Below are 113195 nucleotides of genomic sequence, written 5' to 3' on the forward strand. Positions count from 1 at the left end.
CCCTCTCCTAAGCTGAGAGTTTTTTTTTTTTATTTTCATAAGCCCCAGATGCACCAGATGGGAGGCAGTAGACATGTGAGAGAAGCTGAGAGACACTGGAGAATGTGAAATCTAGGGCTGGCCCTGCATCCAGACGGCTCAAAGGAGAGTTTGGGAGACACAAGAGAAGACTCGATCCCACCTGGTCTTGGACTCAAACCCAAGTGCACATGAGACCAGACTTCCCCGAGGGCTCTGCTGAGCACAGAGCGAAGCCTCGCCCTCGGAGCTTCTGACTTAGGGGTCTCTGGTGGGAATCAGAGACCCTCTTTTCTGCAAGCACCAGTTGATATCTTTGACACAGGCGAGACCCACTGGCCGGTCGCTTCCCTCTGTAGCCTGAGTGTCCTTGGCTCTTGGCTCTCAAAGGAAGAAGCTCACAGGCTCTGCCCCCTCCCCCCAGAGATGCTTCAAGGCTCAGGTAAAAAAAAAAAGCCAGGATGTCGTGCGTGAACATGGAGGGATGCCTTGCTCAGCCTTGATGCAGCAGAGAGGGGCTTGGTCCTGCCTCACCTTGATATGGCAGACTTCCTTGACTCCCCGTGGGAGGCCTTACCCTCTCTGAGGACTGGATAGGAGGCTGGGTGGAGGAAAGATGGAGGGTGGGTGGGAGCAGCGGGGGAGAAGGAACTGTGGTTGGTATCTAATGTGAAAAAAAAAACTTTTAAATAAAAAAAAATAGAAATAAAAGTATTGAAAAAAAAAAAGCCAGGATGTAAGAAACTTCCGATAGCCAGCTGGACTCCCTGCTCGCCAGGAGAGGAAAGCCACCAGAACGGCACGGACCAAGGTCACATGGTCAACGTGAAGGTAACAGTTTGGGCAGATCCCGAGCCATCTCTGAGCTGCTCTCTGGCCCTCACCCACAGAGATACTTCCAGGAGCTCCTGACACTGTTTGGTATTTGGGCCACAGAGCCTGGGGGTCCCTGCTGGAACCCTCTGGGTGTGCCATTTCTCAGAACAGTTATCTGTTAGCCGCCAAGTGCCACTTTCCCTGAAGACTTTCTATGGCTCTCAGAACCCTGTGCACATAGGAAAGAGCCTAGGGAGCTAACATCCATCCTCCTGCAGTAGACCCTAGGCAATGACTGGTGGGTGCATGGCCCAGCTTCTTCACCCCTTGATAGGGACAGCTTTGAGGCATGTCCTGTGCTATGACCCAGGATTCCTCTATGAGGCTGAGCCCAACTGGTGACAGCAGAAGCTTCCTGGAGGGCAGCCCAAAGCTTTGCTGGCTTCTCACCTTCCATGAAGACTCTGCGAGTCACCTCTTACACAGGCCCCTCTTTCAAAGCCTCACACCTCATTGTGTTCATTGCTGACAAACGGTAGCTGTGTTCACCGAGCACCTACTATCTGCCAGGCATTGTGTTAGGATGACCTTGTTTGATCCCCCTCCCGGTGGGCATCATCACCTCAGAATCACTGTCACTTAGGACGCCCCGATTCAGGAAAGGTGGCCTGACAGAGCACTCACTGACAAGCGTTTGGTCCACAGCAGGCAGACTCCATTCTGTGCCTCCGTAGGACTTAAGAGTCAAGGAACCCAGCCCAGCTCCCTGTGGCTTCTGGATAGTCCAGCCTGGGGAAGAGGTGCTTTGAGATCCCAGGACATGTCCAGGGGTTTCCGATGACTAGTTGATGGAGGCAGCAACATGGCGCCGCCTACCAGCCCCGTTGACTGAGGAGCTGGTGAGGAGGACTTGAGATGTCTGAAACTGCAGGGCTGTTAAGAGGCTCCCCTGGAGACTCTTGGGAGACCTCTGAGGAGAAAAAGTTCTACTTGGGGCAACAGCAGGATTCCATTTTGTAACTGCAGACAGCAGTGACTCCATGTGACTCCACGTTCAGGCCGTGCCAAAACATCGCTAATGTGTTTGCGGGACGGAACGTGGTCTTTATCAGCGGAAGTGCAAGACTTCACTTCCAACTTCAGTCTCAAAGCATGGTCCGAAGCAGACATCCTCACCACATAAAGAAGTGTATGGTGGTACTCATGAAGTCATAGCTCATGGACAGTGCAGCAAATGCCTTCGATGGCATGAAGGCCCCCACATTAGACAGCTGGCTGGGCTGGCTTTCCAGGCCGTTTGCCCTCAGCTTCCTCATGACAAGGAAGGCAGCCTGACCACGGAGTCACAGCCTGGTGGCCCTGTGCTCTCCGGGGGTCCCAGGTTTGACAGGACCTGTGCTCTCCCTTGGGCCCACTTGGCAAATCCTGGCAGGCTCCTGTCCCAGATTACAGATCTATAATTGAGCCTTCAGGGCCCTGGTGACAGGCTCGGCTGTAAATCCCAGTTGAGACAGATTATTCTGCAGCAGGCTCTTCCTGAGACTGGGGACAGCCGGTCTAGGGGGCTCGTGTGGACAGCCAGGGGAGCTGACAAAGGCATTCCCTGGGGTTGAGACACTCAGCGGAGGGCACAAGGGACAATGCTTGTCAAGACAGAGACGGCCTCAGACCCGCTTGCTGGACCCAGTGCAGGTGCTGGCACTGGACCACTGAGTACAAGTTGTGCCTGTTGCATTCCAGGCTCTGGCTTAGTGTTCTCCATGTCATGTCCTTGATAACTTCTAGAAAGTGCTCTCAGGAAAAGGCTGAGAAAGTATCTCTGCAGACATTTAAGAAAGAAGATGGCAGAGCTGGGCATGGTGGCATGCCTGTAATCCCAGCTCTCGGGAGGCTTAGGCAGAAGGATGGCAAGTTTGAGCTTGGTCTGGGCTACTGCATAAAGGATTTCGGGTTAGCCTGCGCTTTTTTTTGTTTTTTGTTTTTTTTTTGACTGGTGTGTGGGAGGGACAGAAGTGACAGATGGGAGGTAAGAATGAGGCCAGCTGCTTTACTAAGGGCTGTGTGATTTACTCTGGGCATTAAAAATAATGTGACACAGGCAGGCTTTGCTACTAATCATGGGACTTGCTCACCTCACTCAATGGTCCCGGAACCTGTTGAGTTAGGTGGAATGGTTTCCCTCCACACTCATAGACACCATGACCCAGAGAGGGGTGGGGGAGGGGTAGAGCCACAGAGCTACTGTCCTTTGTTTGTTTTGTTTTTCGAGACAGGGTTTCTCTGTGTAGTTTTGGAGCCTGTCCTGGATCTCAATCTGTAGACCAGGCTGGCCTCGAACTTACAGAGATCTGCCTGGCTCTGCCTCCCGAGGCTGGGATTGAAGGCGTGCACCACCACCACCACCACCACCGGCTTCAGAGCTACTGTTTTCTCCCTGGGCTGCATCACTTTGTCCACCCCAGCCTTCTGTGGCCAGCCATGGAAATAAAGGAGCCAGAAGACACGCGGGCTTTACATGGGGCAGGGGCCACATCTCAGCACTGTGGGGCCTCAGATAAACAACTTCCTGCCTACTTTCTGGACTTGTAATACAGCCTACCTCAAAGGACTTTGAAAGGATTAAATGAGATACTGTAACTCCAATTCTACAGGATATACGGAAAAAGTCATTACTGGTGTCTAGGGAAGAGATACGAGAGTGCAAAGGAGGGGAGGAAGGAGGGAGGGAGGGAAAGAGAGGGAGGGAGGGAAGGACTTTTTGTAGTCTTTAAGAATTAGTTTGTAGGGAGTTCTTTAATTTGATAAATTAATGAAATGCCAGAAACCAAGATACTGTGTAACGAGTGCTTAGCACAACTAACCAGGACACAAGTTTAGCCTTTTTACTATACATTGTTGCAAATAGATTCTTCGGACATGTTTCTTTGCCGGAACCAACTCTTCAAAAAAGCTTCCTGCCCCTCCGGGGAGCTGGAGAGAGGGCAGAGGATCAGGGCCAGGCCCACTTGGTTCCTGCTGACTCAGTTGAGAAGCTGGCACCTAGCGGGCTTTGTGGGAGATGGAAGCTGACCCCTCAACGAAGGGCCCTACAGTCAGTCCCATAGCCAGCTTTGAACCCTTGTCTGCAGCCTCCTACTGTGTCTGTCACCTCGGTCAAGCCACTCTGTGCTGAGCCATTGTCTTTCTTTCTCAGCTGAGAATAATGCCGCTTAACTGCTGGGCTTTGGCCTGGTGTGGGACAGCTGGAGAGAGGGTTTGCAGCTACTCCAGAGGTCAAGGTGGAGAAGAACCTTCCCACCCTGCCCTGCGCTGTTTCTGCAGCGGCACCTAAGCCGAGAGAGAGCTGGACTAACCACCCACTGGAGGGCTGCAGATTGCGGCCGAGAACAAAATCTGAGTGTAACTAAGGGAGCTTTGCCTTATCCACTTGCCCCAGGGTGCTTATGCTAATCCCATTCCCACCAAAGCCACTCAGACTAATGAAGCTTCTTCCACTCGGGCTCCACACCATCTGTCAACAGACCCGCTGGGTCCTCCAGGACAGGCTGTGTCTGTGACGGAAAAACCTCGTGAGCCACCTGGAGGCAGGCTGAGCCACTAATGTTACATCCGAACTTCATTCGGTGAGGTGGGGCTTGCGCAGCTACATTGGGGCTATCATTGGTGATCTGGGAAAGAGAGAGGCTCACGGTCTCTTGTCCTACACACACACACACACACACACACACACACACACACACACACACATACACACACACATATACACATATATACACACACATACATACACATATACACACAAACATACACACACATACACACACATACACACACACCACACACACACACACACACACACACACACACCATGTATGTGTCAGGTGTCTGCAGAGGTCAGAAGAGAGCATCCGATCCCTTGGAACTGAAGTTACAGATGTTTATGAGGTACCAATGGGTGCTAGAAACTGACAGCTCAGCAGTTAAGGCCTTTGCTGGTCCAGGCAGACCAGGCCCTCCACAGACTTAGGGAAGCCACTCCTCCACCCAGCACCCAACCCTCTTGTCATCACTAGTTACCTCAGATTGCTGTGGTGCAATGACTTGGTCTCTGTCTGATTCATCTCTGAGGGCTGGGACTGTCACATGGATTGAAGTAGAGGAAGGAGGCATCCTATAAGCACTGTCACTTGTGAGAGGGTACATTGATCTCTAGCAGGGTTGCCATAGCACACTGATGGCTGATTTTTTTCTATTTTAATTTCTTTTGTTTTCGTGTGTGGTGTGTACATACATATGCATTCATGTATGAGTGTGGGGGGTGGGGTGAGCATGCGTGTGAGCTTGGGTGGCCAGAGGCCATTGAGTGTCTTCCTCTATAACTTTCTATTTTTGAGACAGAGTTTCTCTGTGTAACAGCCCTGGCTGTCCTGGAAGTTGCTCTGTAGACCAGACTGGTCTAGAACTCACAGAGATCCTCCTGCCTCTGCCTCTCAAGTGCTGGGATTAAAGGCATGTGTCATCGCTGCCGCCACCCAGCTAATACTCTTAGTTTTGGGAACAAGACTCTCACTGAACCCTGAGCGCGTTGACACAGCTATACTGGCTGGCTAGTGAGTCCCTGGGGTCTCCCTGTCTCTGCTTCCCCATTGCTGAGATTAGAATGACAGGACCTATTTATTTATTTATTTATTTATCTATTTATTTATTTAATATGGGTGCTAGGAACTAATGTCCTCATGCTTGTGTGGCCAACACTTGACTAGTGACTGAACCATCTCTCCAGCCCCCACACTCTTGACTTAAATGACACAGGTGGCACACACCTTTAATCCCAGCACTTGGAAGGCAGAGGCAGGAGGATCTCTGAGTTCAAGGCCAGCCTGGTCTACAGAGCAAGTTCCAGGACAGCCAGGGCTACACAGAGAAACCCTGACTTGAAAACCAAAACAACCCCCCCCCCAAAAAAAAAAAAAACCATAGCCATTCCTTGCTGTTTCCACAGGGTCTCTGTAGTCCTCACGGCCCTTCCTCTACGAGCATCATACTGGAGTAGAGCATTTGCAGAAGACCTCAGTCAGCCTTAGCTATTCCTGCCCAGGGCTTCCTCAAATGCAGTCGATTCGGAAGCACAGAAGGGCAGGACAGAAGGGTAGAGGAGGACACTATGGTTTATAGAGGTGTGGAAAGACAGCCAGGAGACAGTGAAACACCCAAGGAGGACACTGAGTAGGGCAGCAGGCACTTGGTCAAGAAGGGTCTTGATTTCTGGGCCTGAGGCTAGATTCGAGCCACTGGAGGAAAGGTGATGAAGACGGAGGGCTAAATCCTACTCAGAGAGGGTGGAAGGACAAGGGAGGCAGACTAGCTGGGGCTGTAAGACGGGAAATAAATGTAGATTATGTTCCTGGGATATTCTCCGGGACTAGTAGCTCTGAGGTAATTTTTCCAGCATAAATAAGGAAGATAGCCATTAAAGACGTAAGGCCTCTCACAGACAATGAAAATGCCCAGACATTTAGAAACACACAAATGCCAGCCCCTTCTTTACCTCTAGAACATTTCATGAAATTACCTCTTCAGTGGGGGAATGGAGGCCTGAGAGTTGAAATGGCTTGTGTGAGGTTGCTGTGAGCCTGTGAGCGGTCTTCTCAAAGGGCGTCACAGGAGCTGGGGAGAGGCCTGCACAGAACTCGGCCTACATGGTCACTGAAGAACACATGCTACATGAGCTAGCGAGCTTAACCTCACTGTGAAGAACAAGTAGACTGGATTACATCCAGTGTGCAAAATAAATAACTATGAGTCCATGCTGATGTAAATAGATAAACGGGGGAAAGGAACAGGTCTTCCTCAAAGGAGACTCAGACGTAACAAGCAAATGCTGAGCGCGCCAGGAGGTGGGGCTGCACTGGCCTCCATCCTGCAGCTCAGGATGGCGGCATGGCTTAATGACTTGCCTCTAAGTCAGAGAGGAAAACAGTCACCCAGGGGGAACTCTCTTCAGTTCCCACCACGAGGGATGTTGCATGCTACTGTGTGCCCCTGACGGGCTGTGACAAAAGGGGACTTCATCGTGGTGGCATTCTTGCCCCAAACAATTCCAACCCAAAGAGGAGCAAATCCTCATACAAATCCGAACTGAGGAGCAGTCTGCAAAGTGCCCAGCTGGTGCTGCTCAAGCCTGTGAGGGCTGTGGGAACAAGAAAAAAATGGAAACCGCCCCAGAGCAAAGGAGGCTGCAGAGACATGAAGACTGAGCGCAGGGGACCCTGGTCCCAATCCTGGGTTAGAGAAGAAATATTAGCAGCAAAGTGATGGCTTCCGTTAACTGTAATGTACCAAGAGCGGGCTTTTCATCTTGACAAATGCTCACATGTAGATGCTGACCCGGAGATGCTCTGTGGGTGAAGGTGCTTGCCACCCAGCCCAGGGACCTGAGCTGATCCCTAGGTTCCACGTGGTGGAAGGAGAGGACTGAGTACTGAAAGTTGCACTCTGATCTAAACCCATACACACTGTAATTTCATTCATTCATTCATTCATTCATTCATTTATTGTGTGTATTGCTGTTTCGCTTGCATGTATATCTTTGTGAGGGTGTTGGATCCCCCATGACTGGAGTTACAGACAGTTGTGAGCTGCCATGTGGGTTCGGGAATTGAACCCAGGTCCCCTGGAAGAGCAGCTAGTTCTCTTAATCACTGAGCCATCTCTCCAGCTTATATGGCCCACTCTGCATGGCTGCTTGCAGGATAGTCTGCACCTGCTTCTACGCCCTTTTCTGTTCTGGACCCCATAGCAGCTGGTAGCTTTGTGTCAGCCAAGCCTAGACAGGCCTCTTGGCCTGGCGTTGCTTTCGTGACAGTAGAGTGACTGGTGGCTGAGTCGGGCTGCTGAACCATCACAGAGTTCCCTGTTCTCTGCAGCGCATGCTCTGATGTGTTTGTGTTTCCCTCATCTGGCCCAATTTGCTGACATCTTCCATCCACTAGGTCAGCATGTTGTCTGGGTGGGACAGGTTGTGAGAGGGCTGGGACTGGCACCCCGGCGCAAGTCGGTAAATGTATCCTCTTAACTGCTGAAAGCAAATGTGGACCATTGCGGATCTTCCTTTCCAACAGAGAAAAAAGTGCAAACAGCTCCATGGCTGCATACCCAGTACCTGAGAACACGGTGATGTGCACAGCTGGCCCAGATGCAGTCAGACAGAACCCCTTCTCAGTGGGTTTGCCTGTTGCCATCTGGTTTGGGCAGGGGCTAGAGCTGTGGATTAAATAGTGGTGTGGCGACCGCCAGCCCTTAGGCCTCTAAGGATGGCACCCATCACTGCCGTCCTGATCAATGGCAAGGCTGAGCATCTTCTAAAACTTTTGTTGGCTGGGTCATGTGAAATGGTTCAACAGGTAAAGGTGCTTGCTGCCAAGCTTGATGACCCAAGAGTTCAATCCCCAGAGTGGGTAGAAGGAGAGAACCAATTCCCCTAGGTTGTTCCCTGATTTCCACATAAGTGTCATGGCATGCACCCTCCCACCTGATAAATAAATATAAAAAATACTGCAGGATGGTGGTGGCACACGCCTTTAATCTCAGCACTTGGGAGGCAGAGGCAGGTGGATCTCTGTGAGTTTGAGGCCAGCCTGATCTACAAAGCAAGTTCCAGGACAGGCGCAAAGCTACACAGAGAAACCCTGTCTTGAAAAACCAAAAAAAAAAAAAAAAAAAAAAAAAAAAATTGTTGTTGTTGTTGTTGTTGGCTATTTTAATGCTTTTCTTTGAATTTCCACACACCACAGTCATTTGCCCTTGAGAGAAGTGGTCTGTTCGGGGCCACGGAGATGGCTCCGAGTACGGAAGGACACTTGTCTCCAGGCCTGATGACCTGTTTCATCACTGCTACTTACACAGCGGGAGAGAACTGACTCTTGTAAGTTGTCCTCTGGTCTCCACACACAAGCCACAGCATGTACCACTTACACCCACCTACACCCACCTACACCCCACCTACACCTCACCTACACCCACCCACCTACACCTCACCTACACCCACCCACCTACACCCCACCTACACCTCACCTACACCCATCCCACCTACACCCACCTACACCCACCTATACTCACCCCACCTACACCCACCTATACCTCACCTACACCCCACCTCACCTACACCCACCTACACCCCACCTCACCTACACCCACCTACACCCCACCTACATCCACCTACACCCACCTACACCTCACCTACACCCACCTACACCTCACCTACACCCACCCCACCTACACCCACCTACACCTCACCTACACCCCACCTACACCCACCTACACCCACCTACACCTCACCTACACCCACCTACACCTCACCTACACCTCACCTACACCCACCTACACCCCACCTACACCTCACCTACACCCACCTACACCTCACCTACACCCCACCTACACCCCACCTATACCCACCTCCACCCACCCTACCTACACCCACCTATACCCACCCCACCTACACCTCACCTACACCCACCTATACTTCACCTACACCCACTTACACCCCACCTTCATCCACCTCCACTCACCTACACCTCACCTACACCCACCTACACTTACCTCCACCCACCCCACCTATACCTCACCTCCACCCACCTACACCTCCACCCACCCCACCTCCACCCACCTCCACCGTACACCCCACCTACACCTCACCTCATCTACACTCACCTATACCCCACCTACACCCACCTACACCTCACCTACACCCACCCCACCTACACCCACCTACACCTCACCTATACCCACCTACACCCCACCTACACCCACCTACACCTCACCTACACCCACCTACACCCCACCTACACCCACCTACACCCTACACCCTACACCCCACCTACACCCTACACCCCACCTACACCCTACACCCACCTACACCCACCCCACCTCACCTACACCCACCTACACCCACCCCACCTACACCTACCTACACCTCATCTACACCCACCTACACCTCATCTACACCCACCTACACCCCACCTATCCCCATCTACAACCCAAAGCAGTGCGACTTAAACAACTTTTAAAAGGTCTGTATATCATCTGTCTTCTCCATCAGACCCTGAGCTTGAGGCTAGAGACTGTTGTGTTTATCCCGTGACCTCTGCACCTGGCTCGGAAGAACTCAGCAGCTATGCACCAAATGAGTGACTTTGGACAGGATGGGAAAACAGCACCGCTTGGACATCATGGTCCTCTTGGATCTGAAGATCAACCTACCAACCCAGACAGCAACTACATGGTTTGGGGGAAGTTAAAAGGAAACACCATGTCATCCAATCAAACTAGCTCTCCTCTGAAACCAAGGCTGCGTCCCCCGCCCCAGTGGAAGCTCCCCAGCCTCGTTCTCCTGGACGGACTGATGCTTGCTGATGGCCATAATGAGCAGTAACAGACTGAGCCCTCGTCCCACGTGGCTGCAATAAACGCATCGGAAACACATTGCCCATCTCAGAGTGAAGCTTGGAGGCCCGAGGCGCCGCAGAAGAAAACCAAGGCTGACAGCTCCCCGTTTAAGAACCTGATCGTCTATAAATGGAAAAAGGCCAGCCGCCTATCCCATCACCACTGAACTCGGTAAGTGAGTTATCCCGGCCTTCTGTTATTTTTCAAACCGGGAACTCCTAATGATATCCGTTTGGGCAACTCTAAACTTCATTTGTCAAAAAAAAAAAAAAAAGATCTCCAATTTGCTGAATCTGAAGTTGTTGGTTTTTATTTCCTCTCTAGGCCTTAAATTGTTGAGCGTTTTTCAAAGTTTCTTTCTCTTTATCTATTTCCATCAGGGCTGTTTTATCTTGACTAACTCCTTAAAACCTTCTCAGGTCGCAGGGCGGTGGTGGCGCACGCCTTTAATCCCAGCACTGGGGAGGCAGAGCCAGGTGAATCTCTGTGAGTTCGAGGCCAGCCTGGGCTACAGAGGGAGCTCCAGGACAGGAACCCAAACTAAAAACTACACTGAGAAACCCTGTCTTGAAAATCTAAAACAAATGAGAAACCCTGTCTCGAAAATCTAAAACAAAACAAAACAAAAACAAAACCCTTCTCAGGTCACCCACACCTGAGGACCAATCGGTTAAGGCCTTCGGGACCCCAAGAGCGTGTTTGTATAGTTTTCTGTGAACCCGATGAACCGATGCTGCACGTGCCCTCGTCTCTGCCTGCACCGAAACCAGCCCTACACTTCACGCCGCTCATGGGCTTTCACACTCTGCCAAGACTCCTCCTTGTGCTTCCAGCCTTTCGGAGATGAACTCTCCCGGGACCCTTTCCTCCTCTGAGTAGCTAATCCCTCCTTTCCCACCTCCTCAGTATTTCAAACAAATGTCTACAGTAAACACCCGATATGCCACATTGTAACTATTTACTTATGTGTCCTCAGGGGACTAAGGACCCCTCAAGTGGAAATCACATTTCGTTCATAGCTGTGCCACTCTAGTCCTTGGCATACAGAAGACACACATTTGTTTGTTGACTGAATGAATGAAAATAAGGAGACTTGGTCCCTCCTAAAAGGACCAGGACTTAAAACTTTGATTTAACCACTGGAAAAGGATCAATACACCTCTGGAGTGGATTCTAACGGTATGGTTCCTCTAGCAACTGAAGCCATGTATTAGACAGAGAACACCAGACTTACAGGTAGGTAACTCAGAGGGCCAGGAACTCCCCCCGTCCATTCCCGGAGCAACCTTTTCATTTGGTGCTTCTCAGCAGGCGGGGAAGCACCAGGCCAGAGCTGGCTGCAGCTTCCTCCCCTTCCACACACCCACAGCAGCAGCTCCATTAGTGTCCACGGACATTCTGCTCATGCCTCAAGGAGAAAACAGCCACCAATAACACAGCTGCTTCCCCAATCTCTGAGGCACATCTCCGGAATCATTTTACTCTCTCCAGCCATCACCGCTGAAGCCTTTCAGGCAGAAAGCAATTTGTTCTCAACTTACTCTGGGCTCCGAAGTTAGCAGAACTCTTGGGTTGTTTAGAAATGAGGCCTCCCGCCTTCATTCTCTCCTTACCCACTTCTCCACCGAGCCAGTTACCACCAACCTGACCAATCCAAATGCTCTAGCCCGGCCCTTGCCTCCTTCTCCCTAGCATGGCGTCTCCAGGTCAGCTAGATACCTGCCACTTGCCTGTCGCTTCTACTTCTGGGGCTTTCCATACTCTGCTCTCTCTGCAGGGTATGCACCTCAACCACCTAGTTAATGACTCTGTCCTTTAGAGGCCTGTGCAGGTATCTCTTCCTCCAGGAAGTATTCCCTGATTTGAGTATAGACGCTGCTCCTGCATGCCCACAATTAGTCATTCAGCTATACAACCAGCAGCACGGACTCCTAGCTTGCATCAGCCTCTGTTCCTGGTGCTGGAGACTCAGCAGGGAGGAAAAGAGAAACACTACTTCCAGGAACCAGAAGTGCTCTAAGTGGGGAGAAAAACAAACAAACAAATCAGCAGATAAGATTCAATTAAAGAGCCTCCCAGCATTTAGGGGGCTGAGGCAGGAGGAGCTCAAGCTTGCTGCGTGTGAGGCTGCGTGGCAAGACCGTCTCACAACAAACACACGAAATAACTGCCAAGTGAGCACGCAGGAAAGGAAACACGGCAGAGACGCTCTGTTTGCGGCACTCGGGATCAAACAAACTCAGAGCCTTGTCCAAGCTAGGCAAGCACTCTATCCCGAGCTACGTCCTCGGACCTAGGCCAGGTTAAAGTATTACAAAGTATTTGAAAGAAAGAGTCATTGTACTTATGGGCATCAGTGAAGGCATTTTTAAAGAGAAATGGAGACTTGAGTCCACTGAGGGTAGGAACACTGAGGGTCAGAACCGCAAGTGCAAAGGCCCTGAGGCAGAGGCGTACTTGGTATGTGTGTAGACACAGTGGGACTGAGCGAGTGGGACTGGGTATGTGGTAAGTGCTTGTTTGTTAGTCTAGCTGGTGAAGCCTGAGAAAAGGGAATGTGGGAGCAGAGGCCAAAGAGTCATCCAGGAGCATGGCCCTGTAACCCATGGAAGGGGGTTTGGATTTTACACTAAAAATGGAAGCCACTGGGTTTTGAGCACAGAAGGGAAATGATTTGCTTTACATCTTTAAAGGCCTATTCCAGCTACTGGGGGATACCAGACTATAAGGGGACCGTGAAGGACAGACATCCGAACATACATCTATTCCACAAATACTGACTGGCCAGACTGTGGACAAGTCTTATTCTAGGCACTGAAGACACCCAGTAAAACAGGATCTCTAGCAGCAAGGAAGACTCAGGGTAGTGGGAGACAGAAGTCTAAGCTGAACCACAGAACACATACCCAGTCTAGAACAGAGCACAGAACAGGGGCCAGGAAAGGAGCCAGGCAGAGTAGCATTCCAGAATGGCAAAGGGCCTGTGAGGACCTCAGTTGCTTCAAGAAACCTGGCAGGATGAAGACTAGCAGCCTCCAGCCTGACCAGAGCCAGCCCTAGCAACAGCACTCAGATGCTTGGGGCTTATCCTGCAGGTGACAGCGATCCTGACGGGCTTCACTGGGGGACGGATGCTGGGATTCCCAGCTTTGATATATCCGTTTGTTTATAACAGAGGCAGATTTGGAGAAGGTGGGACAGGAGGCTATATAGTCATCTGGGCAAAAAGAGGACAAGTCCTGAAGAGCTAGCCAAGGAGACAGAGGAGTCTAAATATATTCGGGAGGAAGTAAAACCGTCAGGACTGCAGGAAGGAGCCGTGGGGCCAGGCTGGTCCTCAGCTTTGTAGCGGAGATGGGTGGCTTGCCACAGTGCCAACTGAGAGGAGGCATGTTGTATCATAGATGTCCGTGGGGCGTTGGGGAGGTATCTGAAACTTGGGGAACAGTTCAAGGCCAGCCTGGTCTACATAGCAAGTGGCTGAAGATCTGATCTAGAAATGGCACCAGCAGCTAGGTGATGGTGGAAATGACTGGATGTAATCAAGACACGTGCCGGCCGGCAGGTGTAGGTTCTGACTGAGACCAGTCATTCATTTCCTGTGATCCTGAGTAAGCTGGTGCACTTCTCTGGGTCTTGTTTTCTCGCCTTGAGATGGCTGTTTTCTTTTTGTAAAATGTTGCCAGAGCTCTGGTGAGCACATGGTATGTGCTCGGCTATTAACTAGCATGTGGGGAAGCTGAACAAGGCACCTCCACTGTGCGAGCCCAGGTCTCACCTGTAGCCAGTGCTGGGTATCTACTGGACCCATGGCTTAGTGCTTAGTAAATGGGTATCACTGTGACTAAATCTGGACCACCGAGAAAACAACCCTTAAGAGAACGGGCAAGAGAAGTAACAGGATTGGCAGACTAAGGCCCTGTCAATCATCTCAGACTGAGTAACAGCGCAAAGCGGACGCCATCAGCCCTTGCCTTCCCCCCCTTCCCCTTCCCTCGGAACATTCCCTCTCCTTCCTCTGGTCCTCCCCTTTGTTTCCAGCTCCCCTTGGGTCTGGCTACCTCCCTCAGATTCTGCATGTATGTGTGTATATGTGTATTTTGAGACAGGATCTCACTATGCAGCCCTGGCTGAACTCACTGTCTAGACCAGGATGGCCTGAATTCACAGAGATCCACCTGCCTCTGCTTCCAGAGTGCTGGGATAAAAGGTGGTCGCCACCACGCCCAGCCTGTCCCCCCATTAACTACCCTTTTCAACCCAGACGTTTCCTTTGCCTACCCTCTCTCCTTTTTTCGCTCCAAGCTCCTCTTTTCTCCTCTTCTGGCTTTTTTTTGAGACAGTCTTGCTATGTAGGTCTGGCTGGCTTGGTACTCACTACATAGCCCAAACGGGCCTCAAACTCTGGCAGTCCCTCTGCCTCAGACTCCCGAGTACTGGGATTACAGGCACCAGCCACCACACTCAGCTCTCTAGAGCTCTTCCATGAGGAAACTATACTTGTTTTAGTACGTCTGTTTATTATCACTTTTTAAAGAGCAAGTACAATTTACATAATCACCCAAGCAGGCTCTTGTAGACATATTTCATTGAAAATCTTCACGCATGCATCTTTTCCTACTGCAGTAAGTCACTGCAAGAGAAATTTCATTATGCATCTTCAACAGAGCCTGTATTCAAATAAACCCCGAGGTGCATGAAGCTTCAGGCCAGCTCCTCATTAGAAGCCTCAGCATGGGGGCTCAGGAGCCCATCCCCTGAGGTCTTCCAGAGAGAGCTGAAAGGCTCAGATAAGTGAGTGCTGGCAAAGCAGGGCTGGTCTCAGGCTCCGGTGGGCTCACCCCTGGGGTTGAGCAAAGAGAACAGGCAGGGGAGTTCTGAGAGGCATCGGAGCTGTCTAAACTCAGGGGGACGGAACCGAGGGAGCAGCAGCGGTAATTGAGTTTCAGTTACCTGCAGGGTGGCGAAATAAAGTGGTAACTTCGTCTGCCTGACATGGGGAGTTTAGAGGTGTCCCTGGCAAGCTCACAGTGAAACCTGTCACCCTTCCATTGTGTTGGGTGACGGCAGCTGGATGGCGCTTCCCAGTGACAGCCCTGTGCATCCGTCAGGCAGCGCCAGCGCAAGGCAGCTAATGAAGCCGCTCCCACCGGCCCATCTCCCAGGGCTCCCCACATTCTGTCTGAAGGAATGGCACCATGGGAATATCCAGCTCAGCTGACACCCGCATCACCCAAACTCAAAAGAGTCTTTGAGTGGCGAAGCGCGGCCCGGCGCTGGGCCCGCCCTCGGGTCACTTTTTGTGGGTCTGTACAAACGTGCCGACGGGCAGCGCCCCGCTCTTCACCTGCTCCCGGATCTCAGCTCGGTGCTTTAATGTGAAGACCAGAGCTCGCACCGTCCTCCGGTACGGCCCGTTAATGAGCCGGGAGCAGAGATGAAACGTTTCCCGCTCAATATTTTCAACCAGTAGGTGATCCATCTGAAAAACAGCAAAATTATCAAATTAGGGCCTTGCGATGCATAAGGATTAAAAGCAAGAGAGGCTGGCGCACTCTGCTCTGGGGCCTCCATTAATCAACTGAAATTCAAGGACATCTACTTCCTGTCACAAGAGAAACAGGAAGAGCAAATTAATTCCACCCTGGCAATTAAGGAACAAGGCCATGTGCTTTGTGACAGGGACCTCATTCACAACCCCTGCCGGGTGGTAATATTTGCCATTATAACAGGAAACCGGCCTGAACTAAGCAACCGGCACCAGACCGTGTGCTTTACCGACCAGGAAGCCGGGTCCAAGGACAATAAATCAGAGCAACGGCGCATACTTCTTTGTTTTAAAAGTGCCTTTTAACTTTGTGTAACATTTTAGAAATGCTGGTCTGGACCCTGAGATGCATCCAGCGCAGTTTATAAGTCACATTCACATTTAATATTCATAACTGACTAGCACGTTTTACATCTGAGGAGGAGGTTCCGAGGTAAAGGGGGGGGGGGTCAAGGTCTCACAACTGAAGAGGCAGGGCTGGAACCAGACCCGATTCCAGAGTTCATGTGCCTTCCCTTCCGGTCAGAGACACTTCTAGGTGGCTGAGTCTGGAAGCTGGACAGAGTCTGTAGCAGTGCTGGGGCGACCTGCCTCAGGTCTAAAAGCCAGCCTGAGGTCCCAGACCTAATCAAAGCAAGACAGGACCTGTGTCCACATGTGGATCCAGGACAGGCTGGGTGGCTGGTCAGGAACTTCCAGGCATACCCACTTTTTCAGGCCCACCTCCTAGTAGCAAGAACTGCTTTTCCCTAGGAATCACATTGCGGGCCCGTTTATGTGAACTTGACACAAGCTAGTCACCTGAGAAGAGGGAACTTCTACTGAGAAAAACGCCTCCAGAAGATCAGGCTGCAGGCAGACCTGTAGAGCGTTTTCTTTTTTTTTTTTTAGTTTTCCAAAACAGGGTTTCTCTGTGTAGTCCTGGCTGGCCTCAAACTCAGAAATCCACCCGCTTCTGCCTCCTGAGTGCTGGGATTAAGGGCATGTGCCACCACACCTGGCTGTAGGGCATTTTTTTTGATTTCGTGATTAATGTGGGAGGGCTCAGTCCACTGTGGGTGGTGCCATCCCTGAGCTGGTGGTCCTGGGTTCTATAAGAAGGCAGGCTGAGCAAGCCAGTAAGCAGCTCTCCTCCATGGCCTCTGCATCAGCTCCTGCCTCCAGGTTCCTGCCCTGTTTGAGTTCCTGCCTTGACTTCCCTCAATGGACTGTGGTTCAGGATACATAAGCCAAATAAACCCTTTCCTCCCCAAGTTGCTTTTGGTCACAGTGTTTCATCACAGCAACAGTACCCTAACTAAGACACACTGCTATGCTGGTATGTCAAGCTTAAGCACTCCCCACCCTCACCACCTTAATGTAAAGGCCTGAGAGTTCTTCAGGCTGCAACAATGTCCTCAGTGTCCCTTGGTCACTGTCATAATATATTATAGGTCCCTTGGTAATAAGTTCTTTAAAATAGGAATACTTTTTATTTAATCTATCTATCTATCTATCTATCTATCTATCTATTTTTGGTGCTGGACATTGAACTTGGGATCTTACACATTATCTATCTATCTGTCTGTCTGTCTGTCTGTCTATCTATTTTTTGGGGGGTGCTGGACATTGAACTTGGGACCTCACACATAAGCTCTAGCACCGAGCTGTGTTCACAGCTCACATTTCTTTTTTTTTTTTTTGGTTTGTTTGTTTTTTGAGACAGGGTTTCTCTGTGTAGCTTTGCGCCTTTCCTGGAACTCACTCTGTAGACCAGGCTGGCCTTGAATTCACAGAGATTCGCCTGCCTCTGCCTCCCGAGTGCTGGGATTAAAGGCGTGCGCCACCACCGCCCGGCTATAGCCCACATTTTTATTTCTCATTCCTCTTCAGTCCCTCCCAAGCACTGAGTGTGGCCACTGTGTCTAGATTGGTTAGGGCTTCTACTGCTGTGATAAACACCACGACCAAAGCAACCGGAGGGGACGAGAGGATTTATTTGGCTTACACTTCCATAACACTGTTCATCATAGAAGGAATCAGGAACCTGGAGGCAGAAGCTGATGCAGAGACCATGGAGGAGTGCTGTTTACTGGGTGCTCAACCAACTTTCTTATGTCACCCAGGACCACAAGCCCAGGGCTGGCACCACCTTAGTGGACCAGACTCTCCCACATCAATTACTAATTAAGAAAATGGCCTACAGGCTTGTCCACAGGTCAGTCTGATGGGGCACTTTAGCCAGCACAGGCATGTTCCGTACTATGCAACACAAAGGGCAAGCAGGGAATGGAGGTTCACATCCTGAATCTTGGCACGTTGGAGGCTGAGGCAGAAGGACTGTAAGTTACGGAGGCTGTGTTGGGAAAATTGCGAACTTAAAGTCAGCTCGGGTAGCATAGAACCTACCTGTCTAAAAACAAAATCAACCAGCCAACCAACCAGCCAACCAACCAACCAACCAACCAAACAAACAAACAAACAAAACTCAATAAAAACATAAATACATAAGGTCAGGCCCATATGGTGGTGCACATCTTTGATTCCAGCACTTAGGAGGCAGAGGCAGGCAGATCTCTGTGAGTTTGAGGCTAGCTAGCCTGGTCTATATAACAAATTCTAAGCTAGCCAGGGTTACATAGTGGCATCCTGTTTCAAAAATAAAATAAAAATAAATAAATAAGAGAAAGGACACTATGGGGCTGGAAAGGTGGCTCAACAGTTAAGAACACTTGCTGCCCTTGGAGAGTACCTGGGTTTGGTTCCCAGCACCCACATGGCACCTGTAACCTTGGTTCCAGGGAATCCGATGTCCTCTTCCAGCCTCAGTAGGCACCCGAACTTACACGGCACATGTGCATGTACTCAGGCACTCACATATACAGATAAACAAACAAATCTTTAAAAAAGGAAAGAAAAAGTATACCAAAAATGTAGAAAGGGTCATCTGACGTTTGACAGAACAGCCTAACATGGGAAAGACAGGCAGGCCCAAACCAAAGAAAACGGAAACAGAAACTTCCTTAAGGATGCTGAGAAGGAGCAGAATACAGAGAGAGGAGGAGGAGGAATGAGGGCGGCCGCCTGTGCAGCCCACCTACAGATGCTCAGGGAACTACGTCCCTGTGCAGCCCACCTACGGATACTCAGGGAACTACTTCCCTGGCTTCGAGCCTCCTGGGCCAGGGCTGGGGTGTGTGCACTGTGTGCCACAGTTCTTTGGAACCCAACTCCCTCAGGCTCTTCAGGGCTTCCTGGGCAGGCACTAAACTTGTTCTGAGGAAGCCCTGGGTCCACACTGCTTAGCTAGGCTGTAATGGCAGCCACTTCCTGGCTCAGGGCCCAGAGTATTTGCCAGAGAGGTTCTTACCTGAGATGAGGTGGGTTACTCACCAAATTTACTTAGCCTAATGTGCAAGGAGCCTTTTTTTTTTTTCCCCCTTAAAGAGGATAGTTATCAAAGGAAGAGGGTATCTTTGTGTTCACAAAACAAGTCACAGCCATTCCATGGGAATAAAGTTAGAGACACTAGAAAAAACCCTCCAGGAACCTTGACGGTCACACAGACTCATTCATACACACCATTCAGCAGTCACTGATCAGGCCTGATCTGGGGGCACAGCACATAAGACCTGACTCTTCCTCTCTGGAAACTCACAGCCTAGAAAGAGATGCCAGGCTGGCACATACCTTTAATCTCAGCACTTGGGAGGCAGAGGCAGGAGGATCCTTGAGTTTGAGGCCAGCCTGGTCTACAGAGTTCCAGGACAGCCAGGGCTACACAGAGAAACCCTGTCTCAAAAAAACAGAGAGAGAGAGAGAGAGAGAGAGAGAGAGAGAGAGAGAGAGAGAGAGAGAGAGAGAGAGAGAGAGAGAATGTAACACATGGGGCAACAAGAGCCAGGTTATCGTGGTACATATCCTAACACTTAGGAGGCTGAGGCAGGAGGCGCTCATGCTCAATTGTAGCCTGAGCTTCACAGAAAGATCATGTCAAAATATAAGCACAGAACAAAACAAACCCCAGACCTGGGGCAGTATGATGAGTGCTATGCCAGGGCTGTGATAGAAAGCAGGGAGCATCTAGTCATTCTCATGCCTCTTGCTAAACTCAGGCTAATCAGAGAAAAGGAATCAAGAAAAATACTCATGCCATTTACAAAGTACGTTGTGCACTTCTCTGTACAGGTTTCCTGCACGAAACAAAGGATACTCCTGACTGACTCAGACCCCCTCGATGTTGACCCTATTCCAGTGGGTCCTAACTAGTGCTTTAGGTGAACGATTCCGAATCTCTCTGGGACTTGATCTTGCTGTGAGGTGTATCTGCTGAATGGAACAGGAACAAGAGCCCCAAACACAAAGAGGCAGTGACTGCGTGTGGTCATCAGATCTTGTCTCTGTATCGTTCACGGTCTTTGTGCTAGCTGGGTTTCCGTCAACTTGGCACAAGCTAGAGTCCAGGAAGAGTAACCTCAGTTGAGGGAACACCTTCATCAAATTGGCCTATAGGCAAGTCTGGGGGCATTTCTTGATTTTTTTTTTTGTTTGTTTGTTTTTGTTTTTTTCGAGACAGGGTTTCTCTGTGTAGCTTTGGTGCCTGTCCTGGATCTTGCTCTATAGACCAGGCTGGCCTCGAACTCACAGAGATCTGCCTGGCTCTGCCTTCCGAGTGCGTAATCCCGGCACATTTTCTTGATTAATGACTGATGTGGGCGGGGCCACTCCTGGGCAGGTGGTCCTGGGTTGTATAAGAAAGCAGGTAGAGCAAGCCAATATGCAAGGTTCCTCCAAGGTCTCTGCTTCAGTTCCTGTCTTCGGGTTCCTGTCCTGCTTCCCTTGGTACTGTGCCTGGGACATGTAAGCCAAATAAACCCTTGGCAAGTTGCTTTCCATCATGGTGTTTATCACAGCAACAGAAGGCAAACTAAGACAGTCTCTTTCCCAGTGACTCTGTTCTCCCTGCACCATGCCCACTACCAACGCCTACTGCCCGATTCTCTTCAGTTCCACACATCTCTCTACCCACAACTTGTGCTTATCTCTAACACTCCAACAACCTAATCACAGTCTGGGAAGCGGATGGCGCTTAGCACAGGGAGCCAAGGGGCAATACGGCCCGGTGTGGTGGTCACCAGCTAACCACCCCTCCTGTTTAACACTGGTACTGTCTTCTTGGTGTTCCTGAGTTCCTATTTCTCAGGGATAGAGAATCTGATTCTCTGCCCTTATCTATTTGTGCCCACGGGTGGAGTGTGTATTATTCAATTATTCAACATCCAGAGTGGTTCAATTCTGGATGAACTGGCTGTAGCTGGGGGAGATGTAAAACAGCCAAGCAATGCTCTCAGAGGAATGGGCTTGGCAAGAAATGGCACCATAATCAAGCGCCATGTCTGTAAACTCTTTAATTCAAGGTCCTGTTCCTGAGTTTACCCTCAGTACAAAACCCCCACATGCTACTGTAACTGTGTGTGTGCGCACCTCTGGGGCTGACCCCTACACAGGGTTCACTTCCTAATTTTCTGTGCCCAGCTCAGGCGCAGGCATGTAGGAAGTGCTCAACAAATACCTGTGGAGTGACTCTCAGTTCTCCCCACACATGCCTCCCCCTTCTCCTGCTCTTTTAATAGCATCATTACCACGACAGATAAAATATCAGAGTTCCATTTTGTGTTTTCTAGTTCATAAAATCCAACCTCTCTTACAGCAGCGAGCTCACCTGCCATTTCTTCCATGAAACCTTCTCGAATTCCCAGTTGTGTGTGTATCCATCTGCTCCCAAGGATCACTATCTCTGTCTGTCTTAGTTCTGTTAGTGACTCACATGCACTAAGCTAGGGGGAGTGAGCTTTCTAGGTGAGGAGGCAACTGTTTAGCTTGTGTTCTCCCTGGACCTAGCAGATCCCATAATGAACTGAATATTCATGGAGAAAAACCACGCGAGGCTTTTCCTTAGCACAACTAGATTTGTACACAGTTCACACACTTCTTTTTTGACCACTGGACACATTTATGAGAGAGCTGGTCAAAGCCAGGGGTACAGTCTGAATCCATGAATCCATTAAACAAAGAAGAAAAAACCCCACCAACACCCTAACGGTCTGGTGTGAGAACATACCCCTGAGCTGGACCTCATTAGCAACATCTGACGACCAACTGGGCCACCAGCCAGTGTCCCAACTCTTAATGATACGGGCTCACTTTAGAATCAGGTTCATTTTTAATGATAATAGGGAAATGATCACAGGCCGTGAGGTAGGAAGGAGAGTGGATAATGAGGAGGGGAAGGGAGAGAGAGACTCGATGGGGGACACTCGTGAGGAAAGATCTAAGGGACAGAAGAAGAAAGACCTGGAAGGGAGGAAGGAAGGGAATGGGGCCTGGGCTTCAACAACAGCCGTTTGATTCATCTGGTCCATTATTCCAGGGACAAGGAAGCAATCCACGGACATGGAAAGCAGATTCTGCAGCGTGATAAAGAGAGAACCTTTAGTGGTGCGCATCTGTCACACGTGACTCTCACTGTTAAAGCATGAACTGAAACAGAAACCCGGGAGAGTCGGGATTTGCAAAAACACACGCTAGGATACATGAAAAAGTTTCAGTCGCCGGGCCGGGAACTTAGGTTGACCACAGCGTGATAAAGCACACTTGTGGAGTCCTGATGTCTGATGCGGATGCAACAACACTGGTGACTTTCACAGATCAGGATTAGGTGGCCACGGATTTACCTCAATAAAGAAATGACAGATGCAAGGATTAACCTATGTAATGTGTAAAAGGATCTGTGTTAATTTACAAGAATACCATCCGAGGCTGTTCACGCAAGGCAGACAGGGTGTTTGTTTTTCTTTTTTGGGGCAAGGAAGACAGTAGGATACATACTTTACATTTTTAAAATGTACTCTTTGGGAACAAAACCATTTAGCTATACGGAATCTGATATTTTTCCCAATTACACTGGAAAGCACTAACGAATGTATCACTTTTTCAACTTCGTTTTGTAACACTTGAGTGCTTACCACTTGATGTGCCATTTAAAGGATAATTAATGGATAAACTAAAAGGATAATTATTATGGAGTTTAATATAGCAGGCAAACTGCTCATTAATCCTTACAAGCATGGCTTCGTTATTATCATTTACTTAAAAAGATACCACAGGGAACTGGTATTTACCACCACATTAACTGCGTATTATAGACCACACTGTATGTTTCGGCAGTAATCCTGGTTTATTTCAAAAATAAGCTTTATTTAAAATAGCGAATCTGCTGGCTAATCGATACTCTGGAAAATTAGTTACAACTTCCACACTTGCTCTCATCATTATTCATACGGAGGCTGCCTTTAGGAAAAGCTGAGCTATCTTACAGCGCAGCGAGCCTCTGTGCTATCAGAGTACAGAGTACAGACAGTAAAAGTCAGACGTGAAGAATGAAGATGCACAGGATGGGAGATACAAGATGACACTAATTGAGATTGAGCAAGGTTCAAGAGACAACACAAATGTAAATAATTATGTCAATTTTCTGGAGTGTTATTTAAATAATCAATAAAAATATCTTATGGGACATTTGGCAAATAATTTGCTCTAAATAAATCTTGGATAACCATAGCTTGTCTGAAATTTCTTTCAAAAACTGTAATAATTCACCATAAAAGGAAATGCACCAAAATGTTAACAACATTACATCTAGGAGGCAGGTTCAACGGTGACTTTTTTTCTATATCCTTCTATCTATCTATCTATCTATCTATCTATCTATCTATCTATCTATCTATATCTATTTACTTATAGCTATATATAAAATACATATTTTTATATAAATAAAACATATTTTTCTATATCTATAGATATTTTTCCTGAATATATGTTCTGTATCTTTTTCATTTGATATTTTAAGTTTGCATTTTAAAAACCCAAGTCTTTCTTTTAAAAGTGTAAATAACACAGCGGAAGTCCATTTGCTTTCTGGGTAAATAACTGAGACAGAAAGGAAACTGAGGATAGGCCTAGCACTTAAGTCTCGCTCCTCAGTCTTCCTTTAAAGGTCTCTTGCTGCCATTTGCCTGCAGGAGGGGTGTTTGTGATGTGTGGAAACACACAGCAAGGCGCACACACGCAAGGTCAGGAACAACTTCATGGAGTCAGTTCTCTCCTTCCCCTTTAAATACATGTCAGGGATCCAATTCAAGGTGCCAGGCCTGTGCCGCCTTCACTCAGGGAACCATCTTGCCAGCCCTAAACTTCTGTGTCTGTCAATTTAATCTTGAAGGATATTTCAGTAAGGAGAAATTATAGTAGGAAAATATGGATGCTGTATATCTGTTTTCTCATAACATTAAGTTCTTTTCTATACTTTCAAGACAGAGTCTCACTCTGTAGCCCAGGCTGGCCTTGAGCCTACAGATCTGCCTGCCTTTACCTCCCCAGTGCTGAGATTATAGGCGTGCTGGCTTTAACCATGCCTGGCTCATGATTAATATTATTATTAATGATCAAAGTTTTTTCCAGCATGGATACCTCAAACCACTACTATCAGCCGGGCCTCTGGCTGTGATGGAATATGCCCACTGAGCTGATTTTATGCCACAGATCTGCAAGTACAGGTCTTGGCAACAAGGAGGGAAGAGAGTCTTCCCTCTTTATTGCCACTGATAATTTACAACGTTTCGAATTTTTTATTTCAGTGGAAGAGAAAGAATTGAAATCTGAAGAAACCAACATTTATTACATGACTTCTAACCAGCAGGCACCACAGACTACTCCTTCATATCAACGGTTCATTTAGCTTTCCCAAGAACGCAGGTGGTGGGATTCAGTTCTCCTTTCACAGGTGAGAACAAGCCTCAGCAACGTTGAGAAATGTGCCTCAGGTACACCATGAGGACCTGAACTGGGGCCAGGTCTCGGCAGTTCCAAAGCCAATATACAACACTCTTCCCAAATGCTCACAGATCCAGAATCCTTGAAGGATAACCTATCAGTTTAACTTAATTTATTTAATATCTAAAAAATTTTTATGTGTGTATGCACGTGTGTGCATGTGTGTGCCTGCACACTGTGGGTACCTAAAAGGCCAGAAGAGGGAGTCAGATTTCCTGGAGCAGGTTATGCCGGCGGTTGTGAGCCACCCAGTGGGATGCTGGGAACCAAACCTGAGTCCTGTGCAAGGGCATGAAGGGGTGCTCCTAACTGCTGACTGTCTCCATCCCCAAGAATAACTTTGCAGAACAGGCCTGCACAGAGATGGGGAGAGCTCATTGTGGGAACACAGGCTCATTTAACTAGGAACCCCCACAATCACACTTAAAACCTTACCTCTAATTCCAAGGCTTCTGAGAGTAATTTCTGGGCATTTTTTCGAAATGACTCAGTTTTTGGATCACTTCGGACTTCAATAGAAGGTCTATCCAAATGTTTTTCAAAGAAAGTTTTCCACTCGGTGCGAACTTCTTTGGCGAGGCAAGCCACCTCTGGGTCTGAGTGCCTGCGCATCTTGTTCACAGTGTGACCTAGAACAGAGCGAATCAGAAGGAAATGCATTTTGTCTTCTGGAAAGCACTGAGGGGCACTCACATACTGGAGGATGCAGACTTCTGTGCAAGCATCCGTCCGTCCGCATGAATGCGGGTAAAATGAGACCCTCTCTGGGGAGAACTGAACTGGCCAACGTGGCGAGTCATCAAGAAGATTCAGAAAGAACAAAGGAGGCCAAGTGCAGTAGAACACACTGTTAATCCCAGCACTCAGGAGGCAGAGACAGAGGCAGCAGAGCTTGATGAGTTCAAGGCCAGCATGGTCTATAGAGTGAGTTTCAGGCCAGCCAAGGCTACTTAGTGAGACCCTGTCTCAAACAATAACAACAAAAGGAGAAGTTTCCAAAGTTGCAATGAAAGAGACTAAATTAAGATTTATCTTTTTTGGAATCTTACTATATTTTAAGTTAAAAAATTAACTGTACTTATTGAAAGAATATTCTTGAGTGGGTGTGGGTGTTGTGCGCACATGTGTATATTTGTATAGGTGCTCAATTGCATGGAGGCTAGAGGTTGACATCAGGATGTCTTTCTCAATTGCTGGTCATCGTATTAATTTATTTATATTATGTGTATGAATGTTTTACCTGCATATGTGTATATGTGTACCATGTGTGCATCTGGTGCCTGTGAAGGTCAGGAGAAGGAGTCAGAACCTTTGGAACTGGAGTTACAGATGGCTGTGAGCAGCCATGTGGGTGCTGGGAACCAAACCGGGTTCCCTGCAAGAGCAAGTGCTCTTAGCCACTGAACCATCTCTCCAGCCCTCTCCACCTTCTGTTTTGGGTCTGTTACTGAACCTGAGGCTGACCGCTTCCACTAGACTGACTGCCCAGTAAGCCCTGGGATCCTCCTGTCTGTATCCTCCAGCGGCCATGTCTGGCTTTGTAGGATCTAGGGGTTCAAGCATAGGTCTTCATGCTTGCATAGCAAACACTTTACCCACAGAGCCATCTCCCCAGACCCTAATAGAACACTTTTTTTTTTTTTCGAGACAGGGTTTCTCTGTATAGCTTTGTGCCTGTCCTGGAACTCGCTTTGTAGACCAGGCTGGCCTCGAACTCACAGAGATCCGCCTGGCTCTGCCTCCCGAGTGCTGGGATTAAAGGTGTCCGCCACCGCCGCCGCAGCCACTGCCCGGCTTTTTATTTAACTAATATGAAAAGATTGACAGGAAACATTTTGTGGGCCCTGATAAGCGACGCAGCCAGAAGACAATACCAGTGCATGAGCTATGCAGGGAAAAGCTAATGGGGACTTCATGAGGGTGGGGGATGAACTGCCATCGTCTGTATCCTGACCCTATGAGAGACAACAGGCAGGCAGGGTTTCTTCAAGCCAATGGCACTGTTCACAAAGGTTGGCTTCAGATTCTGAGTCCTGATTATCAACTGGATGTGTGATCTAAATCCTGGCCAGAAACACATGAAGGGTATTTTGAAATAAACAAGAAATGTAGATATGCACTAAATATGAAATTATACTGGGGAGTTGTTGTTAATTTGGTTAAGCATGAAAACTACATCTGGATTAAGTAGAAAATTATCTAGATGTTGTGGAGATAGATGCTTACTGAAGTTTGGAGCCATGGTGTCTGCTGAATTCAGGAACCCTTAGTGTCATCTACCACAGTAACTAGAGAGGCTCTGTCTCACCTTTGTATGTCTTTTGTGAGACCAACACACTACCCACAGTGCCAAGTCTCCTTCTTCTCTTGTATTTTTAATGTTTTGGCATTTATTTATTGATTGTGTTGTGTTTAGTGTATCTATTCAGTGTATCTATTCAGTGTCTTAGGTCTGTGTGGGGGTCTTGCATTTGTGCACCATGCTGCACACATGTGGAGGTCAGAGGACAACCTATGGGAGTTGGTCCTCTCCCTCCACCACCTGGGTCCCTGAGACCAAACTCAGATGGTCAGGCTTGCTGACAAGTACCTTTAATTGCTGAGCCATCGCTCTACCCTGTATTTTCCCTTTTAAATAATTTATTCTCCTACAACAGAAATTTGATTATTTCACTCTGCTATTTAAACCCTTAAATCCTCCAGCCAAACTCTTCCATGGGTCCCTTCACAACCTGCCACCTTGCCCTGCTTCCTAGCTTCGTTTCCAGCTACCCCCTTCCTGTCACCCCACACCAGCTGCCTGTAGCTCCTAAAATGCTTGAATATTTTTTCTTGTCTCTTTACTTCTACATCCTTATAAGCATTCTGCCCACCTGAAATACTCTACTCCCTCTTCAGCTGGCTTAGCTTTCAGCTTTGAAGACTCATTCAGTCCCACCTCCTCCAGGAAGTCTTCCTTAGCTTTGCTGGTACCCTGCCCTGCACCTTGTGCTTACCACCAGGATCACTAGTGTACACTGTACCTATCTGGCAGTCACCTCTTGCTCGCCAAGTGAGTTTCTTGAGGAGTACATTCTTCTGTGGGTCTCGATCAGCGAGCACAGGCTGGCAGAGACCCACAGGATCAGCCGCACATAGTTGACTAAATTACTTAACAGAACACCTGAATAAAGGGGACTATATCACAGGACACGATGGAGACACCATCAGGCACACACAAAAACACCACTAAAGAAACTGACTTGTAAACTGAGGTGGCAACACAAGCTTGTGATATTAACACTCAGGATTGGTGGCAGGACACTGGATGTTCAAGGCATCCTTGGTTACATCTCAAGTTTGAGATCAGCCTGTGCTACAGGAGCCCTTATCTAAAACAACAATAAACAAATAAACATTAAAAAAAAAACCCAAAACCAAAAAGAAGAGCCTATAGATTTAACAGGATCTCAATTAAAAAAAAAAAATCTCAGTAGATAATTCTTATTATAAGACAACCAAATATTTCTAGACTTCACTTTGGAACTACGCTGCATAAGAATATAAAATACCATTTTGAAACAGAGGGGTTAACCTGCTACAAATAGCCTTCTAAGGTATCAGAACACATTATAAAGCAACATTACTTAAAATTACACAGATCAACACTAAAATGAAGACGAATTTATGAAATAAAAAAGGCCCAGAAACATATATTTAAGAATCTAATATAAAGTTGGGTGCAGTGGCACATGCCTGTAGTACTAGCTACTCAGGAAGCTGAGGCAGGAGGATGATCACTTAAGCCTGATCACTGAGTTTGAAGTCAGCTTAGGTAACACAGTCAGATTCCATCTGAAAGAGAGAGAGGGAAGGATGGACTTAATATGTAATAAAAGAGTTATCACTGAACAATGGGAAACAGAGATTTGAGTTAGGTAAACAGTCAAACCATTTCCCCAATAATGCCAAATGCACAGCTCAACACAGCTGGAGTCACTGTTCTCCACACATTTGCCAAAGGTCACGTGTACAAGGTTCTGCGCCAGGCACTAGTCATTCAGGGCTCAAAAGACACTACCCTCACTTTTAAAAGGTTCTGTGAGCAGAATTGTAGAGATGAAAATAAAGTAATGCTAAGAGACGATAACAGCAACGTAAAAGTAAGTGTAACTTCCCACTCCAACCAGTTAGTTATAAAGAGTTCTTATCTGTCTTCCTGCTGACCAGGGACAAGAGAACAGACTCCTCACCCACACAGGAGAAGAACACAGCATTCATCAGCCATGTCTGAAGGTGTTTTCAGCTAACGAATGCTCAGGAAAGTGCTTTTGAAACACATCACTTAAAAGCGGAGCTCACTCCTGGACACTCTCCTTTCTAAAGGCAGAATCTCCGTGTCCTTGAGATTATTCACTCAGCAGACAGTTCTTTATGCTGCTGGTCAGTGTTGTGAATGCTGCAGACACAAAGGTGTGGCTAAGGGTGTGACTACGTGGGAGTGCATGTGTTTAGAAGATTCGAGGCCAGAGCTGTAATTCCTAGCACCAAAATGGGAAATATATAAAAACACAAAGAGAAAGAAGACATTGCAGGACCCAGGCATCTCCACTGAAGACACTGACAGAGCATCACTTTATGCCAGCCCTGAGACAGCTGAACAGGTGACACTCCTCAGAGGTTGGCCTACACTCGCCCTGTCAAAGCGAACAGAAACATTCACCTTAGTGCTGTTTGAAGTCGGGAAAAGCCAGGAACGGCCTATGAGCTCATCATCACGGGCCCAACTTATTAAAAATTACAGTACATTCCAGCAGTAACTAGAGTAAGTAAGCTGCGCATGCCCGTACACACATGCATCCCAGCACTCAGGAGGCAGAGGCAGGCCTGGGCTACACAGTAAGACCCTGTCTCAAAAGACCCCACACTGCAAAAGCCCTAGACACACACCCACAAAAATAAACAGGCAGATAGCTCTACATGTAGGGCCATGAACGATGATCAAGTCTCAGTCATGTGGAAACAGCAGAAGAGTACGTTCAGTGTGAGCCAATATTTACTTTAAAAATTACATATGTAGATCCATATAAACACCATATTTGTTTATACGCAGAGAAAAAGTCTTAAAAATTTATAAAAAAATTATTAACAGAGGTTTCTTCTGAGTGGCAGGCCTCTGTCTGTGCACTTTGACTCACACACCACGAGGCTGCTGCACGTAATGCCCCTGACAGCAGCAGTGTGTGGGGACGGGTCCTTCCCACCACCTGATCCTCACCATATCCTCTGCTCTCCTAGAAAAGGTGTCCTCTCCAGCTATGAGAGAGAAGATGCAGTCCTGTGCCAAATCCAGGGGCCATCTCTGTCCCGGCCCTGCATAGCCTCTCTTGGCACCTGAGACTGAGGCCTTCCTCCTTCTGAACTATCTTCTCCAATCCTTCTTGGACACTCCTGTCCTGTATGGGGAACGTGCTCACTGCGGACTAACCTGTACTTACTTGAGGACCCCAGTCTGGGCACTGTCCCTGGCTTCTTTCTCTACCTGACTGTCCCAGGTAATCTCACCTGCTCCTGCGTTCCAACCTCCACCTGAAGCAGACGCCTCCCAAGTGTGTGTCTCTAGCCAAAGGCCCCTGGGCGTGGGACCACATCTTCAGGATCTTACTGGACACCTCATTCTAAAGTACCCCAGACTCAACATTTCTGCTCACACAATAGCAACACATGCTCCCCTGTCCTCTCACTCCAAGACACAGGTCCACTGCTTTTTTAAAAAATTTATTTATTTTTGTTAATTTATTTATTTTTGTCTTATGTGCATTAGTGTTTTGCTGTGGGTGTTGGGTCTCCTGAAACTGGAGTCACGGGCAGCTGTGAGCTGCCATGTGGGTGCTGGGAATTGAACCCAGACATTCTGGAAGAGCAGCCAGTGCTCTTAGCCTCTGAACCATCTCTCTAGTCCGCACAGGTCCACTGCTCTAACACTTCCCCCTCCTCCGTCCCCCTCTTCACTCCTGCGGTCTGGACTCACACTCTCCTCACCTCTCCTGGGTCTATGAGACAGTTCAAATTAACATGGTTACAATTTAGAGGAGAAAGTAGGTATTTAAGTATTCTAGGCAGGGCTGGCGATGTAGCTCAGTGGTAGAGCATTTGCTCAGCATATGTAAGAACTAGGCAACTTCTGTCTCAAATCTGATCCTTTCCAATTCATCTTCTACCCTGAAGCCGTAATACTGTTTTACGGTAACTTGATGGGGATAGGGCAGAGCTCAGTGGTAAAACACTTGCCTAGTAAGAAGGAGAGAAAGACACAGAGAAAAAGGAGGAGAGGGAGGGAAAAAGTGAGGGAGAATATGAATCACAAAATGCGCTCAAGTGAGCTTCTAAACACAGCATTAAAGCTCTGGCTAGCCGGGGACCACTCTGGCTGTACTTCTCTGTATCACCTCCATCCCCAGCTCTTCCACAGAAATTAAAATCGCATGTCTGCTTTGGGGTCACACTGTCTGGCCTTGTCACATTTCTGAGTCTTAGCTCACATGGTTCCTTCTGCTTGAAATATTTATTCTTTTTATTTATTATTATTGTGACTTCTATTATTATTTGGTAGTGCTAGATATCAAACTCGGGTCCTTACACTTGCTGGACAAACGTTCTACCACAGACCTACACCCTCAGCTCTGCCTAGAATAATTAAAGACCTACTTTCTCCTCTAAATTGTAAACATCTTAAGGGCAGAACCTATACCTTGCTCTACTAATATTCCAAGTCCTCAGCACAGGGCTATCACAAAAGACAAAAGAGTCAGCAAGTGTTTGCTGAACTGAATCAAACCATAACCACTTCTGTTTGTTATGTGTTTGTTGTTGTTTGAGACAAGGTCTCTCTCTCTCTCTCTCTCTCTCTCTCTCTCTCTCTCTCTCTCTCTCCCCCCCCCCCATCTCTCCCTCCTCCCTCTCTTCCTCTCTGTAGCTCTGGCTATCTTGGAACTCACTATGTAGACTAGGCTGGTCTCGAACTCACACTCCACCTGCCCCCACCTCCTGAGCACTAGGATTAACCGTGTGCACCACCATGCCTGGCTCAAACAATTGTTTGGCTTCCTAATTAGTTTTGCACTACCACTTACACACGGATGCAGTTGATTGAGACAAGCACACAACTGTAAATAAAAGCTCTGCTGTAACAAAGTGAATGAGAAGATGAAGTTTTTGATTCTGTTCTTGCCCCTGCTCAGAATTTCTGCTGCCCATCATCCCAGGCTTAGTGTGGATTAGTCCACTTACTTAACAATCAAACCTCTCTACTGTATCCTTTTATAAATGGTAAACTGAAGCTCAGTAGAATAATTTGTCAAGGTCTCCCAGCTAGGAAATCCTGAGGCCAGGATTTGAACTGTGTGACTCTGGGACCACTCACTGAACTTCTAACATCCTGGACTACTCCATCATTAGGGCCTGACACAGTGTTCATCAAGGCTGTACTGAGATACTGCAAGGCACCTTCTTCGTATTCTCCAACAAGAAGAGGACAGACCCTGAGAAATAACTAGAGGGCAGAAGGCTTGGGAATCGTGCCAGGGCAATGACAGAGTCACTGCCTTTAGTCTTCAGGGGTCAGTATATCCCTGAGTTCCCACAAAGGCCACGCTCAGAGTGGCAGGGAGGAGCTGTGGGTATCACGGAAAACAACCGAGGAAGTGCAGGGCTAAAGGGAGCTGGAGGGACGGCACAACACTGCTGTGGGATGTCCTGTATGCTGTGAATATATGCTGCTATGATTGATTGATAAATAAAACGCTGATTGGCCAGTAGCCAGGCAGGAAGGATAATGTAGGCGGGACAGGGAGAGAGGAGAATTCTGGGTGGAAGAAAGACGCTGTGAGCTACCACGAGGAGAAGCATGATATAAGATACAGGTAAGCCACGAGCCATGTGGCAACTTATAGATTAATAAAAATAGGTTAATTTAAGATATAAGAACAGAGAGCAAGAAGCCTGCCACGGCCATACAGTTTATAAGTAATATAAGTCTCTGTGTGTTTACTTGGGAGACGCGAGTGGGAGAGATTTGTCGTGACTGCCAGCAGGCCGGGACACAGGAAAACTTCAGCTACACAACACTGTCCACAAGAGGCAAGAATTTCATCTCAAGAGCGAGGTGGAGAAGGGAAGGAAGAGTGAGCCGGAGTGACTCCTTCCTAGAAAAACAGAGGCAGAACCATACATCTTAAAACACAACGGGCGTTTTAGGGTTACATTTCTGAGCTAGTTTCTTAGCACTGTACAAGTCTGTTGTGGGGAAGCCAAATGTTTCCCATGGTTCACACACTGGAGGCCAGGTCTCCAGCTGCTGGCGCTTCTGGGAGATGGTGGAAACTTTGGGCGGTGGGGCTAATTGGAAGCTCACTGGTGACGCAACTCTGAAGGAGATGTGTTCCTCCTTGTCTGCTTTCCCACATGAGGTGAGCAGCTTTGTTTCACCTCAAGGCTCCACCATGATGCCCTGCTGCACCATGGCTTAGGAACAATGGGGCCAAGGGGACATGGCTGAAACTGACATGGTCAGCATCGGTCTTTCCTCCTTTGAACTGATGTGCTTGGGTATTGTCATGGCAGTGGAGTATCTAACAGTATCTAACTTAACTCCTGCAAGCCCCAGAACAACCTAGTAGATGCTGTGACAGTTCCCTATCTTACAGGTAAAGAGCCCGAGGTACTGAGGGCTAAGTACCTTAGGAAGCAAGGTGAAAATCCAGGCTGGTTGTCAAGATCATACATAAGCAGCCCAGCTTTTGCCCTAGTCTATCACCTCTGGCGATCAAACAGTCCTACTTTCTCTGATTTCAATGGAAACAAAAAAAGAGAGAGAGAGGTTCCATGACCTTTCTCCAAGGTTACAAGTTGGTCAGTAGCTACATCAAGGAAGTTAATGATCTGCAGAAAGTCATTATTTGCTCCATGAAGTTTGTGTTTTAAAGTAAGCAATGTCACTGCTGGTCTTATGACCTAGGTCAGGTCCCCTGGGTTTAAGGTTAAGGGTTTCTGCATCCTAACGCATTGTTAAAACCAATTCCCCACAGGAAGCAGCTGTTGGGTCATTCAGCAAACATTACCAAATACTAGGTATATCCCAGGCCCAGGCTGGACACTGGCCAGAATGCTGGGCAAGACACAGCTCTGCACTAAGAATCTCCAGGCAGGACTAACACGCCAAACACACTGATGTGTGATGCTATTACAGGACATCACTGAAGCAGGTCCCCAAGGGTCCTAAAGAACGACTGAGTCAATTCAACTAACCAGGGAAAACCAAAACAGGCAGTGCTCCCCCAGTCTCTATAATTCCTTAAGGAACGTAAGAAGAGAGCGAGAACATGGAGGCCTGAAACAGTCTGCGTAAGTAAGGATGCTGGTAACACATGATGTCCCAAGAGATACCCGCATCACCTCTGTGACTACATTACCTTAACATGGCAAATGGGTCTTCACAGGTGTGACTAAGGTTAAGGACCCTGAGATGACATTAGTCTTGATTTTCCAAAGTGGGTCCCTTGAACTGGGACAAGGTGGGGGTATGTGGAAGAGGCAGAAGGGTGGGTCAGAGAGATGGGCTGTGAGGAGAGCTCTACTTCACATGGCCAGTTCTGAAGATGGAGAAAAGCAGGTAGCTTTTAAAAAGGGATTGAACTGTCCCCTCCAGCCTTCAGAAGGAACGTGACCCTGCGAGCCTGCCAATATCTTCGCTTTAGCTTTCAAGAGGTCAGGAGTCGGGAAGTGGCCGGACACGTCGGTGTAAGAACCTCTTAGAACGGTTGCTCATCACTTGGCTGTCTGACTTGGAGCAAGTTACTTTAAATTCACCCATTTTCAAAATGTGGAAAATAATTATAATGATTGTATAGGACTGTTACCTGGGTCAAATGGGTCATGGATGTGGCAGCACTTTATAAATGTGAGTAGCTATGTACTGTAGCTGACCAACCATGAGTTACGGCAGTGAGCCACCTCTGAGATCAGGTCAACATAACTGACGGAAACCTCGTCCTGGACTCCCGTGTGTAGAACTACAGTGGGGCATGCCTGCTGGCCAGCCCTCGCCATTGCCTGTCTTCTGTTTGCTCGATGCCCCGTGCCCACTGCTCTGTAATAAAGGAATCCACTCACAGAGGCCCACTAACTGCAAGGTTCCTTTCCATCTGTGGCCCTCAGCTTCCCTGAGCACTCGAGAGTCTTGGGACCACTCATTTCCAGTGTCTCTGGAGACACTTGTCCCTGGCCCACGTGCACTTACTGCATGGCCTTTCTCCTGCCCTCTACATCCCCTTAGCCGCTCCACAGCTGCTGTGCTCCCTCTCTCCACAGCCGCTGTGCTCCCTCTCTCCACAGCCGCTGTGCTCCCTCTCTCCACAGCCGCTGTGCTCCCTCTCTTCCCATTTCTTACCATGAATTTCCTTCCAGGTTCAATCCTTGGACTTTTAGGTATTCCTTTAACTCAGAGAATCATTCACTTTTGTGATTCTAAACAGACATTTCCTAAAAAAATTACTTCCAAATATGTATTTCTAGTCTAACAGTGTCACTTGAGCTGGACATTTCCATTAAAAAGAGTTTATGTAAGAATTCAAAATGCAACTGGGTATGGTGGCGCACGCCTTTAATCCCAGCACTCAGGAGGCAGAGGCAGGTGGAGCACTGTGAGCTTGAGGCCAGCCTGGGCTACAGAGCAAGTTCCAGGACAGGCAGGGCTGTTACACAGAGAAATCCTGTCTTGAAAAACCAAACCAACCAAACAAACAAAAAATTCAAAATGCTAGGGAAACTGACTAAATAGAAATACCAGCAGGAAACTCGCACATGAGGCACAAAAGAAAACTCTATATTCTTATTTACAAGACATAAAGTTTCAGAAGCTGGCAGACCCCACAGAGAAAGGCCATGTGGCTAGTGACCAGGGCACAGTGCAGTGAGCTAACCAGGAAGAATGCTGGCTTCTCTGGTACCTTTCTGAGCTTAACTCGCTCTGTGACCTTGGATAAGTCATGTTAGCTCTGTAGGTTTTCTTGTTTATAAACTGAAGCAGCTAAATGGATTTCATGGAAATCAGGAAAAAAAATATGGGCTGGCAAGATAGCTTAGTGGATAAAATGGGCACTTGCCACCAAGGCTGCCAAACTGAATTTGCTCCCCAGGACCCCTATAGTAGAAATAGAACAGACTTCCAAAAGCTGTCCTCTGCTCTACACACACACACACACACACACACACACACACACACACACACACACATATACACACACACACTTTGGAATATGTGTACCCTCACAGATAAACACACACATAACTAATAAAGAAATACATATTTTAAAAGGAAAATGATACTCTTACCAGTAAATGAACACAAGGCAGTCTAGATGAAGTATCAAGACAGGAGGTACACAGGGCAGTCTAGATGAAGGATCAAGACAGGAGGTACACAGGGCAGTCTAGATGAAGGCCTTGGGTAAGCTGGAGCCATGAGCACTGGCTAAGTGTGCTGGAACGGGCTTGAGCTGCCCTTCCTAAAGAAGCATCCTTGCTTGTTGGGGAAAGACAGACTGAATCAAGAAACAGAGACGGAAGAAGAGCAGGGTCATGGAGAACCCCTGCCCGATCCTGTCCTTTCCCACTCATGAACAAGAATATTCTGCACTCCTGTTCTGTAGAGCAAGGCTTGAGACACACTGTACACACTACAGCATGAGTCTGCTGGCATGGAGTTACTGCCTAGCAAACAGAAAATAAAGAAGTAAATAATTAAATAAGTAAATTACAAACTGAGATAAGAGCCTGCAGGGAAACCGTTGAAAAATACAGAAGTAGCAGCCAGTTGGGTGTCACTCATGCCAAGAGAAAGGAAAATAATCAATGGTTTCAAATCACAGGTCTGGGAAGATGAGAACTGAGACAAGAGCACTGGATCTGAGCAGAACAAAAATCACTGTGTCCTGAGAGAGAAGTGTGACTGTGAGAGGAGCCCGCTGGGAGAGCGAGAAGGCCAGAGAAGGGCACTGTGAGTAGGGATCACTTTGAAAGAAATTCGGGTATAAAGGGAAGAGAGAAACAACGTGTCTGGGAAAGACGCAAAGACAGCTAACGGGGAAGACTGGTGCCCGTGGGCAGGCCGCAGGCCAGCAAGGAGGTAGCTCTGGCGACAGGGGAGGCGATGGGCTATCACACTGCCCCGCTAACAGTTGGTCCGTGTGAAGTCCAGCTAAGGGCTCTCCGCTCCATTCTTTCAGTCCTTCATGCTTTCATCATGTCTCACCCTAGTGACCAGAGCCACACTCTGTTCCCATGGCTCACTCCCGCACACCTTTTATGTGTTTGCTCAGATGGCATTCTCAATGACACTCCTGTCTGCATCAACACATTCATTGTTGGGGGCTTTGTACCTGCCCTACTTTTCCATGACCTGTCATCATCTACCACCGCACAAATGATTTGTTTCTTCTCTGGGCTTTGCTTCCTTTTGCTATTAATTGTTATTTTGAGACAAGGTCTCTGTAGCCAGGAACTCACTATACATAGTGAGGATACATAGTCCAGTGACTATACATAGTCCAGGATAGCCTCACACCCATGGCAATCCTCCTGCCTTAGTCTCCTGAGCACTAGGATTATAGGTCTGATCCACCATGCCCTGCTAGGGTAGAGCTCTTCGTCGGTGTCGATCACAGGCATCCATTACAGTGCCTGGCACATGGCAGGTGTTCTCGGTTCATTTCTTGATGTAATAAAACACTGTGGCCAAAGGGAACTTAGGGAAGAAGGTTTGACGTGGCTGACAGTCCCAGGTTAGCTCATTACTGCCAAGAGATCAAGGAAGGAACTCAAAGCCTCACAGCCACAGTCACGAGCAGAGAGCAGGAATGCCAGAATCCTTCCGTGTGCTCAGCTAGCGTTCTCCACTATATCCAGGGCCGCAAACCAGGGAGTAGTGCCTCCCACAGGAGGCTGGGTCTTCCTCTGCCAGTTATCAGTTAAGATAATCTCCCAAAGAATTGCCCGCAAGACAACCGGATCTAGATAACTGGATCCTCCTCAAGGCTCTCTTTCTGTGATTCTAGGCTGGGTTGACAGATTAAAAGTAGCCAGCACAGCAGGCCTTGTATGACTATTAGCTGAACAAATGCCTCCTGGCCACCTCTGTGGTCTCCTTTCCCCCAGTATCCCTCCTCACCTTTACCTTTTCCCTGTCTATCGGAAGCTCCAGTCATACGTCCCATAGCTTAAAAGCATCAAAAGCATCAAAGGGTTACAACAGTGTATTTTTTTAACCTAGGAGGTTTCTAATAAGATATTCTACTAAACACTTTCATTAGTAACCCTGAGTTAAAAACAAAACCAACAGGCTTGATTGTTTGTCTATCATATGGTGGTGGTGGGAACTGAACCTAGGGCCTTGTAAAACTAGACGGGTGCTCTACCACCAAACTACATTTCCAGCCCAGTTTTCTTTCCTATGGGATTTTTCTTAGCCTATTACATGAGAAATTATGCTGAAAATCTCCAAAAGAGGAGACAGTAAGGCAGCATTTTCTAAGCTTACCTGAACCCAGCACACTTTCTTCAAGAGATACATTACTGGACCAGAGATCTGGGAAACACACACTAGAAAACACGGCACTGGGGAGAAGTCCAGACCCAGCAGGCTGCCTGGTGTCCAGCTTCTTCCCAGGCAGGCCCATCTGCGCTTGCTACACTCACCGTGGATCCATACCTAATGCGCCTTTTCAGAACTTCAGCCTTTCCTTCTTCATGCCTCTGCCTGCAACAAACAGGAGCTCATTCTGACCAACAGAGCCACATTTCTATGAAACCCTTCCCAGTTCACTGAGGGGAGAGAGCCACTGCACCTCACAGACCCTGATAGATGCACTGACTCTTGTATTTCAAAAGTCAACCTCAACTGTACACTTATATGCTTCTTTTCTAAGCAAGAACCATGAGGATCATACAAACACAGACCAGGCATCATTCTCGGGCACTTAACATAAGGCGCGGTACATCAAGGTCCTTGATATGTGTCAAGTGAATGAATTGTTTCAGATTGAAAATGAAACGCAGGTCCAATGACGCAAGGCTCTTGCTGATCTTCACACTGCTCATTAGTTTGAACACGGAGACCTCGCCCTGTAAGCTTCTGCAGTGCTAACTCCTATCACTCTACTGAATCCTTCTCATTAGCGTTCAACGTTCTGATTCTCTCCTGCCTTGAAACCCTGTCACCTCTCTCTTTAACACCAACTTCTCATGAGCGGGTTCTTTTCAGTGTCATTTCCGCACCCCCTCTTCGCTCCTCTAGCTCCTGCCCCCAACTTTGCCTCTGAGCCTGTCCTAAAGCTACTAATGACTTTATTTTATAAACCAGTGCCATTTTTAGACTAAGCTTATTTGGTCCAGTGATAACCATGGAAACAGCTGACCATGCCTCCTTCTGAACCTTGACTCTTCCATTTAAATGACAACATTCTCTTCTGTCCCTCTGGCCAACTTTCTCAGTATGGTCCTAAACATCCCTTAAATATTCCTGTGCTTCAGGATTTTAGATGCGGCTCTTTGCTTTCCTTACTGTCTCCCTGCAAAGGCTTGTCTGTTTTTGTCTCCTCAGTTCCTCACTATATGCTGATGATAAATTATTCCCACTGAAATAGTTACAATCTTTCTTTAGTTTCAGCTTTATGCATCCAACATCTTGTTTTTTTGTTTCGATTTGTTCTTTTGTTATTCAAGCCTGGGTTTCTCTGTGTAGCCCTGGCTGTCCTGGAACTCATGCTGTAGACCAGGCTGGCCTCACACTCAGAGATCCACCTGCCTCTGCCTCCTGACTGCTGGAATTAAAGGCTGCATCCAATATCTTTTTAGACATTTCCTCTGAGATGTTCTATGATTCTAGAGAAAATAGGAAACATGAAAAAATGAAAACAGTTTTGAAATGAAGAACTCAGGAATGAGTCAAGAGTCAGCAGAAGAGAGAATCAGTAGTTTGGAAGACATATATCTGAAGAAATTATCTGGACTGCTGAAAGGGATAAGGGGACAAAGGATACGACAGATAAAAATATGAAGAACAGGCTTAACATAGTTTTACCTGTAACATCTCAGGAAGGAACAGAGAAAGTAAAAGCACATTTGAAAAGAGAATGGTTGTAAATGCTCAACAAATAAGCATGAACTTTTGGTCTGGGAAATATATGTGGGATAAATAAAAAGGAACACATGCTGTGGTAGCCAGCACACATGACAGCCCTCACTAGTCTCATCTGGGAACCACACTTTGTGTATTCAAAACATACCAAGGTTGGTCAAATGCAGCCACTGGCAGAAGACAATGAAAATGATAGTGTGTTACTTCTGAGATCAAGCTATAAAAGAAACTATGGAAACCAGGCATGATAGCTTATGCCTGTAATCCCATCACTTGAGAGCCTGAGGCAAGATAATCACAAATTTGAGGCTAGTTTGGGTACACAACGAGTTTCAGGCCAACCTGGTCTATATAGTGAAACTCTGTTTCAAAAAACCAACCAAAGAAACAAACAGCAAATTGTGGCTTCTGAATTGATGTTGTTTCAATTCCTGTTCTTTCTGGGATCATTGGCTCTGGGGAAGCCAGCAGCTGTGAGGAGCAGCCGTGAGGATAGGTCTATGTGATGAGGAACTAAGGGCCTTCTAGAGCAGTCCTCTAACATGTGCTAACTTGGAAGCCCATCCCATCAGAAGACTACAGCTCTAACCAACAGCCCAATGACAAGCTTCTAAAAGACAGGGAACAACCAGGAGGAGTGGTGTACACCTCCAATCACAGTATTTAGGTGATGGAGATAAGAGAATCAGCCAGCCTGGTTGTAAGAACCCCTATCAAACCAAACCAAAATAAACCAAAATAAACACACTGTGAGCCAGAACTATTCAGATAAACTGGATCCTGGTTTGCTGACCCTCAGAGAAACTATGTGAAATAATATTTTCTTAAGCAGCTAAATTTTAAGACAATTTTATACAGTAATAGATAACTAATATATTGCCAAAAAAAAAAAAAAAACAACCCAGTTCTGAATTACTTACAAAAAGCCTTCTCCATCTGGTCCAGACTGTCTCTCAGCCTCATTTCTTGCCATACTCTCTCTGCCATATTACATTTTAAATACACCTAACAACTCGGAGCTTTTGGAATACGACCATGTTCTCTCTCCCACCTCCACCCTCTATGCAGCTTCCATGATGCATCCTCTGCTTGACACAGTCTTCAACACCTTCTCTCCTACTTCCATACACTTGGCTAACTTCTCCCCACCGTCAGAGCACTGTACTACACCGTAGACAAAATTCTTACTAAACTGCCCATCTTTCCATCAGATTTAAAGCTCCAACGAGGGGCACAATTCCCGTCTCCTTTACACCCCACAGTTCCAAGCACACAGGAGATAGTCTGTAGATATTTGTTGCTTACACCCTACAAGGTAGAGCCTGGCAGGAAGGCTAAAAGTTGAAGCATAAACATTCTCAGGAAATGATCCAAGTAAGAATTTCACCTGATAGAACTGTAAAGGAACCAAGAACTCCTGCATTCCATTGCAATTTCAAGTTTAAGGAAGGCTTGAGTAAGGTCAGGAATCAAAAGTTGGATGGATTCCAGTTCCTGGCAAGTCAAACCTCATGGCAGTTCTATTATGGCCCTTGAGCTGTCGTCTCTGAACATCCGACACACCCATTCTGGAAAGCACTCACAATTGTACTCAAAGGTCAAACAGAAATGGTTTTTAAAATGATCACCTGTCCTGCCTTTTAGGACATTCTGAGCTTATTATGTTGAGATTTAAGATCTGATCATGAATGGTATCTGTGGCGTTTGTCTAAACAGGATCATATACATACATATGTGCATAAATAAACAGGTCATAAAATATTAAACACTAGTACCCTCTACTGGTGGAAAGGCCTCACAGGCTCATGTGAATGGTCTTACTGCCCTCTAGTGACCACAACCTATAAAGACAGCCAATCCTGCCGCAGATGGGAGACTCTCCTTGGCTATAATGATAGGGTTTTATGTTCTTTAAGCATCTAATTTCCTCAGATGCTGGTTTATATTACAGGGGTGCAACTCTAAGACTCTTGGGGGCTCCCTGGGGACTCTGCACAGCTCTTCCCAGCTGTTAGTGACAGTGTGACGCTGCTCTCTCCCGGTTCTCAGGAACAAGAGGTCAAGGGGAGGCAGAGAAGGCAATGGCTGCACCAGTGAGGGCGGCAGCAGCAGCAGCAGCAGCAGCTGTGAAAGACTCCCCTGGACTCTCCGGGGAACAGAGAGCAGCTTGAGGAACACATGTTGTTCCTCCCTGCACATTACCCAGTTGTGTGCTGTCTAAAACGGCAATTCCACGTGGTCGGCACTTACCTTTGAAATATCTCCAAAGCTATAATAAACGACACAGCGGCAAACGTTGCTATCATTGTGGTTTATAAACCAGGCTTCGCCAGTTACTGCCACTGATGACAGATGACGCTGAGTTTCCCTCAAGGTGGAACTGAGATGCCACCCACCTCCCGTATGAAGTCTTTCTGAGTCCCCGACTGGAGCAGCTGCTCTATCTCTGGCCGGACAGACTCTCCAGATCAGAGAGTGGACAGTGTCCTGTCGCACGTGCTTATTCACAGCCACAGCGGGCGCTGCTCATCACTGCCCATCATCTGCCCATCACTGCTCCACCAAACCCTCAGCTCCTCGAGGGCACAAGCAAGTCTCAATCATTTCTGTACAGTCCCAGCGTCGGGCACACTCAGAATGTTTCCTATATGTCACTGTCACTTACCGGTCTATATGGTAAGTACAGAAATTGAACCCAGGCTTTAAAAACCTTATATAATAACCGAACAGAGTAACTTGGTTCATTCTGATCCAAAGGTGGGGGGAGGGGTGGCAAGATGGCTCAGTGGGTAAAAGTGCTTGCCCCCAAACCTTGCCACATGTTGGAGGGAGCGAACCAATGTCCGCTAAGTTGTCCCCTGACCTCCATATGTGCACTGTGGCAAAGAGACACCAAACCCCCTCCCAACACACAATAAAATGAAAACAAAAAATTGAAAAGATTGAGGACTGTGTTCTGTCTATTTTCACTTCACTTTTTTCTTGAATTTTTACTATATTATAAATGTATTAGTCTGAGGCTAGTAAGATGTTCTAAACCATGGTCCCCTCCAGTGACAGTGTGGAGGACTCAGACGGGCCCGACAACTCACGATGTACAGGAGGAAGGGGGGACACACTCGAAGCACTCTTCCCAGGGCTCAGGAGCATACCTATCCTCGTCGACATCAACACCTCCCTGGAGGGTATCTTCTTCTTTAATTCTTGTAAGGCTAAAACTAGGTTTTCTTTGGTTTGATCAGGAAGCTCCAACATAGTTTTCCATCTTTTTATGTCTTCTACAACCACAACTCTCTGTGAAAAAGAAAAGTCATTTGGAAAATGGAACATTTTCATTACAAAGACATCTGCCTTCACCTGAGCTAATGGCTCTCCTATTGACATATGAATTATTGATTATGACCTGAACCAAAGCACAGTGTGTCTGATGGCCCCAAATGATGGGTAATTGCTTAAAAGCAGCTCCTGCTTACTGCAGATCAGGAGGAGAGTTGCCTCTATTAGGAAAAGTGCAACTTTTAATCTCACCAAGCCAGACACCACTGGGCACTTAGCAGTGAGAGGCAGGTACTAAGGAAGGGGGGAGGAAAATGATGCTAAGGTGAATCAACCTCATAGCTCGCTTAAGTGTCTTAATTTGTATGCACGGAACGGAGAAGCCATAAAACTGTGTTTACTTCAACGATAAAAATCACACTCTCCACTTCCCAGAGGAGAAAACTCAAATTTTCTTTCTGAAAATTTTTTTTTTAAACTTCAAACACACAGAAAGGAAGAGGGAGCAACTCACTACTTTAAAAGGTTGTTATTTTGCCATTCCCCATAAAATCAAGCATTATAAAATGTAAGTCCTTTTACGCCCTTCACCAAATTCATTCCCGTCTTCCTTTCCAGAAGCAGCTAACACCTTACGGCTCATCCTCAGGCTTCTATTAGTACTAGAAATTAGGAATACGGGGGAAGGGGACGGGAAAGCTTTTGTACTGTCATGTGATTTTTCTGTAGTTTTGAAATCATTTAAATTAAGAACTTTTAGTTTTTAGTAAACAAAAGTGGCAGAAAAAAAGTAGCTTTTATAACTGAAAATTAAATATCTTATCTTGGATCACTATTACCATGAGCAAGTAGGCAGTTAGGGGTCAAGAAGGGCCTTAGGAGGCTTCAGAGTTCTGGTAATGTTTATCTTGATGTGTTCACATCATGGAAGTTCCTCATGATACTTAGCATGTGCGTACTTTTCTACCTGAAATTCCAATAGAACCATGACATACGTGTGTGTGTGTGTGTGTGTGTGTGTGTGTGTGTGTGTGTGTGTGTGTCTTGCGTCCTTCCCTTGGAGGGAGAACATGGGGTCTGCTTCCAGCCTAGAAGCCAAGGGTGAAAGGAAGGTACACCCGTCTCCCTATTTCCCAGCTCCCAGCCTACTGGCTTTGGTTTTGCCTTTTAGGTTCACAGCTAGGAGGAGGGCAAGAAGAGATGCGGCACTGATCAGGTTTTGGTACTCTCTGCACTGGCAGGCATTTAAAGATGACTCTTCCCGACAGGATGACTTCTGCAGTTCCTTGGAGAGCTCCCTACTGAGAAGCCACCTGAAGCACCTACTGTACTGGTACTGATTCTCACGGCTGTCACACACAGAGGGCTGAAGGAGGAGCTCTGAAGGGAGGGGACGCGAGAGAGTGACGGAACGTGTGACATGAAGGAGAGGAGACTGTTTGGGGAGGCAGGGGACCAGTCGGGGGAGAAAGGCAGTGGGAAGTAAGAACACAGAATGGAAGATGTATGAAAATGTCATAATAAGAGCTGCTAAGATGGCTCAGAGGACACAGGCACTGTCACACTGAAGACCTGAGTTCAGTCCCCAGAACCCTCAGGGTTGTCCTCTGACCACCACACACCCACAATAAATAAATGTAAGAAGAAAAAAAGTCATAATGAAACCCACTAGTTTGTACACTTTCTAAATACAGACCTTCTCTGTAGGTGCCCCAGAGTCCTGAGGAGCCTGAGAACCCGGGCCATCCAGCACTCTCTATGATCGCCCACATCTCTGCCCTAAAGAACTGCCAAAGGTAACAGCCTGGCAAGGTATCCACCTCTCCGTGTGGCATCAGCCAGCAACTGTCTTTGGACCTTCCCAAGCACAGGTCGAGTTCTCCAAAGAAAACTGCCACAAAGCAGCTCTCACTTTGCACAGACGGACACACACTCCTCTCTTCCTCCAACTTGGACCTGCTTTATGGCCTACGGGAGACGGTGGGTTCAGGATTCTGAAACTGGTCTTCATGTATTGCCTGCTAAGCTCCAGAGAGATGCACTAGATTCTCACTTGGGAATATCATTTTATATCTACTCCTTGTTCTCAGTCCCCAGGAGACTCAATCAAAACCGAGAGAAAAAGCTTTTTCTACGTGCTGTTGCAGTATGAACTAGTATTAAGTGTTAAATGGTTCAAAAAACAAAACAACAGAGCCTAAGCCACACAGGAGCTTTTTCCTATTGAAAGGTATAAATATCAAGCTTTTCTTATCCAGTGTATTTTCTTGAGGTATTTACATTAATACATATAGTTACAGCTGACCCACGCTAGTGGTATTGAATAGTAATCCTATTATTGTAAACACACATCTGAGAGGGGGTTTCTTTCTGTATATTTTCACTGTTACAAACACTGCTTCAATGAACTCCTGATTTTTTGTATACTATCTCCCACCAGTTCACTCCCCACTGCTCTTTATCTTCATACTCTAAGTAGTAGGTGATGCTGTTTCGCTCTCCTGTCCCTCTGTCCAGTGTAATGTAAGGATCTACTTTTCCAATACCCTATTAGTCCATCTGTATTTGTTACTCACTGGAAATATTTTTTCTTTTTGTCTCCTTTCTTTTCTTTTTAAAAAATATTTATTTATTTATTTATTTATTTATTTATTTATTTATTTATTATGTATACAGTTGTGGTGATATTTTGTTTGTGCTCTGACAAATAAAGCTTGCCTGGAGATCAGAGTGTGGAGCTAGCCACTAGTTAACCATACAGGCCAGGCAGTGGTGGCACATACCTTTAATCCCAGCACTTGGGATCTCATGCCTTTGATCCCAGTACTTGGGAGGCACAGGCCATTAATCCCAGCACTAGGGAGGAGGAAATAGGAAGTGATATGGCTGGGCAGAGAGAGGAATATAAGGCAGGTGGAGACATGAGCTAGGCCCCTTTTTGGTCTGAGGATTCAGTTAGAGGTAAGAAGTCTCTCTAGTGGCTGGTTCCTTTACTTCTCTGATCTTTCAGCATTTGCCCCATATCTGGCTCCGGGTTTTTATTATTAAGACCAATTAGGATTTGTGCTACATACAGTGTTTTGTCTGCATGTATGCCTGCAGGCCAGAAGAGGGCACCAGATCTCATTACAGACAGTTGTGAGCCACCATGTGATTGTTGGGAATTGAACTCAGGACCTCTGGAAGAGTAACCAGTGCGCTCAGCCTCTGAGCCATCTCTCCAGCCCTTGTCTCCTTTCTTATCTTCTGTTAAACAGACTAAATTGGTTTTGTTTTGTTTTGAGACAGGTTCTGCATACCCTAGTCTGGCCTCAAGTTCTCCATTGTCTTGTTTTAACTTGGAATGCTAGGACTACTGGGATGCACCACCACTGAGTTTCCTTTCATCTTGTTTTTCTTCATAGTTTAAGAGTAACTGTATTACTTTCATTTAAATGCTGCTATTTTTAGGACACACATTCAAAGAAATATTTGTACCAATCTTCTTACAAGTCTCTTTCAAAAACTCCTATTTTTTTTCATTTTCTTTTATTTCTGTGTGATGTATTCTAAATGATTTCCTCATTATCAAGCTTCTAGTTCACCACTTTTCTCTTTAGCTACATCTTGTCTACTTTTAACATGTTCAATGTTTTTGCTCAACAAACATGTATTTTTCATTGGTCAAGTCATTTCTTTTCTCATTCTTATTTTTATTCCTTTCATTTTTAAAATCTTTGTGAACATTCAAAACATGTTTAAGATTTCAGATTGTTCTCCTATTCTCATTTCTTGGGATAGAGAATTTATTATATCTACCTGTTCAGTCACTCTCCTTGCAGCTTATTTTCTCATGGGGTTTTGTTGTTGCTTGTTTTTTACTCTTTTTTGGGGACCCGCCCCCCTGCTACCAAATAAATCACACATGGAGGCTTATTATTATTTATGAATGCCCGGACTTAGCTTGGCTTAGTTTCTAGCCAGCTTTCCTTATCTTAAATTACCCCATCCACCTTTTGCCTCTGGGCTTTTCCCATTCTCTGACTTCTGTAAATCTTACTCTTACTCCATGGCTTGCTGTGTAGCTGGGTGATTGGCCCTTGGAGTCCTCCTTCTTCTCTGACTCCTAGATCTTAGTTCTCTCCTCCCAGTGTTCTCCTTCTATATATCCTCTCTGCCTGCCAGCCCCACCTATCCTTTTTTTCCTGCCTTGCTATTGGCCAGTTCTTTATTAAACCATCAGGTGTTTTACATAGGTACAGTAACACAGCTTCACAGAGTTAAACAAATTCAATATAAACAAAAGTAACACACCTTAAAATATTCTATTACAGGGTTTGTTTGAACTATGAATTCTTCTTTAAAGAGGACTGCTTTCCTTGGGAGTCTTGTGTATTCTAGGATGTGAAGGGTTTTATTAGGAAACCCACATTTGCCTCTGCAAATTTCTGGAGTTTCCTGGTTTTACACTAGACTTCATGCTAACTTTCTAGTTTGTATGCATAGTAACAGGCATGTGGTTCTAATGTACTACAGTCAACTCTTCTTTTCATCTAGGACCCCAGAAGATGGCAATCTTCACACTGTTTTCTTCAACTGGTAAGCAGAATTGTTCTAGCTTACTCTTCATAAACATGGTAGACCTATTTTAGTACCAAATTCCACTGGGGGCATGGGTGCCAGCGCCAGCTCCCAAAAGATGAGGCTCTGAGGCCTGTCCCATACTGCCCTTAAGGTCTAGCCTCTAAGCAGTCCAGCTGCTTTCAATACCCCCAAACAATTCAGCTTCATCTTCTACTTATACTCCAGGTTTCCATTCCCTGTCTCTTCCTGGTATCTTAGGATTTCCCTCCTTGTAGTCCTGGCTGGCCTGGAACCCACTCTGGAGACTAGGCTAGCCTTGAACTCACAGAGATCTGCCTACCTCTGACTTCCCAATGCTGGGACTAAAGGTGTGTGCCAACACTGCCTGGCTTAAGTCCAAATTCTTAAGCTTGATATGAAAGGTCTCCCAGGACTTAAGATCTTTTCAGTGTCATTATATGCTCTAGATACTATCAGCAGCCTGCCAAAACAGTATTTCACACCCACTTCCAGGGATGGTCTTCCTTTGCCTGATAACCATTTCTCTTTAAAGACTCTCTTGAGTGTCAACTCTTCTACGAAACCTCCCTTCTACATGCACTCGTTAACAAGACTCTTTCCCACCAGACTACAACTTGAGGGTCAAAACAATTTGTTCTTAATTTATCTTCCTATCCTCAACGTACAGGAGGTGAAATGAAACAAAGCTATATACAATAGTTTCAGACCGAAGAGTAAGAGCAGAAACTAGAGAGAGGAAAAAAGAATTCCACAGATATCAGAAATATTTTCTTATTAACTATCTTCACTTTTTTGGAGGGGAAAGTATGGTGGCATGCAGTCCAGGCTCCTAGCCTTGAACTCGCTAGGTAGCTGAGGATGACCCTCAACTTCCACCTTCTGAGTGCTGGAGTTATAGAACTGTAAGCATACACCACCAGCTCTTACCAGCCTTCCTCAGGACACAGACAGACACGAGAGAAGCAGCTGCAGACTACAACTGGAAGACTAATCTGCATACTGTACGGTTATCACTGGGAAGATGTGCCTTCCGTCCATCCGGTCTTACAGCCGGGGATGGCTGCAACGCTGCAGGTTGACAAAAGTGACCACAGAAGACGTCACTCATAAACAGTAATGTGTGCGCCATTCCACTGGCTGGGGCAAGAGACGATACACTGGCTGGTTAATCCTACAAGGGAAAGGTTCATAAAGCATTCCGAAGTGCTAAACCTCGCATATTCTGTATATTTTAATAATAGCTAAAAAAAAAAAAAAGTGTTCTTGGAACTAATCACTTCCTAAAGGAGTAAGATGAGATTAACCAAATTAACCTTTACCATTTAAATGTGAACTACATGAGTTCTACCGAGTATCCCTTTTATTGAATGAGATAAGACTATGGCAAAATTACTTGTAATATGCTGATAACAGAAGTAAAATGGTCCTAAGATTTTTATACCTCCCAGCTTGGCATTCAGAAACTTCCACTTCTTTTTAGTTTTAGTGAGCAGACTATATGGATTCAGATTGCCTAGTTCAAATCCCTGATCTGCCACTCAGTGCGGCACTGGCCTTAGGCAAACCACTTCATCTCTCTATGCACTGGTTTCTTTCTTTTTTTATGTGTATGGATTTTTGCCTACATGCATGTCTGTTTACCAAGTATATGCCTGGTGCTCTCAGAGGCCAGAAGAGGGCATCAGATCTCCTGGGACTGGAGTTATAGATAGTTGTGAGCTGTCACGAATGTTGGGAATAAAACCCAGGTCCTCTGGAAGAACAGCCAGTAAGCCCTGTCCTCTGGATTCTTCATCTGTAAATGATAAAACCATACCTTTTACAGCTGTTACTAAGACTTAAGAGTTAATATCTGTAAAGCATTAGAATAATGTCTGAACTATAAAAACAGGCTCAACAAATGCCATCATTATCATCACCACAATAACCTTATCTGGAGCTTTAGTCTTACTATACAAGCCTTTAAATTTTTATTTTTACATTTTTATTCATTTGTGTATCTATAGGTCATAGGGCATATGTGTTGGTTGTAAGTTGGTTCTCTCCTTCCACCATTTAGGTGCCGGGTCATCAAACGCAGGTCCTTAGGCTTGGCAGCAAGTGCCTTTAGCCACTGAGTTATCCTACTGCCGCCTTTTTCTTTGATACAGGAGAAAACAAAACAAACTATGGATCTTTACTACATGTCAGGCATAAAGCTCAGTCAGCCCTCTCACCAAGCATTTACTTGTGAGTGCTATGACAATTCTGCAGGTTGAGTTATCTTGATACTGACGAGGAAAACAAGGCTTCAACCTTCAGCAGATTCTTGCATTAAACCAGAATGCAAGTCAGCCACAGTGGCACATACTATTGTGGAATAACCTTTGTACACTGTGAGGATGTGTCACTCAGACTGGTTTAATAAAAAGCTGACTGGACACTAGCTAGGCAGGATTTTCAGGGCAGAGAGAACGCTAGGAAGGGGAGAAGCCAACCAGATGTGGAACGAGTCAGACACACAAAACAGATTAATAAAAATATGGGTTAATTTAAGTTATAAGAGCTAGTTAGAAACAAGCCTAAGCTATTGGCCGAATTTTTATAATTAATAATAAGTCTCTGTGTCATGATTCAGAAGCTGGCTGTCAGGACAGAGAAATCCACCTACAAATGACGTCCAACATGAGGACACGTATTTCCACATAAGATCTGAGAAAGCAGCTGGGTGGTGGTGGCACATGCCTTTAATCCCAGTACTTGGGAGGCAGAGCCAGGGGGATCTCTGTGAGTTCAAGGCCAACCTGGTCTACAAAGTGAGATCCACGACAGGCACCAAAACTACACAGAGAAACAATGTCTTGAAACGCCCGCCAACCCCCCCCACCCCCCACCCCCCCACCCCCCGCAAAAAAAGTTTCCAAACACAAAAATGGAGTCAAACACAGATCCCTAGTTCTGCAGTCTCTCATGTGGGCCATGGTACAAAGACACTATCTCCGGGCCACTGCCTGGGGCACCGTTTAAGATTTAAGTTTAAGACTTTGTTCATGCAGACAGAAAAGGTTACAGGTACACGGTAAAGCAGGTTTAGACGGAATAAACCTCTAAACAGGTTACAGTGTGTTTAATAATGTGCATTGGCTTAAGGAAAATAAAAGGATATAGAGAGGCTGGAGAGATGGCTCAGAGGTTAAGAGCACTGGTTGCACTTCAGAGGACCTGGGTTCAATTCCCAGCAACCACTTGGTGGCTCACAACCATCTGTTATGAGATCTGGTGCCCTCTTCTGGCCTGCAGGTATACACACCAGTAGGCTACTGTATGCATAATAAATAAATGAATAAATCTTTAAAAAAAGATAAAAGAAAAAATTTTATAAAAGATATAGAAAGTCATAAAAAACAGCTTAAAATAATAAAGTCTTTAAAGAGAGAAGTAAAGTAACTAAAAAAAAAATAAGCCACATAAAGATGAGAAATAGACAGGGAGTCTGGATCCTGTATGGTGTTGTATTGACTTTAAATTTTTTGATTGTTAATGAGCAAACAATAGCTGCTCTGGATTATAAAAACTACTAAATTAAACCAACTTATACCTTTTTAAAATGTCTTAACTTGGAAGTCAAAAAATGTTACATTGGGGAAGAGGTTGTGCTTTTGTTTCCACAGAAAATGAAAGGCTGTGGATTCATTCAAGGTTGATCAGATTTGATTGGGGAAGACCCCCTGAAAATCCTGCCTACAGACATAAGGAAATAAACCTAAAAAACCTACAAGACAGGTGACATATATTTTACCTGCTTAAACATAAAACAGAAAATCATCTTTAACTGACCTGTGCATACAGCATATTCCATACTTTCGTTAATGCAGATATATATGTTACCTTTGAAAGTTTATGTATTTTCAGAGCAAGGGGACCAGACACCAATGAAAACAGGTGGCCCAGGTGATTCAGTCTCTCAAAATGCCTGTTGTAGTTTCCTCAGAGCTCTGCATCCAGAACAGCTTCAAGGCTGTTGGCTGAGATGCTCCAGCCTCACAGACTACTCCAGCCAGAATTTCAGATAAGCCTGCATTATCCCATCACACTGAGACTGGACAACAGGCTCCCCCAGGATTTGACCATTATCTTAATTTTTTCAGGGTCCCTTAAAGATGCCAGTGCCCCCAGACAACAAGAAGCAGTCTAGAAAACACTATGCCCACATTCCCAAGAGATGGATGGTTTTCAGTCATTCGGTAGGTTATGGATGTTTGTCATTGTTTAAGGAGGTTGGTTACAAATTGTTATTGGTCATGGCCAGAAAAAAAAACAAAAACAAAAACAAAAACAAAAACAAAAACAAAACAAAAAAAACCTGAACAAAAGAGTTTAGATTCAGGAATCTCTTCCTACACCTTTTTTTTTCCGGAGCTGAGGACTGAACCCAGGGCCTTGTACTTACTAGGCAAGTGCTCTACCACTGAGTTAAATCCCCCAGGAATCTCTTTCTAAAGAGAAAAAGGTGGGATATAATATAGAAATGGTGAGATAGAAGTGTGGATTGTTAGGTCTGCTTTTGAACAACCACTAGTTCAAAACATATTAGGTATGTTTTTAAGATTAAACAGATATATTTAGGGTAGATAGATGGTCTTCAAACACCTCAAAGACCTACAGAATATGGCATTTAAAATGTTTTGTTAACACAGAACTTTTCATGACAGTGAGGCATGTCTGCTCCTGGCAGCACCAATCTACTTCATAAAAGGATGATGGGCACTGAAGAACCTCCGTATGGAGTTTTGCTTTCAGTGTGACAAGGCTAGCCATTTGGGTAAGAAAGTGCCCTTGCCTCGACTGCTGACAGTATGCTGTATAAACTGGACAAGCAGGACACAAAGGAAAAAGACCACCAAACTTTGACAAAACAAAGCAAGACAGTCCTTCAAAATTCCTGCTTCATAGAAAGGTCTGCCAGATATTCTAGACCTGTAGGCCAAAGATGGATGCCCCAACTTGCAGAGGAACCTTGGGTGAATGTCCAGGCAGCCAGGTGTCTCTGTTATTTCTATAGTTTTGGAAGTGGCTTGCACTACACTTCCTGTTTACTCAGGTAATATTATATCTTTCCGGGGTCTTTAATGGAGTTGAAGATTAGGGAGGTATAGCTGCAGTTTTCCTTAGTTATGATAGAAGGTAAATTAGGTACAGAGCTTTGGACTCATCAAGATAGAATACATAATGGAGTATTTTCCCCAAATATGCCAAATACAAATGGACTGGACATTGTAATGTAATTCTTACCTGATAATTGTTCTTATTATATATAGTTTTACTATGTCAGAGTTAAAACCTTTCCTTTGTATTTAGACAAAAAGTGGGAAATGTTGTGGATAATATTTTTGTACACTGTGAAGAAGTGTCACTCAGATTGGTTTAATAAAAAGCTAAATGGACAATAGTTAGGCAGGATTTTCGGGGAAGAGAGAATGCTGGGAAGAAGGGGAGAAGCCAGCCGGACATGGAACGAGTCGGAACATGGAACGAGTCGGACACACAAAATGGGATAGAGGCAAAAGCCATGCGGTAGATGTAAATTAATAAAAATATGGGTTAATTTAAGTTATAAGAGCTAGTTAGAAACAAGCCTAAGTTATCAGCCAAGCTTTTATAATTAATAATAAATCTCTGTATTGTGATTTGGGAGCTGGCCGGCAGATCAGAGAAAGATCAGCTACAACATGCCTTTAATCTCAACACATGGTGGCCAGGCAGGAAGATCACAAGTCAGCTTGGGCTATATTGTGATGCTGTCTCATGACAAGTAAAAACTAAAGCTAAAACATGATGCTGGTGTGTGGAGATAAGTGACTTGGTGGAGAATGGACCTAGCAAATTCTCTAAATCATACACGGTTTAAGACAGCATGATTTTATATTGTTATTATGCTCTCACACCCTTATTGGGAGTCTCATCAGGGCTTATATTTTGATCTCAGATTTCTCTTATGCTCCCTGCAGTACCCAGTGGGCATAAAGGTACTTTTTCCGATCAAATCCATATATATAGAGTACTGTCTGCTCTTCTGGAGGACCCATGTTTAGTTTCCAGCACCCACAGGGCAGCTGACAATGGTCCATAACTCCAGACCCAAGATGATCTGATGCTCTCTTCTAGCTTCCAAAGGTACTGGATACAAATGGTACATATATACATATATACATATATATGTATGTATGTGTATATATATGTGTGTGTGTATATACACACACACACACACACACACACATACATACATGCAGGCAAAACACCCATACACATTTTTAAAAATGAATAAAATTTTAAAGAGAGAGATAACTGAAGACGGGAAGATTAACTCCCTTAAAGGAGGCAGAAAATATTTCAACATTCAATTTTAACAAATTTTTAATGACTCTTTAATATATACCAGATACTAATATATTCCAAGGGCACAGAGGTATAATATTTCGAGTCTCTATATTCATGTAACTTAGGAGCTAAGTTTCACAAGGAAAGTAGTTCTTGATTGAGTAGATAAACAAGTAGAAATTAACTCTATAGGAACAAAGGAAGATTTTACAGGAAAAGGGACCAGCATCAAGTCAAAAGAAAGCCCTGACAGCTTAAAGGAGACAGACATAAAAGAAAGAAGGAAACAAGGAAGAAAGGGATGGTAGCTGGACTGTCTTCACATAAATGGAGAGCCACAGCGTAAGTCATGCTGGAGCCAAACAGGAAAGGTCTCGTGTCCTGCCAGAACTTTCAGAGTTCTAGATGACTTGGTTGTTTAGGAAAATAAACTGCATGTCAAGTCCTGTGCCAGCAGTAGAGACACAGAACCATTAGGACACAGGTTCAAGAAGCTCGGTGTATAGCAGGAAGCAGACATGCAAAGAAGCAATTTTGGTAAAGCATAAACAAATGCAGGAAGAGAAACTTACTTAGACACAGCTTGGTGGTAGAGTCCTTACTCTGCAATCAAGAGGCCTGGAGTTTGATCCCCAGCACTGACCCCACTCCCCAAACCATCCTGGCAGCTCCTCTTCACTGCTTTCTAATACAGGGCTGGGAAGCCTATGGGAGCACCCAGGAAAAGACTACAACTCTGATCTAAATCCAGCACTCGGAACGCTGCCATACCACCAGTTTCTAGTCCCAGATCCCTCTCACCTTTAGAAATCTAGACTGGAGGTGCAGGTGTATCGGTTACATACAGAGAGCCTTGGGATGGATATGGTCATCCTGGATAAACATTCAAACCAAGGCAGAACTCTAGGGTGCACAAACTTGGGATACTCGTGTATAGGGAAACCAACTAGGAAAACTAAAAATAAATCAGAAATGCAGAAGAGGCACAAGATGACCAAAGAGACTCATTGCAAGTTGTTTTTAGTACAAACATAATTAATTTAGCATTTATATAATTATTACTTTAAAAAAATTTTTTTGAGGCCGAGCAGTGGTGGTGGTGCACACCTTTAATCCCAGCACTCGGGAGGCAGAGGCAGGTGGATCTCTGTGAGTTCGAGGCCAGCCTGAGCTACAGAGTGAGTTTCAGGAAAGGCGCAAAGCTACACAGAGAAACCCTGTCTCGAAGAATCAAAAAAAAAAAAAAAATTGGGGGGTGTGGTGTAGTGATGGAGACTGACTGGAGGGCTTCACACATGACAAGCAAGCACTCTACTACTGAGCTACACCCCTAATATATTTCTTTTCTTGAGATAGTTTTGCTATGTGACGCTTTATGTTCTTGACCATCTTCCTGCATTAGCCTTCAAAGTGCAAGGTCTACAAATGGCACTAGCACACCAACTTCACTGCTTATTTGTAAATACTCCTTGCTTCTCCCTAACCACTTGGAACCAAACTTAGTTCTAGGGAGCAAAGAGTACATTTAAGTCTCTGTGGTCCTAGGTGGAGCTGTGGAGCCGTGTACTACAGTTCTGGACACTAAGCATCATCACGTGCTCTTTACTAGGTTTTTGTGTGGAGCATACAGAATCCTACTTGAAACTTTAATATTCCCAACAAAAACCTTTGGGCTGGAGAGACGATGGTTCAGGGGTGAGAGCACATACTGCTCTTGAAAAGGACCCTACTCAGTTTCCAGCAACCACTTCAGGGAGCTCACAATTACTGTTACTCTAGCTCCAAAGAGTAGAACAGACCCACACATTGACACAGATACACATTATAAGAATGAATCTTAGCCAGGTGTGATGGCACAGTGCAGGGGCAGCAGAGGCAGGTGGATCCTGAGTTTGAGGCTAGCCTGGTCTAAGTCCTGTCTTGAAAAACAAAACAAAGAAAAATCCTTTCAATCAAGGCGGGTGGTAGTGGTGGATCCTAAAGCCAGAGTAACTGAATTAATACAGAGTAGCAGAGGTTTGATAAAGTTTGTACAGGGTATGTGAGAAAGAGGGAAAAAAAATGGTCCTTGAAATGTGCTTAGTAAGATATCTTCATGATGCAGGGCGGTGGTGGCGTACGCCTTTAATCCCAGCACTCGGGAGGCAGAGCCAGGAGGATCTTCGTGAGTTTGAGGACAGCCTGGTCTACAGAGCGAGATCCAGGAAAGGCACAAAGCTACACTGAGAAACCCTGTCTCGATAGAAAAAAAAAAAAAAAAAAGATATCTTCATGATTCCTCACAATAGAACCCTTTGGCATTCTTTCATTATTACAGTCCTTGGCACATTTCCTGTGGTCCCAGATCCCTTCTCACCTTCAAAGATTCAATCGTGGCTTGCTTGTAAACCTTTCCACCGAGGTGTTTCTTCTGCGGGCTATTCTGGGTCCTAGGCATTCGAATGACAAATTTATCCATTGTTGGGGGCTCTGACTATCTTCAGGTAATTGAGGTATATTCTGATCAAGAAACAGGGAGAAACTTCATTAAGACTGAGTATTCCCAGAAGTGACACGACTGGATTTTCTAGAATCACTCCTGAATGATGGGGACTGTCGGGTGGTATTTACAGGAAGTAAGATTTCCTCCCGAGAGAGGAACTCTCTTCTCAAAAACTGAAACCACACAAGTTTACTTCCTGGGTTAGGTTCCTAGCTTTCAGAAGAGCACGCTAATGAAGGGAAGAGGACTCTAATAATACCCAGCATAGTGCAGGGACTTGAGTTGTGCCGGAGTTAGGGTTCTACAGGGCTCAGTGAAGCCCTCTTTACAACCGCTCCACGGCAGCCCCAATCCCAAGAGTTACTCTAAGACCCACCACAACCATCCCCAGACCTCCGCACAATACAGCAGCAGCTCCAGGAACCACTGCTCGGTGGTTAGGGGAACCCAACGAGGTCCGTGAGCAAGAACCCCATCCTTCCCTTACCCCCAGCACTCGGAGGCTTGGAAAGGGGTTATCAAATCACACCTCGACGTGAGACCCACCGGGAAAACCAGCCTGCCTACAGCTTGGCCTCTTGACCCCTGAGATCCCCCGAGTCCAGCCACGCTTCGGAATTATTTGTACACTTCTTCCCGGGCCCAGTTCCTCAGTGGTGACTCACGAGAACTACACTTCCCAGAACGCACTGCGAGGCGCGCGGCGGCTGGGGCTGCCGCGAATTACAGGCCCCGGTTGGCCCCGCAAGGAGGAGGCGGCGTGCGCCTCTCTGAGCCACAGGCGAGAGGGTTGGCCGGGTCCTCAAGCCCGCCCAGGAGAGGTTCTCTGTCCCGGAGGCGGGCCGGGAGGCCGCAGCCTGGGCGGGCCTGGGCGGAGCCGAGGTGCTCGCCGAGTCGGAAGCTCCGGCCGGAGGGGCGGGGAAAGGGGCTGGCCCGGAAGGAGGAGAAGCCCTGAAAAGAAAACAGCAACAAGCCGAGCCGCTGTGACAGAGGGGAACAAGATGGCGGCGCCAAAGGGGAAGCTTTGGGTCCAGGCCCAGCTCGGGCTCCCGCCGCTGCTGCTGCTGACCATGGCGCTGGCCGGAGGCTCGGGGACTGCAGCGGCCGAAGCGTTTGACTCGGTCCTGGGGGACACGGCATCCTGTCACCGGGCCTGTCAGCTGACCTACCCCTTGCACACCTACCCCAAGGTAGGTAGGGCCCATCGATCCTGGGCTTCCCTCCTCCCTCGCTGCCCATCTCTCGGCTTCCCACACCAGTGTCAGCTCGGGGACCCCAGTGGGGAATCCGCGCTCCAGCTACTGCCCCCACCCCCCTCGGTGTAGCTGCAGTTTTCCTCCCGGGTCCTGCCTGCACCCCGCTCCAGCAGTAATTGCCGGAAGTTTGTGCTGCAAGACTCGGTGATAGGCTGGGGGAGAGCACAAAGATGAGAAAAAGGCTAGCCCTCGGGAGTCTGCCGGGCCACAAGGGAGTGAGTGTATCACTTGCTGGGGGTAGAGTGAAGATGAATGCGAGGTCCTGACCTGCTAGCAGCGCGGGGGTGGGGAGCAAGGCGCCAGTGCACGCGTGCACAAAATGTTGACTTCCCGTGTTGACCGCGCGCCTTTCTGGGTCGGGAGCGCTTTGTGTTCCGGGAGTCGGACAAGCTGACAATTCTCTGCGGTCTGAAGTGTGAAGTCAGCCCCGGGAGTTGTGAGACGTACTTGGAAAGGATTTCCTGTCTGTGTTGAGTGACTGTGTGTGAGACGCTGCCTCGGGGGACTGGGTGTCTTCGTGAGGCAGCAGTTACAGTTCTGCCTTCAAAAGAAATATAAAGTAAAATGAACCTCGTCACTCGGTGCAGAAAATAAGGAATCCATGGAATGGATCCAGAAATGCGGCTGTCCTGTGGAAGACTACACCGTAGCCGGAGGAGGGACCGATTCCTACCCCGGCCCCTCCCCGTAGCCGCTGGCTGGCCTTTACTTCTGCCTCCTTAAAGTTGTTTTTCAGCTTCTTATGAATTCTGTTTACTCAACATTCTAAACTGCTTGGTGCCTCTCCCTCCCCACCCCTTTCCCATATATAATTAGGGTATATACCCCTCTCCCCTCCTTGCTCTGTAAGCGCTTTCGTTGATGCTGGTGTTTTTTATTCTTGTTTTCTTTCCTCTTCTGTGTGCTATTTGCTTAACCATTGGGGCTAGCCCTCTTTGCGTCCTTTGGCTACAAAGTGGCCAGGATGACAGTTCCAGTGACTTGATGTTCGATATTGACAAGTGCTTTCGGGTTTTTGATATGAAAAATTGTAAATTCTGTACCTTCCCAGCATTTTGTTTACCTTACATACCTGAGGGTCATCAGTTACAAACAAAACAAAAAAGGCCCCACACAATTGTAGGAGATGGGATTAGCCTTAAATTTACTGTCAGAAATTAATAAATACTTGAGAGAAACTGAGTGGGGCACGGTAATGGACACCTGTAATTACAGCCTGCAGGGGGCTGAGGTCAGAGGGTCATGAGTTCAAGGCCTGCCATGGGCCAACCTTGGGGAGTTGAGAAGGATTTTGACTTTCAGACTTCAGTCAGTAAACCTCACCTTATTAAAAAGGCATCTACAAGAAAGTTCATCAGTGCTGATTGGCCTAGAATTAGGTTGAAATTTATTCTATACTGTGTTGGTGTGTGGTTACCTCTTTTAAGATTTTCCTAGGGAATTTGTAGTGTAAGTCAGAGTGCTGGGAACATAAATAATTTGACAAATATGTATGCCAAGAATCTCTGGATATTTCTTGGATGTGTTTGTTTTGAGACAGGATTGTCCCATGTGGTCCAGGTTGGTCTCAATCTTCCTGCCTCAGGCTCCCCAGTGCTGCTGGGATTACAGATAGGCATCACCAACCACATGCATACCAATGCCTTAGGTATTGTTATAGCATTCTCTAATTTCTAAGAGTTGATGTGATATCAATAAGTCATTTTCTCCTATTTATTAATGTTGGGGTTGTTTTGTTTGTTTTTATTTTGAGACAGGGTTTCTCTGTGTAACAGCCCTGGCTGTCCTGGAACTCGCTCTGTAGGCCAGGCTGGCCTTGAACTCAGAGATCCACCTGCCTCTGCCTCCTGAGCACTGGGATTAAAGGCCTGTGCCACCACACCCAGCTATTAACGCTGTTCTTAACCAGAACTTCAAATTATTGGTTCCTTGTCTGTCCTGGACTTAAATTTATTATTTATTATTTTTATTTTTTTTTGAGACAGCTTTCCTGGAACTCATGATAGTCCCCCTGCCTTACCCTCAGAATTCTAGAATTAGATACATATTTTGGAGTGTTTGTTTGGCCTCCACCTAACCCCTGTTCTCTTGCCTCCATCTCTTAAGTACCAAGGCTGAGATCATAGGCTTGTCCACTGCACCCACCTCAAAACTGACTCTCTTACTGGGCACGGTGGTGCATACCTTTAATCCCAGCACTGGGGAGGCGGAGACAAGTGGATCTCTGAGTTCAAGGGTAGCCTGGTCTATAGAGTGAGTTCCAGGACCATCAAGGCTACCCAGAAACACCGTCTCAAAAAAAAAAAAGACAAAACAAACCAAAAAGGGAAATAAAAAGTTAAAGCGTCTTGGCCAGAGTCCTCTAACTAAGAAGTAGTAGAGTATAGAACTTGAGTCTTCAAGATGGCTACTGTATGCTGCCGCCATCTCATAATGGAGTTGCATTACGAATACTTCTGAGTTATTGTGCATTGCATACAGGGAAGAAGAGTGTGTTATAAAAAGAAATGAATTCAAAATCTCACACTGCCTCTATTGATCTGATACTGTAACTGGCCGATAGAAATCTCATTTTAATGACTTTATAATTATTTATTGTAATGACATACAGTTTGTAAGTAGATATTTTAAAATTAGTACATGTTGCCCTTTGTTCTCAAAGATTTAGTTGTATGATGTCTGAGTTCAAATGTAAGGAACATAAGACATGTTGATAACAAAACTAATTAGAGTCAGTGTGGTCAGTTTTTTACAGGGTAAAAATGATGCTGCTGATCATTTAATTTTTTAGAATTTCATTGTGTAAAGTGTAGGGAAACCATGTTTGCAGAGCCAGTGTGAAGACTGAAGCTAATCTGATTCTTTTAGAACAATGCCTAACACAACCATAGGTAGCTATTTCTTCTCATACTGTGCACATTTGCGTTTGTAGTACTGATTAAGAGGATACTTACAACCAAGCATGTAGCTCATGCTGATAAGCCAGCACTTGGGAGGCTGAAGTAGGAGGAAGATTGCTGTGTGTTTTAGGTGAGCCTGGGCTCCCGAGCATGACCAGTCACAAACAAAGTAAGCCAAAAGCAAGGGACAGTAGGTAGCTTGGCTTAGCTAAGTTAACTAAGGGTGAGAAAATGAATATGAAAGTTATCCGGGTAGCTTAGTGACCTTTAATTACTTAACTGATATTCATTATGATGGGAAGCATTCTTTCCTTGTGATCTGTATTAGGAGATTATATTTTCTATAACCTTGCCAGTCACTTGGGATACATAGAGCATGAAATATTTACCATATTTGGGTTTGTATTCTGTAGAATACAAAATATTTGAAATAAAGATATGATTCTTGCTTTTTAAAGAGACTATTTGTATTTTATGTGTTTGAGTGTTTAGCCGCATGTCTGTACACTGTGTGAACGCAGTGCTGGTACACACCAGAACAGGCTATGGATCCCTTGGGTTCAGAGTTTCAGACGTTGTGAGCTGCCATGTGGGTGCTGGCAGCTGAGCCTGGATCCTCAGGAGGAGCAGCCAGTGCTCCTCACAGCTGAGCCATCTCCCCAGCCTACTCTTCATGGGTGTTGTATAATACATTGTGTTAACACAGTGTCTGGCACATTGTGGTATTATTGACTTTATTATTAATGTTATATGATATACCAGTGCAAGGTAATATGAATATATAATCCCTCCTAGTGTGCAAGATTAATGTGAGAGTATCCTCATTCTCAACCTAGAGGACACTGGGAATCAGAGAGGTTAATAACTTGCCCAAGGTTATACGGAATAAGTGGTAAGGCTGAGCTTTCAGGGCCGATTCCCCACCCACTAGACTCCAGCTTGCCATATGGTTTTCTGATGTTGGTTCTGGATGACTTTGGGGGTTGGTTTAACAAAAGAAAAACCTTCTGAGCGAGGCATATTGTCACGTGAGAGCAATCTCAATACTCAAGAGCTGAGTGAGACAGGGGATTAAGAGTTCCAGGCAAGTTTAGGAATCAGAGCAAGCATATCGGAGTAAAATGTCATCTGGTATGGTTCATGGTAAGAGCTTTTTCTTCCTGCTTCCTGTGTGCAATATAAGGAAATATGTGGTGCTCCAAAAACAGAATTCTTTTTCTGTTTACAAAGCCTGTAAACTGTAAATGCTGATCATATATGAAGTGTAGTTTTTAACTTAGCAGTAAATGCAGTTAGAACCAGGGTATTAAATGTGCCACCTCCAAAGTTGTATAATAAAACTTACTTCATGTTAGGCTTGCAGCCATCTCTTCATATGGGTTGTTGCTGCTACATTAGCTTTACTAATTCTGCTGGAATACAGACTGCTGTATTCCACGGTTGCTAATTGGAATATGCATGTTTCCTCATTAGGTAGGTGCCTGCCAGTTTGTACACAGTGGTTCACTCAGAAAGTTGCATGGGCTCCCTCATATACACTAGTTTGTTTAAAATACTGTATTCATCAAAGGAAAGAAAAGCTTGTTGATCTCATTGTTTTTATAGTCTCATGCAGTTGCTGTTTTCTAAACATAAAGGACCATTTGAAAGCGGGGGGAAGAACCGTCTTTTTTTAAATTTTTCACATAATTCTCAATGCTTATAATTGTTATTTTCTACCTTTAAAACATATTATAAAAATTAAAAAATTATGATAATTAATGTTACTAGTATTTATTAAGCACCTCATGTCTCATACTCTTTGGTAAGATTAGTAGTCTCCCAGAATTATATTTGGAGATAATACTGTTGTCCTATTTCTTTCTTTCTTTCTTTCTTTCTTTCTTTCTTTCTTTCTTTCTTTCTTTCTTTCTTTCTTTTTTCTTGGTTTTTCGAGACAGGGTTTCTCTATATAGCTTTGGTGCCTGTCCTGGGCTCTGTAGACCAGGCTGGCCTCGAACTCACAGAGATCCGCCTGCCTCTGCCTCCCGAGTGCTGGGATTAAAGGCGTGCGCCACCACTGCCCAGCCTGTTGTCCTATTTCATGATGAGAAAATTTGAGATTTCAACAGGTAAAGTAATTTGCAGAGTTTCATTAGTTTGTTTTACAAGAAAAATTTAATTCTGGTCTAGCAGATTGCACTAATTGTTCCTGAATGTCACCCTATTGTTCTTGTTTGTATTCTCAGTTCAAGTGAACCAATTAAAAAATAAAGCCGGGCGGTAGTGGCGCAAGCCTTTAATCCCAGCACTCGGGAGGCAGAGGCAGGTGGATCTCTGTGAGTTCGAGGCCAGCCTGAGCTACAGAGTGAGTTCCAGGAAAGGCGCAAAGCTACACAGAGAAACCCTGTTTCGAAAAACCAATAAAGAAAGAAAGGCCGGGCGGTGGTGGCGCACGCCTTTAATCCCAGCACTCGGGAGGCAGAGCCAGGCGGATCTCTATGAGTTCGAGGCCAGCCTGGTCTACAAAGTGAGTTCCAGGAAAGGCGCAAAGCTACATAGAGAAACCCTGTCTCAAAAAACCAAAAAAAAAAAAAAGAAAAAAAAGAAAAAAAAAAAAGAAAGAAAGAAAAAATAAAAGTCTTTGGGGCTGGAGGATGGCTCAGCTGTTAAGAGCACTTACTACTCTTGCAAAAGACCCACCTTCTGTTCCCAGTAACTATGTGGCAGCTCACAAACTCCTGTAACACTGGTGCCAGAGTTCTGATAGCCTCTTCTGTCCTCCCCAGGCCCCTGCACACACATGTTACACATATACTCACATGGGAGCGCTCTCTCTCTCTCACACACACACAAACACACACACAAATTAAAAAAAACTTTTTTAAACATATAAAAAATTTTCCATATGAATATTTGTGTGAATAGATACCTCACCTCATCTTTGTTCTGGGCCTTTGTTTTGCCATTTGCTATATGAACCTGGTCCTGATACTTTTGCTAATGAGCTGGTGGATATGCATTTGGATGTAGCTAAACACGCCAGTGACCCTTGGGTACTTGATAACTCCTTTCTACCTTGTTCAGGGTTCTGATTGTCATTGTTATTTCTATTTCCAATATTGTTACCTATAAGTTGTGGCCACAGAATATGCAAAAAGGGTGGTATTTTTGGCTGCTTGGCTTTTTTTTCAGTATCACTTTAAAAATAAGGAGCTAAGGACTCACTTGTGAGAGTGCTTGCCTAGCATGCACAAGACACTGGGTTCTCAGTCTCTAGCATCACACACACCAGGTGTGATGGCACATGAAATCCCAGCCTTAGGAAGGTAGAGACAGGAGGATCAAAAATACAAGATTAGGAGCTGGACAGATGGCTCAGCCGTTAAGAACACTAGCTGCTTTCCAGAGGACCTGGGTTCAATTCCCAGCACCCACATGGCAGCTCACAGCTGTGTAACTCTGGTTCCAGGGGATCCAATGTCCTCTTGTGGCCTCCCTGGATACTGCATGTAGGTGGTACAAGGACATAACGTGCAGGCAAAACATTCATATGCATACAATAAAAATAAATACCATTTTAAAAACAAAATACAAGGTCGTCATTCATTGCATAGGGAGTTAGAAACTAGCTTCGTGTGTATGAGAGACCCTGTCTATAACCAAATAATTCAAATTAGGAACTAAAACCATTTTCCCCCCTTTTAGTACAAAACTTACTGTATAGTTTAAAATAAACACTAACTTTACTTTCTTGACCTTTTTTTTTTCCAGCTGAAAGAAAAATCTTTTTTTGGTAATCGTCTTTGTTTTTGAACTTCCCAGGAAGAGGAGTTATATGCATGTCAGAGAGGTTGCAGGCTGTTTTCAATTTGCCAGTTTGTGGATGATGGAATTGATTTAAATCGGACCAAATTGGAATGTGAATCTGGTAAGATACTATGCTAATGACATCAGCTGTGCATAACAGTGGGGCTTTCTTTGAGTTGCGGTATGCTTTTTATGTATTTTTCCTAGAAAATGACAGACATCCTATTTAAACTAGTCACCCACCATATTGTAATTATAAAATTAGAGTTTTAATAGATGCTGCTAAAAATGTCATGGGCTTGAATCCATCTGTGTTGAGACAGTGTTTATTTTGTGCTATGGATAGGACTCCTTTGTTTAACTGAGCATTCTGTTTAGACAAATGCAGAGGTAATTATCCAACTCATAATTCACCACTACCTTTTCATGGTAGTATAATTTCTCTAAACCTTTCAGTCAGTTAGTTGACGTAGCTCCAAGGTTTTTACTGAACCAGGCCTTTGACTGAAGTTTTTAATAGAGTATTCTTTATCAGTTATGCCAGGAAAAATAACCAGAGGCTTTGTCACCAGTTAACCACTATTCTTACCTTTTGGTGAAAGAGATGTGTTTGATAAAAGAAACCTATAGTCAGGACACAATGAACGTTTAACTTTGTAAAGAACTATAATGGAGTCTTGTTTGTTTTTTGTTTTGTTTGTTTTGTTTTGTTTTTAGTGTGGTCAGTGTAGCAGGACACAGCTTTCCCCTGACATGACTCTCACACAGTATTGTGTTACTGTGACCTTATTTTTATGGCTCAGTCTCTTCATTGGCCATCTTTGTATATTCATAATACCATGTTCATGTAATGAATCTTTTTCTGTCCCGCCAGCCAGCTCCCAAATAATGACATGGAGACTTCTTATTAATTATGAAAGCTCAGTCCATAGCTTAGGCTTGTTCCTAACTAGCTCTTATAATTTAAATTAACCATTTATATTACCCCTCTTCCATCTTGCACCTCCTGTTTTCTCTCCATGTCTCCTGGCGTCTCCCGTGTGCCTCAATTCCTCCTCTTCCTTTCTCTCCCTGGAAATCCCACCTATACCTCCTGCCTAGCTATTGGCTGTTCAGCTTTTTATTACACCAGTCACAGCAATACACCTTCACACAGTGTACAAATATCCCACATATGTTCATTTTATCTAGGACCCCTGAGAAGTATTTTACAGGCACTTCTGTGAGTTGAGAAAAAAATAAAATTGCTGCAGTAGTGAAATTGTGTATCACAAGAAAGAAATGACCAATGAGCTAAAGGAAGTATGTGTATCTGATAGAGCCCTTTTTCTTTTCTTTTCTTTTCTTTTCTTTTCTTTTCTTTTCTTTTCTTTTCTTTTCTTTTCTTTTCTTTTCTTTTTTTTTTTCTTTCAGTGCTGAGGATTGAACCCAGGACCTAGTGTATACCAGGCCAGTGTTATACGACTAAGCTATAGCCCCAGCTTTACTTCAGCCTTTAAAACTCACTACTATAGAACATTTTCTGGTTCCATTTTCTTAGAATTTAGAGTAATAGACTGATTGCTATCAAGGACTAAGGGAGTCCAGCCCCTCGATAGTCCCCTCCCAGGGTCCGGGAAGAATCTATAATCAGCTGATAATTAATCATTGATGAAAAGAAATGAACCTATGTACACAAAACTCCTTAGTTTATATACTTTATTCTTCTGTGTCAGTTTTTTCTCTACACAGCTTCTATTCTGCTCTTATGCCTAGCTCCTTTCTTGCTTGATTTCTCCTTACATTAATTTGCTTTCCCCTCTAAGTTCTATCTTAATTCTCTCATCTTAGTTCTACCCCATCTAAGTTCTCATCCATCTAGTTCTTTCTCATCTTAGCTCCTCTCCCATCTCCTTCTTTCTCATCTTGTTCTTCCCCATCTGGCTCTTCCTCATCTTCCATCTCTTTCCTCTAGTACTCTCTTCTCACCCTTCAATCTAGTTCTTCTCCGTCTGTTTGTTCCTCTCAAGTTCTTACCCATCTAGTTCTTCCATTCTCTTTTCTCTTATCCATCTCCTTATTCTGTCTGTTCTAAGTCTCTCTGGAATCCAGTTATAAACCCAAGCAATAGCAAGCCCCTGGTTGAGCAAGGTCGCCAGGCTTGAATTCTACAGGGTCATAAAGGCAGGTAAGAATTTTCCTCAGGCAGTGACCACCAGGCTTTCTTTTACAACCCAAAATGGGAGTGGTAAAAGAGGAGGTCAACTGAGTGCTAATGACCGGTCAGTATATCAAAAAGGGGATCTATGTGCTCAGTCGACATTCCTAGAAGTGATTAGGTAAGAAGTTAGGGGTCTGTTAGTAAGGTTGTATAAGAAAGGAGGGTCTCACCCTAAATTGCACAAGAAATAAAGCTATCCACCTGACCTAGGAGACAGGTGTTGTTTCGTATGGCCTTGGATGCTTCATAGGCATTTTAGATAAATACACTGTTAGGAGTTCTTGGAAGCACACAAGAAAATCATTTTAGGAACCAGCTAATATATATACAAAAGCTAAAATATCACCATGTGACCTTATTTTTATGGCTCAGTCTCTTCATTGGCCATCTTTGTATATTCATAATACCATGTTCATGTAATGAATCTTTTTCTGTCCCACCAGCCAGCTCCCAAATAATGACATGGAGACTTCAAATTAAGCCATGGCTTGACCTTCGGGAAAGCTGTTGACTTTTCCAAGCAGTAGCTTTTGTGACAGTAGCTGATTCCATTGCGTTCTCCTGCGGCTCGCAGCAGATTGCTTTGTTTCCCTCCTACCCTTGTCGTGTTGAGATCTTTGTTTTCCAGCTGAGCGATCCCAATACTTAAACAAATAACTAACATACCTTATTGTTCGTCTCTTCTATTAGGTAGTGTTTCTTCCATTTCAGACTTAGAGAAATCCAGCTGGGCCTAGTGACACAGGCTTGTAATCCCAATTATTTGGGAGGCTGAGGCAGGAAGGTTCAAGAACTGTCTGGACTACAGAGTGTGTTCAGAGCCAATCTGGGCAACTTGGGAAGACCTTGTCTCAAAATAAAAAATAAAAGAGAACTAGAGATGTAGCTCAGTGGTAGAATACTTTCTTAGTTCTCACAAGGCCTGGAAAAAAAGAAAGAAACAGAGGCCTAGGAAAATCAGGAGTCAAGGGTTTAGCCCCTCAGTCCGGGTTGAGGGCTACAGCCAACAATTGACGCTGTTAAACTTTCCATGACAACTTCAGGACACCAGACTTCCCACTCCATAAACTTAGCTGTGAGCATCCCTTATGTGAATGTCATCATCCTATAGACAGAGCCCAGGTATGAAATTCATAGACTTGTTCACAAGACATTGGACTTGGAGAGAGATAAAAGAGTTCCATTAAAGTATTTCCTACTAGTGCCAAATTTAGCAGCTCAAAGATATGAAATATTTGTCTTTGTATCTTTACACCCTTGTAATATACCAGATCCCTTTGCAGGCTTCGTCTTTACCACCCTTCTCCTCTTTCTAAGAATTTGCCTTTTTCTCTTTCAGCGTGCACAGAAGCATATTCCCAACCTGATGAGCAATATGCTTGCCATCTTGGCTGCCAGGATCAGTTGCCGTTTGCTGAATTGAGACAAGAACAAGTAAGAGAGACAATACTGCCTTTCCAAGCTGCCTGCTTATGTGCTTTGACTTGTGTCACGTGACATGGTGGTTGCCAGCATGGTCTTATTTTACTGTTAGATTTTATACTTAGTTTTCATGCATCAAAATTATGTTTGCAAATGGAAAAGTTAATGGAATACTTCCTTTTTTAAAAAAAATATTTATTTATTTACTTTTTAATTATGTGTATACATGTGTTGGGGGATATGCACATGGGTGCAGGTGTTTAAGCCAGAGGCGTCGGATTCCCTGAAGCTTGAGTTACAGGTGGTTGTGAGCCATCTGACACGGGTGCTGGGAATCGAACTCAGGTCCTCTGGAAGAGTAGTACATGCTCTTCATCACTGAGCCATCTCTCCAGCCCCCTTGAGTACTTTCTTGAAATGCTTTTCTGTTAAAAATTACATTTGCACTCATAATCTCACTTCTTTTCTCACAGTCCATGGCTAAGAGAAATTGATGTTCCTTCCTCCACCCACTTTGCCGTTGCTTGAGTCAGACCGGATCACTTGCCTCTGTACTGCTCAGTAAACTTCCATTTTAACCCTTTTCAGTTCTTCTTTATCCTGGCCTAGATATCTTTTTTTCTAAATGGAAATCCTGCCATCCTTCGATCCTATGTAATTCAGCAGTTCTAATACACATGGGGTTGAGTATAAACTGCCTATCATAGTTTAGCTCCTGGGAACCTCTATAGTATCATCTCTGAAAGTTCCTTACTCCTCATGAACTATATCCCAGGGGAGAGATCTTCATTTTTAGAAAAAAATGTTTTTAAGTAAGTTTTGGACAGTAATTTTTCAGCGTGTACAAGAAATATAGTCTGTTGTTAAGAGGCTCAAGAGACAGTGTGTACATTCATGAGAGTGTGTCTCTATTCTTTGGACTCTGTGAAAATGATCCACTGCTGGTTTTGCTCCACTGTGCATCCAGGGTTACTCCTACTGAAGTACTTTATACATACACAAGGATATGTAAGTGATTTTTGTTAATATAAGCATGTAAAGAGCTCCACTTCTTTCACCATATGATATTCCATATGGATGTGTCATAATATTAATAACCCTTGTTTTGGGGTTGACTTCTCTAGGCAAGATCTCATGTAGCCCAGGTTGGCTTTGAATTTGATATATAGCAGAGGGGGACTTGACTCTTGATACTTTCCCCTCAATTTTAGGATTACAGACTTGAGCTATCACACCCAACCAAAGCAGCCCCTTGTTCGTGAACATGAAGGTTCTTTCTAATATTTTTCTTTTATAATTATATGTTATATATTTTATAAATTTGTGAGTATATCTATAAAATAAGAATATAAGACTAGAATTGTTGAAATTTATGAGGTTTTAATTTTGAGGAATAGAACAAAATTGTTCTCCATGGAATTTGTACAATTTTTTTTTTTTTTAAATCTGGTGTGATACTTTGTGTTTCTGATCCTATTCCCCATGTGCCTTGTGAATCTCTGACTCTGGGGAAGTGTGATTTCTTTGTGAAATCTTAATTACCCTCACCCTGTTTGCAGTAGGCTCCCTTCCTTACATACACACGCTGCCCTGTGTTATTCATTTTCCTATATAAATTATTCTGATTAAACAGGGGTACATTGATGATTAAAATAGATATAGTATGTAGGCATGACATCCTTGTACCCTCAGCTTTCAGGATGCTAAGCCTGGAGGATTACAAGTGTGAGGTTAGCCTAGGCTACATAGCAATATCCCATCTCAAAAAATAAAAATAGAAATACCCGGTCTCTGATCTCTAAATTTGTAACCTCAATAAATACTTATTGAGTAAATTTGTGATAGGCTTCATAGCTATTACATGGAAAACTGGATCCTGAATACAGAACTTCTTATTCTAAAAGCTGTTCTTTGCATTGTAATAGCTTTTGATGATATCTCTCCTGATGTAAGATGAGCCAAAGCTATCCCTAGAGTGCAGCAGTCTATCCCGAACTTGTGCTCTGGGGTCAATGTTGCTTAATAAGTTAAGGAGTCAGAAGTGGAGGTAGACTGAGGTGATACCAGTTGGTGTTCAGATCTTGTCAGGCATGCCTGTTACATATATTAATGCCATAAAATATACCCTCAGCATTCACTGTAATCAAGTCTCATATTTTCTTCATACATTTTTTCCTTTGATGTTCATTAAGACGTGATTTCTCCTATATGGGAACATTAAGGATAAGAATGATATGATTTGTCCTTCCCCATTCAAATCTGTCATTTGGTAGTCCTTATTTAATGAGATCTTAAGAGTCTCCCTGTTTGGGGGCTTGACTCAAAGTCTGTTATCCTGATGGAGGTCGTGGGTTGTGGTTAAAGGTGTTTGGTGAATTTAAGTAGCCTGGGATGTTCAGCTTTACCATAGTTAACTTGCATCAGCAACAGTGTTTAGTCTAATGCTGATGATTTTGATTGTTCCTGTAATTATCTGTAACCTTTCCCATTAAGATTTGAATCATCTCCATTATGTTGTTCTCTTGTGTATACATATTATAAATAACGTATTTCTTATTACTTAAAAGTTTTTATTTGTTTGTTTGTTTGTTTAGCTCATGTCCCTGATGCCAAGAATGCATCTCCTTTTTCCTCTAACTCTGGTGAGGTCGTTCTGGAGTGACATGATGGATTCTGCACAAAGCTTCATAACCTCTTCGTGGACTTTTTATCTTCAAGCTGATGATGGAAAAATAGTTATCTTCCAGGTGCCTCACAAATTGACCTAATACAGCAATAGTCAGTGAACATGTCTTACATGAGTTTCTCAGCATAGAACCGTGTAATTGATCACTGGTTCCCTCCCCCTCCCCCCCAGACAGGGTTTCTCTGTGTAGCTTTGCCTGTCCTGGACCTCTCTGTAGACCAGGCTGGCCTCAATCTCAAAGAGATCCTCCTGGCTCTGCCTCCCAAGTGCTGGGATTAAAGGCATGCAGCACCACTGCTCAGCTTTAAATATTTTTGTCACAGTGCTGCTTAATTGGCCTTCATGGAAACATTGAGCAGTGGGACACAATGTAATTATCTTTCCTTCTGTACCTTGAAAGTCTGACCTCAAGCTCAGTGGTTCTTATTTGGTCTTTTTAGTTTTATAGTGACTAAATTGATTAAATGAAAAATCTAGATAGAAAGATAATCATATACTTTGAACATAAATATAAAACATAGACACTACAAAAAGGCATTATGACATGATAACATAATACTTAGTTTATAATACTTCTCCTATAAGCTAACTTAGTACAGATGTATTTTGCCTTCTACAAAGGTAATTTTTCTCTTGTCTAATAGTTTACTGTGTGATAAGATGTTAATAAGTGCTGATCTAGAAAGCTGTATTCAGTTGTCCTAGAGTACCTATGATGGATTGTTCCAGGATCCCGAGGATGGCAAATCTGGGGATACTTAATTCCCTGATATAAAATAACATTTCAATTTGCATATAACCTACAAACTCCCTCCCCATGTAGTTATGGGTCATTTAACAATATGGTTTTCTTGAACTGAGATGGCTACAATATTGCTAGGTGATAATATTATTACAGTATTACTGTTGAATATCCAGTCAGTTAACTGAAAGTCATGTAGCACATGAATGCACTTTAATTCATCCAAGTTACTTATGATACCTAACACGGTGTGAAATCTGCACAAATAATTGTTATGCTGCCCTGTAATAACAGGGGAGACATCGATGCATACTCAGTACAGATTTTCCCCCATGACTGATTTAATCATGGATATGAAATGCAGTGACATAGAATTCACAGATATAGAGCTGACTGTGTTATCTGAAATCTTTAACTAGTTTCATGAAGTTGTATTATCCCCACTTATTGATGAGGAAGCTGAACATCCAGCCTTCCTTAAAATCATACTGTCAGTTACTAATAGTTTTCAGCTCAAACTCGGGGCACTTCACCTTCTAGACCCATACACCATCTTATTTACTTTTAATTCAGTAAGTTCCTCATATTTATCAGTCAACAGATTGTTGTTGTGACACTATCTTCTTCTCAAGTAGTAAGCCACAGCTTTTTTTAAAAATTTATTTATTTTTATTTTATGTGCATTGGTGTTTGACCTGCATGTGTGTCTGTGTGAGGGTGTCCGATCCCCTGGAGCTGGAATTACTGACAGTTGGCAGCTGCCATGTGGTGCTGGGAATTGAATGCAGGTCCTCTAGAAGAGCAGCTTGTGTTCCCAACTGCTGAGCCGTCTCTCCAGGCCCAAGCCATAGCTTTTAATTATTATTGCTAGTTGAGTGGTTTAGTATATAGCTACTTTGCGATTTTTAGCATAATCCTGAGTTTGGGTCCTCTGCGCTTAATTTGATGGTAAGAAAACACAAGAATTTTGCTCTTTTAATTTATCTATAAGTTCTGTGTCCCAAAGCTACTAACATAAAAGCATAAGTTAGTGCTCAAGAGTGGAGTCCTTTCTGATTCTTCAGAGGATGAGAGATTATCTCTTCCTGTCAAGTCTTTGTCAACTCAAGTGTAACTTGGTGGAGAAAGTCCCTTTCCAGAGGCGCAGAGATGTAGAATGTTTGCCTATAGTGTGTCAGCTTAGAGTTAGAGAAGAACAGAATGTTTCAGATGAGAAAAGAGATAATAAGTAGAATATATATTTGGTTAAAAACCTAGGCAGGCTACTGAATTATTTCTGATCAATTGAAATTGGAATTTATTTTTACAAGGTAATAGAATTAAAGTACTGTGGTTAATGTGTTTTATTTCTTTTTTTAATGCCATACTTCTGTTACTGTTTCTTCTATTTGAATGTTGATAGTATAGATTGTGTGTTCTAGAACTTGTTACTAAAAATAGCTTCTGAGGTACAAATGACTTAATTGCTTTCATTATCATTTTAGTCTAAACCAGAAATTCAGTATGCACCGCAATTGGAGCAGGAGCCTACAAACTTGAGAGAATCATCTTTAAGCAAAATGTCCTGTAAGTTATATTTAAATAGATAAACTTTAGCTGTCAGATCTGTTGTAAATGCCCACTCTGACTTCTAATGCACTGGATCTGGGAATCCAGGGGGGTTTGCATTTCTAACAAGTTCCACATCCTGGCGATGCTGATAACCATGGGACCACCTGGAGAAGTACTGTTCTAAATGCTGTTTCAAAGTATGCTTTGAGTATAAACTAACTAAGCAGTGGTTTTTTGTTTTTGTTTTTATTATCCAAAATGGGATGCTTCCTACTCATCTTGAATCAGGTGCTTTTCAGTGCTGCTTCCTCCTGAAGAGCATCCTTGGTCAGCCTTGCTTTTCTGACTGTAGGCTGACAGAGGACAGTGGAGCAGCCAACAAACACACAAGACCACCGTCTGTGCATGGCTAAAGACCGTGGTGATCTTATAGCATCCTGGGCATTGCACATCCATAAAGAAGGAATTGGGGCTCTGCACCAGGCACTTTTTCTTGTGTTTCCTCTTTTCCTCTTCTGGAGAGGGATGAAGGAGATCCTTTGCGAGAGGCATGTTCTTATAGGGAGGTCGTCACCACCGGAAAGTTGTTTTTTTTCTAATAAACCAAATAGTGACACTACCTTGAAAGTATGAGTTCACTATTCTCTTCTTATTTCCATGGTAGATATGAGTTTTAAATCATCGGAACATCAAATATCAGACTAAAGTAGAGTGTACCTGATTTTATTGTTGAGTGGGAATGAATGGATAATGCTAACCTAAGCTGTTTCAATTAGAATAAAACAAGTTCTATTACTTAAGTTCAGATGTAATTAAACAGAAAACATCAGTGTCAAAAACATTTGAGCCAAGCATGGTAATACACATCTTTAATCCAGCATTTAAAAGGCAGAGGCAGGCAGATGGCTGTGAGTCCAAGGCCACTCAGGGCTACAAAACAAACAACATTTGAAAATAAGGCAGGAAATTCATAATATGGTAGAGTACCCATTTGGTGTTTGAGGTGTCAAAGAAATTTTAACACATAGACTGTGTCAGATTCCACTCACAAAAATTACCTATAGATTATACATATCTAGAAGAAGCCCGTGAGACCAGCATTTAGGATACACATTTCATATACCTCTGCCTTATTATTTCAGATCTGCAAATGAGAAACTCACAAGCACACAGGAACTACCTTGAAGATGAAGAAAGTGATGGTTTTTTAAGATGCCTATCTCTGTATGTATTTCTTCTTAATATATATATATATATATATATATATATATATATATATATATATACACACACAAAAGATAAAATCTGGTTTATGTCAGTCATCCTGTTTTTGTTATTTTTAAATTTTTAAATTAGATTTAAAAATAAATATAACCGGGTGGTGGTGGTGCATGCCTTTAATCCCAGCACTCAGGAGGCAGAGGCAGGCAGATCTCTGTAAGTTCACAAGAGAAACCCTGTCTCAAAAAAACCCTAAATAAATAAATTAATTAAATGAAAATAAATATAAATTACATTTATCTATTATATATATAAAATAAAAATAATATAATTTTAAATTAGAAGTTTAATAGTTAAAAAAAGAGATTTTTTTTTTCAACTTTTTTTCCAAACTTGTACTTTTGAATAATTAGTCTAATTAGAAGCAAGTAATTGTACCATTTGTAAAATTGACACTTTCTACTGGGCAGTGGTGACATACACCTTTAATCCCAGCACTCGGGAGGCAGAGGCAGGTGGATCTCTACGAGTTCAATGCCAGCCTGGTCTACAGAGCGAGTTCTAGGACAGCCAGGGCACAGAGAAACCCTGTCTCCAAAAACAAACAAACAAACAACAACAAAAGTGCGCCAGTGAGATGGGACCCACTTGATGGAAGGAGAGAATCAGCACCCACAAGGGGTCCTCTGACCCCACACACTAAGTTAAAAATAAGTAAATTAAGCTCAACTCACCAGTATGTCTGAATGATTTAGGATGGGATTTTTATCTGTGTGGACAGATAAGCAGTTAGAAGAGAGAGATTAGCCGGGCGGTGGTGGCGCACGCCTTTAATCCCAGCACTCGGGAGGCAGAGCCAGGCGGATCTCTGTGAGTTCGAGGCCAGCCTGGGCTACCAAGTGAGTCCCAGGAAAGGCGCAAAGCTACACAGAGAAACCCTGTCTCGAAAAACCAAAAAAAAAAAAGAAGAGAGAGATTAAGAAGAGCTGGGGATATCAGCTGTGTGCCAGGGACTCCTGGGGGAACAGGAAAACGGAGGCAGGAGCGATGGCTACCTCATGCCCCTTCCAAAGAAGGACTGTAGGCATTTTGATGGAGTGAAGGGTTTTATCAAAGTGTACGTGCTTCTACTCACAGGAGTGACGATTGAGGCCCGCTTCTTTCCTTACCCCACAAAAAGAAAGGAAAGGAAGAAAAGAAAGACCATGCATTTTATTTTCTACTGTATTGTGTGCCAGACGAAGCATTTTGATAAAGCTCCAAGTCATTCTGTTTCACTGTACTTTGTTCTAGGGAGTCATTCTGGTCGAGCATGACACTACGGTGAAGTTTTAAAATTATAGATAGTGTGTGTGTTTACAGTTTGTGGGAATTGGTTCTCTCCTTCCACTGTGTGGGTTCCAGGGATTAAACTCAAGTCATCAGAGCTGGGCGGCGAGCATTCTTACCAGCTGAACAATCTCACTGGCTTTAACCTGACAATTTCAAAGTAGTCTTTTGAATGGCTTACTTAGAAAATAACTAACTTTTAACTAGAAGCTTATTCTCTAGAAGTTTCTGTATATAAACATGAATTATTATAATATATCCTGCATTTGAATAGTGTCAGGAAGAGTCCTGTATATAATGGATAGATAGGAACCAGGAGAGCTGTGAGCAGGAAATTAAGAGACTGGATATAGGGCAGAGAGGTCAGGAGGTCATGGAGATGGTTGAACATCTACAGGATCTACTTTGCTTTGCTGAGGAAAGAGATGCACTTGAAGATGAGCCCCAGCTCTCTGTCTCGACTAGTTGCTGCAGTCTAGACACCAGATGGGTCCTCACCCATAGCAGTGAGTTCTAGTGCTGGGACAGGGCTGGACCATGCGAAGGAGAGTGGATGCTCTTTAATTAGCATTCCTTAACTGTACCTCTTTAAAACTTAGCATCAAAGGGGAATTGCGTGCTTTCTGAGAGTCTGCTTCATTTAAAGTACACTTAAAAATACTTTATTTATTTGGGTATGGGTGTGCATGCCACAGTACACGTGTGGAGATCAGAGGACAGTTCTCTTTCCACCAGGTAGGTTCCTGGGATCAAGCTCAGCTCAGTCTCCAACATCCCAAGTTCCTCTTCGTTGGAAGACAAACAATGACTAGCAAAAGTGGATGGATCAGTAATGATCCATAGGACAGGTCCTTTGGCCGTGAATGAACACGCGAGAATTAGGGATTGTCACAGGTTTTGAGAGTCTTAAATGCCCTCCTATCTTAAGATTTTTTAGTCTTAAGGAAAATATAATGGTCACAAAATGTTTTATAATCCGTTTAATCTGCATGTTTGATATGTTACAGAAAAACTGACTTCTGGAAGTTTGTTTTGAATTCTTTCATAAAACAAATAATCATTTCATAATTTACCTTAACTTTTAGAGGTATTTTCTTAAATGAATATCATTGCAATACCTGTAAATTAAGGAACATTGTTAAATTTATAGGATAATTGTTTGCTTTGTCTAATTTAGTAATTAGAATGTATTCTTCAAGTTTGTGGTCCAAACTTGTAATCCTAGAGAATTACAAGTTGGGAAGGTGGGAGCCCCAGGTCAGCATTGTCACAAGCTGAGCTTGAGGCCTGGGCTACAAAAAAACCTGTCTCAAAAAAAATAAAAATGACTGGGCAGTGGTGGCACACCTTTAATCCCAGCAATGGGGAGGCAGAAGCAGGCAGATCTCTGTGAGTTCAAGGCCAGCCTGGTCTACAGAGCAAGTTTCCAGACAGCCAGAGCTGTTACACAAAGAAATCTTGTCTTGAAAAACCAAAAAAAAAAAAAAAAAAAAAAAAAAAAGTAAATAAAAACAGAAATACTCTTGACAGTAATTTGATGGGTTTTTTGTTTTTAGTTTTGCTTATGTTTTTTTTTTTTTTTTTCAAAAATAGGGTCTTACTATATAGCCCTGACTATATTAGAACTCACTATATAGGCCAGGCTGTCCTGGAACTCAGGGGTCTGCCTGCCTCTGCTTCTGGAGTGCTGGGATCAAAAGTGTGAACCACCATGCCCAGAAATTTGAGGTAATTTTATGTATGTAGTAAGAAGTCTATATGTCTGATTTCGTCATTAATTATTATTGTAAGAGTTATGTAGTAAGGCTACAGAAATGTTTGAAATAGAGGAAAGAACATCAAATCATCCTAATAAACTAGATGTAGTATTTCCTTGCAATAAATGTTTTGTTAAGTAATTGTAGAGATAATGCACAGAGTTTTCTATTCTGAGTATGTGAGGCATGGGACTAATCGTTGTTGTTCTTTTTGCAGTAACTCTGGGTGGATCTTAACCACGACTCTGGTCCTCTCGGTGATGGTGTTGCTCTGGATCTGCTGTGCAGCTGTTGCTACAGCTGTGGAGCAGTATGTTCCCCCTGAGGTAAATCTAATTTAACCCTTGGGCTGCTTGAAGACAGAGCTACATGAGTAACCATTTTAAGTGCCTTGTTTAACTAGAAAAACATGACCCTGCTAATAGAAAGAGAGATTTTATGGTTTTGCTCAGGTGAGGCTGCACACATTTTGAAAACAGGTTTGTACCCCGGGCGTGGTGCCCCCACTCTGCACTGGCATACCTGTTGATTGGCTTGAGCACAGTGCCCCTGTGCTTCTGTGAGACTGGAGAGCTGCTGGCACTCCACTAAGCTAAGATGTGAGAGAAGACAGGCGGAGTCTGAAAATTAGGAATTAATCGCTGTGGTATGGGTTAGAAGCTACCAAACCAGTCTTTGGTTCTGAGTTCTGTGTTCTGGTAGCTAACCTCAAAGAGACAGGACTTGCTTCCTTGGTAATTAAACTTTAACTGGCCCAAGAAACAATTGTTTAGATAAATAGTGTTTGTTTGGGAAAAAAAGCTGTAATTTGCTGATTCAATTTAGTGTCTAAGAATAGCAAGTTATTTATATAATTAAATGTTGGATGACGTCTGTTGACATCCAGTCCAGCTGAAACCAGTGAGCGTTCTGTGCATCTGAAATGCCACAGGGAAAAAGGAATGGGGAGGATGAAAATGGAGTCTGTAGTAAGTCTTTGGCACGATAGAGCAGGTAAAGGTGACTAGAACCTGGACAGCGTGCTAACTAGTCAGCTTTGTTCTTTAAGATTCGCAGAATATCTTCTTGTACACCAACCCAACGTCCAGCAATATTCTATTGCAAAAGTGTCCCCCTGGTTTGCTTTTTGAGACAAGATCCAAGGCTGGGATTACAGGCCAGCACTACCATTCCTGACTTTTTTTTTATTCATGTGTGTGGGTGTTTTGCTTGTATATGTACATGCACACCCTGTGTGTGCAGTGCACACAGAGGCCAGAAAAAGCGTTTGGATCCCCTGGAACTGGAGTTAAAGATGGTTGTGAGTTACTACGTGGGTGCTGGGAAACAAACGCTGTCCTCTGGAAGAGCAGCCAGTGCCCGTAACCACTGCACCATCTTTCCAGCCTGAGTCACACAGTGGGCCTTATTTTATTTTATATATGAACAAGCAACTTTAGGAAGTCAAGGTGATGTTTCTGTGATTACTTAGCTATGAAGGTATTGAGGCTGGAGTGAAGTCGTTGGTTTTGATGCAGGGTTTCATGTAGCCCAGATTGGCCTTAAACTCACTCCATAGTTCAGGATGACCTGACCTTCTGATCCTCCTGCCTCCATTTCCTGAGTGCTGGCATTGTGAGTATATGCCCCTGGGTCCAGATTGTGCCTAGGGCCCGCTAGACAAGTGCTTGACCTACTGTGCTACATGCCCAGCTCTGAAAGGTTTCAGTGCTTTTTGTTTGGGGGGATATTTTTGTTTAGTTGGTTGGTTAGTTTAGTTTGGTTTTTTGAGACAGGATCTCACTATGTAGTTCAGGTTGTCCTAGAACTCACCACATAGACCAGGTTAGCCAGGAGTTCGCCGAGATCCACCTGCTTCTGCCTTTTGAGTCTGGGGTTAAAGGTGTGGCCACGGCACCTGGCATTTCTTTTATTTTTTATTTTATTTTATTTTATTTTATTTTATTTTATTTTTTTTGGTTTTTCGAGACAGGGTTTCTCTGTTTAGTTTTGCGCCTTTCCTGGGACTCACTTGGTAGTCCAGGCTGGCCTCGAACTCACAGAGATCCGCCTGGCTCTGCCTCCCGAGTGCTGGGATTAAAGGCGTGCGCCACCACCGCCCGGCTTGCATTTCTTTTATTACTAAGTCAGCACACACAGAAGGTTTCATCCCTAGTATTGAGATTACTAGCACACGCCAGCATGCCTAGCTTCCTTTGTAATTTCCAATGACTTAATTTTTAAGAAATTACATTTATTTATTTATAGTGGGGTGTGTGTGTGTGTGTGTGTGTGTGTGTGTGTGTGTGTGTTTGTGTGCGCGCATGAGTGCATGCCTGCTGTGTGAATTTCTGTGCACTATGTGTGAGGAGCCCATGGAGGCAGAAGAGGGCATTGGATCCCTGGAATTGGAGTATAGGTGGTTGTGAGTGGGTGTGTGACTCCTGGGAACTGAACCCAGGTCCTCTGGGGTAGCATTCTCTTAACTGCTGAGTCATCTCTCCAGTCTCTCAGATGACTTGATCTTTCTCGTGACAGGATGTCACTGCTGTGATAGGTTTTGTTTGGATTGTGTAATTCTGTGAGACAATTTCTCCATTTTTTTTCTAAGTTCTTTGCAGGAACACCTCGGTTTTCTGCTTTCATTCTTTTATTTTAGAATCTTTTTTAAAAATTTTACTTAGATGTATGTGTGTGCCTACTTGTCTATATGTGCACCATGTACATGCAGGAACTATAGCGACCAGCAGAGAGCATCAGATCTCCTGGTAGAGTTAAAGGCAGTTATGAGCTGCCCATTGTGGGTGCTGAAAACTGAACCCAAGTCCTTGCAAGAGCCGCAATCTCTCTTAACCACTGAACCATCTCTCCAGACCCGATTTTATTAGTGTCTTATTGAAAGTGACACTATAAGGAATTGTATGTATTTATGAAGGTCGGTTCACTAGTGTTAGAATGTTTCATTTGTAGTCTGTGCTCTTAGAGACATTTAAAGCAGTACATGTCATTTTCCTTGTGTCGCAAGTTAGACAGCTGCAGTAAATTATTTTCCTCTGAATAGACTTAAGGTCATAGGGGACTTGGTCACTTGAGGCATCCATCAAAACTCCAGAATGAAAGCTCTTGATGTGGCCATGTTAACTTCAATTAAGACAAAGCAAGTTTACTTGGTACTCATTTTACGCCTCTAAGGATTTAAGTTAGGATGTGTGGGAAAGCTTCCTTTGGCCATCTACAGGGGACCTGGTTTCATCCATAAAACATGCTCCATTCTTGCCAGGTGATGATGGTGCACACCTTTAATCCCAGCACTTGGGAGGCAGTCAGGTGGATCTCTGAGTTCCAGGACAGCTAGGACTACACAAAAAAAATCCTGTTGAAAAACAGACAAAACAAAACAGTCAAAAAATATTCTCCATTCTCAAAGATATAGATAGAATATTTCAAACCAAATATCCATAGATTAATTGTGCATGTTGCTTTGGGTTTTGTTTTGGGTTTTTTTGTGTGTGTTTTAAGACTGTATTGTACTGTCTGGCCCTGGCTGGTCTGAAACTTGTAAGGAGCATCCTTCTTCTGCCTCGCAAGCACTGGCAGTGTGCACCACCATGCAGCCCTAGAGATGGAATTGTTAATTGGAAATTTAGTTGGAGAGATTCCTGAGCATCCAAATTAATGATGTGTGTTGATTTTTCTTTTGCAGAAGCTGAGTATCTATGGTGACTTGGAGTTTATGAATGAACAAAAGCTGAGCAGATACCCAGCTTCTTCTCTTGTGGTTGTTAGGTCTCAAACTGAAGATCACGAGGAAGCAGGGCCTCTGCCCACCAAGGTGAATCTTGCTCATTCAGAAATCTAAGCTTTTTTAAAGAAAGTGTCGTCGACACATAAACTTCCATTCCTCATAGAGCTTTTTAAAATGGTTTCATTGGATATAGGCCTTAAGAAATCACTATGAAATGCAAATAAAGTTACTCAACTCTGTGAAGACTTTATTTGCTGTGACTTTACCTGTATTTTTCTAGTCATTTAAGACACGGACATTGGGTTGTATTTTTATTTTACTAATATCTGTAGCTATTTTGTTAGTTGCATTGGTTTTTGGTTTTCTCCTGTCTTAGCCAAATTCTATGAGCTGATCATTGTCCTCCCCACATCCTGCCATGACACTGCGGTCATCTTACTTAATAAGCTGAATGCTTAGGATGTGCTACTTCTGCCTAGAAATGGCCTCCAAACGTGTACTCGGAAATATAGCAGAAAATGTTATTTAATGACACTACATTTTCAGTTGTACTGAATTGAAATCATTAAAATTTATTTGAATAATTATGTATTGAAACTTGTGTATCAGACTTTCTTGTTCCTCCCTCTTACCCTTTTCCAACCCAGAGCGTCCTGAGGTGCTGTGTATCTGCTGCTCTGTGGCAGGCTGATGGCTGGGGTTGAAGCCAAAACGACCTTCTCAGAGTGGCATTTGGTGTGATTTTTAGTGTGTGGGTGAGGGGACAGTTGCATTGCCACAGCAGTATGTGGGGGTCAGAGAACAGAGTTGAGGAGTCAGTTCTCTCCCTCGTCGGGGTGAAGCAGGGCCTCCTCGTATTTCTGCTGCTGCAGGCTGGCTTGAGAGCTTCCAGCTTATTCAGCTTCTGTGAGTTCTAGGAAGTCATGTGACAAACTCAGGTTATCGAGCCTGCGCCACTAGTGCTGTGGTCCCTCAGCAATCTCTCCTGAGGTCCCATTTGATGAGGTTTTTGCACAGGTTAGAGTTGAAAGAATTTTTCCAAAGGAGTTGTTTATCCTCTTTAAAATAGCATCAAGATATTTTTAGAGAAAATGACATTTTAAAAGTATGAATTATCCTCTTGTGATATAGGGTTAAGTATAGATTTGATTGGTAGAATCTAACATTATTACCCTTCCTTTATCAACAGGGATAGAGATTTATTATTTTTTTTAGATACTTGTGTATATAGGTGTTTTGCCTGTATATATGTACACACTTGTGTGCCTGCTACTCACAGAAGTGAGAAGAGAGTATCAGACAGTTGTGAACTGCCATGTGGGTGCTGGGACCCTGGGAGAGAGCAGCCAGTGCTCCTAATTGCTGAGCCATCTCTCCAGTCCCTAGTAATAGAGATTTAAAATACGGGCAATATTAGATACCATCGTACAGCAAATCTTCGTGTGTTTCTGTGTCGTCACACCAGGAAATGTTAGATTCTTGTGCTAACCGGTGTCCTTGAACTCAGAGCCTGTGGAGGCTGCAGTAGTGCTGCTGTCTTTCACTAGAGTGCCTCACACTCACTCTGGGGCTGGATTGTCAGGTTTCCTAAGTCAAAATACAGTTGACAGCTAAGCAGGTAAGACTTTGGTCACAGTAAATAGGATTGGTATTTTTAAGATAGTCTGTCTAGATTTGGAAGACAGAGGGCTGTGGGCCAGGTCCTAACACATGAGCCTTGAGTGGGGGCATTTCATATCTGAACCTGGATAAGCCTGGAGAACTGGGAGAGCACGTGGGAGGGCCACTAATTCTGGGAGGAAGTGGTGGCCCAGTTTCACCCTGGAGGGAAATGGGAAAACTAGGAAAGATAGAGGAACAGTGTTCCAGTCAGTGGGTACGATATGCTTGGGGGGAGGGGCTGCAGGTTGCTCATGCATGGCATAGCTATGAATAATAAAAGGCCTCGGTAAGTCTTCATCCAGGGCATAGTGGAGAGTTAATTGCAGAAGGCTTCAGCCACAGGGTCTCGATGTAGGATGGTTCACAGAGTGACTGAGACAGCCGTGTGGAGTAGCCTGGGGATGGGAGCAAGTGCAGAGGCAGCCATTGTTGGTTAGGACTGTAGAGCAAACCCAGGCCTGCTCATGTTAGGGCGGTGTTCTGCCACAGAGCTGCATCCCAGCCCTGGGTGTTCTGAGGCAGTCTCACTAGCTCAGTCTAGCCTTGACGCAGATCTTCCTGCCTCGGCCTCCAGGTGCGCACCCCATTCCGTGCTTCTTTTGATTAAGTGACCTACATCCTGTTCTCTTTACTTTCATTGTTTAGCCTTTGTTCCCCTTCATGTTGTTGGGAGCCTTAGGACCCGCATTGTTCTCACATCCTAAGTCATAGTTCTCAACCTGTGGGTCGGATATCAGATGCCCTGCACATCAGATAGTTACATTATGATTCGTAACAGTAGCAAAGCTATAGTTACGTAGTAGCAACGAAATTATGCTATGGTTGGGGTCACCACAGCATGAGCTGTATTAAAGGGTCACACAGTCGGAAGGGTGAGAACCACTGCTCCAGGTGGTGTCAAACAAACAAAAGACTGAAGCCCAGGTCCCAACCGTGGAGCTGTTTCCTCTTGGGCTGAGTTGTCAAGCCTCATTTCCAGTCTGCTTCCCGCTGGCTTCATTCAGGCCCATGGCCACGGCAGGCTGCCCCCAGCTGCTGAGTCCCCTCCCCGGGTTCCAGTTGCTAAGTGTCTGTTGTCCTATTTGAGTATCATCAGCTCCAGTTACCTTTTTAATCTTTCCTCGACTGTTTGTTCTACATTAGTGTGGGGTGGAGGTGTGGCCCGAGATAAAGGCTGAGGCTGGGAACTGTGGGCTTCTGTGGAAAGCTGACTCGTACAGTTAGTGTGGTTTTTGACATTGTGTAATAGTGACTTCTGGGGCACAGTTCCTCCCTTACTTGAAATCCTAACTCTCCAAGCCATTTTCATATGCTTCTCTGCTAAATGCCCTTCCTGTGCTGTTAGTGACCGACTTGTTTAGAACAGGATCCTCTGTTGGGGAGTGCATATGAATGTGTGCATGTGTGCACTCCCGTGTATCCATGTGTGGAGGAGGGCAGAGGTCACCGTCAGTGTCCTCTGTTGGGGAGTGCATATGTATGTGTGTGTGTGTGTGTGCACTCCCGTGTGTCCATGTGTGGAGGAGGGCAGAGGTCACCGTCAGTGTCCTCTGTTGCTGTCCATCTTATTTTTTGAGACAAAGTCTCTCACTGAAACGGGAGCACAGCAATTTGGCTAAACCGGCTGATCAAGCCCCTGAACCCCCCCTTTGTCTCCCAGCACTGGAATTCCAGGCCTGTGGCACCACACCCTACTTTTTATGTAGGTGCTGGGGATCCAAACTCAGGGCCTCATGCACATTACCTACTGAGCCATCTGCTCAGTCCCCTAGAACAGGGATTCTCAACCTTTTTCTGGGCCACAGACCTTTTTGGAAATCTTATGAAGTCTATGGAAATCCCTCTCAGAATTATGTTTTCAAATGCATAAAACTAAATAGGAAGGATTACAAGGAAACTTAAAATTAAATGCTTATCAAAATATTTTCAAAACTTTGATATAGTAATGTATATACTTCCACTCACACAAAATAATATCAAAAGGTAGTTTTAACACTTGTGTGATCTCACAGGATTTTTTAAAAAATGTTTAAAACATCTTAGCAGTGTGGGCTCTACTGGTGATGATGTCACAGGCCTGCCATTCTCCAGTTAAAATCTAGTGAACATTGAGTTAACTTTTTCCCCAACAAGTTCACCTAACCCCTGGTTAAGGGGTTGTCTGAGTTTTCTTTGACATGTTAAGAGTGAGTTGTGTCTGTTTGCTTGCTCAGTTCAGGTTATTGGGTCGACTTACTGCTTCTGTGTGCGCTTTCTGTACCTGGTGTTTGCAGGTTAGCAGTAATTGAGGACGTGGGTAGAAAGGAGTCAGCGACCGATTGGAAAGGAAACACTGAAACAAAAGCTCATGGCGGTGCTTCCTGAGGTGCGCCGTGTCCCTCTTCCTGAGGTGCACCGTGTCCCTCTTCCTGAGGTGCACCGTGTCCCTCTTCCTGAGGTGCACCGTGTCCCTCTTCCTGAGGTGCACTGTGTCCCTCTTCCTGGAGCACCATGCCGCTTGAGTTCAGAATGCTCAGGTATATGGACTTTAATTTGCAACATCTGAACTAAGCAAGTATCTAAGATAATTAGGTAATTCACGGGAGGGTTTGTTTGTTGACGGCCTTTATGGCAGTCTTGCATCTACTTACAGGATCGGTCTTCATTATAGCACCCTCCCAGCTGAGCTATCTGGTGGCCAAGGAGTCCAACACCCCTGTAAGGAAAGCAGATGAATGGCCCCTCCCTCTTATACTTGACAGCGTGGTTTCGGGGTTGATGGACTTCTGCAGTCCCAGGGTAGTGAAAGGCATCCTGGGGGAGCAGTGAATGCTGAGGTAGGGATTGGGCCACTTTTCCCAGACAGCTAGATGCTCCTGGCCCCTGTAATTGGGGTGCCTGTTTAGTGTAGATGCTTCCAGTGCTAAGCCCCAGCTCTCAAGAATGACTGGGAACAGATCAAGACACTCAGAACCCACAGAGGGTGAACTTACTCCATCCTGCCCACAACTCTGTTCTTACCCCATTCTTCCAGTTGACAAGTGAGGCTTGGAGAGATTGCAGCCTGCCTCCTTAGAGAGTAACGTGTTATTCAGAAGGAAAGCCAGGCCTGTCCAATACAAGCCAGGCGCCCATGTCCAGTGGGTCTCTCCTGGCTTCAGCAAGCTAAGATGTGGGCAGAAGCTAAGGAATGCAAGGAAAAGGAAGACCAGAGGGAGAAATGCCAACAAAGGTTTCAGGGAGGGAGACTACCTGGCCCGGGCAGGAAGACAGGTTTTAAAAGGGAACCTGCAGAATCCCTCAAACAAGAGACCAGGCATAGGGTAGCAGAGGGGTTTACAGCCCATGACAGGCTGTTCAGAGCAGGCTTGGTGACTCATATCTGTTACTCCACAATAAGGGGGCTGAGGCAGGTGGATCACCATGAGTTCAAGGTGAGTCCCCCACCTCCAAAAAAAAGAACCCTCTTCTGGCCTTTGCAGGCACCAGGCACACAGATGGTACACAAGCAAACATATATACAGACCAAACACACATAAATAAATTTTTTTTTTTTTTTTTTTTTTTCCGAGACAGGGTTTCTCTGTGTAGCTTTGCGCCTTTCCTGGAACTCACTTGGTAGCCTAGGCTGGCCTCGAACTCACAGAGATCCACCTGGCTCTGCCTCCCAAGTGCTGGGATTAAAGGCATGCGCCACCACTGCCCGGCTAATAAATAATTTTTTTTAAATAACAAAGGGGCTGGAGAGATGGATGGTTCATTGGTTAAGAGCACTTGCTGCTCTTGCAGAGGACATTCAGTTCCCAGCACCCATGTCAGGCGTCTCATGGCAACCTATAACTCCAGGGGATCTCAACTGTTTTCTGGCCTCTACACACATCTGGCACACACACACACACACACACACACACACACACACACACACACGCGCGCGCGCACGCAGATAAGTTATACAGAGGAGGGAGGGAAGTGGGGGCATGGGATCCATAGCCAGTGCAGTAGCTGCCCTGTGGCCATAGGACCAGCAGATTCACAGAGGTTCTGATGGATCATCACGTTACAGAACTTCAAGATCATCCATCTACTAACTCTACACTGGCCCCTACCCTACCTCTATAGCAGCATGGATATCCATGTTAACCTCCTGACCTCCCCAGAGGCCAATAACAACAATATGGAAGTCTTCAGCAAGTGTTTCTACAATGACTGTGAACTGGGCCTAGGGTTCAGCCTTCATGGTGTCCCTGGCCATGGATGAGCTGTTCCTTGGGACCAGATAACTGAGGTAACCTGCTCGCCCTGGCCCTTTTGGACTCACCTGCTTGAGTCACATTCCAGGCTGGCAGCCAGCCCATCCCAACAGCCTGCACCTCACCTGTGGGAAGAAGGGGCCTACCTGGGACAAGACTGTACTCCCCTGGCTCTGGGCCCCAGCTGTGGCAGAGCCTGCCTTTTATAGCCTGAGTAATTGTGCCCTTGTCAAGTGAGGCTGTGATGATGTGTGGTGGAGCCCCAGTAAATGTATGTTCCCACAAAACAGAGGCCCATAAGTCAATAGGAAAAAATGCACTTACTGAAAAGTGAGTAGCCTGCATGAACAAGCCACTCACCAGAGAAGAAAACCTTCATGACAATGCGTGACACTGCTCTCCAGCAGTGGAGAGCAGAACCAGCAGGCTCTGGTCTGTGGGCTAAAGTGAGATGGGCCTGTGGATTGCAATCCTAGCTCTGCCCTTCCAGATGAGAGCCTTGGGCAAGTAGCATAATGCTTCTAGACCTCAGTTTCCCCATCTGAAAACAGATGGATGGAGATATGCTGGAGAAGACAGGATGGGTTAACTTACAGAAAGCCTGCCGCACAGCAGATGGTGGAAGTGAGTGCTGAGAAATGGTAACATTGGAGGAGTGCGAGGAATAGTAAGTAAAACCATCACCACGTCTCATGGACCAGATTGGCAAATGGTGGAAGACCTGGGGATTTCAAGGGCTGAGGAAAGGGTCTCATAGACTGTTTGCCCAGTGCAGACTGGCGCAGCATCTTGAAGAGCAGCTTGACAGCGTCCAAGGTGTCCCAGCTGCCTCCAGTGGCATTCTAGGGGCATGCATATGTGTGTATATACTGAAATGATGTGTAGGACTCCTGCTGCCCTTCCTTCGAGGGTTCCCGGTCGCAGCAGAGCCCTGGAGAGACAGCCTGATATGGCCACACCTGCACTGAATGAAGAAGGAGTCCAAAGGAAGAAAGCATTGAACAACATGAGCAGTGTTCCTGTAAAGGAACACCAAAGCTGGTGTAAGAGCTCATGCCTGTCATCGCAGTCCTTGGGAGGCTGAGGCAGGAGGATAACCAGGAATTTGAAACCATCCTGGGCTATACTCAACAAACAAGAGTAACAGCAATGAATGAATGAATGAATGAATGAACGAATGAATAAATGAATGAAAAGGGACACTGAAGAATCAAGAGTCCGTGGAAGCCAGAGACTCAAGGGCATGTGTTGGTCCAGGAATGTACTCTACTCTCCACTTGGACATCCATGGCAGACAGTACTAATCAATCCTAGACCCTGACCTCAACACCCTTTTGATGTTCCACATAGCCTCTACTAGTTGACCATAGTTGGCAGGGAAAAATAAATCTAGGTAGTATCTTTTGTTCATGTCCGTCCCTTCAGCCTTTTCCCTTTCATGGCTTATCAGCCTGGCTTACCACTGCCATTGGCCTCCCTTTGCCTACCACAGGCCAGGGGAGCTAGGGATAGACAGTTGCCAACAGCTTCAGTCAGTGGCTGGCAGGATGGGCTAAGTGCCCCAGTTCCCTCAGGTGAGAACCTTAGACATGCATCGTCACCAGTGTCCCCGAATGCCTCGCAGAGTCCAGGTGCTGGTCCCTAACAGTGAGTGGAGCCTTCCCCCCCCCCCCTCTACACCAGCATGTCCAGGCTCCTTCCCGGTGAAACCCACTGTCCTCTGCTCTTCTCAGAAGGCCCAACTCTGAGGAACTACACTCGAGCACCCCTGCATCTTCGTGGGTGTGAAGGCAAGGAACTTTCCCGAGAATTTGGCAAGGCCCTAGTGAGAGCCCATGCTTAGCTTCCCCAGCCTACTGGCTCCCTGTGGTCTCGACCCTCCTGCTTTGGCGTTGATTTCCCACTGCAAGAGAAATGGCCCAGCAGGGTGATCCCCGATGGGAACTCCTGGGCGCCTGGCGGTGGGTACCACCTTTTGGGTGGGCCCCAGAGCAGTCCCTTCTTCTAGGGCCTCAGTCTCCCTCTGTGGACTAGATTGCTAAGGAATCTGCTCCCTGCTGGGATGGAAGATGGTCTGGAAAGCAGCTGGCCCCCACCCAGTCATGAACAGCCAAAAGGTTAAAAATGCATATCTCCATGTTTTTAGCAGTTCAAGAATCTATTTACACTTTAGCTTTAGTGGGAAGTGAATGCTCTTTCTCTTTTTTATTTATTAATGTGTGCATGTGTATGGTGGGTGGGTGTGCAGCATGTGTAGAGGTCAGGACAGCCTTGTGGGGTCAGTTCTCTCCTTGGACACTCTGGGACTTGAACTAAGGTCATCAGGAATGCATGGCAGGCACCTTTACCCGCCACGCCATCCTGCTGGCCGGCAGAAAGATCACCTACTTATTGAACAGATCACCAGTGAGAAAAGGAACTGTCAAGACTCACGGCACTTCTGCCCACGGCCTCCTACCTCTGGGGCCTTGCCATCCCACAGTCTGTTGATGCAGAGGTGAAAAATGTACTTAAGGCCCTGGCTCATCTCTCCACTCACAGTCTGACTTAAGGCACAAAGCACTTTCTTTCAGAAACACCAGCTTGTCATCTGTGGAATGGGTGAGGATTCCAACCCCAAGGTGCCCCTCTCCAACTACAACCTAGTTAAAGGCTTGGTAGGAGAGGGTACCCTTTCCTTTGCCACCGCCGGGGAGGCAGCCTGGGATGGGAGTGTCACAGGGGAGGGAACAGCCTTGGCAAAGCCCTTTGCTGTTCCTCCCTCCCCCAAGCTGCCCTTGGTGACAAGGCAGAGGCCCTACCCTGAGCTCTCTTTACCCCAGTTCCGGAACATGAGTGTTGGAGCCATGAACAAGATCTTCCCCCAGGTAAAAGCTGCCGGAGCCTGAACTGGTTCCTGACCTGGGGGGCCAGCCTGGGGGTTGCAAAGGGCTCTAGGGGGTGCCCTGGGACCTCTGGTTACATTCATCTGCCCTGGGGACTCACTCCAAGTGGGAGCCAAGAGTGCTAATAGGCAGACAGAAGCTCAGGGGCGTTGGGGCACTGTCACTAGGAGGACCTGCCTGAGTCCATTTGAAGGACAAAGGAGCAGGTACTGGGTAGAAGGCACCCACTGCACTGGTGAAGTGTGGAGGCGTGAAGCCGGCAGATGAGTCTGGGCTGTGAGGGACCAGCGGTTTGCCCAGTCTGCTTCTGGTCTCTTGGGCAGGGAGATTCCGAGAGCCAAGCTGCTGCTGGAAAGCGAGCCCGCCCCGGAGGGGAAGGTAAGAACAGAGGTGCAAGTCAGGCTGGGTGCTGGGGGTCCGTCCCCAGGAACTACCTGAAGCTGGGCACAGAAAGTCCAAGGCTACTACCGCGGCCCCTCTGCCTCAATGTAGACAGTGGTGGTGTCTGCCCCCAGCTTCCTGCCCAGCCGTACATTCAGCCACTTGCTGGATAGAGCTGTTCATTCTCTCCAGCTCCCAGCATTTTCCGAGTGGCTACATTGTGCCTTTTACCTGCTAGACCGCCACACTGAACCTGGGACACCAAGGAACCTCTGGACCCCATGCCTGATCTGGGCAGTTCTGTTGATCTTAGGATAGGGTGGTTTAGGGCCACACACTTGTACCTATTGTATTTCCCCCACTCGGGTCAAGGTAATACGGCATTGTAAGGACGTTGCTAAGCCTCAGGGTCTTCCTTGCTCCGTGCTGATGTCTATTTCCAAGTTGGAGGTGTGGCTTTTCTTCCTTTGTCCCGGGTGGGCAGCAGCTCAGGAGCTTCTGGATTTAAAGTGGGCATCTCCACCTGGCTCTGCCTGGGAGTCTAGTCTTGCCTGTGACCCCACCTCGCACACAACATATACTGCACAAATATTTGAGGAGCAGCCACTTGGCTGGCCAGAAGTCTCTCCTGCCCAGGTTCAACACAGTCTCCCTGGTGACCCAAGTTTACCCTGTGTTTGCTGACCACAAAGGAGCCACCAACTAGGGCTGTGGCATGATAGGTTTTAGCTGCACAGTGTGCTTCCTGTCAGTATATTGTTGTCTCCTCTGCTGACCTACACCCTCATGCCTTCATCCTCGCTAGCCACCCCTCAGGCTTCTCCTCCCACACCCTCTGCCCAGAAATCCTGCTCTTTGAGGCCTCTGCCCTGCCCCGACCTATCAATCAGCTGGTTTTCCTGAGGCCCCTGCATCACTCGAAGCTCCCCAGAGCCCTGTCCACACTTCCTCAGCCACCCTTTCGTTTGACACTACAGGCTCAGGTCTTGCTGGCAGGTGACTGGAAACGTGAGTGGTGTGAATTAAATGACCCCAACCAGGAGCCCCCCCTTGTCTTCTGTGTCTTTGGTTTGCACGCACACACACACACACACACACACACACACACACGCACACACACACACACGCGCACACACACTCACACACACACTCTCACACACACGCACACACACACACACACACACACACACACACACACACACTCACACAGCACCAGTGAGAGCTAGGCCCCTGCTTTAGAGCCTGACCAGAGGCCACAGGGATGAATCAAACCTGCCGCTGCCCTTCTGGGACCTGGCAGAGGGGACCAAGTCTCCACCCTGCTCCCTACAATGTCTGATTCTCCAACTGTAGCTGTGAACTCTCCGAGGCCAAGGAAAGCTATTTCCTGCCTTCCACAGAGCAAGGCGCCCAGGAGCGCCTTCATAAAGCCGCTTTGCTTCATTTTGCAAGCAAGCAAGCAAGCATTAGGGGGTTAAGCCAGGCATGGTGGTGCATGCCAATAATCCCAGCACTTGGGAGGTGAAGGCAGGCAGATCTCTGTGAGTTTGAAGCCAGCCTGGTCTACAGAATGAGTTCTAGGCCAGAGATACACAGTGAGACCCTGTCTTGAAAAACAAAAAACAAACAAACAAAAGAATTAGGGGAGCCCAGCACAGTTCTCGAGGATGAGGACATCTGCCAGCTACTCCCATCACTGCCGTTTACACAGTGCCTCGGTGAGAGCTTGACACGTGGGAGATGCACAGTAAATACTTAACTCCCAACAGCATCTGCTGTTTCAGAGTAAACATTCAACAAACCAGCCCCATCATGGCACCACTGAGGCACAGAAAAGTGAAGTTCTCACTGTGTGGCCAGCTAGGAACTGATGGAACTGGACTCCAGGCAGAACAGATTTTAGGTTGGAATTGAAGAAAAGGTCTGGGTTTGGGCATCAAACAGGTATCGTCCCCCAGCCCAGTACAGGGTAACCGGGACCAGTCTGTCATCCACAGAAATAAAGGACTCTTGTGAAACATAGAAATGACGGCTGTGATGAGCCTGTGGTCGTTTCTTTCATGGTACAGACTGGGTACACAGATGTCTACTGTCCTGTTCCCCTGGTCATGAGGATAGACTAGGAAGGACAGAAGGGGAGACAACCTCTGGGAGCAGAGGCTAGCCAGCAGCGGCACTTGGTGATGGGGAGGACAGGCAGGACCAGAGAGTGTCATGGAGGGCTTAGGAGGGCTTCTTCTATCCCTAAGGCTCTCTGACTGGGGGGGGGGGGGTCCTGCAGGGCTGGGGGGCATCCTAGGGGGTCCTGCACCTCTTCACAGTCTTCTCCTCCACAGGCTGTGGCCCCTGCTGCTGCTCGCGCCGTGGGTTCTGCCTCTCGGCCTTCCTGCTGCTACTGCTGGCCGTGCTTGCCGCCTTGCTTGTCGTGGCCACTGTCCTGGGACGTCCACCCCGCGTACCAGGTCAGGGTGGCGAGAGGGAGCCATGGAGGCTCAGGGAGCTGGGAAACCTAGCCCAGCCTAGCTTCTCCCTCTAGAGTCTCGAGGTTCCTTAAGGTGCAAACACAGATACCTGTGCATGAATGGACACAAGTCGGAGAGGCCTTGTACACACCCTTGACACGCATCGTTTTAAATTTTTTCTTTTAAATTTTAAAATTTACTTTTCTGTATATGAGTGTTCTGCATGCATATATGTCTGTACACCCCATGTGTGCCTGGGGCCCAGGGAGGACGGAAGATGATGTCAGACCCTCTGGAACTGTAGTTAACAGATGGTTGTGAGCCTCCAGGTGGGTGCTGGGAATTGAACCTAGGTCCTCTGGAAGAGCAACAAGTGCTCTTAAGCACCGAGCCATCTCTCCAGCCCCAACATGCACTACTGAGAGGTCCTGGTTTTGCTGTTACTTCCTCTAAGAAACTCTCTCAGACCCCTGAGCTGGCCTAGGAGCTTCCTCAGTCCCACAGCCAATGCACTTCCTAGTCCCCTCATCTGACCACCCTGGGTGGTGCTCTCAACCACAGGACAGGTTGTGTTCAGAGCTTTACTGTGGTCTGGCTGCAGTGGTGAACCACCCAATGCAGCCCCACCCTCAGGGAGCGGTTTGGAGAGCCATATGGGCTTGATCGAATAAACACCCAAGGGCAGGCCTAATGGGGGGTCAGGGGTCGGAACCAAGGCTCTCATCCGATCAGTGGTGGGAGTCAGGGTGGGAAGCATCTTGGGGAGTGAAAGAGACCTGAGGTGGGAAGGGAAAGTGGAGATTGGTTGGAAAAGAGTGTCAGGAACAGCATCCCAGGCATAGGGAACAGCATGTGTGGAGGTCCTGGGGTGGGAATCATACGGAGAAGGAAAGATGGAAAGAAGACAGTGGATGTGAGTGCGTGGGGTCAGGTGCCCCGGACCTTAAAAAGCTGCACTTGGGAGGGTGGCCATGTTCCAGGAGCCGAGGGAAGGGACTGTCCCATCCTTCTTCCTCACTTTCTGAGAGATGGCTCCATGGCCAGCCAGGGAAGGGTGAAATCACAGCATTCCACCTGACAGAGCAGAAGGGGAAGCTGCAGCCATGGGCTGTGTGTGCAAGCGTATGTGCATGTGTGCATGTGTGTCAGTGCCTGTGTGCATGCAGATGCTTGACTGTGCATGTGTGTGCGAGTGCCCGTGGTCATGCAGATGCCTGCCTGCCTGTGTGCATGTGTGTGTGAGTGTGAGTGTGCATGCAGATGTGTGCATGTGTGTGTGAGTGTGTGTGTGCATGCAGATGTCTGCCTGCTTGTATTCATGTGTGTGTGTGAATGTCTGTATGTTTGTGCAGGTGTCTGCCTGCCTGTGTGCATGCAGATGTCTGCCTGCTTGTGTTCATGTGTGTGTGTGTGAATGCTCATATGTTGTTGGGTTTTGTTTTGTTTTTGTTTTTGTTTTTCACACTCTTTACTCTTTGGAGGCTCACCTCCAACTACCAAATAAATACACAGAGACTTATTCTTACTTATGAATGCCTGGCCTTAGCTTGGCTTGTTTCTAGCCAGCTTTTCTTAAATTATCCAGTCTACCTTTTGCCTCTGGGCTTTTACCTTTCTCTATTCTATATTCATTTCTTTCCTTCTTACTCCATAGCTGGTTGTGTGGCTGGGTGAATGGCCCCTGGCGTCCTCTCTCCTTTTCTCACTCCTCCTCTTTTTCCTTCTCCTATTTATTCTCTTTGCCTGCCAGCCCCACCTATCCCTCTCTCCTGCCTAGCTATTGGCCGTTCAGCTCTTTATTAGACCAATCAGGTGTTTTAGACAGGCAAAGTAACACAGATTTACAGAGTTAAACAAATGCAACATGAAAGGATGCAGCACATCTTTGCATCATTAAACAAATATTCCACAGCATAAACAAATGTAACACATCTTCAACTAATATTCCACAACACCCGTATGTGTGCAGGCACCTGCCTGCCTATGTGCACATTAGTGTGCATGTCAGTCTATCTGTGTACATGTGTGTCAGTATATGTGCACATGTCTGTGTGTGCATCTGTTGTCTCCATGCATATGCAGGAAGGTGTAGCTGTGTCCATGTGAATGTGTTCATTTTCCTGTCTGCATCTGCGACAGTGTGTGTCCCTAACGGTGTCTCCTATGACTAGCTGAGGTAGCTCTGGAACTGAGACATGATTCATACTGGCACAAATGCACTGACGGGCCTGCTGCTTCCCCTCCCCCATTCACACATGTGCCCACAGGCACAGTCTGTGACTTCCATCTCCTTAGTTTCTCCTTTAAATCTTGGGGCTACCTCTAGGGGTGAGTGTCTTTCCTCCTCTGGGAGGGTTTAAGCATACCACTTCTCAGGAGTGCTTGGAGGAACAATAAAAATATGGAAGTTCGCAGACTCTTGAGGTATGCCCGGTTGGAAGGGATTGTGACATTCTGTCCCCAGATAGCACAAATATATACAATTTGCAACAAGCTAAACTGGTTCCAGGAGATCCATCATTAAAGCCATGTGGATGATGGCACACTGACCTCAATGCTTCCTGTGTGAGTAAACCAGGGAGGCACTCTGCACACCTGTGATCCACAGTGTCTAGAACGATCATGTCCCCCACATTCCACACACCCCTGGGGCTAGGCTCTGACCTCTGTTTTGTAGACAAAGGACCTAGGCTTGAGGGGCAGGATCACTTGTACCTGCCACAATGTGTTAACGGCAGAGTGGCAGCTTCAACTCCACAGATGCCATGGAGTTTAGGGCCTCCCCGCTGCCCCAGGCCCTCCAGGAGCTCAGAGGGGCTCCCTGGGGGACCCTGTGCAGTGTCCACCTTGCCCATCTCAAGGCTGCCTGGATGAGCACCACCTCCACGCTAGGGCCTCTCTTGCCCCTACAGAGACCCAGTCCTGTGTGACAATGACCAACAGGACGGGCTTCTTATGCCATGACCGAAGGCACTGCATCCCAGCCCACGGGGTGTGTGATGGCATTCGCACCTGTGCCCATGGTGAGGATGAGGAGGAAAGCTTGTGCCGTGAGTACCCCTCAGATCTGTGTCCCTGTCCATGCCCGCACAACCACCCTAACTCTCCCTGCAGCTCAGCTCTGTGGAACATTCTTAGGCACTACCTCCATGCCCCCATGCCTATAATGACATGATGCCCTAGCCAAGACCTTCCTCTGTACACTGAGGGAGCTCCACTCCTCAGCCTCTGTGGCCACCCTTCAAGGCAGAGTTCACATACTACCTCTTCCTGGAAGCCGTCCCTGACTCCTGCTGGAGGTCAACAGTCCTTCTTTAGGCTCCTACAGACCCTTGCCTCCCTGTGTCTTGGCCCTAGTCACACTGGCCTCATGTCTGCCACCCCATTAGGTTATGAATGCCTCTGTGGCAGTCTGCTCCAGTCTGCTTGGTACTGGAGTTCCAGTAGCTGGGACAAGGGTAGCCAGAATGACTTGCTGAATGAGTGAGCAAGTGAATGAATGAATCAGAAGGCCTTGAAACACCTGTATTTCGGAGAGAGGAGCCTGGCTGTGTAGAATTAACGTGAGAGCAAAAATGAACAGGGAGACTTGCAGGAGGGCGAGAGCTCTGAGCTGCTGGAGGCAGGGTTGGGAGTCTAAAGAATCATTTAGCCCAAATCCAAGAGTGGTGGTCACACCGTAATCTCATCACTTGGAAGGTGGATGCAGGAGGATCAGGAGTTCAAGGTCATCCTTGGCTACACTGCAAGTTTCAGGCCAGCCTGGGCTACATGAGACCCTGTCTTAACAACAAAAAGGTCAGCTGGCCCACACTCCAGCTCCTATCCCAAGTGCTGCTCCAGCAAGTGCAACAGAGACTACCCAGCCTCCCTTAAATGCTTCTAGGATGGGGAGTTCACCCCACAAGGCTGGCCTGGGTTTGTGTGAATTTGGGTCACCCTGTACACTACTTCCTGACCTGAAAGCTACTTTGGAATCTGGGGCCTAAGTGTAAGGAATCTGGGTTCTGCCTGCTACGTCCTGGTGACAGGAGGCTTCCTGGCAGGAAAGACCTTGACCGTGGATGAAGGTGGTGAAGGCAGGGGTGGCGAGGAGGACTTCCGCAGAGACAGCACATGCAATGCTGAGGGTGGGGACACGCTAGAGGAGTGGGGACAGACAGGAGACTGAGGGTAGGGACATGCTAGAGGAGTGGGGACAGACAGGAGACTGAGGGTGGGGACACGCTAGAGGAGTAGGGACAGACACAAGACTGAGGGTGGGGACATGCTAGAGGAGTGGGGACAGACAGGAGACTGAGGGTGGGGACAGACAGGAGACTGAGAGTGGGGACATGCTAGAGGAGTGGGGACAGACAGGAGACTGAGGGTGGGAACACGCTAGAGGAGTGGGGACAGACACGAGACTGAGGGTGGGGACATGCTAGAGGAGTGGGGACAGACAGGAGACTGAGGGTGGGGACATGCTAGAGGAGTGGGGACAGACAGGAGACTGAGGGTGGGGACATGCTAGAGGAGTGGGGACAGACACAAGACGGAGGGTGGGGACAGACAGGAGACTGAGAGTGGGGACATGCTAGAGGAGTGGGGACAGACACGAGACTGAGGGTGGGGACATGCAAGGGCTGGGTAGGGAGTAGAGATGCTCTTCTGGCCTCTCGCCACCCAACAAGAGGTACCCAGAGCAAGAACACTCCACTCCTTGGACCCGACCTCGTCCTGGGAGACTTCCTGTGGATGGGGAGACCCTGAGTGCACTGACTGCCAGGTTGGACACAGTGATCGAGCTGCAGGTGGCTGAGGCACTGTGGTCCGAGGGGAACTTCGTCCTGCCCCATGTGTCCCTCTCTAGGAGATGTGCCCCTGAGCCTCCCCAGTTTCCTCCTGGCCCACTGTGGAGACCCAGCCTCCTGGATCTACTCGGACCAGAAATGTGATGGCACCAACAACTGTGGGGACTGCTCGGATGAACTGAGCCCAGGTAGGGTGGGCGGGGTCTGGGCACAGTGGGCGGGGTCTGGGCACAGTGGGCGGGGTCTGGGCACGGGTGGGCGGGAACAGGCAGCCAGGCGTGGTCAGGGAAAGAGGCTGAGCAGGACGCTGAGTCTCCTGCATGCTTTCCCTGCATCCCGGGAAGGAGTTTTCCACTCCCACTTGAACACCTCTGGGTAGAGGTGCTGGGTATGAGAGGCTCTCCTGTGGAGGGGACTTGTCTCCAGGGTGCTGACTGGGCACCAGGGCACTGAGGGGGACTGAGCGAAGACACTGCCCTACCTCTCTGGGTCTGAGCCTTCTGTCCTGGGCACCTTCCAGCAACCCTGTGAGGAGGGCAGGACAGGACTCGAGACCCCAATTCATATGTGGGCAATCCCAAGCGTCAAGAAGAGAACAGACGTGGCAGGAAGGGAATGTGAAGTCCAGAGACCTGCTTTAGATCTCCTTAAACCCTCTCCCCAGCACTGGGGAGGTGCTCAGGGCTTGCTGCACAGCGTGGGGACCCAAATTCCATCCCTAGGATCCACACGCTAGAAGGGGAGAAGTGACCACAGGCTCTCTGACTTCCACACGCCACATACATACCACGTCAGATACGCATGCGCGCACACAATAACTAAATGGAATTTAACATTTTAAGGTAGGGTGCTGAAGATGCAGCTCAGTTGGTAGAATGTCTGCCTAGTGTGCGTGAAGCCCTGGGCTGATGCCCAGCACCACAGAAGTGAGGCATGCTGGCACATTCCTATAGTCCCAATACTCAGAGTGAAGGCAGGAGGAGCAGAGGGCAAGGTCATCTTTAGCTGCATAGTTGAACAGTTAAAGGCCAGCTTGAGACCTTTAACTGTTTTGTCTCAAGAGACAAAAGCTGAGGAACAATTGAGAAAGACACTGCAGACCTTAAGCCTCCATACAAACACACATATACATGAGCATGCATCCATCTGTGTGTATACATGTGTGTGCGCATACATGCACACACATTCTATCCCCAGTGTTAAATCAACAAACATGGTCTGAGCGCTGTTGAGGGAGGCCTGTGCCAGATTCTGGAAGGGGATACTCAGGAGCCAGACACATCTCAAGAGCTACATCATGTTGGTGCCAAAAGGAAGTGCTGGGGCCCTGGAGGAATCCACAGACTTCTCAGAAAAGGCTTCACCAGAACAGGCTGCTGAGAACAGGGGCCAGCAGTCAGGGATGGTGGGTAAAGAGGAATGCTGGAGCCATGGGCACCAGGCAGGGGACAGAAGGGTGAGGCACCCCAGGGCATCCAAGGGACAGCTATGGCGGGAGTCAGAATGAAGCAGGAAGCTGAACTGGGTAAAGCAGTTTCTACACATCCATTCATGTCTGAGCTCTGCCTAGTTCCTTTTACTCAACAACTGAGCAGATGGAACCCGAGGCTTAGACAGGGTGAGCAGGTCACACAGCCTGAGTTATGGCGTTCAAGTCTCTCTGCTGCAGGGAAACCGGGAACGTAGTCACCCCACAGTAGATAGCCTAAGGCTACAGGAGCTATGGCATGGTGCAGGGCTGGAGAGTGCCCTAGTGTGTGGAGAGCCCTGGACCGACCAGCAGCTGCTTCTTCCTCTGGCTCTTGTCTCCCCAGTGACCGTGTGCCCACCTTGTGGCCCGGGATGGTGGCGCTGCACTCCGACTGTCTTCAGATACTGCAGCTGCATCCCGAGGGTCCTGTGCCGGGACCATGTGCAGCACTGTTCTGACTGGTCAGATGAGTATGTCTGTCCTGGACCCTGAGTGAACCTCCCTCCACAGCATGGAAGCCAGCACCAGTAACCTTCCGCCAGAGCATCAAACCCTGGACCACAAAGGCAGGAAGGAACCTCTGACATCATCCAGTGACAGCCTCCCACTCTCTCTAACTCGGAATTAATTACCTTTCCTCTTTTCAAGGCTCTCAGCCTTTACTTGGGCACCTCCAATGACAAGGAGCTCACTTCCATGTCAGACAGCTTCTAACAAAGATGAGGCAAGTCTGCCTCCCTCTTTTTAGGCCTGTCTATGGGACCACACAGAGGAAATACGCTCCTTGGCTCCAGGGCAGGCCTGAAGGTCCCAATCTTGTCGATGTTTGGAGAGACAGATTAATGTGTGGCTCAAATGCCAAGCAGAGGAGTTTAGCCCCCGTGGATAGAAAACAAAGTACACACATTTACCATCCATTTGGTACCCAAGGCAGAACTGCTGAGATCTAAGGCCGCTGGGGCACGATGCTCAACTCACCAGCAGCCCCCAGTTGACCACACGGGACTGCACGCGGTATCCTTCTAGCGCCCCAGTCTCCTTGTCTGGAGAATGGGAGGCCCGGAGAGAGGATCAGTGCCTTCAGCCTTGGCCCTGCTTCACCCGACACTCTCCTGCAGGTTGGCCTTTTGGTCCTGAAGCCAGAGTGAGCCATCTCCCTGAGTTCCTTCTAGCTTCACGGCACTTCGGCAGGCAAGGGCGGATGGGGAAACTGAGGCCCAGGGGATAACTTGCCCAGGATCAACACTGGAACTGGGACTCAAAGTCAGTCTCAAAGTCAATCTGTGGAACTCTGACCTTGAACTTAGGGCCTTCCCCACTATTAAAGAAAGTAGCCACACCTTGGCTAGGGGGAGGGAGGTGACTATAAAGAGGTAGCTTGAGGTACCTCAAAAGTAACTTGTCCTAATCCTGAAAGAGAAACTTGGGATCTGGCTATGGAGGGCCCCTGTTGGAAGACACAGATAACCCACTAGAAATTAATAAAACTGGTTTTCTACGTTAGTGTCTTACAAGGTTTGAACTGAAAATGGCACCCAAGGAGCCAGTGGGCTCTGGCCATTCATTAGTTCTTTGACTAATTTGTGCATTCATTCAGCCATTTCTGAACCAAGCTGGGAGCTGGGAGCTGGGCCCCCAGAGAAGAGGCCTGGGTCCCAGCACACGAGCAGTGTGAGGCCTTGTGGGGAACCCATGTCACCCCATGCAGGGATGAGTGAGGCAAGTGGGGGATGCTAGGCCCCAGTGGCCCTGCTTGAGGGATGTCCAGCCTCAGCTTGACCCTTCAGCTGGGTTTCTCTGCAGAAGGCAGGGGCTGTCTTCAGGAGGAGGGACCATGTGAGGCACGTGACAGTTCTCCTCAACCATGGACCGTCCAACAGGCTGGAGCGGCCAAAGCATGGGCATATGTGAAAAACAAAGATGCTCACTTCATAATAAGAGTACCGGAGACCCAGACGAGCAAAAGCAAGTCGATTTATTTAACGATCTTGCAGGGCATCAGCCCGGATTGGCAGGCTGGCCTCGTGAGTGCAGTGAGCATTTATAACCCCTAGTTCATGACCCTTCCACCTGTCTGTGAATAATCAGGAGGGCACAGTCTCACAGACCATCGGGGTTTAATCTGACCCTCTCTCCTTCACATTTGTCCTTTTCTCAGCAAAAACTTTGCATGGGTTCATCTGTTTTATACCCTGTTTATTTTAGGCTTATCGGATGTGTGCAGGCAAGCTTGGCTATGAGTAATTTTCTGTTCTAAACTTCTAGCGTGGACAGGGGTGGGTAGCTTAGCAGAGTTTGGATAGGGGCATTTAGACTAGCAGGCATTAGCAGAGGGCCAGCATTTTCTGGTCAGTTTGCACTGGGCCTCAGTTGACTCAAGGCACCTTGGAAAATGAATCATCAGATTTTTCTCACAAGGTGGGGGGCAGGCACAGTAGTGGGTGGAGGTTCATCCCGCAGGCAGTGGGGTGACATTGAGGAGATTAAACCGGGAACGTGGACTATTTTAACAGTGTCTAAAACCTGTCTCTGCTGGACAGTGGTGGCACTCACCTTCAATCCCAACACTTGGGAGGCAGAGACAGGCGAGTCTCTGAGTTCGAGACCAGTCTGCTCCAGGACATCCACGGCTACACAGAGAAACCCTGTCTTGAAGGTTCCAAAATAAAATAATAAAACCTGTCTCTGGGTGCCTTGGGGGGTATGAGTAAAGTGTTTTCTGTGCATGACGGCCTGGGCTTGGATTTTCAGCACTCACATGCAAGGCAGGTGTGGGGGTGGAATCTCTATCTCCAGTGCTCGCGGCGGTCCTGGGGGCCGACTGGCCGTCCGTCGACCTGATGACTCCGGTTCAGTGGGAGACCCTTTCTCAGATAAGGTGGCATTACACAGTGAGATGGCACAGCGGGAAAAGGCGCCCAAGCCTGATACCCGAGTTTGATTCCTAGGACCCACAAGAAGAGAACAAATGAACACAGAGAGACAAACGGGCTTGTCCTTCTGACATGTGTGCCCACACAGCCACACAGAAATAAAATAAATGGAAATACAAATAAGGTGGAGAGGGGCTGAGGAAGGCACTCAGTGTCAACGTCTGGCCTCCATATGTGCATGCACGAACACACACATTCATGCACACATGTACCACACACAATAAATACAATGATTAACTAAAGCCTATCAGAAAGAGGCCTGGCAGCGTGTCTACCTCTGTGACATGGAGGACAAAGGAGAATGTGCAGCCTGACATTTGTGGACCACTTCACTGTTGTGTGCCATCTCGGGATCTTCGAAGGCTGACTAATCAAAGTGGAGGCCTGAGCATGGGTTTGGAGGGAACCCGGTGGGGTAGCAGGCAGGGAAAGGCACCCAAGTGGGTGCGGGCAGGAGGAGGGCACCGGCAGAGGAGCGCCTGGCCGCTGGAGGAGCATGGTAATCTCAGTGTCTCAACTTTGCAGAGAGGTCTTGGCTTCAGGCCACAGTTTGCTTTCAGCAGGAAGAATACATTGGGTTTCCTCACGTGAAGAAGACTTGAAAGAAGGCTGGGGACTAAGGAGCCAGCCCAGGCTACTCTGCAGGCTCACTGAGAGGAGGGACATGTGTAAAGGTGTGAGGACTGGGATGTCTAGAGTGGACCTGTGGCTCTCATGAGCGTTAGCGGTGGGTCTGTGAGCATTTCACCCTGCTGCTGCACACTCCTGCAAGCTCTCCCCCCATCGGCCTCTCCCAGCATTCCCACATCTCCACCCCACCACCACTCCTGGACCTGGGATAGTTGCTCACACTTCCCAGAAGCACAGAGAGATGCAGTTGCTTGCCTAAAATTACACAGCTTTTAAGAGGCAGGAGTTCCAGGTGGACAGGCCCAAGTCCAGAGGCTACTGCCACCCTCCCGAAGCCTTGCTCTCTCAGCCAGGTCTCCCGAGGTGGGAAGCTGGAGCCTGGCAGGTGCCACAGAAGCTGTGCAGGAGGTGGCTGGTGTTTGTTCCTTTCTTGTTTATTGGTCCTTCCCTTCATAAAGGAGAAGGTGCCATAGCCACCACCCAAACAATCCTCTATAAGGCATTCCAGGAAGATACAGGCCTGGGGCCTGGGCCAAGCTGATCCACCCCTGGCGCCAGGCCTCAGAACAGCCAGAAAGGACAGCTCAACCGCAGTGCCAATATTTGCCCTGCCCCCGCCTCCCTGGTCCCAGCCTCAAGATCAAGGCTCTCAATACAACAGGTTCTTAGCTGTGCAAACATGAAGGCTGGCTGGCTGGAATTTAAAGTGGCTCCAGCTGGGCCCCAGGGTTTGGGTGGAAAATCTGCTCTGGGTTAAGCGCCCGCCATCTCTGTTTGCTGGGGGCTCTCCTTTCATCCTTATGCTCACAGAAACCACATTGGCTAGAGCCAGCAAGAGGCTCAGGCAGGCTTTTGACAAAAGAGGACGCTACCTCCCAGACAGGTCGGGGACTGGCCCAAAGGGGCATTGCCCCCGGGGGGCTGCCGTAGGGTTCTGAGGGCCACACAAACTCCAGACACTCACTATGTATTCATGTCTGGCATGAGTCTTCACACCACATACTACACACACACACACACACACACACACCCCGGGCGGGGACGGGAGTGGAGGGGGGGCAGGACAGGACATCCCGTCTCAAAAAATTGAACATACATAGTAAAAAAAAAACCAATGATAAATTATAGCTTCATTACTTTTGCGTTTGGGAACTAGCTTTCCTTCTTTCCCTCCTTCCTTCCTTCTTTCCTTCTCTTCCTTCCTTTCTTTTCTTTGTTCCTTCCTTCCTTCCTTCCTCTCTTCTCTCTCTCTCTCTCTCTCTCTCTCTCTCTCTCTCTCTCTCTCTCTCCACAACCTTGCCACGTGGCTCTGTCTGGCCTTGAACTCTTCCTGACTCAGCCCCGTGGGATTACAGGCACATGCCACCAAGCCCCATGGTGCCACTGTTGAGTAGGACAGTACTTACTTGAACACAAGCACTGCAATACCTCAGTGACGAATCTGAGGCTGGCTGGCTGGCTGGCTGGCTCATTGAGAGAAAGGTGCTTGTGGCCAAGCCTGAAGATCTGAGTTCAATCCCTAGGTCTCATATGGTAGAAGGAGAGAACTGATTCAAGCTAAATGTCATCTGATCTCCACAGTTTGTGAGCATGAGCCTGTATGTGTGCATACAGTAGCACGTGTGTGTAGACAAATACACACACACACACACACACAAAGCTAAGTAAATAAGACACTAAAAGAATGATCAGGAGTTTATAATAAAAATGTATTTGTAACGGTTAAAACAGGAACTATTTTATGAAGTACTGTAAGAATATGCAATATTACATAGAGTTATTGTAGATTTATTTCAAAGCATGAGAAGTGTCCAGGTATGTGTGAAAAAAAAGTATTATAACAAAACTTTTTAGTTTTAGTTTAAACTTTTCTTTAAATTTTAATGTACTAAAAATTTCTGCTGTAGAAGTCTCTCACTTCTTGATTAGGTATATTCCTAGGTATCTTTTGGAAGTGAGGTTGCGGGGAGTTACCCTGTTTTTTTTTTTTATTGACAAATTTGATATTGGCATACAGAAAAGCTCCTGGCTTTGTGTCTTGCCTCTTTGCAGAAGTGTTTATCGGATATGAGCGTTTTAGGGTGGGCTTTAGTCTTTTAAGAACAGGACCGTGTCACCTGGAATAGGGCTGTTTTCACTTCTTCCTTCCCTGGTGGGCACCATTCGGTTCTTTCTTGTCTTACCGATCCAGCTGAAGACTCTGAACTCTATGAAACAGGAGTGAGGAGAATAAGCCATCTAGTTTTGCTTCTCAAGTTGTTCCACCATTGAGAACAATACCCAGCTTTCCTCATGCTGAGGCATAGTCCTCCTTTCCCTTTATCCCGAAGGGATGGTGACACTTTGCTGATTCTGCATCAATTGAGACAGTCTTGTGGCTTCCTTTAAGTTTCTTTTCTTTTTTTCTTTTTTTTTTTTTTTTTTTTTTTTGGTTTTTCGAGACAGGGTTTCTCTGTGTAGCTTTGCGCCTTTCCTGGAACTCGCTTTGGAGACCAGGCTGGCCTCGAACTCACAGAGATCCACCTGCCTCTGCCTCCCGAGTGCTGGGATTAAAGGCGTGTGCCACCCACCGCCCGACAAGTTTCTTTATTTTGTATGTGTGAGTACACGTAAGTGACACATGTATGTACCAGAGCATATGTGTAGAGGTTAAAAAGCAACTTAAAGGAGTTGGCTGGAATCAAACTCAGGTCTTCAAGGCTTAGCAGCAAGTGCCTTGATCCACTTAGCCATCTTGTTGGCCCTGATCATGTGGTTTCTGATCTTACCACTATTTATGTGCTGAATTGCACTGATTCTGATTTGTGTGTGTTGGGCCAAATTTGTATCATTGGAATGAAACCAATTGGTGCATAATCTTTTTTGTTTGTTTGTTTGTTTTCGAGACAGGGTTTCTCCATGTAGTTTTGATGCCTGTCCTGGATCTCACTCTGTAGCCCAGGCTGGCCTCGAACTCACAGAGATCCACCTGGCTCTGCCTCCCGAGTGCTGGGATTAAAGGTGTGCGCCAGCACCGCCCGGCGACATCTTTCTAATTTTTATAAGTAAGCACTCTAGCTAGAAACTCTCCTGTGAGAACTGCTCTGGCTCAATCCCAAAGGTTTTGTTCTTTGGCTTTCACTGGATTCTAAGAACTTTTACATTTCTCCCTGATTTCTTCCATGACTTTCTTGTTATTTGAGAGTATATTTGTCCAGTTTTCATGAATTTGCGTAATTTCTATAGCTCTTCTCTGTTGTGTAATATTATTTTAACTAGGTAAAGATGTGTTACATTTGTTTACGCTGAGGGATATTACTTTAACTGTGTAAAGGTGTGTTACATTTATTTATGCTGCATTTGTTTAACGATGTAAGGATGTGTGTTTAATTATGTAAAGATGTTTTGCATTTGTTTCACCTTGCCTGCCCAAGACACCTGATTGGTCTAATAAAGCTGAATGGCCAAAAGTTAGGGAGAAGAGGGATAGGTGAGGCTGGCAGGCAGAGAGAATAAATAGGAGGAGAAATCTAGGCTGGAGAAAAGAAGAACAAGGGAGACACCTGGGGCCAGAAGCCAGATGCTGAGAAGCAGGGAAAGCAAGATATACAGAAGTAAGAAAGGTAAAAAGCCCCGAGGCAAAGGGTAGATAAAGAGGAACAGGTTAATTTAAGTTAAAAGAGCTAGCCAGAAACAAGCCTAAGCTAGGTCTAGCATTCAAAACTAATAATAGGGGCTGGAGAGATGGCTCAGTCGCTAAGAGCACTGACTGCTTTTCCAGAGGACATGGGTTCAATTCCCAGCACCCACATGGCAGCTCATAACTGTCTGTAACTCCAAGATCTGAAACCCTCACTCAGACATGCATGCAGGCAAAACACCAATACACATAAAATAAAAATAAATAATTAAAAAAAAACTAATAATAAGTCTCCATATCACGATTTGGGAGCTGGTTGGTGACCCAAAAGAAAAAGTCTGGCACACTTCTCTATCAATTTCTGATTTTACTACACTATACTTTTATACTATGCAAGAGATTGTCTCCATTCTTTCCATTAGGAAAGCTTGGTTGGCTTGGGATGTAGTCTATTTTAGAGCCAGTCACAAGGACTGCTGAGAATATGTATGCTGTATCCTTTGGATGTAATATTCTGTAGACACATGTAAAGTACATTTGGGTATGGGGTAGTTTACCTCTGAGGTTCCTTTGATTTTAACTTGAATAAGCTCTCTAGAGACGAAAGCCTGGTATTGAAATCACCCTCTTTCCAGCATTTCTGGAGGACTGTTGTCATCCTCACGTCATCATCATCATCATCATCATCATCATCATCATCACCCAGTTTCTCAAAGAGGGTCCTGGGATCTACTCCAATCTCTTTGGTGCAGCTAGAAGGTAGGGATGGAGGGATTTTGTGCTCTGTTTTTAAAAACAGGCTCCTAATGTGAGCTCTGGGAGTTCGGGAACCACTAACCCAAAGCCTTTGCCTATGAATTCCTTCTACAGCGCTTGCTAGACATGCTGCTTTGTTAGGATGCACTAACGTATTCTATGCTATTGAATGTGCATTATGTGGCATGATTTCTTCTCTAAAAGGCTGTATATAGCTTGGTGCAAGTCTTTAATCCCAGCACTTGAGGGGCAAAGACAGGAAGATCTCTGAATTCTAGGTTAGCCTGGTCTACAGAGCGAGTTCCAGGACAGTCAGGGCTGTTACATAGAGAAACCTTGTCTCAAAAAAAAAAAAAAATAAAAATGAAATAAAAAAGATGTATATAAATAGGCATACATAAGCCTGGCATGGTGCTGCACACCTTTAATTCCAGCACTGGAGAGGCAGAGGCAGACAGATGTCTGAGTTCGAGGCCAGCCTGGTCTACAAAGGGACTTCCAGGGCAGCCAAGGCTACATAGAGAAACCTTGTCTCAAAAAAAAAAAAAACCCAAAAATAAATAAGTAAAAAAAAAAAAAAAAATACACACATATGTGGGTGTACACACACACACACACACACACACACACACACTCATTCACTTTGTGCTGCTGGGGATCAAATACTGTAAAATAATCTTTTTGATCTTTTCATAAAACCCTTCAAGATGACCAGAGAAACCTGGTGTGAGGCTGTCGAGCTTGGAGGGAGCCTAAAGATCACCAAATCCCGCCCTTAGCTGAAAGGATTGGATTGCCTACATACCTGCCAAAGAGCACCCCAGCCTTGGTACTTCTAAAGACAGGGTACTGGCTCCCTCCTGACAGCTGTGACTCTGGAAGCTGAGTCTCTTGGTTGTCACTGATTAGGTCTAGATCCAGAAAACGTATCTGTTCCCTCGGTTCCAGGAAAGCACTCCTCTGCAAACTGGGGACCACCTCTTTAGAGGCATTTCAAGCTGCATGGTCCCAAAGCCTTTGGCTTTTCCTTATGGGGTCAGTTTTTAGGCAACTAAACAAGCCTGGAAGCAGAATGGCGACCTTCATTCATCTTGGCTTCCTCCTGTTCCTGGTGACAGTAGTCATGAAGCATGGCCACTACTATTCTGAAAGGTAAGGACAAACGGACTGGAGCTCTGACGGCTGGAGACAGCTTTCTTCTGGGGCTTGTTCCTCAGAGCATACCGACATGTCTCGGTCTCTCTGGCATTAAAACAGCCCCCTCTCTATCAGGTTCTCTTTTGACAAACTTCTCAACTTCCAGTCAAATTGTCTGTCTCCCTTGCCCTTTCTGCCCAGAAGCCACACCCGAGCACTCCTGCCATCTGGATCATTCTTTTCCTGTTTCCAGAACGGTGCACTGTCCTGTTTCCTGTTTGACATTTCTTCTCACTCACTCCATCCTCTGCTTCCCTTTAGACATTGCCGTCCTCTAGGGCACCGACTTTAGTCACCTGCTTGCCACCATCTATTTGAGGGGTTCCTTTCCTCCTTTGGGGATGTGATGACTGCGGATCCTCTCCCCAGATTGTGGAGAAAAAACTCACCTCCAAACCCACAATGTCTGATGTACAACTCCAGGTTCTTAGCCTGAAAGCTGTTTTTCCTGCCTGATTTTACTCTCATCTCTGGCTTCTGCTCAGTCTCTCTTCTAAGTCCTCTCAGTTCCACCCTATACCTCCACTCCCCTGGCCATGCTGTCTTTACTCTGGCTCTTCACAACTGAGCAGAGAGCCAGCCTGGTAGCAGGTGCTTCACCCACACACAGCGAGTGAGTGAGCAGGATCTCTTCTGCATCCCTCTGCCTCATCTCACATCAGCTTCAGAGGCGTCCTTCTGAAACACAGATCCCTGTTTGCCCACTGAAGCCTTCAGTGCTCTGTGATTTCCAAGACCTTTCCTGAAGGTGGTCCTTGTCGACCCTTCTGCCCACCCACAGCTCCCTTGAGCTTCTCATGTGGAAATGATGTCACTAATTTCCACACTCCATATAGTCCTAAAGGCCTGGCCCCTCTCCTTTGTGACTTGCTAGCTCACATTCATCCTTCAAACCCACTTGGGCATCGTTATCATTTGGGAAACATTCTCGCCTCACAGCTCTTGATTACCATTTTAACATCTCGCTGTGGACAACGGTTCCCAAAGCATGCAGACATCACAGCACTGGCTGAGGAGAGTCACTTCTCTGTTTCTTACTTGAGGGCAGGAATTGTCTCTGCTCTGCCTACCTGGGCCCACTCTAGGTGCCCAATAATTGTAAAGGGATGACCATACTGGTCAGGTTTCATCAGAGAAGTAGAACAGGAGGTGTTTCTGTGTGTAATTTGTCTGTCTGTCTGTCTGTCTGTCTATATTCTCTGTCTACATATCTGAAAGACTTCTTTCAAGGAACTGGCCTGTGTAGATATGGGGGCTGGCAAGTCTGGAGTCTATTTTTAAAATATATTTATGTGCATTGGTGTTTTGCCCTGGGTGTCAGGTCCCCTGAAACTGGAGTTACAGACAGGTGTGAGCTGCCATGTGGTGCTGGGAATTGAACTCTCGTCCTCTGGAAGAGCAGACAAGTGCCCTTAACCCCTGAGCCATCTCTCCAGCCCCAACTCTGAAGTCCTTAGGACAGGCCAACTGGCTGCCAGTCTCCCTTTTCCAAGAAGCCTCAGTCTTTTCTTTCAAAGCTGGTAGCATGATATACATATTTTGAAGGGTAATCTGTTTTACTCAACATTTACTAATTTCAGTGTTAAGCTCATATTTTAAAAAGGGCTGATATTGGGGCTGAAGAGATGGTTCAGCCATTAAGAGCACTGGCTGCTCTTCCAGGGGTCCTGAGTTCAATTCCTAGCACCCACATAGTGTCTCACAGCCATCTATAGAAGGATCTGATGCCTTCTTTTGGCACGCAGGCATACATGCAGATAGAGCACTGTATACATAAAATAAATAAATAGATCTTTAAAAAGGGCTGATATTTAGGAATATATATGTACAACACATACAAATACATATAAAATATATTAAAAATATGTAACAACAATTTTAAAAAGAGGGGCCATAAATTGGAAAGAGAACAAAAAGACACACATGGGAGAGTTTGGAAGGAAGAAAGAGAAGGGGGAAATGATGTAATTATATTATAATCTCAAAAAAATCAGGACTGGAGATGTAGCCTGCTTAATGTGTGAGACCCTAAATTTGATCTTTAGTAACAAACAACATATTTTCACAGCAACATGTAGGCTGGTGTTTGTCCACACCTGGGCACCATGTCTGAGTCATCTGAACATGAGATTGACAACCATAATGAAACTTAGCTTCTCCATCTATAAAATAAATAGTTGTTATCATGTTCTAGGATTCTACAAGAACTCATAATTGGCAGCTATCTGGGTTACGTTTGCATTTCCACTCACAGTCTATCATTCAGTTTCTACAATTCTGTCAAGGAAGTTCATTGTTAACCGCTTTTTACAGATGAGAAGACTGAGATAAAGATTTACTGAGCAGCAAGAAAGAAGAAAGATGGACTAACTGGATTTTCTGGTTCTCAGCCTAGAACAGATCCATCTGGGCCTGAAGAATCGTCTTTGAAACTTGGGAGAAAGAAATGGACAGAAGCAGGAGCTGACCCAGAGGTCGGCTGCAGAGGCACACAGTAAGCCTGGTGTGACCAATGGCAGGATATTTTCCCTTTCTTTTTTTTCTTTTCTTTTCTTTTCTTTTCTTTTCTTTTCTTTTCTTTTCTTTTTCCTTTCCTTTTCTTTTCTTTTTCTTTCTGTCTGTCTGTCTCTGTCTCTCATCTGTTTTTTATTGTGTCTACATGTGTGAGTGTAGGCATGTGTAGGACATGTGTACATGTGGCGGTCAAAGAACAACTCTTAGGAATCAGTTCGATCCTGTCACTTTGTGGGATCCAGGCCAGGGTTCAAACTGACACAAGCACCTCCGCCTAGTGAGCCATCTGGCCAGCCCATCCTAGGAACTGTTGGATGTCATTTCTCTTTTCCAGTAGAGTACAGCATGGCCAGGTCTGGACACCTGCTGGATTAAGAATGACTAACTTGAGGTTGATATAACTCAGACAGTAAAGGCGGCAGGCATGTCGGTTACGCTGGAAAATCTGAGCCGCTGCTCCCTGCTTGGAGTCACATGGGCCAGAACGTTGCCAGGATGTTCTTATACAGCTCTCTCCTGGAGCTAGGTCGTCATGTTTCTGCCAGACTGTGACTGCCAAGACCTTCAGGGGAAGGACCAGAAGCAGCATGGCTTCTGGTGGGGCATTCTGTTTACTTGACTTGGTATGGTTGTTTCTCTGCAACGTCCCAGAAAATAGTCAGGTTTAACCAGAAAAGGGCATCGGAGGACTCTTCAGATCAGAAAGCAATCTGCAAGCCGCCTCTGCCAGGTCTGTCAAGAAGCTAGGCTTTTCCATGATTGAAAAAGGAGGTGCTGGGCGGTTAAAGCGAAGGCCTGCTCGTCCTTAAATGCCTCCTGGCTCTCCCATTCTCCTGTACTTCCCCTGGGTCTCAGGGTTTGGCAGCAGTGGTGGTGGGGTGACCCACCTGTTGTATTTTTAAAACGGGAAAGAATCACACCATACAACAGGCCCACGTGGGAGGTTTATTGAGGGGAGGGCAAAGAAGGGGCAGAGACTGGTCCCTGGGGATGAGAGCGAAGCAAGAGAAAGAGAGAGAGACGGGGTATACAAGGCCTGTCTTTTATAAAGAAATGCAGTGAATGCACAGAGGAGTTGCTCTTAGTGGCTGCAGCTGAGGTATATCCTGTCAGGACCCTAAGGGCAGGCCAGTACAGATGCCTAAATGCTACCACCACCTCCTTGCCAGGTTTCAGGCCATCTGGCCCCATCATCCTCTTACTCCAGCCCCTCACTTCCACCACCTCCTGCTTTACTATTGATTCTGACCCTCTGCCTCCTTTTGATATGGACCCTTGGGATTACATTGGGTCTTCCTGTCCTTGAGGATAATCCGGGATAATCTCATCCAGGGTTGGATGTGTCTCAGTGGCAAAGCCCTTGCTTAGCATGCACAGGCCTTGGATTCTATCCCCAACACGTTATAAAAGAATCCTTCCCAAATTCCCTTAGTCATATCAACACAGTCTCTGTGCTGATGGAACACATCACAGGTTTTGTGGGAAGTTGCTGCTCAGCTTGCCACTAAGGGTATAATACACATGCCAGTTTATGCTATTCTACTTTTGAATATGTTTTAACACAATCATGGAGGTAAGGGTTGGAGGTGGCTGAGTGGTTAAGAGCATGTGTTCTTCTAGAGGACCTGAGTTCAGTTGCCAACACCCACATTAGGTGGTTCACAACCCCCTGTAACTCCATCACCCTTTCCTGGCCTCTACAGGTATCGGGGACTAGGGGGGGTCCAGCCCCTCAATAGTCCCTCCCAGGGTCCGGGAAGAATCGACAACCAGCTGATAATTAATCTTTGAGGTTAGAAAATGAATCTATTTAAACAAAAATCTTTAGTCCATACACTTTATTCTTCTGAGTCAGTTCTCTCTATACAGCTTCTATTCTGCTCTCATGCCTAGCTCCTTTCTTGCCTGATTTCTCTCTACAGTTATCTGCTGTCCTCTAAGTTCTAAATTCTCTCATCTTAGTTCTGCCCCATCTAGGTTCTCACCCATCTAGTTCCTTCCCATATCAGCTCCTCTCCCATCTCCTTCTCTCTCATCTAGTTCTTCCTCATCTTGTTCTTCCCATCTGGCTCTTTCTCATCTTCATCTCGTTCCTCTAGTACTCTCTTCTAGCCCTTCAATCTAGTTCTTCCCATCTAGTCCGTTCCTCTCCAGTTCTTACCCAACTAGTTCTTCCATTCTCTTTTCCTCTCTCTCTCCTCCTCTCCATCTCCTTATTCGCTTCGTTCCCCCCAAGTCTCCCAGAAATCTGGTTATAAACCCAAGCAATAGCAATCCTCTGCCCCAGCAAGGTCACCAGGCTTGAATTCTTACAGGGTCATAAAGGTAGGTAAGAATTTTCCTCAGGCAGTGATCACCAGGCTGGCTTGCTTTCCTTTCTTTTTCTTTCTTTCTTTCTTTCTTTCTTTCTTTCTTTCTTTCTTTCTTTCTTTCTTTCTCTCTCTCTCTCTCTCTCTCTCTCTCTCTCTCTTTCTTTTTCTTTCTTTCTTTCCTGTCTTTTCTTTCTTTCCTTTCTTTT

General features: G+C 46.0%; 3 protein-coding genes and 1 pseudogene across 7 annotated transcripts; 2 read left to right on the top strand and 2 right to left on the bottom strand.

Annotated features, from left to right (window-relative positions):
• Nucleotides 1-14778: 14778 nt before the first annotated feature.
• Nucleotides 14779-58563, bottom strand: Tceanc2 (transcription elongation factor A N-terminal and central domain containing 2). 4 transcript variants are annotated; one of them, XM_059254631.1, is made up of 5 exons: nucleotides 58395-58563; nucleotides 56443-56585; nucleotides 43022-43163; nucleotides 25133-25326; nucleotides 14779-15760 (listed from the first exon to the last, which is right to left on the bottom strand). In XM_059254631.1, exons 2-5 carry the CDS (start codon nucleotides 56542-56544, stop codon nucleotides 15572-15574), a joined length of 627 nt encoding a protein of 208 aa, XP_059110614.1. In that variant the 5' UTR covers nucleotides 56545-56585; nucleotides 58395-58563; the 3' UTR covers nucleotides 14779-15571. The 4 variants fall into 4 exon arrangements, with proteins under 4 accessions (XP_059110614.1, XP_059110615.1, XP_059110612.1 ...); XM_059254632.1 differs by lacking the exon at nucleotides 58395-58563 and adding an exon at nucleotides 57234-57464; XM_059254629.1 differs by lacking the exon at nucleotides 58395-58563 and adding an exon at nucleotides 57115-57227.
• On the top strand, nucleotides 57320-81742 carry Tmem59 (transmembrane protein 59). The gene is made up of 8 exons (XM_059254628.1): nucleotides 57320-57758; nucleotides 64529-64634; nucleotides 68053-68147; nucleotides 70730-70882; nucleotides 73048-73129; nucleotides 74257-74338; nucleotides 77639-77747; nucleotides 81104-81742. The coding sequence occupies exons 1-8, from the start codon at nucleotides 57570-57572 to the stop codon at nucleotides 81257-81259; spliced, it is 972 nt and encodes a 323-aa protein (XP_059110611.1). The 5' UTR covers nucleotides 57320-57569; the 3' UTR covers nucleotides 81260-81742.
• LOC131903843 (small ribosomal subunit protein eS27-like) lies at nucleotides 73410-73666 on the bottom strand (annotated as a pseudogene).
• Nucleotides 81743-89783: 8041 nt separating the features above from the next.
• Nucleotides 89784-99637, top strand: Ldlrad1 (low density lipoprotein receptor class A domain containing 1). 2 transcript variants are annotated; one of them, XM_059256025.1, is made up of 5 exons: nucleotides 89947-90299; nucleotides 92639-92764; nucleotides 95677-95814; nucleotides 97617-97745; nucleotides 99372-99637. In XM_059256025.1, the coding sequence occupies exons 1-5, from the start codon at nucleotides 90185-90187 to the stop codon at nucleotides 99518-99520; spliced, it is 657 nt and encodes a 218-aa protein (XP_059112008.1). In that variant the 5' UTR covers nucleotides 89947-90184; the 3' UTR covers nucleotides 99521-99637. The 2 variants fall into 2 exon arrangements, with proteins under 2 accessions (XP_059112009.1, XP_059112008.1); XM_059256026.1 differs by lacking the exons at nucleotides 92639-92764; nucleotides 95677-95814 and adding an exon at nucleotides 89784-89903 and having other exon boundaries at nucleotides 90245-90299.
• The last annotated feature ends 13558 nt before the right edge of the window (nucleotides 99638-113195 follow it).

Source organism: Peromyscus eremicus, chromosome 2 (assembly GCF_949786415.1).
Source record: "Peromyscus eremicus chromosome 2, PerEre_H2_v1, whole genome shotgun sequence".
In the NCBI taxonomy this organism is placed as follows: Eukaryota; Metazoa; Chordata; class Mammalia; order Rodentia; family Cricetidae; genus Peromyscus; species Peromyscus eremicus.

What these genes read in the sequence shown, in the direction of transcription:
- Tmem59 (XM_059254628.1), top strand. Translation starts at nt 57,570, where the DNA reads ATGGCGGCGCCAAAGGGGAAGCTTTGGGTCCAGGCCCAGCTCGGGCTC. An exon ending in ATCTTTAAGCAAAATGTCCT is followed by an intron (nt 73,130 to 74,256) that starts GTAAGTTATATT and finishes TTATTATTTCAG; the next exon opens with ATCTGCAAATGAGAAACTCA. An exon ending in TTTTTAAGATGCCTATCTCT is followed by an intron (nt 74,339 to 77,638) that starts GTATGTATTTCT and finishes TTCTTTTTGCAG; the next exon opens with TAACTCTGGGTGGATCTTAA.
- Tceanc2 (XM_059254631.1), bottom strand. Translation starts at nt 56,544, where the DNA reads ATGGATAAATTTGTCATTCGAATGCCTAGGACCCAGAATAGCCCGCAG. An exon ending in CCACGATTGAATCTTTGAAG is followed by an intron (nt 43,164 to 56,442) that starts GTGAGAAGGGAT and finishes TCTTTTTCACAG; the next exon opens with AGAGTTGTGGTTGTAGAAGA. An exon ending in CAGAAGCCTTGGAATTAGAG is followed by an intron (nt 15,761 to 25,132) that starts GTAAGGTTTTAA and finishes GCTGTTTTTCAG; the next exon opens with ATGGATCACCTACTGGTTGA.
- Ldlrad1 (XM_059256025.1), top strand. Translation starts at nt 90,185, where the DNA reads ATGAGTCTGGGCTGTGAGGGACCAGCGGTTTGCCCAGTCTGCTTCTGG. An exon ending in ACGTCCACCCCGCGTACCAG is followed by an intron (nt 92,765 to 95,676) that starts GTCAGGGTGGCG and finishes TTGCCCCTACAG; the next exon opens with AGACCCAGTCCTGTGTGACA. An exon ending in TGAGGAGGAAAGCTTGTGCC is followed by an intron (nt 95,815 to 97,616) that starts GTGAGTACCCCT and finishes GTCCCTCTCTAG; the next exon opens with GAGATGTGCCCCTGAGCCTC.